Here is a 142548-nt window from a genome sequence, read left to right as displayed (position 1 = left end):
CATATGAACAATGTCCACTGCTTGTGGGAGGTGCTGGACACCAGCTCTGGGACAGGGACTGCCTCTTGCTTTGTCCTACACTGTGCTGGGTGAGTTTTGTACTTCATACATTTTTAACAAGAAAAAATGCACTAGGTGGGCAGGATGTGCTGCTAATGCTGCACTTTGTCTATTTTTAGACAAAAATAAAATTTGCTCATTTGCAGTTGTTGCAATCGGGAACAAATATTCTCAGTCAATGCTGAAATTCAGAGCATGAGAATGGGCTGGTTCTGCTGTCATCCAGGCAGGTGCTGCTCTGAAACAGCTCCACTGAAGTTCGGGAACACATCTGATCAAAGAGGACATCAAAAGCAGCACAATCCATAAAGCAGTAGTGCCTGCATGGAGAGCACACTGGTTTGCAATAGAACAGGAGAGCTTTATTGAATTATATTAAATTGTTGTCGGTGTGTTGCTAGCACGAGCAAACCTCACCTCTGGGTTTTGAAAGTGTTGATGGGAGGGAGTGCAGGGAAGTGGATGAAGTTCTAAAGAAGAGCTGGCTTTGGCGTTTCTGATGGGGGTTTTGCTAGAGCAGGGTCCAAATATACCCTGAGATTCCTGCTTTGCACAGGCTCAGGACTTGGCTGAGGTCGTGGCTGGCAATTGTGCCTGGCTGACTCACTCTGCAGCTGGCACATGAAGGCAAGTTTACATGTTCGGAGTGCAAGGAGATTAAAATACTGATATAAAGGGATAAGAGAGGATTGCTTTGGCACTATCAAAGTGTGCAAAATGATTCTCCCTGAGGTGAGGTGTGATGAGTGTGAGTATGGAACCTTTACTTGGTGGCTTTTCTTGCTCTGTCCCTACACCCACTCTTGTACAATTACCTGCTTAAAATGTTCATCTTTCTCACCTTTTGGCTGTTTGCATGAGAGTTTAGTGAGTCTCTGAGGTGAAGCAGAACTCTAGATCTGGAACAGATGGGATCAAGCCACCAGGATGCTTGGGGCAATGTTTTTAGCTGTAAAAAGCACACAGTTAAAGAAGAGTTTTTCTGTTTCATCTAAAGGATCAATATTCATTTGACAGTGAGCAGAAGGGGGAGCCAGAAAGGCACAGTGCCAGTGCTCACACTGTATTTGCCATGTGGTGGAACTGCTTCTGTGTCACTGTGCCTGGGTCTAAAAGTGTGATCTGACCCCATTTCCATCATTTTGCTTGCTTTTTTTACTTTCTTCATCATCTTCAATTCACTTCAGTTCTAATAAAAACACTTGCAAGATAATGGAGGCATCTTGGCTGAGCATTTGTTGTTTTAATTTCCAGCATATTATATTGATTCTCTGAAGATTGCTGGTCTCTGTGAGATGATATGTGGGTTTGTGAGGTTTTGTTCCTGTGGGGACTGGGAATCAGGAACATGCAGCAATAGCTGCATTAGTATCAGCTGCATTATTAGCTTGGAGTAGGAAAGTTGTAATACTCTGTATTTTGTTCCCTCACAGAAGTAGAAAAACTATTTCCTAGGCTGGAAGATGCATTGGATGAGCAGAGCTGTGTTTGGATGAGAGTTTTAAGTTTTTTTCTTTGAGTTTTGGGGGTTTTGCATTGTTTGGATTTGCTTTTCGTTTTATTTTTTTTTATTTTTTACTATTTCTATTTTTCCTATAGAAAAAACTGCTACGAACAGGAGTTGGATGGATGCTCAGTTGGGACTTATCTGGAAAAGTTTTTCAGTAGCAGTTCTGCATAACATTTCCACTTTTTGAGTTTGAACCTTTGTCTCCCTTGTTCCAGTGGAAGATGTCCTTGGGGATGGGGGTGGGACACAGGGATGTTCTTGGAGAGGGAGGGATTCTGCTGAGAAGCCCTTTGGGTTTTGGAAGTTAGCAAAGTCATGGTGGAGGTGTGCTGGGTGGGTTCTTTCTCACTGGTTTGCCTTAAGTACCCTTCCAGAAGACTATTTCTATTTTAGATCAAAGAAAAATGCAAAAGCACTCCAGAAATCCTTTCTCGGGCCTTTTCTGTGGCTTGATGTGTTTTTTGCTTCCTCCCCTTCTTATTGTGTGGTCAGCCTTGACGGGCTTTTAATGCTCTGCCAAGTTCTCTGGGAGCTGCAGAGACCATCCCTCTAATGGACATATGATATAATTATATTTCAGCATCCTCTAAATGGGTGCTCACATGTCCATGCAGTTGGAAGTTTTGTTTTGTGCATCTGTTTTCAATGAGGATGTGGCCCTAAACTATCACAGAGGGCCAGGAGAGCGAGCTGTCAAGAGCTTCTGGTACCCAGAGACAGCTGTGGTGATTACAAATGTTTTTCATTTGTCTGATTAAATAACTTCTCCAACATAGTAATAATCAAAACTGTTTGTTTTCACTATTCAGCTACTATAATAAGTGACCAAAAATGTGAAGAAAAACAAAAAAAGGGTGGAAAAAACCCCCAACCTTTTAAAAGTTCACCTTTTAACCCAAATTTTCAACACTTGCCTTGAGCAGGGCTTTGGTGCAACAAAGGCTGTGGAGTGATCCCTGTGCTGTTGCACTGTGTGGTGCTGATCCGGCCTTCCCCACAGCAAACTGCTGCTTCCAGAAAATCCAAAATGCCCTGGAGACGTGGCTGCTTTTGGAACTGGGATCACAGTCCTGGGACTCCATTCACAGCGGTGTGTGAGACACTTGACACCACAAATTGCAAGTAGGAACTGGAGGCTGTGTTTCTACTGGAAGCAGGGTTGCATTTTCCTCACCTGACCTCATGGAGGTTTTGAGGCAGAGATTGGCTGGAGAGCCACAGCTGGGGTGTGGGCTCACCTGGCTTTGTGTGCTTTCTAGTAGTGCTTTGTGTTGCTGCATGTGCTTGAGCCCCAGTGTTCGCACTTTCAGAGCTCAGAGAATCTGTGTTTTGGGTCTGCTCACCTGGTTTCCAAGCCAGTTTACAGTTTGGAACTTGCTTGTGTTTGGAAATGGATTTTAGAGCATACACATGGCCTTTGGACCCAGATGCCAAAATACAAATCCCAGAATGGTTTGGGCTGGAAGAGACCTTAAAGCTCATCCCATTCCAACCCCCTGCCAGGGGCAGGGACACCTTCCACTACCCCAGGGTACTCCAAGCCCTGTCCAGCCTGGCCTTGGGCACTTCCAGGGATCCAGGGGCAGCCCCAGCTTGTCCATCCTCACAAGGAACAATTCTTCCCAATATCCCGTCTAACCCTGCCCTCTGACACTGGGAGCCATTGCCTGTGTCCTGTCCCTCCATCCCTTGTCCCCAGTCCCTCTTCAGCTGTCCTGGAGCCCCTTCAGGCCCTGGCAGGGGCTCTGAGCTCTCCCTGGAGCTTCTCCTCTGCAGGTGAGCACCCCCAGCTCTCCCAGCCTGTCCGTGTGTTATTATGAGCAAACAAGAGGTGCACTTTGAGGATGTGTTATCTTCACTCAGGTGTAACATCACTGGAGGAGAGAAAGACCAGCTGGATGCAGGCCTGCTGAGGAGCCCCTCTGGCTGTTGCTGACTGTACGTGCTCACCTGCAGCAGCCTTGGTCCTGTGTGTTACAAAATCCCCTGATCACTCACTGCTGCAGTGCGTGTGCCTAAAGAAATCTCATTAAGGTCACTGGCGAGTTTTCTTGGACAAAGATCACAGAAAACCCACGTTGTAAATGGTAGCTTTGGAAATCATTTAAATGGTAGATAATGATGCTCTTTTTTTAACTCTATGCTTCGTTCTGCAGCAGTGTGCTCAGAATAGCTTGGAGTGGTTTGGGCCAGTTTGGATTTTTACAGTCAATATTTTCAAGAAAGAACTAAAAAGCAAGATAGGTGAGGGATTAAAAAAAAAGAAAGAGAGAGAGAGTTGTTTACATTAAAGGAAAAGCAGATGTCTAACAGCTTTAAAAATAAAAACAATCCATTTCCAGCAGTAGTGATTATGAGATAGACTACTAGAACATGACTCCAGGGAGAGATAGTGGATAAGGGGACCCAGTTTGTCACCTGTCCAGTCCCTGAGCAGGTTATGAGAAGCTTCTGAGAGCACCAAATCAGGTTCAGGGGTGCTGAGGCTTCTTTGTCCCATGGCTTTGAACTAAAAATCAAGTTGCAAACTTGATGTAACTAACTACATGTTAAACTCAGAACACTGTCACCTCCAAAGAACTCAGAACAACATTTTTACCTGAAAAGAACTCAGTTCCTCCTGCTCTGGGCAAACCCCACGGGCAGCTGAGCACCCACAGCCAGTCTGTGCTGTAGGGTTTTGTTTTCTTTTCAAAGCAGTTTCCTGTATTTTGGTCATATAGGATTACAGTTTAAAGCCCTGCTTGAGCTGTTTGGGTATGCATCATTTCAAAGAAATACAGACTTTCAAATGCAAACCAAACATGTATCACTTCTAGATGCTGTTTCCATGTCACTTTTCAAATTTTGTGATAACTTTGTAGAAAAAGACTCTTAATGATGTGAATTTGCAGCGGTTTTAAAAAAAAAAATTCCTGAGAGTTGTCCCTTGTGATTAAAGAGGTTGTAAATCAAGTGTGCAGGTAACTTTCTAAGCCTTGCTTTGCTTGCTAAGCTCTTTGATCTTTAGATGCAGATGTTCAGCCTGGTGCCACAGCAGAGTCAGGCACCCGAGGCCCTGTGTCACCTCCGTGCCATCAGTTCAGTGCCCTCACCTGTGCCCTGGGCACTGGGGCTGCTCCCACCTCCTGTGGTTGCTTCACACAGAATTCTCTTCATGGGGTCAGGCTCTGTGGGACGGCTCTGGCCACCTGCTCTCCTTGAGTTGGATTTGCCTCCCGAGGTGTAACACTCCCTCTGCTCTCAGGAAAGCTCTAAGACCAGCAGTTGTTAAATTTCAGTGGCCTCCATAGCTGGAAAATGTCTGAGGCATTTTAATCAAATAAGTCAAACTGGCCCAAGTGCCTGTTGTGGCTCATTACAAAATCAGAGGAGCAGAGTAGTGCTGAGCACACACATTGTGTTTTGTGCTGCAGCAAAGTGAAACAAATGCCCCGTTCAGTGTCAGCAGGTAATGACATCTCCCACAGAGCAGAGCTCCTGTGTTAATCATATTTGACTTCTCTAACTGCCTTGCTTCCTTCTCCCAACCAACCAAGCAGGTTGCTGAGGTTGTGACAAATGCTCACACACTTTATGGAATAAAAATCATATTCAATCCTTGCCTCCAGTCCACGGTGCCCAGAATGCTTCCAGCAAATTGTATGGCTGTGTTTGCAGGCTTCTTCCATCCAAACTTTTTAATGGAATTCCATCTGAAGCCGTCTCTAATATGTGTCCTGTTCACAGGCTCTCCTTTACACAGTATAATGGATTCTTTAAGCTTTGAAAGTGAATTGTTGTGGCCTAAAGTAACAAATCAGTTTTGGAATGCATGCTGTCTGTTGTAAATGATTTGGGGGTAATAAATTTTCTGGTACAAAGCAATAGGCAGAGTTTTCATAAAGTTGAACAGTTTGGACTTGTCTTGAAGGGAACAATGTCGTGAAAGCAATGTGCTGGTTCCAACTATTTGTTATTATAAAACACTTTTTTTTTTTCCTTAAGGTAGAATCCTCATCAGATTTCATGCTTTGCTGTAACTTGTTTTATTCCTTATGTTAGACAAATAAAAATATTTTAGCATAGCTGTGTATCTGTTACATCTTTTAATGTAAACTTTTTTTTTTGGCTGCTTAGGGAAGCTTTTAAGTGTTACTTTTTCTACAAAAGACCCATTAAAGTGGGTTTGATTGCTCCTAGACCTTTTGATAAGCTACATTTGAACCTGGCTAATTGAAAACTACAGCCACAGTGCAGAAGCTGTATGTGTTACCTTAAATTTATCATGATGGTTTTTCAGCACTCATTGGTTCTCTCCTGGAAATGTCCACAAGTGGCAATTTCTAGAGCTCTCCCACAGACAAATCTGATGAAATAACTGCTCCAGACAGCCCTCAAATCAGAACTGGGTTTTGTTGAGACTGGATGTGCAGGAACTATCAAGAGACAAGACTCTTCCACTTTTCCACAGCATAATCTGTCTTGTTGCTTCTGTGCTGTGCAAACCACAAGAAGCTCAGTCTTTATCCAGCTGCCCAGGTTTAGGGACTGCAGTGCAGGAAAAATGAACCTTCTTAATTTCCAGCAGCCACAAGATTGAGTAACTTCACTTTTCTAACTTTTCTAACACTTCTCTTTCCCCAGAGCCCTGTTCTTGCTGCAGTGCCCAGGGTGCCAGTCTGGAGGGACTGGTATTGCATCTGCCAGTTTGGTTTGGGCTGTGTGTTCCTGGGTTAAATTGGAACAGTGGGAGAAACTTGTGCATTCAAAACACATTAAAATCTGCTTAAATGAGACCTTTGACTATAAACTGGGGACTAATCCTTGTGTGGATGAATTTCCACAGCAATCTGAGCTGTGCTGCTTTGGGGTTTGTCATTAATCTGGCTCCAGTTTGTCATCCAAGGGTTGCATCAGCAGGCTCTTGGCTGAGGAGGGAGCAGAGGATCTGGTTTTGCAGGCATGGGAAATCTCAGGATTCTCTTCATCAAAAGCATTTGACAATCTTCCCCTTTCCTATCCCTGTGTGCACCTGTTCATGTCTGGAATGAGGACAGTGCAGTGCCTGCCCACACAGGGACCTCTCCTCTTCTCGGACCAGTTCTCTTTGCTCCGTGTTATTCCCGGGGGTGAAAATCAGCATCCACCGGGCAGCAGCAGGCAGGGAGCAAGAGGGCTGTGGCTGCTGGCTGGGAAGGGCAGGTTGTGGTGCTCCTGTGCCAAAGGCAGGATGAAGGCAAAGATCTCCCAGACCCTCCCTCCTCACTGATCTCTCCTTCCTTCCCTCCTCTCCCAGAGCCTTCCTCACTCCCTGCCCCTCTCCCTCGCTCCCTCCATCCCTGCCGTGGGTCCGCAGGCATGCTGGCCCAGCAATGAGACACTTTCTCCTTATTTCTGGGAGCTCTGGATGTGTCTGGATGCAAAGGGAGAAGGCAGCAAAGCACAAACATCGCAGGTGTCCAAGCCTGCAGGGAATCAGGATTGCTGCTCTCTCTGGGCCCATATTTCTGTGTCCTTTAGTCCTTTTTCCTCTCTCACAAACCAGGAGCTCTATGGCGACTCAGGAAATTAACTTACTTATTGATCTTCCTGAGGGCCCAGGGATGTAATTCTGTCTTTATTACATCAGATTTTAGAAGATATTTCTGAACAGTGGCAAATGCATAACATTCACAGTGTAAAAAAGCTCACCAAAAAAAAAAAAAAAATAAAAAGCAGCAGCAACCTTACATCTCAGGTTTGTGGGGCTGATGAAATCAGTTTTTGTGCATGAGGAAGAGAGGGAAGATTTTAGCAAGTTGCGCACTTTAGAAAATTTATATGATAAAGCCTAATACTAGATTTATTTATAATCTTCAATTTTTCCTTATTTAGCTCACAGAGAAGTTCAGGGTTTATTGTGCAGCTTTTTATTTCCACCACATATTTTCAGAACTACTTATCTTTATCATTCTCTTTTGCAGCCTAAAACTTGGCTTGGCAGCTCCTGAGGTTTTCCATGGAATTGCTTAAGGTGCTCCTATAACAGCCTGCACTAATTCCCCTACAGTAAATATTCTCCTCTTTCCCAAAGAACACCCTGGAATGTGTGATTTCCACAAGCAGCCTCAGCAAAAATATGCCCTGAATCTACAGCGATCGAATCTAAGAGGTCAGGCAGATCAATTCTGTTCTATCATGAGAACACAAGTAATGCTGATTTCTTCATTCCAATTTATGCTTTGGACTTTCCCCTCAGCTTTCCAGTACCTCCAGTAGTGAGAATGTCTAATAAATAGGACAAATGTTTATCTATACACAGGTATAAGGTTTTTCTGGGACAGCTTTGCTAATATGCTCTTAGAAGAACATTTAAATTTGTCATTTCAACTGATGAGTTAGAAGTCAGAGAAGCAGTTCATACAAAAATAATTTCTTTCTGACTTCCACAAAAACTCAGGTAATTGTTTAATCACGTAAGAAATCAAGACAGTTAGAACTAAATTTTCTTGAGGATTTTGCTTTCAAGACTTATTCCAGGTTTCCTACAGAACATTCTTCTATGTACAAGAACTGAAGTCAGACCTGGCTCAGAAAAAAGGTGACACCAAAAAACATGTCATCCTGCAGCAATTAAAATTCACTTTGACTGGACAGAAAACACTGATGAGGCTCTGAGGAAATGAGTGCTGGTGATGAGTTGAGTTTTTATTTTTTCCTGATTAAAGCACCAGCAAAAACGAGTCATATATTCCCAACAGGTAAAGGATTCCAGCCTTCTTATAATGTGGCTTCAATATGAAGCTGTCAGATCTGCAGAGTGAGAAAAAGCAGAAGAGAGTCTGTCACCCTGGCATTTCTGTTTCCACATTTTCCTTATCACCAAGCAAAGAATGCATTTTTTCATTTACCTGTACTTTTATGAAGCACAACCAGCCTTTCATGCATTTCAGAGGAATGGAGATGTCATGCTAATGATATGTTCCTTTTTCTGCCTTTTGAAGGGCAATTTAAATTGTCTCCCTGACGCTGGGTTTGCATTAGTGATGCTGAAACGGGTGCATGTGAGTACTGTAAATGGATACAGTGGAGGAGTGGAGGTATTTCTTTCCTCAAGACTGAATTTTTTTCCCCCTTATTGAAATACAAATTGCCATGTCTGTTTAAAGCTGAAGTGTGGGGTGTTCTTATTAGCACCTCTAGCCTGAAGCCTTTTCATATTCAAATGAATGTTAAGTGTTACCAGGATTACACATTAGGCACTCTAAAAGAATGGGCTGAGGAGCTCATTTCAGCTGTTTATTGTTCATTCAGGGGTGTATTAACTATGCTTATTTTAAAATCATATTTCTTCATCTTCTGATATTTTGGAAGAGAAATAAGAAAAGGCAGATAAAATTTAGGCCTTGTGTTAGCTTACATTGATTATCCTGCATTTTAATCTTGCCTTTCTCCTAAATTGGCTAAATATTTAAAAAATAAGGGAGCAGTTTAAGGGTTTTAATCTTTTCTTTTTATTGATGCCATCCCCCTGGCTGTAGAAAAGAGACTGTCTGCAAAGAGACATTTGATGTTGACTGGCAGCTTTATAGATCTTTCTAAGCGTAAGTTCAAGTACAAAAAAGGTTTTCTCTTCTCAGAATACACAGAGTGCAGCTTTAGAAGAGAATATTCTGAAAGTGTATTCAGCATTGATTTTAGTGGCCAGCAGCAGCGCCTGCACTGACTATTTGATGAAATGTTTCCAAGAAAGCTTTCAAATGTGCAACAGCTCCATGCATTGTCTGGATGTGCCACCTCCATACATGTCAGAGAATGCTGTGGCTGCAGAAGCCCCTAAAAATGTCAGGTTACTTAAAATTTTTGGATGCAGCATGTCATCATGGCACTATGGTTTAAATGATCTTTTAAAGGCTCCCTCAAGGGTTTCAGGATTCAGGAGCACAGGAAGTGCTGCTGCTGCTGCCCCAGCTGCATGAGGGGCAGTGAGAGGGTGTGACACAGGGCCAGCTTCCACACTCTCTGTCTTCCCAAATCTGGGAAATCATAACTCTGGAAAGGAGCTACAAGGTGTACAGGAATGGCAAACAGAGGGAAAAGGTTCTCTGGGATGCAAGATCATAAAACACCTGATTTCCCCCAGAATGGAGAAGAAGATCTTCTGGACAAGGGGAAGCAAGGAAAAAAGGAAAGGAGGAAAACTGCCTCCCAATACCTGATTTTAAGAGCAAGCCTCGAGTTCAAGCCTTGGGCAGAGGTTCAAGTCAGTTCTTTATCTAGACCAGTTCACCTAATCCTGGTTATCAGCTTTCTCCTCTCCTGTAGTCATGAGCTGCTGAATAGCCAAAGGGAAGAAACTTCCCAGTCAAGAAATACCAAGGAACTTGCCTCAGCTAGCTGCAAGAGTTGAAAGAATTTTCCCTCTATTTCAGATTTCAGACACTTTTCACTGAAGCCTCTTTATTTTTTCTTTGGTTTTTTGATATGCCTCTCTCAGTTTTGATGAGACTCTTTAGTCTTTCAGTTGTAGCCCCTCCAGGCTTTCAGCTTTCCCAGTTCCTTCTCTGCAAACAGGACTGCCCCAGCCTGTGCTCAGCACTCTGTGAATTCTGTGAAAAGACAAGTGCCTTCAAGGTTTTAGTGATCCTGTAATTTATTCCTGGACTGTGGTAAACTCTGGTTTGTATAATTCATGGAAACTATTAAATGAAAAAGGTGCTATATTTTTTCCAGTAAAGCACCCTGCCCTCAATAAAACAATGGAAGTAAAATGAGGCATTTCTAGGAGAACTGGCCATCTGTCCAAACACTGCTCAGCTCCTTGTCCGAAGGCTATTTCATGGAATTTAGTGTTGAAGTGTTTGCCTGTGCACCTGTGGTTGCACACAAGGACACTTTTTCTTCCTTAGATAAATATTTGTACAGGAGATACTTGCACTTAATACTGCTTGTTTTCCTTTTGATCTAGTGAAAATATTGCTATTAAAATAGAGCAGCACAGGAATACTCTGCAGCTCCTCTGCACAGAGCAGCTCCATCTGCTTCTGGAGACTGAACATGTTTCACTGATTATTCACCATGGAGCTCCTGTGACAGCAGCAGTAGAGAGGAGCTTGTGGCTGAAGGCTGCTGGCACAGAGTCATCCTGGGGGCAGCTTTGGGGATCTGGGGAGCACCAGGGTTTTGCCTCTTTCTTTTCTGGGAGCACCAGGATTTTGCCTTCTTCTGGGGAGGTCAAGCACAGCAGCCCTGGGCCCTCATCCAGCACTTAAACCACTCGGTGGATCCGAATGAGCTGGAATTCTTGGATGTCAATCACTATTTTAGTCCCAAAAGTTATGTGATGTCACAGCCCTCTGCTTCCTGGGTGGTCAAAAATGGGAGCTGCAGTGGCAGGGCTGGGATCAGGCTCCCGGATCCTGGGATCCTCTCACTCTAGCTGAGAGCCCATTGTCAGCAGTTTTACAGAGCCCTGACCAGACTCTGATCCTCACAGGTTCTTCCTTCAGTACTACCACAGTGGGGAAAATTAGAAGTGAAAATAAAATGAAAAAATCTTTATTCTCTTTGGCTGAATTACAGAAACCTTATCAGATTGCTTCTAGGGATAATCCTTACAGGAAAAGATGTAGATGGAGTTTGGTCTGCTTTGTTATGAGACATGACAACAACGAAGTGAAATTTGGATAATTCCTTTCCTGTTTTAAAAATAGATTGCTGAACTAAAAGAAAAAGCTGTGCTAGAAGAAACTTAAAATTCTGTGGTCTGGGGTGGTTTTATGCACTTTAGAGAGCTCTGTCTTGTTTTCAGTTTCTCTGTGCAATTCATGAGAACACAAAATTGTTTTGCTTTATGAATTCAGTGATTCTCTGCAAAATTATTGAGTGCAATGAAAATAATTTAAGTCCTTTTTTATTGTAGTGTGGTGTTAATTCTTGGAAATGCAAAATATTACAAAATGCACACCTTACAGTATAATAGATGTCCTGGGAATAAAGCAGCCCCTGTTCCATTACAAGGTACCAATGCTAAGTGATTGTTTCCTTTGTGCTGCATGAATTTCTAACTCTTTGTTGCTGTGTAAGTAAAATCAAAAAATGCAGTTTACTCCAAATATGCAACCTTCTGTTCCCTGGTGTTTGTAAGCCATCCTTAATCTTCCCTTTTCTCTTGCTGTCATCTCCAAGGGCTCTTCCTGCAATGATTAGAACCCTTTTTCACCTTTAGGAATGGCTCAGAATGACAAACAATATATTCAGATGAAAGGGAAATGCTTGACCAGCCTGTCCTGGCATCTCTTTGATCTCCTTGGGGCCGGAGCATCTTCCAGCCATCCCTTTGGGAAGAGGAACAAGTGAAACATTGTCCTGGGGGATAGAGAGGTCTTCAGACCTCACCTAGACAGAAAACACCCATCCCCTCCTGCCTGCTGTGCTGGATGGAAAATTGGGAATTTTTAGGAAGAAAAAAATAGCAGCCACATGCTGTTAATGAACTGGCAGTCAGTCCTAGAGCACGGTGTGCAGGGCAGCCCATAGGTGAGTGTGCAGAAGTTCTAGAGATTTCTTTGGCAAGAAAAACCTTGGTTTTCTTGGATGAGACTATCAGAAAACAGAACATTCAAAGTATAATTGGAGGTGGCAACAAACAGCAAAATGATGGGAAGGCTTGAGCTTAAGGTGATGTTTGTCTTTAGTTTAGGAACATGCTGCGTGTGCGAGTTTAGATTTAGGCAAAGAACTGAGAATTGTCATTTGAAGGCACAGCAGAAGCTCCTGCTGGTCAGCCTGCCCGAAAGAAAAAGCTCTGATGGTTCAGATGATCCTGAATTCCTGCTGTGAGACCCTCTGTGTTAAATGATTCTGAAGTATTCTCTGAAGAATTTTATGGTGGTTTCTACCTTTAAGGTGTGTGATATGCAAGAAGGACATGATTTCACTTGGCAGTTGGGTACCAGCACTAAGATCTGGGGTTTTGTTTTATCTTCCCAAATCTGAAAACCTTCAAAGTATTGCATATTAAATTTAAGGCTGAGTGATATAGCCAAGTTCACAGAGAAAGCTCAGGGTCAGTGGGCAGTAGAACATGAATTCTGTCTCCAGGATCCACATCTAAAATACCAGTTTATGTTGCTTTGAGACTTGCAATTATGACAATTTAAAACTACAACTGGCTGAATGCACGAACCAAATAGACCTGTCAAAGGCATCAGAGGCAATTTGTCATCTTCCCTTTCTGTTGTCTCTTACGGCATGACAAAAAGATGGTTGTGTTCCCTGTACTGACTCTGCTCTGCAGCTTCTCACTCTTACCTTGGTTCAAGGGAGGCAGAATTCTTGTTTTCCCCTAAACCTACTGTGCTTTTTGACAGAGGCCCTCTGATTTCTATACATTGTGAAGTGCTGGTTAAGCTGATAGTGAGCAAATAATAATTTAAGTGTAATGAATACATGCTGATAGACAGATAATTTTTTTAAAAAAATTCTTGCATACTTGAGGATCTGGCCCCGCTCCCATTCCATTGAGGGCAGATGAGATGCCTGTGAGATTAGTCCTATATTAGTGACTACAGAACATAATATCATAGAGGAATAAAACAAAAGATTGTGTCATATAGGTTCTGAAAAAACCCAGCTACTTTCCTAAGGCAGTGCTTCAAAACCTGTTGCTTCAGCAGATCTTAAACTCGCATCAACAACTTTTTGTGCTTTTTAAAACATTTGCATCATTGCTGATTGACTTCTGCTATGCTATTGTCCAATGTACAACCTATTGAAAATATCCTGTGGAATTGTTTTCCCCCTGCTTCTTTTGAAGCAGTTACAAAATGTAGAGATGAAATAAGATACTGTAAAATGCATTTGTGATGGATTCTGCCTGATCCACGGGTAATGAAAGGGACGCTGTTTGTGGGCTCAGGGGAGATGGAAACTTTTGGGCACTGTGTCTGGCACAGTTTGTGAGCAGTACCCAAAACATCAAATACCCAAAGCCAGCCAGGAATGACACAGGGTGTTCTTCCAGCTCAACATGCAGTAGATGTCCCAAAGCAAAGTGGTTTTCTCTGAATGTATGTGTTAGCTTCTTATGTGCACTTAGGCACACAAAGGAGGAGATTGATTTCTAGAAAGGCTTCAATGTACAGTTATATCTGAGATTAGAGTTCATGATGGATGTCTTCAGAATATTGATATCATGTTACTCCCTCCATCAATCACAGCGTGTTTGCAACTACTTTGAAAATGAAGGTCGACCAATTAAAATGACAAATAGGGAGTAAACAAGTCTTAGAGATACAGCTGCCTTAGAGCTGCCCAGGTGAGAGCCAGCAGCTCATCCAACTGGGCTGGGGTGCTTTGTGCTGCTCCAGAACAAGGCTCTGCTGTGCCAGCCCCATCCTGCCCACAAACACCCAGCAGGGAGCTGCAGCCAGGGTGTGACCTGGAGCCTGAGGACTCTTCTGCTGAGCTTCAGACCCACAAACTAAGCATCAGACAGGAGAACCAAGAAGCTCTAATGGTTGAAAACCTTTAGACCGCTATTTGAAGCACTCCAGAATGTGTTTTGAAATACTTAGACAGTTAATTTTTGCCCTAAATTCTCAAATCCTGTTTACCTCCTTTATTGTGGAAATAATCAGAAACTGCCTGATTGGGATCATCCAAACAGCTGCTGGCAACTGCCATCATCTCCTGCAAAGTTGATATTAGCAAGAAATAATTGAATTCCTTATCTTTTACTACATAATTGCAACAAAAAAACCCCCAACACCCTACCTTAAAGGGAGGGGGAGGGCAAGGAAAGGTGCATAATTGAAGAGACAATCCCTGTCTCACACATGTAGTGACAAGCTTTATGTGATTTTTATTGCAATAATTACTGTATCCTGCTGATCAGGAATAATTATCATCACCATAGCAACTTCATATGGAAAGAGTGATTGGGGGTGGGACAGAGTGGAATGGTTCCTTGAGAGCAGTCGACTTGCTTGTTTGGGATATTTCTGTGCTTCTCTTTGGGTCTTGAAATATTAATGCTCATCTTCCACATTTGTTTTGGCTTCCGTATCCAGTGAGGAAATGGGGGATGTTGCATCAGCATGAAAGCCCCAGAGTTGTGGCTGCATTTGAACTCAGGTCCTGCTTTGGCTGAGAGCTGGGAAGCAGAGCCTGGAGCCCCTGAGCTCAGAGAGCATGATTTCTGTTCTGAAACCTTCTCTCATGATGTCTGGCAAAATTCACTGCATGTTGATTTTTTTAATTTCTTCTTTCAATAGCATTTCACCTGTGCAGAGATGATGCTGTTTCAAAGGCACCTTTCAGATTATTTTAAAATTAAAAATAACATTTTGAAGAATACCAGGTGGTCTAGACATTTGAGAGCACACAGAGCAGCCATTTTAATAGTTTGAGTAGATGATGAAAACAACTCATAAAGTCAAGATTATGCTATATGAGTTCATAAAAAGAACTTACAATATTCCAAAACATAAATATATCTTTACTGAAGTTTCCAAATTCCTCACACCAAGAGTTAAGGTAGCACAGACCCAAAGCTTTAGAGGAACCAGAAAGGTCTATGGCACGTTTGCACCATGGTGCTAAAACTTTCCAGTCCTGAGGGTAAAGTTGTTCCATCTGGCATTGCCAAAATAACTGCTGTGAGGCAGGGCTGAGCTGAGGATACTTTGTCCACAAATTCCAGGTTTCTGGCACTTCCTTGGTGATACCACACTGGATGGTGAGCGATTTAGTGGTGGTGGTGGTGGTGGTGGTAAAGGACTTTTCTCCCTCTTTCCCTGAAAAGGGCATTTCCTTCTTCATGGCGATTTCCCCTCCCAGTGCCAGATTAACTTGGGGTGGTTATGATGCCATGGATGGGAAATCTTATGGGTGGGTGAGGAATGGTTTCATCTTGCCCGTCTGGTGATGTGGAGCATCTCTAAATATCTTGGTGAGTAGGTTTGTCACTGGAGGAGTGACTTCCCAGTCCTTCAGGGCTGCTGGTGCTGCTCCAAGGCGCCTGTTTACAGAGGTGGGGGATAAAAAGTGTACCTGCTGTGTTGAATTGTACTCATGTCCTTGTTTCTTCACTTTCTCACTCTTCAGAAATATGTGGTTTGAGGTTAATTTCTACTTTTAAGCTTCTTGAGAGATCAAGTGTATTTTGGTTCAGGATTGGCAAAACAGAGTCTGTAACTTGCAGCCCAAGAGTTGACAAGAGAAGGGAATGTTGTAGAGGGATTTTTGGAAGCAGCAAAGAGCAGTAAGTCTGCAGTAAGAACAGGACATGGTCCTTCTTGGCTGCCATGAACCTGACTCCAAGCTCCCAAATCTTGGAAGACAAGGTATTTTTAGTTGGCTCATTGGAACATTGCATAGGTATTGACTTTTTGCCTTGATTTAAAGCCTCTCTGCACACACAGCCCAGGATTCTCCTCCTGGCTCCTCTGGCTCTGTGGCAGTGCCTGTGCATGTCACAGCAGAGCCCCAGCACTCAGGCTCTGTCCCAGCTCACATCCCTGCTGTCCCCAGCTCCTCTGCTCCTTTCAGGGAATGTCCCCTTTTCCCACTGACAGAAAGGGAGGGATTGGTGAGGGCTCCCACAGCCTGAGAGCTGGACAGAGGTCCTGAATGTCCCCAGCCATGTGAACATGGTGAAACTCAGATAAAAGGGGCAGACCTTCTGTATCCACCATCTCTCAGCTTATTTTTTTCTCTCCATACATTTTCCCCTTATTCTTCCCTGAGTTTTGGAGAGGCACCAGTCCAGTGAGTGATGGCAAAAAGAAGGCAGCACTCAAATCCAGGAACCTTTTAGCACCTCATGTCCACCTGCACTTTGACCACTGCTGTCACAGCCTAACTGTCCGTGCTGTGCTCCCAGAGATTCGTTTGCAAGTGCTGAGGCTGTGGCAAACGTTCACAATTCAGGCTCATGGTTCTTTTTCTGGCACTCAGTCCTGTGGCCGAGAAATGACTGCTGTGACTAATTCAAAATTATCCTGCTCTCAATGCTTATTAAAATCTTTCATCTCCCACTCATTTCATTTGCATTGTACTGCTTCCAAGCTGCTGTGTGGCCTTCAGGGCACTCAAAAATTAGTATTCTAAATCTACAAGTTGTTTCCTCTAAGAGCTGTTTTCCTCTCAAAATAGAAGCACGTATCTACTGGGGAAGGCAAGATGAGCCTGGGATGATGTTTTTCCTGTTGAGGTCTTACTTGTGTGTAAAACATTATCCCATGGAAGTTCAGATGCTCTGAAAGTTCTCTAAAACCAAACAAGTGCTCCCTTCAGTGTGAAAAATATCCTTAGGCACAGGGTGGGATTGTCAGGGGGTCCTGTGCAGGGCCAGGGGTTGGACTTGATGGAATCACAGGAAGCAGATTCTAGTTTTAGCTACTGTGTCTGACAAATCACTAAAGACTTTGCTTGTGGTTTTTATAAGCAATGTAGTTACGATCTTATACAGTTTTGAATCAAAATAATTCCTGTTTCTGCACCTTGACTGGGTTTTCTACCTGTTTCTCTAACTACTGGACACTAAAATGACAGCAAGAAACATTTGCAGAGTGTGACCAAATATCACATAATTAAGCAATCTGACACTGGAATGCAGAAAACAAAATGTAACAGTAAAAGACTGGTCTAGATTTCATCTGCTCAAAGTAATAATAAAGACATCAGCAGGGAAATCAGTCATGCACATATATTATTTGTGTGCACTTAAGTTGGACAGATAGGATAATGGATGTGGTATACACCAGATGTTACATTTCCTGGAAATAGATATGTTAAAGGAGCTCACGAGTGGTTGTCAATGCCCCTTTCATTACCCCATCAGTCTAAATTTATCCAGTTGAAATAAACATCTTAGTTTGTCTGAACTTGGGATTCACCTTTGAATTCTCTCTGATACTTTCATGTGCACAAAATAATAGGTAAAAACTCTGCCATTGTATGCTATGGTATTTCTTAAATCTTTTAACAAATTTAGAAGGTAGGAACTTTTTCATGGGCTCAGTTTAGGACAGGAGCAGCAGCCAGGTGGCCACAGGGATATTAGACACAGCCAAGGCCCACACTTTGGTAATAGTTTTGTCTTGTCCATCACAACATGCAGAAATAATCTCAGCTGCAATGCAGCCAGCCCCCGTGCCCCTGCACAGCAGTGGCTTATCCAGTTCAGTAACTTGTAGAAATTCCTACTGCATGTGCACAAAACATTTGTAATTGTTTTTAAAGATATTTTCCTCAAAAGAAGCCAATAATTAGGCTATCTTAAGGGTTAAAATTACTCTGTAATACATGTGATAGTTTATCAAGGTAGTAGTTGGTCATGTTTTTGCAGACAATTAAAGAATTGATGTAGCTGAAGAAGAAATACTATCAAGGTGCTCATACCCTCAGCATTCCCTGGGAATGGCTGCTCAGGAACCCAGGGAGCAGAGAGATGGAAGCACACACTGTGTTTGCACAGGGAGCTATAGAGAAAGGTGTGTCTTCAGCTATGGAGCTGCTGCTTTATGTAATTTGTTCTGTGCAGGTTTCAAGCATTCACAACTGCAGATGTTTATCCCCTCTGGTGACTATTGCCCCCCTGGGCACATCACTATTAAATAAAAGTCACTCTTATTCCTATGGACACGGGGTCCAATGTGTCATTTGAGACCTTTCCAGTCTCCTCTGGGGAAGGAAGGAAGGAATTTGTGTCCCCATTGAGCTTTGTTTTCAACACCAGGAATCCTTTGTTAGAAATGCCAGCCGGGAGGGGCAGCACACCTGGGTTATGTGACTATGAGCAATGCTCTCCTCAGTTTATCACTCAGTCTGATGAGGAATAGGATAAGGAATAGGATGAGGAATAGGATGAGGACATCACCCTGCTGGACAATGCAGGAAATGGGACACTGCTCCATGTGTTTGATGTCTGCACAGCTTTCAGCCCCAGGCCAAGGAAAAGATGCCTTCAGCAGCTCTGACTATTGATGGTGGTGCACTCGTGGGATTTGGGATGCTGAGGAACACTTCACTGAAATAAGGAATAGGATCTGAATAAAGGAGGAGCCTGAAAAAGGAAGTACATTTGAGCTGGACAGAGCCTTTGGAGTGTGTGGAATGCACTTGTCAGCAGTTATTTTTGTGCCAATAAGTTAGATAACTGTTACTGTTTACATACCAATTTGCTCTGTTGTTGAATCATTTCTGTAGTAACCAGGGCAACAGTTCAATCACATGATAAATTAATTACTCCAAAGATACACATCTTCATGAAGGAGCTTCATATCACCAAGTTATGCAGATGCTTAGGAAATTTAGTACATTTCTTAGTTGGGAGATAGGTCCAGTAAATAAACAACATCATCCCAGAGTTCAGGCTCAGCCACAATCCATGTGTGGTATAAGTCTTCCTTCTGATTGGACTGGGGTTTGGACCTCATTTTAAGATCTGATTAATAAAACCAGGCTAGTGAATTTCTTTTCTGGCTGTTCCATTCACATAGATCTGAGCAGAAGCCCCCAGGCAAGAGCAGACTTAGCATGGGATGGGGAGAACAAGGTGAGGATTTGTCTTGTGATCCATTGTAAAGCCCATGGTACAGGGTTAGAGGAAAGGCAGGGATACTGCTGAGCTTTGCCTTCTCATGGTGATTTTTCATGGAATAAGTGCACTCCCGTGTCAGGAAAACTGATATTGAGTTACTCAACCTTGAAGCATCTCATTGTATAGAGGAATGAGGCTTCCAGAGATCTGTTGTCAGGAGATGACAACCTCCTGAAAGTGCTGGAGGTTTTAACTCTGATTTATTCCTACAGCAAAACCCAAAAGTGGCATAAGTATTTTCCTCCTGTTTTGATAGTTTTAGAAGGTAAAGCAAAGCAAAAAACATGGCAGGAGAGAAGAAGGCTTAGGCCTAAATTTAACTGAGGATATTAATAAATATCAGTATTTGCAGCTGGACTATCAGGGCCCAGGTCGGGGTGAGAAGTCCTGCAGCTGGAGGTGTTTGTAGGTCAAGAGATTGAATTTATCTCCAAGGTAGCAATAAAGGGTGGATGTAGGACTCTCAGGTTAGGTGGGAAAAACCTGTCAAAAGAGACTGTGAGTCTTCATCACTGCTGGATCTCTCAGTCATGGTGCAGTGTCCTCCTCTGAGCTCTGCTGGAAATTCAGATTGTAGAGCTGAGTGGAAGAATTGGTAACAATCTATGAGTTCTGCCTATTGAAGGGCCTTGCTCTGTTCCTGTGCTCTCCTCTGCAGACTCTGTGCTGCAGAATGTCCTGTCACCTGTCAGAGTGGGTGCTGTGGCAGCTCTGGCTGGGTTTGCAGCATCCTGATAAAGAACTTGCTGACACACCAGAGATAGGCATCTCCCAGACTGTTAGAACTTGACTTCGGTGTACCAAAGCCAATTAGCTATCTACTTATATTAGAGATAAGCTATGTAATAGATCTAAACTTTTTTTTTCCCTTGTTGCTACTTTGGATAATTTTGGAAGCCAAAAGGTTTTCTAAAATTAGTGTAAGAACTTCATAATGATTGAAAGCAAGAAATTTTTGTAGCATGTACAATGCATAGTGTGGTGGGATGCTGAAGCTGTTGCATTAGGTTTCTTCACACACAGTAAAATTGGCAATATTCTGTCCAAGGGAAGAAAAGGTAGGAAAAAGGAACAAAAAAAGCCAAAATTAAGAGGTTCAAGGTGTTTAATTTTATGGAATCTATGAAGAAATATGTCTTCAAAATCTTCAGAGCTAAAGAGAATGGGGAAACAGCTCTATAATTACTCCAATCAGAAAGTATGCCAACACAAAAGGAACAATTAGTGATGTTTCTCAGGCAGTAGATATTTCTCCTTACCTGAGTGATCTATTGCAGAGATATGTAATTAGGACCATGTAATAATAGGTTGGGTAACTCTATCCCTGTCAAAAAGGGAAGAAAATCCATCCTATTGATAATTGCAGGTTTCTCTGTGTCTCACTTCTTTCCATCCTCCTTTTCTCCTCATCAGATTCCTTACACATGCCTGGCTTCTGGCTCACCATACTTTACTTTGAGCCAGTGGACATGTTTGCATGTTCCACTCCAGCCCAGGACCTGGAGGTGTCCCCAGGTGTGGATTTGCTGCCCTGGGGGTGTCCATGGGGAGAGGGGGCTGCTGGCCGAGCACTGTCCACTGATCACTGCTGGAACAACCTCTGTGTGCTGCCGGCTCTCAAGAGGAGTCAGAGGCAGCCCCTGATGGAGCACAGGCTGGAGCAGTGCCCCAGGGCACCTGGGTTGTGCTGCCCATCCTTGTGCACCGTCTGCTGGTGCTGTCCTGAGGATGGATGGGCACTTGTGAGGGTGGCTGGGGCTTGTCTGCATCTCAGCCCTCAGCCACAAGGCAGCTGCAGCTCTCCTCTGTCAAGCCAGGTTTGAATTGAATTTCAAGAAGTTAAAACTGCAATCTGCAGCTGTTTGCATTGTAGACTGAAAATCTGACTGGTGCTTGAGAGGAACAAAGACCCTCCCTTTGCACTGTTCATAACAGTGAATTCCTTCCCAAGAAATAATATTTCACTTTTGTTTTATGAGGATGAAATGAAGCTGTCTTCAATTAAACAAACAAACAAATAATTAAATAAATAAATCATCCACACAGTGTCAAATTTAGAGCAGAAGTCAATTTTCACCCTTGCAGATCCCCAGACAAGCAGTGAAGCAAAACTCCTCAGGAGGCTGAGAGCTCCAGCCTCTCCTTGCAGAGCAGGACTGAGTTTCATTTGCAGCCTGCCAGCACGGAAGGCACAGACCAAGCCCCAGGTTCCAGCAGGACCTGCTGAGCTGGAGCCAGGGGAGCTGTCCCAGCGCCCCTGGGCTCTGCCAGGCTGGCAGCTGGAGAGGTTCCTGCTGGAGCTGTGCCCACATCCCAGGTCCCTGCTGCTCCCAGAGCAGCCCTCCTGCAGCCTGGGACCCTGCACTCCCCTCTGTGCCTCTGCACAGCTGCTCTGGTTTGCTTCTGCTCAGCAGTTTGGACTGAAGGGTGCCCACTGACAGTGCATTTCTGCACACAGAGTACAGCTATGAGAGACACAGGCTTATCTAGAGGATGTTATTGGCCAGTTTTCACTTACTTCCCTTTTCAAAGGGTAACAACAATACGTAATGAAAGTGATCAAGTATTCTTGATCTGTGCCATTGATTTGGGTTTGTCCCAGTATTTTTATCTGGAAGTGTCATCTGTGAACATGGGAAGTATTTTTCACTTTCCAGAACAAGCAAATGAGAAAGTCTAGCGATTATTTAGCATATTAGCATTTCCAGAACAAGCAAGTTTTCTAATGCTTTTATAAAAGTTCTTGTAAAAAAAGATGCAGAGTTGTAGTACCACCAAACCAAAAGCCAGCTTTCCAAAAATGTAAAGAATAAGAGAGGCTTCCAAATCCATACTTGTTCCATACCTGTTTCTTGAGAAGATCTATCATCCATTTAAGATTGTTACAGTGGCTTCTGAAATAAATTACACAAACAACAAAAATTGTATTTGTTATACAAGGTGCCAGATAAAAATAGAGACGGGAGTTTTATTCACAAGTTCCTTGCTGTTTGATTCTCTCTGCTCACCTTTACATTAACAGACTGTTAGGATTCCAAGGCCAGGAGTTGTCAGCTGATTCCAGGAGGGTGTTTAGACCTCTTATTACACAAACCAGTAGCAGGGATTTTCCTCTGAGCGGGGCTCCATTCCCAGGGAAGTACATCCTTATTTTGGGCACCTTAATAAACGTGATTTCAGATAAGCACAGCAGCACAGGCTCAGCTGTATCCTAATGTCCAATAACACAGTGATCTTCGCTGCCTGAAAGCAGTTTAGAGCTCCCTAAATTTGTTCAAATAAGTAAGCATCATCTTTCAGAAAATTACCTACAGAATTCAATATAGATTATTAGAAGACAGATCATATAAACAATATAATAGTGTACCTTTCATCCCCATAATCTCTGTCCCTCCGGTGTTTTTAGATAACTGACTCAAAACCTGACTCGAATCATTTTGGAGAGAACCAGGATCTTTGTTCCTGGAGCTATTTCTGCTATTTCTGCCACTTTTCCTTTTGTCACTAACAAAAAAGTAAGCCAAGAATCCTATTCTGAATTCCCAAACTTCTCGCTCTGAATACAGTTCTTTCCATTACTACCAAGATACCAATCTGCAGTTGCTCTGCTACTGTCAGCAGTGGCTCCCACCCCTGCAGCCTGCAGAGAGAAGAGTTTGCCATCTCACTTCACAATTCAGACTTTGTTTCTCAAAGAAAGGAAATAGCTCATTCCAAGATGCTGCTCTTTAAGCTGGGCTCGCTTTCCTATAGAATTTTTGCCTCTTGACAAAACCCCTCAGATGGTGATTCTGCTGGAAAGCTCAGTTCCCACCTCGTGACCTTCTGATTGTTACTCTTCTGGGTACATCCACATGTTTAACTCACATAAAAATGAGCCCATTTTGCTCTCTAACCTTGGGATTACAGTTAGAAGGTTAATTCCAGTGGTTCTTCTTGACTTGGAAGGTCTCACACTGACTGTCTCCTTAGAACTTGACAGTGAAATTCTGGGAGTAGCATTTTGCAATGCAGACAGCATAAATGGGGGCTGAAAGATCCAGCTGAGCATGAAGAATAAATTGATTACAGCTCACTCAAGTGCAGATTGAACTGTCTGTCAGCTTCTGGTTACTGTTTGCTCTGTACTGCCTTTTGATTTTTCCCCCTGTTTTGATATAAAAGCCACATTACATGCAGGAAATAATGCCGAGGTATTTATAAGGAAGATGTTTTGATAAGAATCCAATCAAGAGATTCTGTCATCATTTACTTCAGCTTTTAAGGCCTGCGAGTACAGTGCTCCAAATAAAACATGCTGTGGTGAAGTTGTCTTACAACAAATCATCCTAAGGTTTGGTTGATTGTAATACAATTACAAAATCTTTAAAAACTCATAGGACTAGCTATAATTTTGGAGTGCTGGGGAAATACTTTTTAATGCCCCACTGGAAGAAGGTGTTTTAAATCTGTTTTTACGTTTGATGGACAAACAGAAACTGAGCTGGTATCAATGTTTCCCAGAGAAGCTGTGCTTTCCCCATCCCTGGAAGTGTCCAAGGCCAGGCTGGACAGGGCTTGGAGCAGCCTGAGACTGTGGGAGGTGTTCCTGCCCATGGCAGGGGTGGCACTGGATAGGCTTTAAAGTTCCTTCCAACCCAACCCAACCCACTCCAGGATTCTGTGACTCCCTGTATAATGGAGCTCATGCATCAAACCTCATACGGCAGGAGGACAAGCAAATTCCAGCTGCATCAGGCACTTCATGCCCAGCTGACTTATTTGTCCTGTAAAGTGTTCACATTCAGGGAAAATTTCTAGGGAGAAAAGAGGAGAAAAATGCCAGACTTACAGATAGAGAACTAATGCAGTGGGCGTTAAGTCTTTGTGAGCCAGAACTGGGTCACAAAGTAAAATGCATTTGGTAGGAACCGGCTGTCCCATGGAATCAGAAGATGTCCTTGGGGCTCCAGTAACAGAAGAGAAGTGAAGCTGGTGAAGGGTTTGGAGAGCCAGTCCTGTGAGGAGCAGCTGAGGGAGCTGGGATTGTTTCATTCAGAGAAAAGGAGGCTTAGGAGGGATCTTCTCACTCCCTGGCAGGAGGGTGCAGGCTAAGGGGGTCGGGCTCTGCTTCAGTGATAGGATGAGAGGAAATGGCCTCGAACTGCACAAGGGGAAGTTTAGGTTGGACATCAGGACCAATTTCTTTGTGAAAAGCATTGTCAGGCATTGGACAGGGCTGTCCAGGGCAGTGGTGGGATCCCCATCCCTGGAGGTGTCCAAGGACACCCTGGACGTGGCATTCAATGCTCTGGGCCAGGCAACCAGGTGGGGTCAGGCACAAGGATGGACCTGGTGGCCTTAGAGTTCTTTTCCAACATTAATGATCTTGGGATCCTGTGGAATCTTCAGCCCTCCCACAGAGAGGAAAGATGAGGAGCCTCCTACTGCCCTTGCTGCCCCCAAGATTTCTTAGAGGTTGCATTTCCTACTAAATGAACATATCCTAGGTCCTCTGCCACCACCCGAATCCAGTCCTAAACAGGGTAACTACACACGAAACATTCATTGCTGGGTTGCTGCAGGTGCTCAGGAGCCATCTAGGAAGTTTTGTCAATGCCAAAGTCTTTGTTTACACAGAAAAAGAAAATAAATAAAGAAATATTTGTTTGAATTTTAAACTGAACCTCTGAAACAATTAAGTGGAGCTGAACAAATTCATAAAACAAAGACTAATGTAATGACACATCCCCCACACTGCTTGGCTGTGTGCCCCCATTGATTGACTGGTAGAAAGTTACAGGCGTTAAGTTGGTATTTTTCATTACTTGCAATGAAATATGAGGATTTCTTGCCATTCCTTCTGCCTTATTCTTGTAACTAAAGCCACCCATTCATTACAAGAAATCATTATTTGTGTGCAGGAAAGAATCAAGGCTACTTCACAGATTCTAGTGTTCCCTCAGTAGCCTGATTGCTCTGACCATTCACCTTTTCTGCGTGTTTCCCTGAAGATTGTCTGAACCCAGCAGGAAAGGCCAATCCTGCAACAATGCACTGGTAGGCAAGAGGAAAATCCCAGCTTTGTTTGCAACAAGTGTTTCATGATTGTTTCTCAGTGTTTTTCTACCCTGTGTGAACCAAATGGGGGTTGTGTTCATGCACCAGTTAGGTTTTAGCAAAGTCTGTTCTAGTGTCCACCTTAAATTTTATTCAGAATAACATGAAAAATGAAGTTGTGGATATAACCCCGAAGGCAACTACATTTGAAGTCATTTATCACCAAAAAAAATGTGAGGAATGTTGAAAATAAAGTTAATGTTCATAGTCATATTTTCATTTTTTTAACCTATAGTGCTAAAGGCATTCCTCTTTGTTCTCTAAGCATTTTCCTTTCTTTTTATTCTTTATTTGTTTGATGCAAGACATAATAATGTATCAAAAAGCAACTTGAAACTATTCCTCTAAATGTGAGAAAAGTGTAAACTGAAGAATAGAAAGGACCATCCATCTTCCTGTTTTCCTCTCACCTTTCCCCAGCTAGAGGTTTAGTTGCTGCCTTGTGATACATCAAAAATAAGCTCTGGTGCCAAGGTATGAATTGCCAGAGCCACTATGGTTACTTGTTATGGCACAAATGCACTTGAAATAGTCAAAATCAGGGCCATGATGGGACAGAGGTGCAACTTCTGTCAGATACAGGGCCAGCAACGTGGCACCTGCAGCTGGCAGCCAGCTCAGCAGGCTGGAGGGTTCTTGTAGTTGTGTTATTGTTATTGTTATTGTTATTGTTATTGTTATTGTTATTGTTATTGTTATTGTTATTTTCACAAGTATTGGTAGAATCCCTGCAGGGCAAGGAGGGGTCTGGGGTGGTTTTTACTTGTGGTCCTGCTTACAAGAATTGCTGCAGTAAGAGGCTGATTTTCAGTGTGAGCTGTGCTCTCCGAGTGTGTGCGTGTCTGGGTGTGCCCCCTCAACTCCCGGTGCAGCAATTTCCCTCCTTCAGCCTCCCAAATCCTCCGAGCTGACCGGCAGGAGCCACGTTTGAGTGTTCTGTCAGAGCTGCCAGGTGTGCTCTTAGCTGTGTGTAGAGGTGGCAGGGATGCAGTAAGATCCACGCTGGGAGGTGGTGGTGAGCTCCAGCTAAGTGCAGCCTGGAAGAGAAGGAGGGGGGAAAAGCTGTGAAGCTGCAGTGCTTTGGGGTGAATGAGTGTGAAGAAGGCACGGAGCTGTTCTCCAGAAGCTGTGGCTCTTCCAGCCAGGCATATGGTTTTAAAGCAGAGCTGCTGTCATGTGCACCCTGGTGTGGAAAGATCCCATAGCCTGGGGCTGTATCTGAAGAACAGAAAATTGGTTGTGCAGCCGTGAAGTTGGAATTACAAATCAGAAAGCCTCGGGATTAAGATTCCAAAGGAGTAGAGTTTAATTACAACAAGCTCTCTCAAGCATTACTACACCACTTGCAGCAGTGTACACAAAGCTAATCTGTGCTAACAGCCTGCCCTACAAGTTGTTCTGCCATTTGGCAACTCAGGGTTGGAAATGTGCTCTGCTGCCTAAGCTGGGTCTTGGGGAGCCTGCAGAGACCCAGCTCTGGAGGGCTCAGGGCACCCAGCCTGAGCTGGGGGCTCGGCTTTTAATCACTGTGGTGATGGAGCTCAGGAGCAGGAGGTGCTGGAAAAGCATGGAATTGTTTCTGCCCAGGATGGTTCAGCATGTCTGAAGCGTGCAAAAGCAGTAGCTGGAGAGCTGGTGGCTCAGAGAAAACTCCAGCTGACTGTGCTCCAAGTCAAACACAATAAGCTGTAAAGCCAATGGAATGTGAAAGAAATTCATACCTTAGTGAACCGTAAACAGAATCACTGATGATAAAATTTAATCAAAATGTAACATTGCCTTCGGGATTCAGATCCAGTGTCTTTTGATGATTAGCAGGATTATCAAATGTAGATGCTCTTTTGAATACCATAATGTTGTAACATTGCACTCCATGGAACATCAATGCCAGAAATAATTTAACACCTGCACATAAATCATTTTGCAATTATCTTTTGGGAATTATTTTATCTTAATCTTTTTATTTTGTTCCAAATAAAATTAGAGAGGAACACTGAAAGATGACACTAGGTGAAGCGGAGGAAGGATAGGAGCACTGTCAGGTTATATAAACTAAGCTAAATGTCTGTTTTCTATTATTTAATTTTTAGATTGACATGCAGCTTTGGCTAAGGACTGTAAAACAGAATTGGTCTGTGTGTATGTACATATAGTTAATTAAATGAAGCTTTAACTCAGCAAGATTGAAAATATATGTACTGTACTCTTTAGCATTAACAACAGGGATATTAAGGCTGGAAAACCTTGAGCCTGTTGATCCTCCTTTCCCTAAAGCAAAACAGCCACCTAAGTTTGGGACTTAGAAGATTATCAGTCAGAAGATACAAAAACTATTCTCTGATCAGGGAACAGAAGAGACACAAAGTTAATTCTTCCTCACCTTGAGGGGAGCTGGGGGTAAAACCCCTGTGTAGCCAGAGAAGAAAACTGCCCCAGGTAACTCCCAAAGTGGTGCTGGGTGGGTCACTGGTGTTAATGGAAACTGGGGCTAAATCCCAGCAGTCCTTTGAAAGCTGAGCCCCCCATGCTGGAAGGGTGTAATGATGGGCTGTGTCTGCAGAACAAAATAAGACAGAAGTAAATTATTACATTTGGGAGCACATGAGTTGTGTTCCAGTGGCTGACCAGCTTTGTCTCAGCAGTGTTTTGAAAGGGAATTCTTGAAACCTATTGCCAACAACTTTGCTTTCTGCTCTGAATCATCACTGGGGAGTAAAATCTCCAGTGTGTAATAGTGACAGTAAGAATAAGCAAGCAAACTGTGACAGCAACAATGTAGATGTCACTTTATATTAGGCCAAAAGAATGACAAAATGCCTCACTCAGGGTGTCAGTAACTAGTGGGCCAAGCTCTGCCCCAACAGATTTTCATGTGAGCTCCTGAAAACACAAAATACCAGCAACTGGCTTTTATTTTTGTAAAAATCCTTGTAGTTTTCTGTAGTGGTTTGTCATAGGAAAGTTTTCCCCTGTGTGAGGGAAAAGTGAGCAGGCTGTGCAAGGGGAAGGGGTCCAGCTCACCTTCCTGTTTACCATCAGGAGATAAAAAAACTGAGCCTTGAGGATTCTTTTAAAAAAGAAAAAGAAAAAAGTTCATTGGCCTATTTATAAATTTTCCAACAGTGGAAGGGTGAAGTTAAACATATAACTCAGGAAATGCTGTGAGTACTTTGAATGAGAGCTCTTTGTGGAGGTGACAAGGAATAGCCCTTAGTGAATAGCATAGCCTTCATCCTAGGACTGTGCTCCTCATCAAAATCTGATCAAAGAAGTTCTCAAAGGTGAAAATAACTGTGCCATTTTAGAGTGATTCAAGGATTTATTATATTATTTTTTCTTATTATTGTATTTCCATACCTGTGTGCTCCTTCCAGCTCAGGTTCTATGCTATGCTATGGTTCTGTGCTTCGTGCAAATGTCTTGCTTGGGGAGAATTTAATATTTCTGCCCATGAAAATACCTTAAATTGAGACATTTCTGTAGGTCTGAATTTGGAGGAAGATGTTTTGGAAGTGAAAGGAAGAAAAGTTTTGGTGTAAATATTTTCCAGGCTGGACAATGTTGTGTTTAGAAAACACACACTTTACTTTCTCTGATGGGTTCTAGCAAAGCTACACACTAAGCAAAAAAAAATTTTCAAAAATGCAGAAGACTTTGTTAAATAAAGATATGCAATGTGATGGAATAAACAAAAAATTATTTTGGTGTTTTGATTTGGCTTGTTGGGCTTGATTGTTTGGGCTTTTATGTATATTTCTTTATTATGTTGTAATAATACATGTGCACTGGAGTGCTGTTAAAAATTTTTACATTTACATCTTTTATCTTAATTTCTGGTTGATTTTCTAATCAATTGAGCTTAAATTATATTCCCTTTATTTAATTATTATGCAATTATTAATAATTATTATGGCATTTGCTCACCAGTACTGAGGTGGTTTCAGCTGCTTGGCTTTGCAGTAATCACTTTCAAATCTATTTAGATACAAACATTGACGCTCCTACATCTTCAAACCTGGAGAAAGGTTAAAAATAATAATGAAAAGTGATCTCCTTATATAGAAAATCAAATGTACCCCTGTTTCCTTTGAAGTTCTTTGCCTTCACTGTATAACACAATGTAAAATTCAATGTGAAGAGGGGGAGAATGATTTAATAAGGCTCATAATAGTGATTCTCTCTGATCAGTTCTGGATTTTAAGATGAAGAATGTAACATGAACCCAACTACTATTAACATAAGTTATGCAAATCTCTGATCAGGGATGGAATCATTATGCCACATTCACTATAAAGTAAGAGCACAGAAAAGCCTTTGTAATTTGAAATGGAAATTAAACCAAGAGAAAGATGCTCCATACCCGTGGGATTTCTTCACGACATCAGTGCATGTATTAAGAGGTTGCTCCAATTTTTTATGTATCCTGCTAGGACTCTGACAATGTCTTGGTTCACTACCACAGTGTCTGCACTGAAATTCCAGAATGGGCTTCACTCTCCAGATTTGGCTTCTCTGCCATCGTCTACATTCCCACTAAATCTGACAGGCACTGCAGGATGGCAAAATGGTGGTGGATGTTTGAAGGACCTGACTGGCCTCTGAAACATCTCTGAACAGTCCTTGAGGAAGGCAGCAAAGGAACTTGAGAATAGAACTCTGTCACCAGCTTGAGGGTCTGGGTCAGAGTCATGGGTCAGCTGTGGTCACTTCTGAAAGTGTTCTGGGAAGTTCAGGGTGCTTTGTGTTTTGTTGGAAGTGATAAGAAGTCACTCTAAAGATTTCCATGGAGATGATGTTCCTGTAGCTGTGATCTCTCATTAAAATCAGCAGGTAGGGAGGCTGTGGGGCAGCTGTTTGTGAGGCTGTTACTCCAGGATGGATATCTCAGTGTGTTTATACTTGTTTATACCTGTGTTTACACACAAATCAAGGTTCAGAGCTGGGGGAAGTTTCTCAGCAGTTGCTTAGATTTCATTGACTTTAACATGCAAATTATTCTTATTTAATAGATGGAAATGGAGGCCTGGGAATATCACTGAGCATCATTCTTGCAGTGCTGAAAAAGAAGGATGCTAAGAGAGGCAGAGCAGAGCTCCCTGTGGCTTAGTGAGGCCCCTGGGTGCAGCAGCTGGTTGTGCTCCCAGCCCTGGCTCTGAGGAACACCAGAGTTTGTTCTCCCTGTGCACCCTGCAGTGTGCCAGAGCCAGCAGGGCTGCTCTCCACATACCAGTCCTCCCAGAGATGTGCCTGGGCAGCACTGGAGTGTGTTTGCTCTGATTTAGCAACTATGTGAGGCAGCAGCAGAGCCCTGGAGAGCTCTACAGGGCTGGAGTGTTGGACAGAGAGGAGATGGGTGACCTGAACTCCATAGGTCCCTGGGCACCATCCTGGACAGGGAGCTGTTTTTGCAGACTCCCTAGAAAACCCACTGGGGCCCCCCAGAGAGGCAGGACATGTTCTGGGGCTGGTACTCTGCCCCTCTGGACAGCTGCCCAAATTCTTCCCTACTTTATTAACAGTGTCATTTGTCAATTCATCCCACAGCCTCCAGCCCAGGAATTTTATTGGGGATACAGGAGGGAGAAGGGAAAAGATCATGTAAAAAAAAATCACTGCATGAATTGAAAGCTTTAAAACTAATAATGACTCTGTCCCTGTGATATCTGGTACCTAAACAAAGTTCTGTCAGTGTGCACACAGGCCAGGAAGGGGAGCTACAAAATCTCTCTCTGGGCTTTGGGTTTCCACATGTATTTGGTTTGAGGCAAGCAGGTACATGAAAAGAACCACAGAAAGTTGTATTTAGTAGTCAGGATACATTAGGTTCTTGAATCATTAACACATTTTTAAGTGTTAGCTTCCAACTTAAGGAAAGGTTTAAGTAAATTGCATGTAAAATATTCCTATGTCTATTCCACAGTGAAGTGTTGCCTCACTTGACTGTAAAAATGCACTTCTTGAAACAGAAAGCCAAACTAACTGGTCTCATTTATCACCTTTCTGAAAGTGTCTGGCATTTCTTTCTCTCTCTTTTCCTGGGAGAAAGCAGAAGGAAAAGCCCTGATTGCAGGTTAAACAGTGTGTATCCTCTAACTGCTGCACCAAATTGTTTCTCATGTGCTTAATGCATTTACTTTGAATCCAAAGCCTGGAGGTTTGACTCTGTGTGACTTGAAATGAAAGTACACTCTGGTGATGAAGAAGGCATTTGCCTTCAGGTTGGGAAAAATTGAAGCTCACGTCATCTTGGCATGATTAGAGCTGGAGTGTACTGCTGACCTGGGGGCATGCAGCAACAGGCAGGAGGCACAGGCACAATCAGTTCATTCTCTGGCTCTGGAGAACGTGGCTGTAGCAAGGTGAAAATCCCTCCAACAAGTATAATAAAGATCATGATTATTAAGAAACCGAAGGATAAAAATATTTGGGATTGTCATTACAGTGCTTACAGTGCACGGAGTATGGGGTGTGTGCAGTGGTGTAGAAATAAATAATTTTTATAAATATAAAATTAAAGGTCACTCCTAGGAGGGAAGCTCAGTTCCAGGGTATTATACCACACTTACAGTCTTGCAGAGTTTGCACTTCAATTAACCAATGTAAGTGTGAAGAATCAGGTTATAAACTGCAGAAACTCTAGCTTAATACCAGTTATTAAAGTCAGTCAGTAGCGTTAACACCTTGGCCCTCTACCTGGCCAGGCTAATTAGCAAAGTAATAACACTGTGATATTTCCACAGTAAAAACTGAATCCTAGTAATAATTTCTAGACCTGATCCCACAGTGATATACTATTCCTTCATTTTCTGTTCCCTCCCCTTGCTTTCCTTTGCAGTACTTTCTAGAAGGACTCCCCATCCCTGGAAGTGCCCAAGGCCAGGTCGGACAGAGTTTGCAGCACCTTAGGACAGTGGAAGGTGCCCCTGGCCATGGCAGGGTGGCATTGGATGGGCTTTAAGGTCCCTCCAACCCAACCCATTCTCAAATATATAATAAATATTTGCACTTGTGGATGGCCTAGTTAGTGTTTGCAAAGGCACAAGTGGGCTGAGGTTAATTAATAGTAATTTAGCATGACATCAAACTCAAGTCTTCAATACATTTGAAGAGATGAAAAGGGAGTAATGAACTTCTGTGTGGAATAATATTACAAAAATGGAGGATCCTGAAGCTTGAGGATCAATTCCCTGTAAAGGGAATCTTTGAATTGTAGCAAACAAGGCTTTATTTAAAGAAAAATGCAAGATTAGCTGTGTAGTGCCCCAGTAGTAACTGGGGGAAAAAAATACCTAACTGGAAGTTCTGGGGTTAATTTCCATTTATATATCACACTGTGAACGATGTTGCCATTAAAATCTGTCTCACCTGTCTTTCCTTGTTTCCCAGCTGGTCTTGCAGCATGGTGTGTGGAGCTCCAGAAGGAGGTGTTGGGATTACACCCTTGGATCAGTGCTGGATGCAGCAAGCTCTGAGAGAGCATCTGCCAAGCTCCAGAGCTCTTCAAATGTCAGCTGGCTCCTTATCTGGCTGGGCTTCAGGCACTAGTGCTTCCAGGGTATATTAATTTCCAAAGTCAGGTTTTCGCCCTGTTTTGAGGTTCTATCCTTTAGAATTCCTGAACTCTTTCCAAAAATGTCAGCCCCGCCCCAGACAGACCTATCTTTTAGGTAGGTTTGCCCATTCTCCAGAAAGGCTTGTGCAGCCCTGTCGTAACCCAGAAGTGGATTTTGTTTGCTCTGCCCTGCACTGTAGGGCTCACTGTTGATCTCCAGCTATGCCAGACAGGGCTTTCCTGGGCTTTCTCAGTGTTGTTGTCACTGCAGGGGCCTCGTTCTGCACAGACAGAGGACTCTCATTGTTTAGCAGGTGCAGTACATTGTCTATGTTTATATTAAATACTGTCTTTGAAAGTTGCCTGACCTCTCCACCTCCAATCAACCACTGTATCTCCCCAAATCCTGATCCTTCCTGACCCTCAGCTCCCTGGTGCTGGCAGTGCTGCTGTGTCTGGTTTTGAGTTTGGTTCAGTAGGATATGCTCAGTTCCAGTTCTTACCAGCTGGAGGAAACCTTTGAGGAGAGCTATGTACAGCTAACTTTGGTTTGACATGCAAAAATGTGCTTGGCCTTCACTGGGACTGTACAATGAGTGATGTACAGCAAAGGAGCAGACCAATACCTTTAATAAGCTCCTATAAAGAAATAAAATTAATATTTTCTTCTCTAATAAGAAATACCCGATGCAGAGATTTCTCTTTCAGACATTTCTTACTTTTATAACTTATCCAAAATTCTCTAAAGTGCTCCCTATTATTTTTTCTTCAGTTCAGCCTCACAGAGCCCCTTCACCCAGTGATTGTTGCTGGTCCCACGGGATGTAGCAGCATCCTGTGGCACAGACCCCCCTTTGCTGAAGGGCCACATTTCCTGCTGCACTTTTCTACCAGCACAAGGCATGGAAATGATGACAGCTATCTGTAAAATTTGGGTTGCAAAGAAGTCCCATAAATGTGGAAGCTTTCTATTACCTTTGACCAGTAAGAGTACACCATAGAGAACCTAGGGTATAAACCCTGTTTCTATAAAATAATCTCGTGCATTTCTGCAGAGTTTTTGTGCACTGCAAAAGTTAATGGCAGATCTCTGTTTTCTGGGTTAGAAACGATAAATGAGATGAAGAACTAAGTAGCAGTGTGAGGGGGAGAAGTGGGTTTTGGTGGCCTCACCCTGGTTGCACACAGATAACCCAAAGTGCTCAGGTGGGACCTGCAGTGATTATTCTGCCAGCCTTTGACATAAGTGGTTCTTGTCCTGGAGAAAATGATGCTATGCCCCCATTTTAGACAAATACAAAAAATTGCCAGCAGGTGGCATGCAAAGGGTACGATTTCCCAGGGCTTTTTGCCTCGGTGGGGTTTTCCCGTAACAGTAAAATGAGATGGAAAGAGGAGTTTAAGAGAAGGTGCAGTGGGAGCGCCCTATTGGCGGCAGGACCGGCGGCTGCTCTGCGCTGCGAACAGCAGCCCTGCCTTCCTCCTCCCTCAGAAGGGTTTTTGGGAGTGCTGTCCTTCGGGGTGTGATGGCTCTGGAGCTCTGGTGTCCGCGGGAGGATCCGCAGCAGCTCCAGCACCAGGGAGCTCCGAGCCCCGGTCCCAGCGGCTGGGAATGAGGGGCAGGGGCAGAGCCTCCCCTCAGAGGGGCCCGAATCCTCCCGTGACAGCAGGGCCGCAGCACGGCCTGCTGCCATTGGGAACCTACCATGGTGGGGATGAAAGAAATACTATTTTTTGTTTGTGGCCTTATTACAAATGTCTGGGTTTAAGAAGCTCCTGCTTCTCCCACATTAGCACTCTAGACAAATCTTGAACCACCTTTGTGGCAAGGCCTAACAAACGCTGTCACTTTGACCTAATCCACTTTTCTGCACAGCTGTGCTAAAGTCACCTTTAGTTTTATCACATTTTAATGCAAACAAGGCCGGAAGGGTGCTTGTTTGGATTGAAGAAGCTGTGACAATTCGTCTGAATGGGAACTTCAGTAACTGGGAAGAAAAATGTGACAGGGAGCTTTATCACTGCATTGTACACAACAATCTGAAAATTATTGCTTCTTTAGGGGCCTATTCTCTTCTTGAGGCCTAGCACAGTCTATGCTAAGCAGCCAGACAGCTCTGAATGGTTTGCCAGTCCTAAAGACAGATTTTAATTCTATTGTTTGTGGGTATCCCTGACTTTCCTAAGAGGATTCAAAGACAGGCTGGAGAACAAGGCAGCTGACATAAGACTTTGGCCAATCTTTAAAATTCAAATAGCAAAGGAGGTTTTCCCTGGTCCTCTTAAATTTGCCAACTTCAAGTGATGTTTGCTTTCAAAATTTGTCAAGTTCATTCAAAACTAAATGAACTTGCAAAACGTGCTTCGTTAAGCCTTTTTAAAAAAGTTTGCTTAACCACTAATTTCCTGTAACAGTGTGAATAAAGCAGGAGGAAAGATCCTTTTTTGCTTTTTAAAACCTGGAAATTGCCATAGTAAGAGGTGCTTTTCAGAAATTACATATTTAAACGTTTACCAAATATGGGCAAATATTTATATAGGCACAGGTCATGTTTGTACTAATTTATTTTTAATACTTCAAGTAAATTCCAAGTGAAACTGAACAAGTACTGAAATGCTGAAAAGCTTTATCTTAGCCTTTGATAAATCTACTGCAAGCTGAATATTCAAAGTATTTGCAGGACAGTGTTGAACGAATCCTTCTTGAGGCTGCAGAGTGAGGTACATGGAAAATAAGGGATTTGATCTCCTAGGAGACAACAAACTGGGGTCGGTGGGACCAGGGAGGCTGGAGCTGCTTAGCTGGCTCTGCTGTCCTATAGAACTGGCAACATATCTCACAGTGTCAAGATCCTACTGCAGCAGCAGAAAGGCTCTCCCAGAACTCCCAAACTATCTATCCTGCTGGAAAATATTGCATTTAATCTGTCCAGGACCGCAAAACTTCAGCTCATTGTGTGAAATGTTTTATACAGAAATTGAAATACCATTCTGGTACCAACAGCAGCCAGGTAATTGTACGTATCTAGTGTTGAGTTCTCACAGACAGAAATACATTTTGGGGGATGCTTGTAACAGAGAGTGGAGCTGTTCCTCCCTCACCATGCCAGCACAGGCAAGGAGACAGGAGGGCAAGGACCAAAAAGTGCAATCTCCCTTTGACAGCTCCGCACTTGGTGTGGAAAAATGACCAAGTTATCTAATTTTTCAGTCTTTTCTCTCCTTCCTCTCATCCCCAACTGCTGAGACTGTGAATCTTGGTGAACAGTGGTGCTACCAAAACCCAAAATTAAATTCAAGAATTCTGCTGTTGAACTGAAACGGTGGCAGTTGTCCAAGCTGCCTTTGGTGGCCACATCTGCTTGAAAATAAATACCCATGATATTCTGCCCTTTTTCTCTAAAGAGAACCTTCAGATTGTGTAGTGGCTGGCAAATATTTCACCATGAAAAGGTGGGCTTTCTTTCATTTATTTTAAAGGAATATGTATTTTGAACCTCTATAGTCTTTAGTAACAGAACAGTTGACAGCAGTGTGATTATCCTGGTTGTTTCAAGAGCCACTCTGGGGTGCACAGGAGGCAGACCTTGGAGGGCAGCTCCTGTTCTCATGGGAACTGTGGAATGAAACCCAGCAGCTAACTCCTTTTTAACACAACCTGTGGGGTCTATCCTGAGGCTGGGGGAGCAGAGGGTGCTGCAGGAGCTGAGCCCACAGCGGCTGCTCTGGACAGCTCTTCCCCAGGCTCCCAGCACGTCTGACCTCCCCAAAGTCTCCGAGCAGAAAGGCAGAGCCTCTCCTGCAGTGAGTGCCGCCTGTGCAGGGCCAGGAGCCCTGAAGTGCCACCCCTGATGTCACTGTCACCCTGCTGGAGTGTGGCAGGTCAGAAGCAGCAGCACTGCTCTGTGTTGGGGCTGTGCCCTCTGTGCCTCACTCTGCTGAGGTTTGCCCAGGTGAGCTGTGCTCAGGTGTTTGCCAAAGGGCCCTGCCACCCTGCAGAGGCTGGCTCCTCTCTGCAGGGAATTGCACTTCAGCCCCACTTCCTATGTATGTGAAACTGCAAGGCTGTGTTCAAAATATTTGAAATGCAATTAGGATTCTCTCTAATTAGTTATGAGTTCTGTGCCAAGACTTGCCTGCTGTGTTGCAATTGCTTCTTCCAAAATACCTTTCAGCTCTTTCTAGTGTATTCTTTGCATCTTCTGACCACTTTCCCTATGATTTGCTCATTGCCTTTCTGACACAACCCATCCTTAACTTTCCACCGCTTCCAAAAGCAATCCCTGATTAAACTAATTACTTGCAGGTTTGCTCAGGTATTTATTAAGTTACAAACATGAAGGAGAAATTGAAGGCTGGGTACCTACAGAACTATGTTTCCTTATACAGGAATTTCAGGTTGTCCTCACCTTAGCACTGCCATCCATTTATAACCAGGTACTTTGCAGGGAAGGAAAAAAATCCTTTTTCTTCCTCCTTCCATACCTGCCTGTCTCAGGGTGGCAGTAATTATGTGGAGTGAATTGGTAAATTCTTCAGCTTGGGTCTGCTGGTGTCCTCAGTGAGGCTCTAATGGATCTGGCTGTGCCCACAAGAGCTCTACACTCCAACCACTGCCATGGACCCTGTGCAGGATAATTAACCACAAAGTGAGTTATCTGTCCCAGGCTGAAAACCTAATGAAAATCAAGGTCAGATACCCTGGTGTAGGAGACTAGGAGGAGTCTTCTATGTGACTATGTGGGAGCCCATGTTACGCTTCCCACACCCTTTAAGACTGCAGTTTTTAATGTTTACTAGGATAATACCTTGAGAAGGAATGTTTAAAATCTGTTGTCATGAAGTAATGAGAGGGCTTCATGCTAATTTTTAATCCACTACTTTTTAAAATATTACTTAGAGCCCACGGAAGCTAGATTGCAGCAAATGAAAGAAGAAAAACCTTCTAATTCCTATTTAAGAGTTTTCCAGCAACTGGGACTTATTCACAGAATTCTAGGGATATAGAGGTAATTTCTGACAAATCTCAGCATTTATGGCAATCAGCCTTGAGGGACTAAATCTTTGGGCAGTGACAGAGCTGCTGTTCTAGAAGGTCTTTATTTGATTCCTTGTAGATAAGGCTGTGGGTTTGGGCCAAAAGCAGGATAAAAAAAAAATTCATGTCCAATGAAACTTGATATTTGAGGCAGATCAGATAAGAGAAGTATCTGTATGTATTGTATCAACAAAAAAAAATCCATTTAATTAGAGGTCATAATATCTTTCCCCCCCCCCCTAGGGATTCTATTTTAGACTTCCTTGATCTAATATTATCAAAGGGGAAAAAGTAGCCACTGTCTATAGAGTTACAATCTAATATAGATAGACACATAATTTTTAAAATTGCTAGTCCTATCTACAGGTTATATATTATATTCATTATATTCATAAGGACAAGTGATGGGATCTTAAACTCCCACTTGAATACCAGGAGCGATTATCTTGGCAAAATCTGAGCAAAATTAATTTTTGGTTAGAGGCTGAAATACTCTCTTAGTGGCATCCCTTGTGTAATTACAAATCCATGTCAGAATAAACCTTCTGAGGGTGGAAGAAGGCTGTCATTAGATTCTGTTAGAAAAGACTGTGTCATTCACTTCAGTTTTAACAAAACATCTGAAAGTGGAAAATGGGCGGGTTGGAGATTGCTGAATGTGGCATCTTGAAGCACCTCTGCAGTGCTGCCAACAAAGAAATGAACTCTCAGGACTGAGGTGTATTTTAGCTCTTCCCACCCACTGCCCCTGTGTGAATGGAGGCAAAGCCTGGCTCTTCTGCCCAAGCCTGCATGGTAATTTGGTTGCTAAATACAAGCTAGGAAATAAAATCCCACTAGCTCTCTTCATGTTATGAGCTGCCTGCAGGGAAGTGCAGGGTTTTCAGTAAACTGAGATGTGAGGTTCCTGTGCACTGGAATGTGTTGCTTTTCAATGTAAACCTCAGAATGTGGTATCATTCTCTTTGCTTACCTGGAGGTCCTGGAAGCTTTTGAAGAGTGGAGATGGAGTACTATTCTCTGTCAGGAATCTAACTTTGGCTTCCTCTTGATGATAAATGCTCCCACAGCTTCCTCCAGTGCTTCAGTTTCAAGCCAGTCATGAAAGAACTGAAGGTCACCGAAACTCCTTCTCCTGGCCCAGCATCACTGCTGATTTCCAGCCACAGCCTGCTTGTTTCCTCAGTAATCCCATGTGCACCTGCCAGCCCCTGATTTGGGAACATGTTCCATGAACAAGCAGCACACCTGGTCTTCTTCTGTGACCTCTTTGAGGTCTGAAATAAAATGCCAGTTGGAACACTCTTTGCAGGCAGCTGACTAAGGACACTGACACTATTAATCATAAATGTGGCACAAACAAGTCTCCAGCTATTCAATTCACTCCTTCTGGGCACTAACACCCGACTGTGAGGTTTTAAACTGTCCTGAGAGAAAACTGTGACCATGTGTGATTAGAGAAATGGGGCTGATTCTAATATGTGAGAGACTGTTGGTTTATTCTGTGGAGTTTATGGTGTGAAATATTTCACAGAATAAAAGCTCATGGGAATAGGTGCTTTGGTGCATTTTATCTCACTTTGGGGCCACTGTGCAAGTTGCCAGCTGTAGGGTCTCTTACTAAATGAAACCTTCTCTCCACATGCAATAATTGTTCCCCAGGGAGTAATGAGCTAAAACCAGTAGCTGTTGGACTGTAACATTCTTTGTTCATCTCTCACCTAACTGCAAAGTTCAGGGAAACGAGGGAATGAAACTGTGACTGCACAGTGCCTGGCCTGGGGCAAAGCAGGGCCCAGGGATGGATGGCTCTGTCCCAGGGCAGAGCAGGGCCCGGGGATGGATGGCTCTGTCCCAGGGCAGAGCAGGGCCCGGGGATGGATGGCTCTGTCCCAGGGCAGAGCAGGGCCCGGGGATGGATGGCTCTGTCCCAGGGCAGAGCAGGGCCCGGGGATGGATGGCTCTGTCCCAGGGCAGAGCAGGGCCCGGGGATGGATGGCTCTGTCCCAGGGCAGAGCAGGGCCCGGGGCTGCAGGAGGGTGGCTCCCGGTCCCCGCTGTCCCCGCTGCCGCGGCGCTGTCCCGGTAACCGGAGCTCCGCGCCGGGCCGGCCGCGCTCGCACAGGTATCGGCTGACGCTGCCGTGGCACGCTTTATTTCAAAGAAGTAGCGGTAACAATGGCTCACAGTAATAACAGCGCTGCCTCTTCCCCCCGGGGGAAGGCACAGAATGCTATCTCGCCACATGATCTCATTTCTTTTAAGCTCTGCACTAACCGCTGACATATCGCATAAATGCCTCCTTTATTACCTGCCAGTGATTGTCTTCTGTGCTGGGAATGGCCCCCGGAACCCAGGTCCTGATGCCAGCCAAGCGCTGCTGCGCTGCCTGCTGTGGGTTTGTCTGTGTCTGGCGCTCCGGGAGGCCCCGCATCCACCTGAGCATCCTCGGTTACGGCTCTGAGCCGCCTTTGTTCAGGTGCCCCGCCGGGCTGGGCCGGCAGCTGGCACCGGCCGGGGCTCTCTTGCTCTATTTGCCAAGTCGGTAATTTGCCATTTTAGTCAGGGGTGGGTTTTTAAAGTGGTGTCCAGTAGGTAATGTAGCCTGGCCACACATCCCTGCAAGGATTCTGGTTCTTATCTCTGCTGGGGCTTTCAGACAAAAGCGACATTCAGTCACATAGCTTCCCTTATCAGCTTGCTAGAAGATAAAATAGTTATTTTTCAAATTGCCTCTCTCTTTCCAGTTTTAAGTAGACCTATATAGATACTTTTCAGTCATTTTAGTCTGCAGATACTCATTTCACATAAACAAGAATACACGTTCTGTTTTGTACAACTGTTCATTCAAACCCCACTTCCATTTGGACAAAGCACATTCTCTGTGTTTCATTATACTATGCTTTAATCTGTTCTGTCCAGCCCTGTTTAAATTAAATAAAGGGCAGAAAGTAGCACACAAGGCAGAGTGACCATTTTTCCTCAGCAGTGAATTACAGTCTGCTACACACACATCTGCTCAGGCTGGTGTTGAATTGGTAGAAGGTATCTTCTACCTTCAGCTTTTTCATTTATTTTTCTGCAATGTGCTGTTTTGAAAAGGCTACTAATTATTCGGTACTCTGAGTACAGCAAAGGACTGAGCTCTTCAATAAATCTGTGCTTTGCAGATAAATATTTTGATCGATGGTAATAAATGAAGCAACAGCAATAGCAAACTGCTGTCTGTGAGCAGTTTCTGGGTGCTGAACAGCTCCCTCCCTAAGCCCACTCTTATGGGTCTTTAAAGATCATTGAATCACAGAATCACAGAATTGTTTGGGTTGAAGGGAACTTAAAGCCCACCCTTGCCATGGCAGAGACACCTTCCACTGTCCCAGGCTGCTCCAAGCCCTGTCCAGCCTGGCCTTGGGCACTGCCAGGGATCCAGGGACAGCCACAGCTGCTCTGGGCACCCTGTGCCAGGGCCTGCCCACCCTCACAGGGAAGAATTTCTTCCTAATATCCAATCCAACCCTACCTTCTGGCAGTTTAAAACCTTCCCCCCTTGTCCTGGAAATATCTGCAATATAAAAGTCCCTTCTTCCTCATTTTCATAAGTTCTCCCTGGAATGCTGCAAAGAAATCTCCCCTAAACCTTCTCCCCTCCACACTGAACAGCCCCAGCTCTACAGGTTCTTCTCCCTGGTCCTGCTCTTCCAGCCAAGCCTGGCCCCAGGTTTGCCAGAGCCCCAAGCTCAGCTTTCCAGGCACCTGTGACATAAATTGATCATTCACCACAGGGTCTTAATTTTGAATTCCTTGGGGCTCCTTCCAGCTTTGCCTCTGTGTTCCACCCGAGAGGGAGTGCACTGGTCCCTGCTGGTGGCTGGGCCCCAAGTTCCAGGGCTGTCCTTCAGGTGTGTGAATCAGTCACAGACTCAGGGCCTTGCCAAGAGCCCACACATTGCCAAATGTGCCTGATTTGTTCTTGCCACACACACACGCACACACACTTCAAATACACACTTTGTCATTAACAAATTGGCCCTTGGCAAGCTGATTGCAAAATGTTCCGTCAGCAGGGCTGGAGCTTCTCCCTCTGTTCTCCAGGCTGCAGTTTTGTGGGAGCTGTTTGGGCTCCAGAGAGCAAACCCTGTGACTCAACAGCGAGGTACCACCAAGGGAATGCTGCGTTCAAATGCTACTTTTTAACATTATGGGACAAAGCTTTCAAGGACTTATTTTTCCTTGGACTTGATATCCGTTTTAACTCTCTCCCCCCATTTAATCTCTTCCTGCTGAAATGAGGACCAAAGATGCACTTGTATGCTACAGTTTCGATTGCATCAATACCTACTGCACTTCTGCAGCCACTGCTCAAGCTGTCTAAACAACGGCTGTGAAGGAGGGTAACAACTAACATGGAATAGCCCTGGGAAAGTAGAATAATGCAAACTTGGAATGGGGGTGAGGGAAATTGTCTTATTTTCTTTTCTTCAGAAACATGAACTTACTTCCCACTTTTGTTTGCTTTAGGTTGCTGATCTGCCAGGTGCACGGATCCAGTAGGCCAGGACGCACCCAAGACATTTGCTGGGATGGTTTTCTTTCCTTTTGCATTGCTCTTCAGATCCTGTTGCATAAATTAACGTCCTGTTCCCACATTTGGTGGTGGAGGGTTTGTGGTTCAACAGGGATTTGTTCTCTCTTGCCCTTGTACTGAATCAGCAGCGGGTCTCAAGTAGGATGAGCTTCGCCAGAGAGTTGTTGTGCCTTCATGTGTGAAACCATCTCTGTTTCTCACTCTTTACTTACAAGTCGGATGGTAGCGAGTTCTAAAATCTGCAGTTTATCCTCTTGTTGAGTCATTTCATAAACTTTTGAATAAACTGCTTGTATGCTCGTAGCAAATCTCAGGTTTGCACTGAGAAACTAGAAGTTTTTCATTTGGTCTAAGTTTTATGAAGAGTAAATACCACAAATTATCCCTATATTACAGAAATTGTTCTGTCCTTCAATCTGTGCAGAAATAGAGATGAGCATGAGCCATTAAGACAGGCACCCCCAAAATGAGCATTAGCAGGGTCAGTGTTAGCACAGAAATTTTGCTTCAGTGGTTAAAGAGGGGAGTGAAAAGTCAGGGCTCCTGACTGGTGTACTAAAGCACAGCTGTATTTTTAGAAAAGAGACTGCAGCTCACCTTGGTTCATCTAAAATTCTGTTGATTTGTCCTCTGAAATTCATATCCATAAGGGATAGCAGATTTTTATACAGCTGGCTTTTGTTGTTTCAGTGCTTATTGGTACATTCACTTGTAAATACTGTTAACTGATACAAGTACTGTCAGCAGAACCATTTGAAAGAGGGCAAAGCACCCCTCCCTCAGCTGAGGAACTCATTCCTTCCCTGAGCACTGCAAGTGCCTTTGGCTGGCTGGCAGTGCAAGATGAAGAGCTGGGAGATTAGGAGTGTCTGTCCCTTTTGCTTTCAAAACCAATTTTCATTCAGTGGTGGCTAAAGCTGGTGGACAGATGGCTTAAAAAAGCCCTTTAACTAATAGGTTTTGCCAGCCCTACATCCTCTCTTCTGTTAAACATTTCATTCATTATGCAGCTTCAAGGAACGGTGAGAGCCAGCTCTTTCTGCCAGAGTCACCCCTGCACGTAACTCCCCCTGCTTTCCAAAGAGCTGTCAAGAAGCGTTTTTCTTCGAAAGGAGTAGAATCTAAGTCTTGCTACAATCAGCTTCTGGAGAGGAAGGGCCTTGCATTCAGCCTGGTGATTGCTGAGATGGAATTAAAAAGGAGAAGAAATAAGAGGAGGGAAAAACTCAGAGTGTCAAGGGGCTCTTTGCCTCAAACAGCCTCGTGGGATGGAGTGTGGAGTACAGACTTTGTTTTACAGCCAGTTCAGTGTGCACAAAGACAGTGCCTTGCATATTGCATGGGTTACCAACAAGAGAAAAATGAAGATAATTCTGTAGCTTTTCAATTCTACAGGAGCTGCTAAATGACTTGAGTAATAGAGACTGCAGAGCAAAAGTGGCTGTTTTTCATTACAAGTCCCATTTTAATTCAGCTCAAAGTCACCTGTGGAGAGGAGAGGAGAGGAGAGGAGAGGAGAGGAGAGGAGAGGAGAGGAGAGGAGAGGAGAGGAGAGGAGAGGAGAGGAGAGGAGAGGAGAGGAGAGGAGAGGAGAGGAGAGGAGAGGAGAGGAGAGGAGAGGAGAGGAGAGGAGAGGAGAGGAGAGGAGAGGAGAGGAGAGGAGAGGAGAGGAGAGGAGAGGAGAGGAGAGGAGAGGAGAGGAGAGGAGAGGAGAGGAGAGGAGAGGAGAGGAGAGGAGAGGAGAGGAGAGGAGAGGAGAGGAGAGGAGAGGAGAGGAGAGGAGAGGAGAGGAGAGGAGAGGAGAGGAGAGACAACTGAGTGTTGGTTCTGCTTCTGTGAAGTGCTGGAATTGCTTCCCTTGGACATGGCAAGGAGCTCCCAGCGGGAACATGGGCATGGCCATGCCTGGGCTGGGAGGCCTTCTGGATGCTGGAAAAACTCAGATGTACCTAGATGTACCTGTGCTCTGTGTCACTGGAGTGTAGAGCATTCAGGAAACTGACTGGAAGTGAAGTCCCAGAATTTTCTGGTGTATTTGTGAATGACCATGTGGTCCAGGAAAGAGAGAAGCAGCTGGAGGACCAGGCTCATGGGAGACCCCGAGTGCAGCAAGGCTGGGTGCTGCCACACTTAGGAAAGGGAAAAATCCTCCTAGAAGGAACAAGAACAGTGTTTCCTTCTCCTTTCCCATGCACACACCTATGAGCTTAGTGGGGTTTGGACTTAATTCATAACATGGTGGCCCTATTCCTGTCTGATAACCAACACAGAAACAGCTGGGGAGGGAAGAAATAAAAACACTCTGAGTTCTGAAATGTCTGTATTTGTTCTATTTGCTATGCATTTTTCTGCTAAATATAGAATAGTTTTAGAGTAACTTCAGCCATTGACAGTAAATGGAAATTGGGGCAGGAAGAGGTAGTATTTTTGTCATTTCAAAGAACATCTCAAGCTCCTTTAAACTGAAGGAATTTAAAACATCTTTGTTTTCTGACTGCCTAGCATGTGGAGAAAGGATAGGAATTTTTCCCAATCATAATAAGATTTCCTTAAGTTGCAAGAATTTTTTCAAGTGTTTACAAGTCCAAGTCAGTTAACAACTGCTTGCATGAAGAGCTCTGAACAGTTTGATATCACTGGTGCACAGATTGGGAATACATGTGAAAGGCAGCTCAGCAGATTAATTTTGACTCCAGCCACGACTTGCAATAAACACCAACAGAATTTTGGCATGTGGGACTCTGCAGACAGCATGAATGTATTTTCTGTAGGACTTTTGCCTGGTGTGAGCTCTTCCCTTTTCCTAGTAATTGGCATTTTGTCCTCAAGTGTTAAATTGATATTTCTGTAGGTTTCAGGAAAAGTAGAACTTACAGCTGGGGCTTCATACATCACATAGTTTAGGGGAGACACTCTGAGGGGACCCCAACATCTCACCCTGTGGTTTGGGGTGATCTTTCCAGCACCAGGAGAACAAGGAGAACTTGAGGTCATCCACAACCTTGCACCAGGGATGCTTTTTCCACTTACTGACCTGCAAGTCCCTTTCCTTAACCCCATTTCCTCTCCCATGGGAAAGAGAAGTAGTACAATTCATAAAATTGTATCTATCTGTGATTAGAGACTTTTGGTACCCAAACCCATTTAGAGCTGAATAGTGACAAGGTGACAAGACAACAGAGTAGTTCTGTGGAGAGTGTAAGGAGCACCTAAGACATTTCTCAGCTTCTGTTTTGATTCCTGGTTAAAGATTTCAGCAAAACCAGTATGGACGTGTGGGGGGAAATTCAGGAGTTTGGAAAAAGACGGAACAACACATACAACCCCTGAAATTTAGGAACTGTTCTGTTTTGTCACAAACCCTAATGTTTTCTTCTGTCTGCTGGAACTCAAAATTATCAGTGGGATCTGTGAAGCTGGAATTTGTCCATTCCCCTTGAATGTCCTCAACAATTCTATAAACTGGAAACCAGCTTAAATCCGGGTGTGGGATGGAATATGGCGAACAAGGAGAGGGAGGTCCCTGTTACTGACATGCCTGAGGCCACTGACATCAAAAGCCGTTTTTAATGGATCCACAAGTGACAGAGTGAATGGGACTGGTGTGGCAAAGAAGCCATCGCAAGGGGCAGCTCCAAAGGACCTGGCCTTTCCCTGCTCCTGGGTTAAATCACAGCAAAGGAAAGACAATGAAATCCAAGAAAAGACTGAAATGTTGAAGTGTTGGAAGATAATCTGTTCTGAGCCAAATCCTGCATTTCAAAACACCCTGACAGAACCTGAATTTACTTTAGTTCACAACGGCATTAGTCAAGGACTTTATCTGTTTTTCAAAGCATAGCCTCAGAACTGGTGCTGAAATGGCTCAGAAAGTTCAGTTTCAGGAAAAATTATGGCTGTGACATGATCTGCAAAAATCAGAATATTCAAAGAGCTTGTTAGTTTTGAATATTTTGGCTCCTATACCCAAACTCACAAGCACAGAAGGGGGAGTTAAGGCAATTTTTTAGGTTTCAGTGTGGGGCAATCTCTAACAGAAGAGTGTGCATCATCCTAGAGCACAGCTCGGCTCATTGGGCATGGGAGATGGGACTGTGGCAGATCTGTGTGACAGGGCACACCAGTCAGGGGGTTTGGTACAAGTTTCTCACCAGAAATGACTGAGCCCTGCTTAGGTGAATGCAAGGCTCTTTTAGAGTCAAAGTACTGCATGTGGTCCTGCTGCAGCCAAGGTTCTCCTGCGTTCTTCAGGCATCACCTCAGCTTGGGTAGAGAATATCAATCTCTTCCCCTTGCAGTCTTACATCAGAGCTCCATTTCACTGAGGAGGGGATTTTTTGTATGTTTTCAGGGACTTACTCTCTACTAAAGAGTTCTGTAACCTGAAGAAAAAATATGGTAGGAGTCAGCTGGTCATGGTTACACTGTTCTTGCTGCCCCTCTTTCCCCACAGACATACAGTTCTTCATTTTACTTGTCTTAAAGTTTTCATTTGAAAACTCAAACTCCCACCCTGCAAATCTTATTTGTAATGCTTCATAACTTAGAGAAGGAGACAATGTGTTCTAAATCACAAAACCATAGGCCCCCCACAAAATGGAAATCTAAGTAATAATATAATTATCATGAAATGATATTTGGCTGTGTTAATTCAGCTGTCCTGAATAATACATGCCTTGAAATCTCATACTGTAATGTAATTTTTCACACCATGTGTTTTGTATGGATTTGGAGTCTGAGGATTTATTTTATTTATTTATTTCTTTGTTTGTTCTCCCTTTGTCGCATCATTAAACGTAGCAGAGCATCACTTGACCAAAGTTGTTCGAACTTGTGTGATTTCAATCCACTCAGATGGGTGGAGCTACCAACTGCTTTAGTAGCCAGTTGCAAGCATGGACTACAGAGTTATCCCAAATAACCCACAGAAGAAAGGAATAAATGTTTTTCTCTCCTCTGCTGACATAAATTCTACACTTGAAGGAAGAAAATTATCTCATTAGATTAGAATCTAATAGGAGGAAGTGCTCGATGTAATAGATTAATGTACATTATAATACTTTCTCTTGAAAGCTGGGGAATAATTTAAAGTACAATATATTTGTAAATATTCAGTCATTCAGAAATCTACCAATCTTTGACTTTGTTAGTTAATGCTTTTTAATTGCCAAAGCAATAACTGAGGAAGGAGAGCGCCAATTTAATATAATTACCTTAGAATACTGTGCTACAAATATCAATCCCAATGGGTCCCACTCCTGTTGAGACTGTGGAGAGGAGATGGAGTTAGTCAGGAAGAGTTCCAGGTGCTCTGGTGGAGCAGCTGGAGAAGGGAAGTGATGTGTGCACAGCGAAGGAGCTGTTGGGCTGTGCCAGGAACTCTGAATGCCGGGCAAGGGGCTCAAGGACAGCTCCAGAGCAGCAGCAGCAGCTGGAGCACTGCTTGGGGAGGTGACACCAGTGCCCCACTCAGCTGAGCAGGGCCTTGAGTGGCTCTGGCACTGTGTGTGACTCCTGGGAGCCAGCAGAGATCCCTACGGGCTTCAGGCTGGAAATGGAGTGCTTGGGACTCAGCTTTTGAGAAGAGCCTCTGATTCTCTATGAATTGTCAGGGTTTTTACCTGTTTGTCTCACTGGTATCCTACTCATCACCTTCAGCAGCTGGAAGAAAAGGGAAAGGGACGGGGAGAACTCATTCCCAGTGCATGGTCCCTCACACATGCACACCCTCAATCTGCACCTGCCCTGTCCTGTGGCAGAGGAACAGGGACAGACTGCACCTCTTCAGGGTCTCACTGGCCCCAAGCACCCCCCTTCACTGGCAGCATAATCTAACCCAGCAGGTTTAAAGGCTCTCCTTAGCAATACTGAGGTGATGATAAATATTTCTAGGAACTACAAAAAGGAGAAAAATAGTTTCTGGAAGGATCACTTGTGTAAGAGTGCAAGTGCACGTGCTGCAGTGTAGGTGCATTGCTGGGTGGGTTTAAGTGTTGCTCTAGATGCATCTCCATCATATGCTAGAACCTCATTTTAGTAATAAGGAGATGATCATAAATCTTACTGAATGTTTTAAAAGATATTTGGATGCTCAGACTCAGTATTGACAGAGTGAAGCTGTAGTATTTCCTTACCTGAGATGAATAGGAATAATTACACATGTAGAACTTAACAAATTGTCTCATTTCAGACAGTATGAAATGCTAATACATGAAATTACTCAGTCCTCATTCATCATTTCCTACCATATAAATCCAGTTCATAATGTTCAACGAGATGCAAGTCAGACAACAGAGCAGAACTCCAGCACTCTTGTCCCTGGCAAACCAAAGGCAAATCCTGGTAAATAAAGCCAGCTTGTTAATGATAAACTACTATTAATTAGCATTTTTGAATCAGCTCTTGAGGAGTTAGATGAATGAGCAGATCTGGAGCCAAGGCAATAATGACTTTCTGTTTGTGTAACTACATCAGCTTTTGGAAGGTCTAAGACAGTTCTGGCACAGAATTGGCCCAGCAGTGATAGATGGGCAGAAAGAAGCAGATTTTCCTCACTGGATTGAATCACCTGGTTCTGTACAACTGACCATTGGACCATTCTGGGTGTCTTCAAACAAGGTGAAGGATCTAGAACTCTCCAGATTTTCCAGTTCTGGACTCCTGTCTCCACCACTTCGTGCTCCCACAGGCTGGTGGTACCCTGAGGCACGGATGGAGCCCGGCAGCTGTGCATGCTTTGATGGAAACTTGGTCACTACACACTATAGATCCTGCTGGGCACAGAAAGACTTAGATCCCAAGATCTAGAGCCCTGGATTCACCTCAGATGTGGAATAAGGTTTCTGTGATGAAGATGATGCCATTCTTAATGCCCAAGATAAAGGGTGTACAACAGACAAGGCTAAATTTACCATGGCTGCACATCACCTCTTGTAATAAGACAAAAATTGCACTGTCCTCTGAAATCCTGTGTAGATTTTTAGGTAATTACAGGTAAAAGTAGCTATAAATATGATACAACCATATGAAGTACAATATAGGAGCTAATGAGTATTTTGTTCAGGTATTGAATGTTTTTTTGAGAAGCAGAAAAAACTGTATAACTCTATTTTTACTTTTTTTGGTTGAAACCAGCCCTCCTCCAGAGATGACTGAAAGCCCAGGTGAGATTTCACATGGCAAATCTGTCCACAAATCCTTTAGGAGGATTTGGAAATCACAGCAGCAATAACAGTTACTACAGAGCACACCTCATTTAGAAAGTGTTCTGCCACAACACCTGTCTGGAAGCAGTGCCTTCATTGCTGCTGGAGTTTCAGAGCATTTGTAATGCACAGCCCAAAGCAGGAGCTCAGTGCAGAAAACTGCTCACAAGAAAGGGCTTGTTGGCCACATTTCCCTGTGAGAAACTCCAAGGTGCCTTTGTAATGTAACCCTTTATTAATGATAGAAATGGAGTCAAAGGAGCGCCTTGCGAGCCACTGAGGTTAACCAATCTGCCACTTAAATATAACTGGAGTTTGTGTTATCTGTAACTGAAGAAGGTCATGGGATCTATCGTTTGCACTGGGAGTTTGCAGTGCCAACAAATTAGCATCCAGAGCCCTGGGCAAGCATACAGAGCAGCCTCTGAAAGCTGCCCAGGAGCCAGAGGAACAGGCTCCCTCCAGCTCCTGAGCCCACTGGCATTTATTAAAACAGCCCTGCTCTTGTTGCCAGCCTCAATGTGCTTGAGAAAGTGTCAGTGGAGCCTTGGGCAGGGACAGGAGCGGTGGCAGTGCCAAGGGGCAGCCGAGCCCAGGGAAGGGCTGGAGGTGCCACTCCAGGGTGGACAGGGCTTGGGGACTGAGCAGGATCTCACCTGTTCTTGCTTACAGAAGGCAGCAACTGGGTAAGCCTGGGAGGAAACACATTTCTGAGAGAGTAGAAAAGAAAACCAATTTACTTTGAGAGCAATGAATTTAAGTGCTTTTGCCCTTTCTTAACAAGACCGGCTAAGAAGGAGAAAAAAGGGAGAAACCAAAGTCTTCTTCTTTCCTCCTCCCCCCTGCAAAATCCTACATGCCCTTTTGGCAGAGATCCATCATTCACTTAATGTGTCCTGCTGAAATCAATTCATGTGTCAGGATTTGGAGAGCTAGAACAAAATTTGTTTGCTGATCCCATCCACAGATCACTCAAGAGGATTCATAAAGGTTGGCAAAAATACCCACAAACCCACATTCAATTTGCTGTGTAAAGTAATGCATTAGGGAATGACAGATTCCAGCAGGGAGGGGGAAAGTCTGATTGTACAAACCAGTTGGTCAAAGTCCTCAAACACCTTGAAGCACATGTAATTACATGAAAGGGGATTTGCCTCCTTTGGTGATGGAAGAAAATGGACTTTATAGTGAAAATGGGCCCTGCTGAGTGAGGAAGTGAGGGCTTGAGGAGGTGCTCGGGGCTCTGGGCTGTGTGACATCAGAGCGTGAGGTGGTCACACAGCTCATGAGAGGAGCAGGTCCCTTGGCCATTGTACTCTGAGCAAAAGCCAGCTCCGTATCCCTGCTGTCCACAGGGTTTGGTGGCACTCCTACTTCCACATTTAATCATGAGGAGAGAAATAACCACTCCAGAACCCCTCCAGGGCAGCTGAAGGATTTTCTCCTCCAGCTCCTACTCTTCACACACCTATGAATCCTGGTTTGGGATTCCCTGGTCTGTGTCTGGGCAGACATGGAATCACAGAATCAGGGTTATCCTGATTTGGAAGGGACCTCCAAGGATCACTGAGCCAAACTTCTTAATTCACATCTTCAAAGCTCCTGTTCAACTCACCCAGCACAGAACGAAGCAAGGAAGAGTCCAAGTGCCTGTAAGTGCTGAGGAGGAGTTCTCAGGGCACAGGCCTGGCCACAGCCTGCTCTTCTGTCTGATGGTGTGCTGGGACCATCATGATCTTGCAACAGGTGCAAGTAGGACCTTGCTTTCTGAGGTCATTCTTAATTAAAATGCAATTAGCTGCATGAAGTAGAAAGTGCCTTTCTGCAATCTCCCATTTGAATAAAAAGGAATGCTATGGATGTCAGTCAGCAGTGCTCAGGTGCTCACCTAACAACAGCCCCTTGCCTTCCTGGGCTCACAGGGTGCAGCTTTGTGCAGAACACGAGGCTGGGAGGGCAGAATTCTCCTGATTGTAGCTGAGCCCACACCAAGTGCATTAACCCACCCACAGGCTGATGTGCTGTTCTGCAGCCTCACTGTGGGTAGTTCCTCTGGTAAATAGTGTGGGCCATGATGTCACTCTTGCTTAAAGCAATTTGTTGAGTTGTAAATACCACTAATCAATTCCTGTGACTGAATCCTGTGACCTTGGGTGTAATCCATGACAATGCTGACTTTAATGTATTTTCTAGCCTTAGCAAAACTACTTTTAGCTGCCCTTTCCCATTAACTTCCCATCTCACTAATAAAATACTGAGAGAATTATATTCACCACTTCTGCCAATTTTAACCGGAAACTATTCTGACTAAGGAATATTAAATGTTGCACATTGACAAATCTGATCTCTGCTCATCATTGCTGGGGCCAGTAGCCTCCTCCTTGGCCTTTTCTCAAAGCCAGACATACTTTGCAGCCCAGGGTTACTTGACTGGTTTCAAACTCAAATTTAAAGGGCTTTTTATTTATGCCCAAAGCAGGAGAGGGATCCCTGTCTGTGTGAGACTTCTCCAACTTGAAAACTTCCTTCTTTGAGCCCACTGTTTCCTTCCTGCCTCCCCTGCCCTCCACCAAACTTCAATGCACACACTTCTGAAAATGATTGGTATTTGTTTCCACTTGGTTGTCTCCTAAAGCAGGTTTGGGGAGGATGATTGAGGACAGGACACACAAACTGCCTGACAGGAAGGATATTTGCACTGAGAGGATTTTTCCCTGACATTTGAGATGATTCCAGTGATGCAGGCCCACGCCCTGTGAGCCGAGCTGCTGTCACACAGACCCTGGGTAAGAGCTCTGCGTGCAGCAGCTGACCTGGGCAGGTTTCTGGGGCTCAGGGCTCTGAGCTCTGACTCCACTGCAGTGCCACAGGCCAGCACCCTGTGTTTGAGTGAGGGACAGAGCTCAGAGGCAGAATGTGATCGGCCAAAATCTCTCATCTTTCTTTGATGACATGAGGAATCTCTGCATATTTGGCTTTTCTTCCAGAGCTGTGACAGGAGCACAGGCACAGCCAGCAGCAGATGCAGCCTTCTGGGGCTCTAAATCCCTGTAGTCCCCATGGAGATTTTACACTTGCAATTCTCACTTCTGGCTTTAACAGCTTTGCTGGCAACAGCAGAGATCCTCATTGTTCCACCACTTCAGGGTGAGAACTTAGTGTTGCAAAGTTGTCTTTCATCTTTCGCTGTGCTGCTGCACTGCTTCAGCATCTCTAGCCCTTGCAGCCCTTTCCTCTGGGGTGCCTTGGCTCTGCAGGGCTCAGCAGAGGCACCAGGCTGCCTCCTGCACAGGGAACGTGGTGGGCACAGCTGTGGCTGGGTGACGTGGCTGGCAAGGGCCTGCAGCGCAGACAATGCTGCTGGAAAGTTTGTTCCCTAGAATCTGAACTTCAGATAAATAGTACACACTGGCTGTAATTTAAATTCAATCAATATTCAGTTAAAAAAAAATAGAAAGCTTTTTAGATCGGTGATGTAAGGGAATGTTGGTTCAAGGAAGTAATTACATATTATGTAGAAAAAGTCAATTTAAGTCCTCAATAATTTACTTAAGTGATTTACTTGACTGATGTGTTGTCTTGACCCAGTAGGGCAGAGTGACAGACACTCCGTTGTGGCAGAGTTCCAGCAAAACCAGCCGTTGTTACCGTCCAACATAAATCATTAGCTACTGTCTTGTTCCAGGTGTACACAGGTGCTATTTAAAACAAAAAAAGGTGATAAATTTTATGTTTGTAAACATACCTCTGTCAAAACCAATCCTGTTTCTGGCAGATGAAGATGTTATCCATACCTCTTGCTAAGGCAATATCCATTTTCAGGAAATAAAGTTCCTAGTGTATAATTAGCTGAAATTGGCTGACATTAGGGCAGTGGTACGTGGTGAGTTTAACTGGATAGCTGGGAAAGGAGCTGCCCTCTGCCAGTGCTGCACAGATCCATGGTGACAGTGACAGGATGGCTGCTGGTGGCCCAGGGCTCCAGGACCTGCTGCCATCACATGTCACTGGCTTTTTAAGGATGCTCTTTGGACTCTTCCCAGATTACATTCCATACATGTGGAAGATAGAGATTGCAATTTGTAGCCATGACAACAATGCTGGCAAGTGCTGCTGTTCTCTGCTTGCTGTACCTGAGATACAAGAGTCCTTTTAAAAATTACCTCTTGTGCCATGCTTGTCCTTTAAAGTTGAGAGTGAGCTTTGGCCCCTGAAAAGGTGAATCCGGGGTGCACTGGGTGGGTGTGCTGAGCTCTGAGCTTGGTCTTGAACTGAAGCCTCAAAGAACAGCACCCAGTCCCTTGTGCTCGCTCCAGACAGACCTGAGGGCAACAGAAATCCAAGTTTAGGATGATACAGAAATGTCTGCTGGTGTTCCTGGGTAAAGTTCTATGGTCCAACATATTCAAAAGCTTCAAGCAACCCACTGGTCCCCTGTTACACCCCGGTTTGCCTGTTCCTCGCTGCCTTGAGTGCTTGTAGTAGTAGCAGCTACAACAAAGCAAAAAAACCCCACTAAAAATGCCAAAAGACCCCTAAACCACTCCTCACCCGCATTTCCTTGAAAATTATTGGAATATGATTCAACTAGTGATACTCTGTAATTGACACTAAGTATGTGTGATGTCCTTTAATTCCCACGGACTGAAGACCACCAGCTCTAGGAAGGATCTCTGGGAGAAGCAAGCTCAGGACCAAGGAGGAAAACCAGAGTGATGGCTGTTGGATAGGATAGTGGTGAGCAGCAAAATGTAGCTGAATTCTTCATTAAACCACGTGGCTTTGCAATTATAACATGAAACTGGGGCAGATAGAACCCAGGAAACCACTGTGGGGAGGGGACTCCAACATGTATTAAGAACGTAGCAAAAAATGGCTCCTGGCAACTTTTCACATATATTCTTCCAGTAATAAGTAGCTTAACAAATCTTGATCTTGGTTATGTAATGAGATCATTAGATCAGCATTTGGGACCTATTTACTGTGACAGGAAAACAATACACCTATGATCTATTGTGGGCTGGGCTGAGATTGCCAACTTCAACATTAAATATAGTTGATAAATTAAATTAACATGATAGCCCTGACATAATACTAGTAGTTTGTGTATTACAGTTCCAACCAGGTGTTGAATTTCATTCTCCAAGAATTAATCTGAACTTCAGCCCTCTCAGGTCTTCAGTCTCTTCATAAAGCCTATAAGTACCACAGACAAGGCTTATGTCATTAGTCTCTTAATGTTATAAACATTTAATGAAGTTAAATTTGAAGTACAACACATTGTAAAATCGATCTGATCTTGTTGGGGAGACAAAGGGAAGAAAATTGTTGGAGTCATTTGGAAAACAAATTAAGAATTACATTCACTTAACTTTGAAGTGGATGAAAAATTATGGCCAAGATGGATAGAGCCATTGTGTTCCAAAGGCAAAGAGGGCTGGGAGCAGGGATCCTGTCTCAGAGGAGGATGCTGCCTGACACAGATTACCAGCATCCTCAGTGGCAAGCAGCTCCCATCAATCACCTGGGACATGGCAGGCAGCACTTTCCTAGTAATTGGAGGAATTTCACTCCAAATATTGCAGCTCAGATGCCTCTTCCTCAGAGCAGCTCCTTCAGCAGCTGGGGATTTCTGTGCTTTTGAGCACAGGTCTGCACCATTCCCCTCCAGGGGTGCTCACCTGCTCCCAGCATGGGTTCTGCCCCCAGCACAGCCCTCAACACGGGGCTGCCTCGTCTGGCTGCCTGACAAAGCCATTCAACCTGCAAACGCTTCCCTGGAATTGCCTTTCAAAGGAATAGGTTGGTGCTGAGGTTCTCTCAGCCTGTGCTGCAGTGGGGGCGAGGGGCTTTGCTGCAGCCAGCTCAGTGTCCTGGCATGGTTCACCCTGTCTCCTCCAAGTGCTAAGCGGGCAGGAAAGAAATAAATAAAAGTAAATAAACCCCTATTAGTGAAAGTTTTACTGTGTAAAACCCCAAGACAATGAACAGGAAAAAGTGAAGGGCAGTGGATGTGTTGAAATGCTGCAGACTACAACCTGCTTGGAGGAAAGTGTATTTGTTCTTTCTTTTTAAAACTCATCATTTATTTTCTCTATTCTTCTGACCTAATGTCTCATAAATGAATACCAGGGGGATTTTTGAATCATGGTGATATCATGGGCTAAAGCCCTTCTCTACTTTTTGAATGTAAATTCTTTTTGACATTCTTAGTTATTGCAGAGCATTGACTTCTTTCCTACAACAAAACGAAATGCTCTTTGGTTTTGCATAGTTAACATTTTGCTAATGGGTAGCCAAGATTCTCTCAGCAGCTCAACAACATTTTCTAAAGCACACTGGCGTTGTTGTAGCAACTGGTGGCTGATCTGTGAATAAAGCAGATGTCATTGTGGCAGGATAAAGGGAGAATAATCTATCACCCGGCCACTGCCACTCCTGCCCAAACAAGTCATCAAAATGACAACTTTGGTGTGCAGCCATTAATTCAGGTCTGTGTATCCCCTCATCTCATCTCGTTATTATATCAACCAAGGGTATGTTACAAACACCAAGAGGTTCCCAGCCCCTCTCCCTTGTCCTTCTGAGGAAGTGCAGCCTGGATGTGCCCAGGCACTGACAGTTTGCCAGCTTCCTTTTAGGCTCTGATTGATTTTACACTGTCGTCCAAGCTGCTCTGGCCTAAATAAACACAATATATATTCTGGAATGCTTTTTCTTCTTAACTGTTTAATCTAAATTCAGCTCATGTGGCTCACAACTAAAGATGGGCGTCAAAATATTCTGATAGGTGCCCAAGCTGAGCACAAAAGGAGAGACAGAAGCAGATAAATTGTCTTTCTTAGTTTTCAGAAAGCTTTAATCCATTTATTTTTTTTGTTTTAGCTTCTGTTCTAATTCTCATAATTTGTACTTAGTTGGTACAACTCATTGACTACAGTGAGTCACCTCACATCCCCCTCTTTTGGTGGCAGCAAACACCATGTGCTTTAACACTGCCCTACTAAATGCTTTCCGTTGGAATATTCCCTTTACTTTTTCTATGCTTCCAGTGCTGAAGCTGAGGCATAAGAGCAATGTGCCTCTGCTTTGTGGAGACTTTGAGCTGAGTTTCCGCTTGCCAGAGGCTGTTTGTTCCCTCTGTGGAGCTGCTGTCCACATCCCCTCCCTCAAAAAGCTGCTCTGCTGTCTCCTTTGCCTTCCAGCTTTGCTGATCACTTGACTCAAGGAAACAAAACATGAGACCAGGTTCCTTCCATTTCCCTGGTGCATGACTCATACTTAATGTGGAGGTTATATTAATTACTGTGTGCTCAGCATTTAATGAGCCTGGGAAGGAGTCTCCTCTCTTCAGCTATCCAGAACATGCAGGGAAATCACTGCATGCAGTGAATAAATTTTCCAAACCCCCAAATCTGGATACGTATTTAATACAAGGAGGAAAATCAGTTATTGCTCAAGTTCCTTAAAAAGAAAAGCATGGCAGAAGTTGAGAAATCTGGGCCATAGTCCTGATTCTCTCACAGGCTGCCTTTGTGCCCACTGGCCAACCCTCTTGGGCTCTGTCTCCCGATTTCCTGTCTGTTTGTAGGGCTGGAACCAGCCTCAGCTCAGAACATTTGTGCAAGTTAACATCACAGCACTAAAGAAAGCCAAGAGGAATTATTCTGAGGTGTTTTTAATATGTGGAAAATACTTTTTTTTTTTTTTTTTTTTAATAAATGACCTATCTTCCAGTCCTGTGTGATGGCATTATGATCTAACACAACTACCTGTAGTGGACCTTCTGTGTCTTTCATCATTGACTTCTTTCTCAAGGTGATGGGTATTTAACATCCTCTGTAGGATTTTATGCAAATAAATACACTGCATGTGATGTTCATAGTGTGTATTTCCAGGGGCCCATGTGCAAAAGAAAAGTTGCTAGGTAAAAAAATGTTGTGTGAGAAGCTACTCACAAAACAGATTTATTGCTGATTCAAGGGAATAGATACTTGATTTGGCTTGATCCAAATGAAATTGCACTATGGGCTGTTGTAGCAACCGGGCAGGCTCAGCTCTGGCTGCAATCTATCCATTTTGCCAAGCCCTTTCAGTTCCCTGCTGGACTCAGTGATGTGCTTTCCATGCATTGATTTCTTCAGGGATTTTCCTTCTTAGGCTTTTTCCTCTGTATCCTGTCTGTTACAGGCCTTTAGTTTCTTTATCTTTCAAATGTCTTTCTCTGTGTCCTAGTTAGAGCCATGGACCATCCTAAATTGGAAGGGACCCACGAGTATCACCAAGTCCAGCTCCTGGCCCTGCACGGACACCCCAGCAATCCCACCCTGTGCATCCCTGAGAGCATTGTCCAAATGCTTCTGGAGCTCTGGCAGCCTTGGGGACGTGCCCAAACCCTGAGGAGTCTGTTCAGTGCCCAGCAGCCTCTGGGGAAAGAATCTTTCCCTGATACCCACCCTAGCCCTCCCCTGGCCAGCTCCAGCTGTTCCCTGGGTGCCATCCCTGTGTCAGGGACCAGAGATCAGAGCTGCCCCTCGGGAGGAGCTGCAGCCCCCAGGGAGCTCTGACCTTAGTCTTCTCCAGCTGAGCAAACCAAGTGCCCTCAGCCCCTCTCTGTAGGGCCCCTCCAGACGTTGGACCATCTTCACTGCCCTCCTTTGAGCACTCTTTCTTATACTGCAGTGACCAAAATTTCAGACAATATTTGAGGTGAGGCTGTCCCAGTGCAGGGTGGAGTGGGACAATCCTCTCCCTGTCCCAGCTGGTCATGCAGGAATGTCCTCCCTGGCTGCCAGGGCAGTGCTGACTCATACCAAATTTTCCATCCACCCTGCAGTTCAGACTTGGAGACCTTCTTGCTCCATCAGCTTCTTTGGCTACAGGTTGGGGGCAAGAAACTGTATTGGTTAATATGCACATTTGGGACATTCACAGTGCATATTTCCTCATGTCTATTATAATGACAAATGTGAAAATATTGTCAGAAATACCTATACAGTATCCTAATTTGAATTTGTGCATCCTGACTGCAGTCTGTGATGTTTCTGTTTAACAAATGGATTTTAAAGTGTGGCTGAGTAAAGAGTTTTGTAATCCACAGAAGAGCTCACTGAGAGCCTTGTGCGATATGGTATGTAGCCATTATTGACCTTCTCTAAGTTACTGTGTCCCCTTACAATCACTTTACCAAATGAGCCACTTAGGAGTATATTTTAAGGATGTTTTCAGTTTAATTATCACTGTTGAAAGACGTATCTCTGTTAGCTTTGTGCATACATGGCAAAGAAAACTTAATCATGGGCTGATTCATGTTTTATGTAAGTACTTCTAGTATCAAGCTGAAAATTCAGATTAGCTGTCCTTTTAGAAAGGCTGAGAGGTAAAATCCTTAAAACTTATTTAGGAATCCTGAGGCAGAACATCTTCATTTCCACAAACTGGCGTTTCACTATGGGATGTGGAAGGGAGATTCCACGATTAACAGCTTCTCAACTTGCAGCAAGGCTTTTTCCCTTCTGCTTCCCCCTGCTCTCCCTGCCCCTGCTCCTGCTCTGTGTTTCCTTTGCAGCCCCATCCAGGTTGTGCCTGTGCCCAGTGCTCCCCTGGCAGCACACATGAGAAGATGGATTTTCCTTCGAGGGCTGCATTGTCCTGCAGTTGTGTGCATTTCAGTGCCATTGTGAGCTCCTTCCCCACGTAAAAACAGAGCTCTTTCTATCCTCGAGCACAAAGACCAAGCTGTTGTGGGGGGAGGAATATCGGTAAATCTTCCCCCTTCTCCTGTTTATTCTTCGTGCCATTCAAGCCCACTTAGCGAATGACCAATTAACTTCACATTCAGGGCACATTCTGATGGACCAGATTTCTCCTACCTAAGATGACACAGCCAAATTTCCAAATAGTTTCTAGCTGAATGCAGAATTTGGTTTTCCTTGCTCTTTAATTCATGGTTCCCAAAGTGTTATTCTAGTTATTACACAAATCAACGTTTTTTTTCCTTTTTATTCTCTCCATTTTCTCACCAGAAATATTGAAAAATACAGGGAAAATGTGTACCAAAAGGAATTCCTTGTGCATCCAGGTTTTTATTACTGTGAATAAAAATGTTTAAAGATATTTGTCCTTCAGTAATTATTCTGCTAGCTGTACATGGCACATCACTGCATACGGAAATTTACAGGAAGCAGGAGTTTTACACATTACTTTTCTATGGTAAAAACATGCTGCAAAAGTAATAATTTGTAAAGTAACTCGAATTAGTGAGGAAAAAGCAGTTTTAACTATGATATAGTATTCATTAAATCAAAGCCCAATATAAAATTGGGGGGGGAAGATTCCAATATTAAATGTAGATCTGAATTATTTAACCATAATACAGAGTTGTAATTAACATCCCTACTGTATGTGGTTGCATTTTAAATCTTGTTGTGTGGAATTTAGGAGGACTAAGAGCAGTGACTCAGTGAAAATTGGCAAGTCACAAGTTTGAAAGTAAATTACATTAATAACTTTATTTTGATACCCCATTCTGGTGCCTGAATTGAATAAAAATTCTATTTTGTGTTAAGTGGCAGGTCTGCAAAGAAACTGTGCATTAACCCCTGATATACATTGCTAGGATTAGGTACTGCATGGGCTTGTGTTCTTAAATAATATATATACAAGGAGTGAGTTAAAACCTGAGTCCTAACAGGTAGCTTGTCATCCTTGCAGCATCTTTCATGATGCTTCTGTTTCCCTTCTCAGAAATTCTCTGTTTTCACAGTGCTGGGAGGGAGTTTTGCCTGAGAAGGATCAGTGCACACAGGACAGACCTGTCCCACCTGCCCCCGGTGGCACTTGCTGCTGTGCAGGGAGTCAGTGACAGTCCAATCACTGCTGCCTCATTAACTGGGGAGATCCTGCAGTCTGGAAGGAGGAAAGAACCTGATCTGTCCCAGACAATGTGTAATATCATCTGCAACTCTGGGCCACCTTTCTTTACTCAGTGAAAAACAACGTTAGAATTAGACATGGTTTTTATCAGTAACAAATGAGTTAAGCAGGAGGAACAGAACAATTCTCAATACAGAGAAATATTTACCACTCGAATGTCTGAAGAAATCAGCAGTGGTAAAAAGGAGATATCACAAAGGGAATGCAAAACAGCTTAGTTGGGCTCTGAAAAACAAGTCTTTAAATTTGCCTCTTTAAACTTGTCCAAATGTTTTTCTGGATTTTTGGGCTCTGGCCTTTTCCAGGGGAAAAGAATAACGTAAATGCCAAAAGGAGCTGGACAAAAAGTAAGCTTTGTATCCTATCTATGAGAATCAGACGATATGTGTCATGCAAGTTATTACAGTCACAGTCTACAGTCTTGCCCTGATGGGAATCAGATTTGACAGCAGCACAAAGCAGAGGTTTAACTGACAGCACACACAGCACATTTGCGAGTCATAACGCCACAGTTTAATGACTGACGCATGTGGGAAGCTAATTCTGATTTTTTTTTTTCTTGAATGGGATAAATGAGCATCCAGTTAATACCAATCATGTATTCAAGCCATGTGACAAAATTGATGCCCTGTTCTTATTTTGCATATTCTGCAAACTGAGCTGCAGGAAAAGAGCCAGTTTGTACACACATCCGGAGAGAAAGTTCATCCTGCTTTCTGACACATCCACCAATTGCAGCTGAATGCATCCAGCTTGCTGCTGTTGTGTTCACAAACTAATTACCCTTTCTCTGTTAAATAGCCTAAGAATTACAAATTGTATGCCTGTTTTGAGAAAAAGTACAGGTTGAACAAGCAGACATAGCATAAATAAAATATTTATATAAAAATAGTCTCTTACAAAATATACTCTCTTATCCTATGATTGATTTTTCCAAAAGATGGAATTTTGTCTGGATTTTCTTATTTTTAGACATATTCCAAACAGGATTTTATTAATGCTTCTTTCTTTAATCGAAGAAAAAAAAAAAACAACACAAAAACTGGTAAAGATTTGTAACCCCTACGACTCCACTTTTGTTCCAGACAACTAGCAGCAAACAGGAGGAAATAAACAAACAAAAACCCCAAAATACAGTGTGTTTGTGTATGTACATATATATAAAGGCGCCAGCTTTTGTCCTTAAACATCCAGTACTGTAGAACATATCCTGCAAGTCCAACTAATAGAAATATCCTAGTCAAGAATAATATATACAGCTCCAGTGTTTCCTCGCTGATCCCACAAAATTATTCCACAAAGAAAGCCAGCTATCTACTTTAATTGCAGAATAGTTCCAGAGGTTGGTAAAGTTCTTTTAATTAAATAAATTAATATTAGTTTTATCTGAATAAATTGTTAAATATTGTTATTATTATGCCCAAGTGTCCCAAATCCCTGTGCTAAAATCTGCAGCTCACACACACAAGAAAGGCAGATAAAGCAGTGTCTACAGAACCCTTCCACAGTTCTTCTTGCTGCAGCAAGTGCTGTGAAGTGGAAAGATGGGCAAGACCAGTAGAAGCTTTTCACGAGTGTAGAAGCCTAAATCTGTGTTATCCACGCACTCCCACGGGCAATTCAGGGGAAGGCTCTGTCCTTCCCATCCTGTGCAAAGCCCTTTTGTAGAGGTGTCTCCCCTACCCCTCCCAGCTTCTCATACACAGAAGTGTTTGACCATCCCTTTCCCAAACCGAGAGTTCGGTGCCACATCCAGATTTCTCCCTGGCTGCTGTTTCTCCGCAGGGCAGTCCACGCTCCTTCCTTTCGAGTTGCAGGCTCACCAAGATGATCCTTTGCTCTCTCTTTTGTGTGTCTGGTGGCCCAGGGTGGGGTAGGTTTGTTTTTGTTTCTCGGCTGACTTTATGAGAGTCTGAAATATGTATCCACATGAGCAACAAAACGTGAGGAGAGAAGAGAGGGCTCCACTCATCAGCATCTCCTCGGGGAGAGCAGCTCTTCCCTGCAGTTCTGCTCAGGTACACTGAGTGCATGTGCAAATGTATCCGGGCCGGAGAGCAGCCCTAGGCAGGCGCTCACTTACAGGTGTACACCTCTGTCCTCTCGCTGCATGTGTTGCATTTCACGTAGCAGCACCAGTGGAACTTGCAATTGCACTGCCACACCCTGGAGTACTGGTGGGTGTTGTAGCCGCGGCCGCAGCACATCAGGTCGCAGCCGTTGGACTGCTGCGCCGTCTTGTTGCACATCCTGCCCTGCGTCCCCACGCTGCCCGTCACCGGGTCCTCCTCACAGTAGTTGGGGGATTTCTCTATGTACACCAAGTCTGTATCCATGGGTTTGCGGTAGGAAAGGGGTTTCTTGATCTTGAGGAAGGTGGGGCGCTTGTTGCGGCTGGCCCTGACGGGCTCCACCTGCACGGCCTCATTGTACTTGTCCTTGAGGATGTAGCCCAGCTCCCGGAACTTGGGCAGCGTTGTCCAGCAGGTTTTAGTGGTGCAGGACCCTGACACCCCGTGGCACTTGCACTCTAACTTCATGTTTTCCTCCAGGATCTGTGGTTAGAAGAACAAAGAAGGATGCATTAATAGCAGGGCTGTCGGATGGACACTGGCTGACACTCAGGGATGGGTTTGTTCTGCAGTGGGAGCTGTCACCACACACAGGTCACCCTGCTGTCCCAGGCAGCAAATGCTCATCAGTATGACCCAGCTCTGCCTGCAGAGCCAATTTCCCTCCTGCACTGCAAGGAGGGAGCTCTGCCTAACTTCACAGCTGAGGGACCGAAGAACAAATGGGACTCTCCTCAGGCACAGCTTTTCTTCAACATGATTGCCCAGTGCCCAATACTTTCACATCCCCTGAAACTCTGTCCCTTTATCTTCTCCTGCTTTGCCAAATAAAACTGGAGTCCAGCTTAGTCCCTGATCTGTGTCCTGGGCCCCAAGCAGCAGTGACACTGGGACAACACAAGCAAACACACCTAATTCCCACTGTCTTTTTCTTGAAAGAGGCCACAATAATTTTGATGATGAAATTCTGCCTAACCTGGCAGAGCGGAGCACCGGAAAGCCCAGCCAGAGGGATTATCAGGGCTAAGGGAGTGGCCACATCATTTTTCCCCTGAGAAAACCCAGCTGATCCATGCAGCTCCAAACCTGGGCAGCCAGGAAGGCTGGAGGGAGGTCAGTGATATGGAAATTGGAATTAACCCTTTTGTTACAGCCTCTCCCTTCAGTTTGAGGTGTTTGAAAAGAGCAGACACTGTCACTGGCCATTTTCAGCAGAAAACAGCAGCTTGCCCTGAAGGAGCCAAGTCCAGCTCTTGGCTGGACATGCATGGGGACCTCGAGCCGAAAACCTCAATGTGAGCAGGGGTGGCTAGGACAGAGCACTGACCCACAACAGTGTCCCTGCCCATGGAATGAGAATTAGATGAACTCTAACATCTCTTCCTATGCAAATTATTCTGTGGTTCTGTGATTTTTTGATTCTATGAAATATTTTAGTCTATGAGCAGATTGCCAGCACGTGTGGTCTGAAGACAGGATCATGACCCCAGAAAGCGCAGGTCCAAACCTTTGGCACAAATGAACTCAGCACATGCTAGGTCACATTTTGTGCTACTGATTTTAAATCAGCTTCTCAAGCAAACTATCTAATGACTGCCCTAAAACTCAGATGTGAGAAAATTCCATATTCTGATCTACATCTTAACTTCTGCTCAAGCTTTGGCTTTATCTTGTTATCTTGAGTTTCTTTCTCAGCCACTGCATTCTTCTTTTATTGCTCACTCATTCATAAGGCAGGACACTTGGAAGATAGATGAGGAGATGGAAAAGGAGTTATAGCATAGAAACCAGAAAAATAACATAAATTCCTTTAGCCTCATTTGTACCATTTTAAAAGCTCTCTTTTTTGAAATTGAAACTAGCCAGGGATACACTTCTCAGCCCTAATTCAATCACTGCTCTTGTAGAAAGGGCTGGCCTTACATCCTGGTAAGATGTTCAAACTTGCAACAAAATATTTCCAACCTGCCTGCCATGGGGAACCGCCAAATTGGCTCGGAACATTAACACAAAACACATCATGTGCCATCTATCCAGGTAGGGTTTTTTTCCTGAAGTGTGGTTAATTAGCCTGAATTGCCTTTTGGTTTTATTTCATCACCATCCCATTTACAGCCAGCACTCTCTGAGGGATGGGGGCTCCTCGGGAAGGGGCTGAGCCAGGAGCAGGCGGCCTCATATACTGGGCTGGGCTCCTGTCCCACTCACACCACCCCAAACACAGCCATGCCCTGCTCTGCAGCTCCCAGCCACGGGCACTCAGGATTAAAGGGTCTGGTTTGTCCTGAACAGAAGTTTGAGCCTCAGATCCAGGGGTCCTTCCTAGAGGTCCAAAAACACTTGGAAGGGGATGAGAAGGAGCAGAGGGATGAGAAAGTGCTGCTTTATTGTTCTCTTTCCCTTTTCTCTGCACTGTCCAGAGGTGCCAGAGGTTCCAAACTCTGTGCTGGACTCTCTCTGGCACATCTGCCTCATTTCTGTCCCCTGCACCCTGCAGCTGAGCTGGCCCCTCTGGACCTGCCTCTCTAACCCAGCCTCTCCACCTGTGGCTCACAACCCCTTTTGTTGCTCTTGTTCTTGCACACAAATCCATCCTCCTCTCCGGGCTTTCAGGGCCGTGTCCTGCAAGCTCAGCAAGCAACAAATTGGCTTCACAGCCTTTAGAAACTGGGCTACGTGGAACTTGAACCATCTGGCCTCAGCAAAAGCAAACCCTGCAGTGGTGATTTGGTGGTTTTATTGTACTCTGAAAGCAGGTGCTTGGACTATTTCTATTTTGGACTATAAATATGTGGATGCTGGTATTTTAATACTGTAATATTGTTTCAGTACCCTCTGATGAATCAGTGCCTGTAATATGGGATTCTTGGGCAGGGACAGCAGGCCACAGTCTTTTCCTTGGTTTCTGTGAGCCAAAAGCAGCACCCTTCCCTTAAAAACTTCATCCGTGTTAAGACCAGAAAGAACTCTTCACCTTTTATTTCAGGATTTGTTTCTTTGAAGGAATCATCCAGCAGCTCATGCTTTTTACGTAAGATTAAAAATTCAGGTACATTTAGCTGACTTTTCCTAAAATATAAGAGCCTGGAGGGCACAAAAATTCAATCCTAGATCTCCTGTTTCTTACCAAATGACCATATCCAGCTCTGTCAGCCATGGGAAGTAAATCTGTATGCACCAGTGGGTGCTCTGAACTGGATTAAATGCAGACAAAGAGCTGGAGTTCTTTTAGCTTTGTCCACTTTTTCTTTGAGCTCCTACAGCAAACTGTCAGTACTTGTTTCTCCCTCTATCTCCCTTTGCCATTTGCCTCTGGGAAATAGTTTGTGTGGGGAGAGCTGGGCTGGCTCTCCCTGCTGATGTTATCTCCAGATGCAGCACCTTTGGGCTCTGCTATTGGGAGCACAACGTGTTTGCTCTCCCCACTTAGCTTTGCAAGGAATGTGTGGGGTTGGCCATGGGAGGGTGGCAGCAGCAGCCCAGGAACTGCAGGGGCTGCTCCAGCTCCTGCTGTGGTCCTGGAGCCTGGCTGGGGCTGCTCCAGCTCCTGCTGTGGTCCTGGAGCCTGCCTGGCTGGGGCAGGCACAGCTAGGGGTCCTGGGTGTCCCACCCTGCTGGGGGGGCACATGGAGCTTTGGTTCTGTGTCTGGTGTGCTCAGACACACCACTCACACCCACACAGGGCTCTTCTCAGCCCCAAGTCTGTCCTGAGTTACTCAGTGGGGTGTCCTGGGCTCCCAGCACCAAAGCAGATGAGTTCCCCAATGACCCCACGCTCCACATTGTGGGGTCAGGGGCTGCCCAGCTCTGGCTCAGCCACCAGAACTCTGCAGCCCTCGATGCCAAAGCTGTGCTGAAGAACCTACATCTCAAACCTGGAGATCATCCCACCTCCAGATCATCCTCCCTCCAGCAGGATTCCCATGGGAACGGGATCAATACACGGCCAGGCACCCTCCAGTGCTGCAGTCTGAATAACCCCGGCCCCAGGCTGCATGTTCAGCCCAGGTAATTACTGAGACGCTGACTCCTGTCCACCAAGGCCATGATCTTGCCTAATTTTGTCTGACATCAGATCACCTGAGTCAGGAAATCCCTGTCTTCTGCAAATGTCCGCACACACACCTTCACTGAAGGTTAAGGAAAGTACAAGTATTGGCAAAATTAGTGACATTTTCACTCCAGAGAAGAACATGGCAGGGCTTGGAAAGAGGCCACAGCATTTCTGTGGGCTGGGGAGGGCTGTGAGGAGATGCCCCTTTCAGCTGGTGGAAGGTGAGGATTGGTAATTTGTATTATTACAAAGGCAATTGTAACTCCTTAAATAAGACAAAGATCCTCAAATTTTGGGAATAATGTTGAGGTACGTTTGTTTTTCTATTGGAAAGGATTCATTGAATAAAAATAATGTTTTAAGCTAATATAATAAAGCCATGTATTATTTAATCTTTCAGCAAAATAACTTGAGAACCAAATCATGTGTAGAGTGAGACCAGGAATTGGAAAAGGCACTGGGTGGATGGGTAGCACTGACTGGACAGACAACAAAAGGACTTTACCTCCTGAAGTTATTAGGACATGTCTCTATCACTTCTTTTATCCAAGTGTGATCTTAATCTCAAAAGGGTGCTACTGTTTAAGTAACTTGCAGGACTGTTCTAGTCCCAAAGCTCTGAAATCTATGGGCAGTACAATACTTGGTGCTTTTTCATTGGAAAAAAAAGAAATCCTGCTGTCAGAGACAAATCCTATAGATTATTTAAGAAATGTGAGAAACTGCATAAAAAACACTCAAATACAAGTTTAAAATTAGCAAAGGTGTACTTAACCAGAAAAGATGGAAAATATTCCCATCAGTGGATGGCCACTAATTATATACACAGAGCTGCTGTCAAATGTCTTCTGTAGGAGCACATTTTGCACTGATCTCCTCTGGCAAACTGACTGGGATGAGCTTGGAAACGACTGTGTCCCACACTGACTCATTCCAGACAGGCTTTGATACCTTACCTGAACATCTTACAAATATTCTATTAAGTGCAGCCAAAATATTTTTTTCTCATGTTTTTGATAAGTGAATCTGTGCAATAGAATATCTGAAGTCAGTATCAAACAACTTTGCTCCTGAACACCATGAGCTTTAACTACCCCAGAAATCCTGCTACCACAGGCAGGCTGAACCCTTCTTCTCATGGCAAGAATTTTTGTATTTTAAATAAAAAATGAGTGGGGAATCACCACTACATCAATCAAACCAACTCTGCACTTTCCTTGGAATAGGTGTATCAGGAAAATCAGGCAACCTGCTGGTCTGAAGGCTGGTTATGAAGAGAGCCAAGAGCATTCTGAAAAAATACACCCTGCTGCCAACACCACAGCTGGGTGGGGTTTCCTAACACCACCATCTACCTTCACTAAGGGATTGACTGTTTTAAAGAGCAGAAAAACTTGTTCCAGACTTGAAGTCATGACAACCTCAAAAATGAAGACTTCAGAAATTTTATACTCTCTTAAGTTCAATCTTTTGTGTCCTATCTCTGTCTGACCTTTCCCTATGCTACCCAAAGCAGGAGGTTAGTTTCATTTCCTGTATGCCCTTCATAGTTTCATATTTATTTTTGTACTTTCTGCCTAAAATATTAGTTGCCCTTTACTTAATCTTTATGAAAAATTGATCATATGCAGAAATTATTTTTGAAATGCAGTTTCCTCAGTATGTCAAACAAGTCAAGAAAAAGTATTAATTAGACTTTCCACATGGTCATATTGCTCACACAATGCTGTCAGCATGTGCAAACTGTGCTGACAAAAAAAAGAATTAGATGTGTTCCTCTCTCCCTGAGCAAGTTGTGTAGTTTAAATCACAGAGCTAGTGCCCTTCAGTCACTGCCTAACACTGTGCAGAATAGCAAATGAATGAGAGCAGGGCCAGTAAAAGCTGAGAGGAATGCAGCAAAAAATATTCTCTCCTGCATATTTTTCTTATACTTCTGATAACCTCCATGACTTGCTGTAGACTAAATCAATTTATCACCACTTCTGGGTCCAGAAAGTAAATTTCACAGAATGCTTTTATAGTTGTTATTTTTGAAGAAAGCTGACCTTGGGACAAAAAGGACATAATTGGTTTCAAAAGGTGGGATGTAATGAGATGGATTCTCACATGACTTAATTAATGCTCTTCTCAAACCATAAGGCCTTTTTTCAAACCCTTGTCTTTTTTCAAACTGTAGGAGCTGCTCTGTGAAGTGTCACAATACCTCAGAACCACAGAAACATTTAGGGAGGGAAAGCCCTCCCAGACCATCCAGTCCAAGCCTGATTCCCACCTTGACACCAGCCCAGAGCGGTGAGTGCCACATCCAGGATGTCCTTGGACACCTCCAGAGATGGAGGACTCCAAACCGCCCTGGGCAGCCCCTGCCAATGTTTAACAACCCCTTCCATGAAGAAATTCTTCCTCAAAATTTGAGTTCTTCCTCAGGAATCTTTCCTCAGGTGCCTGGTCCTTCTAGGAGAATACCTTATCTGCTCCTGGGATAAACTTCTGCCCAAGCCCTTCTGGTTTCACACAAGTACCTGTGCCAGCGGATCCTGTGCATGTGGCTCGGGCTCTGAGCTTGCCCAGCCCTCAGGATTTCTCTCTGACTGCTCTGCAAACCTAATCACACTTTATGAAAGGCAAATGAGGCTCTGAAGTTTGTGTTTACCTCCATCAGGATCCTGCCTGCAGAGACAGTGGGCATGATGTGGCAGTCCTTGATACTGACAGCTCAGCATCTGTAGGGGTTTGAGAGGAGTGACACCCCAAAATCCCCTGTGGAGTCAGGCCCTCTCCAGGTGTTCTCTCCTCCCTCACCCTGTCCCTTCCCCACTGATCTGATAACAGCTGCAGGACCCTGGGACCCCCTCTCCTTCTCACCTCTCTCCTGAACACAACCCAGCTCTTCCAAGACAGAAAGGATCTGCACTTTCATCTCTCTTTGGTCATCAAAATGCAAATCAAAACCATTAATTCCCAAGTTGGAGCCGCAGTCTCAGGTTGGGTTTCCAGTGCTTTAAAGGGATGTGGCTGGGATAAAGTTCCTGTTTTCTGTATCACATTCAGTGCAAAACCTCCTCACCCACCCCTTCACAGGAAATGCTGTTGTAAAACTACAAATTCCAATGACAAATTTCTAACTTAATGCTTAGGTAAATGTTACATCAGAAAAGAGACTGAGAGCAGCATTTTCCCAGTATCTGTTGGAAGTAGCTGGGAAATGGGGGGTCCTGGTGTGGCACATTGTGCTTTCTCAGCTGCTGATGAAAAAGGGTCACTATTTGAAAGGTGGCCTGGCAGTTTATTGCAGGGTCACTGCTGTTCCGGCTCCTGGGTACAGAAGCCTGCAGCACCACTTTCCTTTTGGTTCTGAGGGGTTTTCTATTTAAAAGCAAGCAAATATTTTAACAGAAAAAATGGAAATAATTTGAAAACATAATGTCAATGTATTTGATAAACTACTTGTTTTTGAAAAGTAACTCTTGTGAGACACATTATCACCTAGATTAGACTGGATCAATGCAGTGCCAAGTAAGTGTCATCATGTAGGAAGTTTATATATCTGTCATAAAAAGGAACTTGGAAAAAATAGTTCTGAAAAAAATCTGGTTTCTTTTAATGTGCTTTCACTTGTTATCATTTGAATATAGCTGAATTGCCTTAAAGACATTCAACATGTGATTTTATATTCTATAATTAAATGAAAATGTGATTTCCTAGATCCTTACTGAAATGGGATAGTGAGATTAAGGGAAAATTTATCTAGGATTGTTACTTGCTGCTGTCCAAGCAAAACTGACACTGTGTACATGATGGATTTTAGCTTGTGAAATACTGAACGGTCTTGTTGTCTGGCCTACCTGGGCACTTTGTAGAATGAAGTTGAAATAGGCTGGGAATGGGGGTGGTGGCACAGAATTGCAGATAAGAGTTGTTGGTTATGTTATCTAGCTTTCCTTCCTATCACTAAACAAGTTTTCCACGGTACATATCTTCCTTTCCAAAAAGATATGGGATGGAAGGTTCATGCCAGAAGTGAATAAAAGATGATGATGAGAAGTTTTGGAAATGAACAAACAGCATGGTGCTCACTGACAGTAAGACACTAAGTTTAGAAAGAAAATGAGGCAGCAATTTTTCTGCCTTTTGACATGCTACCCAGATGTTTCTCCTTAGATCGTATCTACCTCCTTTACGTTCTGGTCACCAATTAAAAATCCCTCTAAAATACTGATACTTCCAGTCAGGACTCTCTAAAATAGTGATCTGTGTGGTATTTTGCTACATATTAAAAATGTCATGGATGTCCACTGTTAAAAACATCATTTTCCTTAATCCCTGCTTCACCCTACAAGCTCATCTCTGCAGTCAATGCATGGATCGGAATAATGAAGTCAATGAAATCTGAACTGAGCAATGTCTGCTGACCTTGACCCCTTCAAATCAATACAATCCTTCCAGCATACAATGTCCGGAGCGTCTGGTTTAAGTTTTGATCTTGGGATTGTGATCTTCACCCATTCTCTGGGCGTCTGAACAAAGATGGCATTAAGAAGGTCATTGTGCTTGTAGTTTATGCTTTAGTGTGATAGTTCTGAAGAAACAGGAAACACTCACAGGTTGGAGGAACTGAATTTAATTATGCTCCTCAGTTTGGGAACACAATGAGTTAAACTCTCACAGTTATTCAGACAAGGATGACACTGCTGCCCCTTGCTTTGGGCTTTGTCATGGAGCCTAAGCTATTCTGCACATAAAAAAGATGCAGGGAAAACAAGAAATGACACAACTGGAATTTGTCTTCATCACACATGGAGACAGGTGTGACTCATTCCCACTGAAATTCGCCTTCCCCAGTGGAGGGGAGGCTCTCCAGTGAAGTGGTGCTGGCAGCAAAGGATTGTGTACAAAGAATTGGGAGCCACCAGGTAGAGCATTTTGATAAATGTTTAAGCTGTTGAGAAAAAAGTTTCCAAAGAGTGATGGAAACCAAGAGAGCAGCCTTGCTGGTTCCAGACAAGTAATCAGGAAACACCTCTTGTGCTAAACTAACAAAGCCAGGTACTGGCAGGAGCAGGAGCTGCAAAATATTATCACTTCATATTGCTTCCAAAGATCTCCAACCAATAGCCACACACAGTTAGTTATAGGTTCATTGGCTTGCATACCAAACTGTGAGAGTTAACCCTTAGCTACCCAGCAGATGATACTACAGGACATTATTCATCATGCTGAAAAATGTCATATAAATGTTAACTTCTCCAAGACAGTAGTTTTAGTTATAAGGGATGGTTTTCCTTTTTATCAGCCTTTTCAGGTGATGTCAAAGTAATTCTCCATCGATTTTGCAGTACTGCCTCTATAAAAACACAGAGTTTCTCAGCTCAACTTCTTCATTAACTACTTTGGTCTAGAATGAAGCATGAGCTATGCTTGTATTTGGTACAGAGAGACATATTTAAACTTCAGCCCTAGCACTGTTCACAGCTCAGTAAATGTCACTGGAGAGGCACCCATGGCCTGCTTTGCCTACCTGGCATTATTGAGCTGGGAAAAGCCCTTGAGCTACCTCACACCCACTCCCATTCCCTTCCTACTCCCCACTACTCTCCAGGGATAGCACGACCTGGGCTGTGGCAGAAGCTCCAAGCCCACTGCCACGGCTGGCTGTAGCCTGGGTGGGATCTCACCAGGCTGACACACCAAGCAACAGCTGATCAGAGAAGTGAGAGCCATTCTTGTCAGTTGAAGAGAAATTTCTCATTATTGCTCCAGATAATCTCCATGCAATTATGTTAGCTCTTGTAAAGCAGAAGCTGGATCACAATGACAGAGTGTGTATTGTGAAGAGACTTACACATATTTTGTGTTTACAATTCAAAATACTCGTGATATCATGAAGTAGTATGATTTTGGTGCCAATTTTAATATTACAAAGATGACTTTCCAAGTAAGTTTAATCCAAAAGTGCTTTCCCCCTCTTGCTGCAGTTGGGACAATAGGTCCACACTTCCACGTTTTCAAATAGCTCCCACTTATCAGAGATAAGATCCTACCAGCACAGCCTCTCTCTGCAGCCCCACAGCTGCCAAGAGCAGCACACCCGGACCCAGGCCAAGAATTTTAACAGACATCTTCTGGCCTGTTCTCCATGAAAATTTGTTCCTCTGCAGAAGAAAGTGGAATTTCCTAAATGTATGTGTAATGTTGAGTGCAGCCTAAGCACAGGGTACCCAGGGAAGCTGTGGCTGCCCCTGGATCCCTGGAAGTACCCAAGGCCAGGCTGGGACTGGATGGGTTTAAGGTCCTTTCCAACCCAAACCATCCTGTGATTCTGAAATTCTATCATTCTAAGCAAGAGCTGAAGCTTTTGTCTTACAAAGCAATCACATGCTAACAGAATTCACGCTTGAGGTTTGCTGTATGGATGGAGGGGGTTCCCCTGGGCCAGCTCACCCTCACACCACCCAGTGCTGCTGCTTTTTCTGAACAGATCTACCTGCTCATCACTTATGCATGAGTTCAGCAGCAGCCAACAATGCCATTGATGGTTCCTCTTTATAAGCCATGCACAAGTGAGTCTTCACTTTGAGAAGGAAGTTTTTAGCTATGAGTTAACCAGTTGCTCCAGGTCTGCAGTTCAGAAGGCCACAGGATGCCTGTAACAGAGCTAAACACCAGTTCCACCAGTACATGAACCGTCAGCTAAAGAAACCATGCATATCCATAGTGCAACTTTAGTGTTTTAGTCTGATCTCAGTGTTATAAATCTCTCATTAAGGGCTACCTTAATATAAAGCAGAAGTCTGTTGGATCAAATTAAACAAATATCTTAATGCTAAGGTATTCTTTAGCATGGTTATTTAAATCTACAGTTTTCTAGAAAATATTTTAGGACTTTGATTACACCTTTCAGTCTAAATTTGCTCTAAGTGTAGCAAGGCAGACTTCTCAGGCTGATTCCCTGGGAAAACAAAGCCTAAGTACTCACTTGGTGTCTGGCTCCCTCCTGCCTTCCCATTTCCCACTGGAAATTTCAAAGTAATTTCAACTAAATATGACAGAGTGTAGACATTTTGAAGAAACTTCTGTGAAGCCTTAATCCAAGTTTTCCAAATATTTTGGACACATTCTCTTGACTCCTTGTTGCACTTCATTTATAGGCTATTGTGCCCTCTCAATAGTTAATTGCTCTACGCCTGCAGGATTTATCCACCCAAAGATAAGTGTGCTGTGACTCAGTGAACATCTCCTGGGGAAGCAGCTCTGTCAGAGGGTGCGTGGCTGTCCCTGAACTGTGTGTGGCCTCATTTTTGGTACAGGATCTGGAATGCTGTAGGCAAGGCTGGTTCCCTCAGCCTGCTCCCACAGGAGCCTAGCTGGAGCACCAGGATGGAGCTGGCTCGGATCTGGGTTGCAATCCACACTGTGACATCCCTGCTGCTCGGCCCAGGGACACCCTTTAGGTGCAGCTCACTTTCAAGTACTAGAAGGCTCGGGCTGGCTTCAATAACCAGCACAAATTCAAATTAATCCCAGTGCCTTCTGGCACTAACTGGGCACGAGAGCCAAGCATCCTTGCAGCTCCCTGAAAACTTTCTGTCCTTCCATAGCTCAGTTTTGCATCCTTCCAGTACCAACAGGCCTTGTCTGTGTCCTTGGACTAAAAGATTGTTCTTCATTCATTGATTTTTAAATTGTTTACTTCAAAATACCTGGAAACTCTTTCCATTAAAGCAGTAGTCTGTTCCATTTGTACAGCACATGCCAGCAATTATTTCTCTTGGTGAGCATTCAGGGCTTTATGGGTTCAGAGTTTTCTGCCACCACATGTTAATGACAAGGTTTGACCCAAACCCTGGTTTAACTTTCAGTTTCACCAAAACCTCTGTTAGGTTACAGGCTTAGCTCAGGTAACTGAGTTCATGTTCCTGACTCACCACTGAGGCTCTTGGAAACTTTCCTGGAGATACTTCCAGCTCAGGCTCAGGAGGTCTGGGCTGTAACTGCAGAGGATTTGTTTCCACCCCTGTTGACACAGCATGGAGAAGAAATCCAGGCCCACGTCCAAGGCTAAGGTTTAATTTGTCAGAGATACAATGAATGAGGCTGAACAGTGGGAGATATTCACCAGAATTTGGTGTGCCCTTCATGCATAAACACAGCCTGTTTCTGCATTAAAAGTGCTCTCAGTGAACTGGCCTAACCATTGGTTTCCTGCTGACTTGGCCAATCTTCTTTGTGTTTTGCTAAAGTGTGGATATGGAAGATCCCAATAATAGGCAAGGAAATCAGTCTTAGGTTTGGAAACCTAAATTTGCAAGTATGACAAATGTCAGCTGGAAGAAACAGAACAATTCTCAATGGCTATTTCTGAAAATTTTTCAGTAACTTAGGCTGAAATTTAGGTATGAAGCTCTAAAATCTTGGATTCTGATTAAATTTCTCAAAACATCAAAGAGCACAGTACAATTTTATTATTGTTTAATAAAAACAATATAAGGCATGACAGCCAAGCTCATAGGTCACAGTGAAGGATAACAGGTGCTGGTTTCTTTCTTGCAACTTTTCATAGAGTTGCAGAATGGCTAGAAGAGACCCTGAAGCTCATCCTCTCCCAACCCTTCAGTTTTTTTGTTCTATGACCAGAGTAAGTTTTACAACCCTCAAACACAGCAGGAATTTGCTGTGGGATTATTGTGCTCTGTGAAAGCTACACTGGCTTCAAATCAGTAACATTTCTTTTGTTCTGCAACAGGAGATACACTAAAGACTCTATCAAGGCTCTAAAGGTGCTGAAAACCCTGGGAACAGTGAATAATCTACACAGCACCTATTTCTGTCTAGCTGATATTCCCCTCTGAGCACTGAATGACAAGTGTGGTCCTATGGGAAGTATTGCTAGCTGTCTGAAGAGGAAGGCCAGATTAATTCAGAAATTGTCCAGAAACCTGTGACCCAGCCAGTGGCTTTGCTGAGCAAATTAATTATCAAGGCAGGCATCTGATCATTGCCATTATAAAAGGTGCACAATATTAAATTTGGAATTGAGATCTTTGTTATTTATGAAGAGAGCCTGGCCCTCAGTCCCAACTCTCTGTCAGCAGCATGACAGACTGTCAGCTCCAGTAATCACACACATGAAATGCATGTTTTTCTCATAATGCCAGAATCTTCTAAAACTGTGACTGCAGGCAAGTGATAGCATTTATCATTCCCTAATCTCCAGCATAAATCAGGAATTCAGTTTTCAACCACATGAGATATAGGAGGGAGCTGAAAGCCAAAATACAAGTAGGACTATGTATCACCATTTCTGATTAGCTGAAAGTGGAGGACAAGTGGAATGAAAATTCATTCTTGTGGATTACAGTTCTTGTGCAGTCCAATTCCCTCTCATAATTTAGACCAACATTAATGCTTCCTTTATCTTTACTCTGGGCTGTTGAGAAGATGCAGAGATTGTCTGTCAAGCTTGGACTGGCTTTAAGGCTATTATCTAAAAAGTAGGAAAGCCACAAATAGTGCCTTGATGCTTTCAAACAAACAAAATGCTGTAAGGGTTCAAGGGATGTGTATTTCTTTTCACACCTAGGAAACTGCCCAGCAGAGCCTTGGGACAGAGTTGGATGGGATTTTGGAAACACTCAGCTGTGTCCTGTGGTCCCACCAGCCTCAATGGGAGCTTTGCCATTCAGTGAACTGGATTTACTCCAAACTCAGGGCTTGGCCTTTCTGGGAATCCTGCTGCCCCCAGCCAGGGCAGGGTGACGAAGCTGCCAGGACAGACTTGGTGGCATTTAAGGCTCCTTTTCTAATTGCACTGAAGTACAGCTGGCGTGCCAGGCCTTGGGGCTGGAGTGCTTGGTGGGAAGGCAGGGACTCAGGACTGGGTGTACCTTGGATAAATGGAACTGGGTCCAGGTCTTTGGCTGGACACTCCTCTTTGCCTCTACACTCACAGCAAAGATTCTACAGATTCTGTCTGGCCACAGTGAGGCACAAGCCCTGTGTGTAAATCTTCTCCTAAACATTCTCTGCCTGCCTGGTTTTTTTTAATCTAGGCAAAATACTATACCAGGAGAGCTCCCAGAGTTCCTATACATAGGCATATCTTCTGCACCTAGCACCAGACTTCCCGTGTTTTTGTGACGTTTTAGCAGTAGAGCCATTTCTTTAACTATTAATACTACTGCTCTGCTAGTGGAAGTGCTGTGTGCTGTCCTGGCCAAGGATGGTTTGCAAGATGTTTTGGGCAAGGTTGTCTCCAGCACAGTGGTGTCACTGCCAGGCTGCAGGTGAAGATCTGCCAACCTCCCCTGTCACAGCTCTGAAAGTGACAGTGGGTCTGGCAGAACTGTCACTGCCACTGTCAACAAGGGGCACCATTCAGCTGAGTGTTTGAGGAGCATCCCTAACATTAAGAATAGGAGTTTCTGAACAGGAAAATGATGAACATTTCCATGCCAGAAAAACCAAACCAAACCAAGAAAAAAAAACCAACAAAAAAACCACCACCACACTGGAAAATGTGAAGTGCAATTGCAAAGGCACTGCTAAATCCTGAACTCCAGGAAACGTGGCTATGCTGCTGGTACTCCAGTATCCCTTGACTGTTGCTGCCAGGAGTGTCAGGGCAGCCTCTCCTCATCCAGCTTGGCTCAAAGCCACTCTCTGAGACTCTCTGGAGTCTTCAGCAATTGTGAGCAGCTCCAGACACTGGAGCTTTATTCTGGTGTGTGCCATTAGAGCCATTCCTGCTGATGGACAGGGAACAGCAGGAGGCAGTGTGGCTTTCTCAGCCAGCTGGGTTGTGTGGAGGCATTGGGTCACAGCAGCCACATCCCTGGGAAGGAATCTCCTGGTTCCTCTGTGCCTCTGTGTCCCCCTGGCACCCAGCTGTGCCCAGCTAGCGCTGTGCCTGCCAAGCAGACCAGCGTCCCTGGTCATCTTTTGAGGGCAGAGCTCCTACCTACCAGAGCTGCTGGAATGATGTGGTCCCTCTTGCAAGACTGGTCTTCCCCAGGCACAGCCACTCCACTGGGGCTGCAAGCCCAAAAGCTGCACTCCCCTTCCACTGCATATTTTCACGTGCTTTAAGATTTAGCTCGGGCAGAAGTATTAAATCTCCAGAATTTCAGGCCTATATTCAGAAAAATAGAAATGTTATGTTGTTTGGCAGCCTCTTTTATCAGCCGTGTCTCTTTTCCAACATGATGCTCACAGCTTTTTAAGTGGTTCATCTCTAGGAGGTTGTGTTCTGGGCTGCTGCTGGTAGGAGAAAGGGTAGTTAAAGGAAAAAGTATTCTGAGAGAGGTAGAAATAGCTGTCCCCTCCAGAGAGAGTTAATTGCAGTGGTGACTGCACATCACGCAAGAGGGAAGATGCCCAGGAAGTCTCATGGTGGCAACGTCCTCCTGAGGTCAGAGAAGCAGCAAGTACAGAGTCCCACAAGTGTGTCTTTCCAGGACAGCCTGGGAGAAGCCCTGAGCTCTGTGCTTTCCAAATGCCACTGTATCACTTGAGCACTGCTGCAGTTTTTTACAGGATAAAACACTAAACACGTCAGTCTTTTGTGATCTTTGCACGATTCATTTTAGGAACACCACCTCCTGGGTGCTCACAGCTTTGCTTGCTGTTTGCAGCAGCTCTGTCAGGCACATCCTGCACATCCCCTGGGAGCCTCAGAGCTGAAGGGGAAACCTGAAATGCTCCTGATTCAGAGGATGGAAAGACATTGCAAAGTTCCTGTACCTACACATGCCTCCAAAGAAAAATGCTGAATAAAAATCCACCTTGATGTGCTCTTGAAGGCAAAAGCCCTCTAATGCAGCCTGTGCCCATGATTTATAACAATGACTCATAATATTACATTATACTTAATATGATGTAACGCTGATGCAAGATGCCATTCATGAAATTTCAATGTCACAGGCAAAAAAAGAGGAGAGAGCAGTCTGGTCATGTACCTTGCCATGCTGTCAGAATGAAATGTTTAGAGCCAGAATGTGTAGTGCCCTTCAGTATCTACCTTGCTATTTTTTAGCAGCATAACCTGGAAAATAACATTTTTATTTCCTGGAGCATAAATATCTCTCAGACATACATTATTGTGTTACTTACAGTAATTTAATCAACTTCATATTTGAGAAGACAAAATTTGCTAACAGACAATTCAGTCTTGCAATTATTCCTCCTCACATGGACGTTTGCAGGGCAAATAAGGATTATGCCTTTAAATTAATTGAAGCTTTATCTCCCTTTTCTGACCCAGCTGTTTTGAATTCTTCTCCTGTTCCCACTGTACTGCTTGCTCCTTCCTGCAGTGAATCAGCACTTCAGGAAACACTAATTCAAAGAGGAAAGACACCCTAAACTCTGCTTCTGAAGGTCAGAAATCGCTGCTCTCCACCAGGTTTGACAAATGAGGTGAAGCTCTGGGGCTGCTCAGGATCAGTTTGGTGGGGTGTTTGTGACCCCTGCTCAGAACTCTGCCCTTCCAGCAGTCCGAGGAACTTGTGCTACAAGTGAGTCCTGCTGGACTGTCACCCAGATAGAGAAAGAGCCAGAGCCCTGTCCTCCAGTGTGAGGAAAGCTGCCCCTGGCTGCAGGACCCACAGGCACCCCGGCTGTGTTTGTGGGGGGAGCAGGTGGGAATGGGTCATGTCCCCCACACTGCTCCCAGGGGCTGCTCCTCGCTGCATCCTGGGCGTGCACCAGGGATTTCCAAGCACTGCACGACCCAAACTGTTCAGCAACGGAACAGGGATGTTCTCCAGCTGTGATCTTTGAAATCCTCCACATTTGACACCCTCAGCTGCCTCATTTCCAGCAAGAGCTGACAGACTGCAGAATCCCAGAATATCCTGAGCTAGAAGGGACCCTCAAGGATCACCCCATCCAAACCCTGGCTCTGCACAGACATTCCAACAATCCCTTCCTGTGCATCCCTGAGAATATTGTCCCGAAGCTCCTGGAGCTCTGGTAGCCCTGGGGCTGGGCCCATTCCCTGGATAACTGTATCCCTGCTCTGACAGCTGTGTGTTCAGGATGTTCAGAGACTGCTGCTGGCATCCCAGGCAGCACAGAGACACTGCCTGGGTAAAACAGGACACAGAGTTCCTAGGGCTCCTATGAGAGGCTGGAGAGCCTTGAACTGAGGTCTCCAGAAATCCTGGGTCAAGTTTTTCCTGGTGGTTCTCTGTCAGCTCATACCCTACAGTCCCTTCTATGTCCAGTGTTTCCAGTAATCCCAGCAGACCATTCTCACCCGCCAAGATGGAATGGATGATTTTAATCGTGGTTCTCAAGAAGACAACTCGGTATTGATAGATCTGTGCCTTCCTACAGTGCCTCCTGAATGACCTGCAACAGGTGTCACCTTGAAGAAGGACTTTGTCACAGGTGAGCACCAGGTAAGTGGGCACAGCACAGCTCCACAATGCAAGACCAAAGAAGTAGAGAGGACTGACTTTTGAACTGCACAGCAGTGCCTACAAGTGGTAGTAAGAAATCAATAAGAATTGATTTATTTTTGGAAGCCTGGTAGGTGCCAGTCTGTCTCCTAAGTGCATAAATATCATCAAAACCTAGCTATGGGCGAGTGAAACAAGACAAGAATTTGTAGCCCAGAGGAAAGCCACCATGAATAGATTGTGTGGAGGCTGATAAGATCCATACTGCTCCAAAACAGAGTTCCACCTCACAACAAGGCTGTCTTTGTTGTGGAAGAGTCAGGTTGTGAGAATCCTGGCATGCCAAATACCTGTAATGGCCTCCCCTGCCAATTGTTTTTAAATACTGTGATCTTTCACAGGAGCAAAGCCTGAAAGAAATCTCTCTAGCAAAACCATGATTTATTCATTCTCTACATGGCAGTGGAGCAACAAGCATCTCCTCAGTCCTGTTACTCTTTCTCTCCCCTAAAGATTTCAAGCAGAGATTTGTTCAAACAAAGATGGGTAGTTTTGCTCTGTGAGGGATGCAGGAAGAAGCGCAGATCTATCTCTAGATCAGAGAAGTTCCTGAGCCTGCTGGAGAAATGGCAGATGGCCAGAGATAGCACAAACCGCTGCTCTCCCACATAACAATGTGGAGAGCTGAACCTTCCAGGCATGAGCTTTCAGGACAGCAAATTGTGCCCAGAAAGGTGTGAAACAGGCAGCTTCATGGGAAGGCTGGGGAGGCTCCTGGAGCCAGCCTTCCCATAGCCACCACCAGGACCAATGGCCTTCCTCTGCCCAAGGTCTGTACCTGGGGAATAGCCGAGGCAAAAAACACAACTTTTCTATTTGTCTGTATTTTTGAGCTTTGCTTTGGGGGAATTTTTATGGCCAGTAGGCAGTTCCAGCCATGTTTGCAGTCTGGCGTAGGCTGGTGTGTCATTTCCTGGGAATCTTTTACTGCCAGCACCCATCAAATACAAGCAGACATTTGAAGGAAGTAGCTTTGCCACAAAGGTGAAATTCCTCTGCTATTTTTTGTTTCACCGGGTCTGTGCTTGTACAGCAGAGCAGGCTGTGAGTGTTGGTGTTTCATTAAGCATTTCAGGATGTACCTGCATGCTACCAGAACCTAAGTAACAAAGATCTCAGATCATTAGTTTAGCCAATATTAATGCTCAATTAAAGTTATTCCTGGAATTCAGGGTTCATTTTGCCAGTGTTGGAATACAAGTTTTCACACCACAGAGCCAGACACGAGCATTGGGGATACTACACAGTATAAAACCCAGAATCTCACCTATAAAACTCCTACAGTAGCATTAAATTAAGGAAGGGTTCGGCTTTTGTTTGGGGCGGAAATGGCTTTTTTTCAATACCATCTGCCTGGCTCCAGGATAACTGTCTCAGAGCATACAGGTAATTACCACAACAAAAATAGCATCCACAAATTAACTGACGCTCCCAACTTCCTTCTCCCATTTGCCTCTAAGTCACACTCACATGATGCTGGAATCAGGACTATTGCACATGAGCTGAGGAAGCAGGGATTGACATCCCTGGGAGATGGGATCAGCAGAACTCCTGCAGGGAGGGCCCTGCTGGCCTGTGCCCAGGGTGTGGGGAGCACATAGACACATCCCTGGCTATTCCAGCCGCAGGAATTGCAGCCACAGCCCCACTGGGACTGCCTGGGAATGCCTGACCCGCAGGGACCTGGGGAGCACAGCTCAGACCAGGCTGGGTCCTGTGCCTGCCCCAGCTGCCACTGGAGATCAAGCACATGCCCAAGGCAGCAAACCCGGGGTGTTCAGTGCCCGGGGTCCCCAGGAAACCCGTGTGTGGGAGCTGCTGGAGTCCTGCCTTCCCCAGGGCTGCTTCTGCAGCAGCTGATCTCCGTCCCAAAGGATGGGATGGGGTGGGAACGCTGCTGTGCTGGACCCAAATCCGTGTCACGGTGTGACCGCGGAGTGACAGGGACTCAGCTGGGGCCTTGCTGCTGAAGCCTTTCCCTCCTCGCAGGGGTGGCTCTCACACAAACAGCGGCGTTTGGACAGTGGGGTTGAAAATGATCCCTTTTCAACTGAGACGTTCATGTCTGAACCTGACAAGACTCCCGCTCACCCACACAGTAGGAGGCAGCTTTTTACCAGAAGTACCATTCGACTTCTCAGATAAAACGTTTGATTTTTTTTTTTTTTTTTTTTTTCCTTTTTCACAGCTCCAAAGAGTAACATTTCAACAACTGATGAGCAGATGGTCCAACAACCTGCAGAGGATTCTCTGCTGTGAATGTCAGCCCTGTGGCTCTCCTGCTCTGCAGGGCACCAAAGCCCATGCCAGCCCCGGGATGGACACGAGGACAGCGGCGCCACTCACCTTGCGCCCGGCCTCGTTGTTGTGCAGGTTCATGAGCGTTCTGGCGTTCTGCTTGATCTCCCGGGCGTCCACGAAGACCTTGGCGAAGCCGATGCCGTAGCGGATGTCAGCGGAGCAGCCGCCCCATTTCCAGCCCTCCTCCTTGTGGTACTGACCCTGCTTCTCCTTGTCGCAGCCGCAGTCGCTGAGGTTGCCCTGCGTGCAGGCCGCCGTGATGGCGTGGGCCACGCCGGCCGCGATGATGGCGTAGGTGAAGGCGGCCTCCCTGCTCCCTGCAAGGCAGAGCGGGCCGTGAGCACCGGGCGGGACACAGAGGGCACAGGAGAGGGGGACAGCGGGCAATTCCTGCGGGAGAACAGCCCTGGCTGCTCTTGGGAACGCTGTGAATCTGCTGCCACGAGCAGTGGCTCTGCTCCTTCTGAGTATTGATCTGGTGAATGCTCGTCTCTAAAGCAATCCCCACTCCATGAGGCAGGGGGAGATCAAGTGTTTTCAGGCTGATGCCTTAGAATTTTAGCTTTTATATGTTTCAAATCATGTAGTGATTTAGTGTATAACTCTGAACTCCATATAGAGTGTTAGTTAACTGTCTTCACAATTTGGTCAGACAAAACAATTCCCCTCGGCCTGGAACTCAAGGACACCCTACAGCCTCAGGCCCCAAAATAATAAAAGTGAATTGGAGGGAGCAAACTGGGGGTAAATTACTTCATTACCTGAAGCTGTAATTGGAGAATTAATCCCTGATTTGTAAAGGGACCAAGCTTATAACTGTCTGAAAAACTCAAGACCATTGTCCATCTTGGGTGTAGCCCCTGGGAGGCTTTTGGATGCCCAGGGTGTATCTGTTGAAGGCCTTTAATAAATACCCATTTTAGTCTCTTAATCTTGTCTAGCCTCTGTTCTAGGTAGACGCTCCAAGGCATCGAGGCATCTTTATGTCTATTATTTCCAGATACTATAAGAAGTAGGCAAACTTAAATTATAGCAAAAGACTAGGGGAAACAAAAGAGGTGGGCTTGGGGGTTAATTTGTTAAAATACCCATATGCTCAACTTTTTAAAAATTCAGCTCAGAAATAGGTTTTTTATTTAAAAATTCAATTCTACACTAAAAGCTATTTTTTACAGGACGACCACTTCTGTTAGACTCTTGTTCTGAAAACATTTTAACTCCACTGGGACATTTTTTTTCACATTGTAGGTGTCAAAATGTTTTCAACACTGACATTTGTGCTGACTTAATGAAATAAATAATTTCAAAATTCCTCATAAAATGAAGAAAAAATCCTGACCTGCTCTAGGGCACCATGACCAGAGCAAGGTGAAATAACATGCTCACCAGAGGGCTGTGAGACAGAAGTTGGGCCAATATTACTTTGTGCAATAAGGCCATAATGATAGGTTTCTGTTTCTTGAGGAGGGGGGTTCTCACTTTAAATCTAAGTTTTAAGTTCTCTTTTACAAGTTTTGTTACATTCTGGTGTGTGGATTTCCCACATTCCTACAGGATCTGTGAGACTTCTGGAAACAGTTCAGCTGAGAGAGGACCTTTCACAGCCTGAGGAGGTTTGCAGAGATTGCCCATGTGTATCAAAGAGCCCTTAAAAATGTTTGGATCTCCCAAACCAACTTGCCCTACTCTTACTTCTCCAATGACAAAATGCACCATTGCATCAATAGGATCAGAATTAGGCTGTTAATTAGGGGAGTGCAGATGGGATGATCCACTTCCCTTCTCCAAGCGCCCATCAGTTGAGTCCTGGCAGACCTCAGCTGCTGGCAAGAGTTTGTTATCCATGAAACAAGCCCATTTCTGCTGTTCATTGCATTTCACAAAAAAATCATCACTTGGAAAAGAAACCTTCCAACTCTTCAGCCTTGGCTGCATCCCTTTCGTATAATATGATCTGGATTTCTCTACTTGTCGCTTTTAATGATAAATGTTCACTTCCTTATGCCGAGGAAGTGAATGGAAAACAAGATGACATTATGACAATCTGTTAATAGTCAACTTTGTGCCCTCTATTAGCAAAGGCAGTATTCCCTAATGCTGCTACATGCTGAATTTATTAAGGAACTTACAGTCAATTATCAGACATCCTCAAAGAATTCCTTGTTTCTCCTTACTTTAAAAAAAAAAAAAAAAATTATAAAATTATTCATTTTGACTGTGGAAGTTGCAGATGAAATTTTCTAGAATACTTTGCTTTTAGTAAAAATCTGAATGTGGAAGAGAAATTCCAGGCTTCAGGTATATTTGGAGTTCAGCTCCTCCAGTTTACGCTCATCAACACCCTCACTATTTTAAGCACAACACTGTGAAAAAGGCACTGATAAACAATGTACAGTAAGAAATCTCCCCTCTATCTCTGAGAGGGCAGCAATGTGCCACACCAGGTTTCTACTCCACGAAGCAGCAAATGGGACATTGTCAAAGAAATATTTTAGAGTTGAATTTACATGTGGTTCTTTTTTCCCTTCCATTTTGATTACTTTTATTCAACTTTTTTCTGAAAAAGTTATTTTCAAGATCTAGAACAAAAACCACTGTGAGATCACTTTAATTTGACATACTCAGCATTGTAGAGGCTGAACAGTTCATTTGCTTTTTAGAGGGGAGAAAAATGCAATGTAGAAAATATAAAATAAGTTAATACAAGCAGAGTCAGAAGCCAGTGTCTAGTTTGATCATAAATTACATAAATTATTTTATAAGTTTGACTTATTTGGGAGAAAATCTTAGCAGCTTTTAAAAACACAAATCTTGGAGATTACAAGAAAAACAAAGCAAGTGCTTAGAAGAGTTGACCCAGGTAGGAAGTGCCTTGGCACTTGTGCAGTGGTGATAAAGAGATGTGGGTTTGTCATGTCTGCATCCAACTGTTCCTGTTTTTCATAAATAAAATAAAGACTTTTGAAAGCCTGGCTCACACAAATGTGAGCATGGGAGGAAAGCTCTGAGCCTGAGTCCCTTCTGTGACAGTGCTTGAGGTCCCAGGGGTTTGTGCCCAAACAGGGTAACCTGAGCACAGGGGCGTTCCTGCCCCTTTTAAGTAGAAATTTTACTCCCCTACTTTGGATTTCAGCAGAGAGTAAAAATTGCTGGAGGATCTCAGGGGGGAAACATGGTTTTACCAAGGTATGGCCAGGCAGCTACTCCTACAGAAGTTAGACAAAGGTGGAGAGTCACCTGTCACAGAATCATGGAATCCCAAATGGTTTGGGTTGGAATAGACCATAAAGCTCCTCTCATTCCACCCCTGCCATGGGCAGTGACATTTCTACCACTGCAGGGTACCATCCAACCTGCCCTGGACATGTACAAGAATTACAAGCCATCCCTTCAGCTCAAAAATCACACATTCTTCTCCTTATCTCAGACAAACCATAGTAAACACTCCAGAGCTCAACTCCAAGCACTGGAACCTCCAGAGAAGGATCCAGAGCAGTCAGAGGTTGCTCTGGCCATTCTGGCCAATGAACTGATGGGCTCCAGCCATGGCTCTGCTCCCTCACCCTCACCTGGGGCTCTCCCCAGCCCCAGACAGCGCTGTGTGACCACAGGGCTCTCTCTCCAAATATTGGACAGAAACATCCTCCTGCTTTTCCTGTGTTTTTCTGGACTTCACTGAGGTGTGCAGCACATTGCAGCTCCATTTGCTCTGATGGCAGAGAGCTTGGCATTGATGGCTTGCCAAATTTCTGCAGCTCCATCTGCTGATGCAGATCCTCCTCCAAAGCACTGTGTCCTGTCTGAAAACCCTGCACTGGGCAGGGCACCTTCCCAGGCTGTTAGTACCTTTGCCTTTGGGCTCTGCACAGTCACCACCATGGGGTGCCAGGTGTCACAAGGGGAGGAAGCACTGAGAGTGTCACAGGTGAATATAGACAGATGTTACCAGGACACCTGCTCTCCTAACACTGAGCACAATTATGCACAACCTATGCACACCTTGGAGCCTTAATTCTGCAAATACTCACTGTATGCCTCTGATTTTGGATAAGAATTTTTTCTAGACTGGGTTTTGGCTGATCAGCCTGTCTATCAGCTGTACAGAATGGTCTGCATTCTGGTTTTCATTTAGCTAACTTCATTTGGGTTTAAGTTTAATCTTTAAATTTGAAAACTCTGCAAAAAAATTATTCACACAGATTAGAAATGGAAACTTTTTTTAAAAAAAGAAGTGCAGTACCTTGATGTTGCTTGGGAAACAAAGGCTAAGCCTACAAAATGCAGAGTGGATTTACTTGCAGGAAGTCAGTAGGTGCTCAGCAGTTTGGGATCTAAGGGTGTTTCTAAACAGCCTGCCCCACCCTATCAGTCCCCCTCAAATTGACTAAGCTGTGAAATAAAAGAGAGACAAATTTCTGTTTATCTCACTGGAAAACATGGGTTGTATTTTTCTGCTATTTAAAGCCAAAGGGTCAGAGAGGGAGTTATCTGAACTGACATGAGCTGAAATATGATTGGGAAAATATAAAGATGGAAAACACAGCGTACCTTGCCAATTATGTGCCACAGCAAACATTACTCCTCATCTCTCTATAGAGGCCATAACTCACAGCCTGGAAAAATGCAGAGCAGAAACCATCCCCTGCCTGCTTTGTGCTTTGCCTCCTCCTCCTTCTTTGGTAGGCTACGTATGGTCCAGGAGGTTATTTTATTTTCATCTTTCTTTAACCTAGCATCAGTGATTAATAAGAATTGTAGCTTAAAAAGAAATCATTGAAGTATCCTTTTGAAGTTTGGGGGGTTGTTGCCTTAAAATATTGTATTAAGTTGAAATTAAAAGGATGGTTCTCTATAAAACAGTGCTGTGGCTTTACAAATATTAGTACAAATAAATAAAATACAAAGTGGTTTTAAGAGGCATTCAATTCTCTGGGGTTTTAGTCCCTGCCCATTTCCACGAGCTACGGTTCCTTTCATCGGCACATGAAACTCTTGCAGAAGAAACACTCCAGCTAAAGCGATTATTTCTGAAAATACCCTCTTCAAATTTCTAAAGTTACTACTGAAGACCCATGCACTGCAAAAATCAGAGGCATTATTTGGAGTTTAAATAAGTCTCCCCTTTCCAGAGGGCTCTGGGCCGCCATGCCCCAGCCCTGCTGGGGAACCCTGCGCTGCCCTTGCCACAGGAGATCTCCCACCTTCCCAATCAGATGCAATCTTTCTGTTTTTCTGGAACAAGTACTTACAAGACATCTCTGAAGGCAAGTATGAAAACCTTGTGATGGGAATTCCAACTACAGTGACCCTGGGGCGATGTTTTATCTTGTAGTGACAGTCCCTGCTGAGAAAGATTGACTTTTTGGCATAAAGCAGCTTTGGATGATCAGGCCATATTTCAGCCTGGCCTCTGTTCTGCCTGCAAATAGCTGTTCTCCTGCAAGACACTGACAGCAAAAACTGGTGGTAAGAGCTGGAAACCTAGCACAGAAATTCAGACTTACTTGACTAGATAACAAGGCTCCTGTTAATGACATTTCTTTTCTGTGCATCTTGGCAGGTTCATAACAACCATGGTTCAGAAAACAGAGTATTTATCAAACTTTCCTCTGAATACAAACCAAACAAAATAGTGCAGCAGCACTCAGAACCTAGCTTCCCACAGACCTGTGCAGGTAATCTTCTATGCAATATAAAATCAACAAGGACTTTCCTGCCAGAGCTCCAGGAGCATGTGGATACTGCTCCCATGGATGCACAGGGTGGGACTGCTGGGGTGTCTGTGCAGGGACAGGGTTGGACTCAGTGATCCCTGAGGGTCCCTTCCAGCTCAGGAGATTCTGGGATTCCACCAGTGGCTGTTCACTTGGTCTGTTATTCTGGATTTCAAACAATCAGACTTTAAAACCTGACACAAGAGACCCAGCAGCAATTAAAATCAAAATGTTCCTTGAAATTATTGAAGATTAAATCTGTTCTTCAGCACCCCGGTACTGGGATGTTCTCAAAAGCATTTGTCTATAACACATATATGTTACATAACACATAACACAATATGGAGATTTACTCCTAACTTTCTTGTTAATTTTTCTGGTAAATCTACCCAGAGAGAGAGGAAAATGTCCTAGATCTTCTCTTTTCCATAGCAGCAGGAGAGCTATTCCTGACAGCTCCTGAACACGTTAGTGAAGGGTTTGCCTTGTAGGACAGTTGCCATTTGTTTCAATAGGCAGGAGTGGGAACATCCCCTTTTCCCTTCTGTGGTTTGAAATCATAGAGGAAAACTTGATTTTAATATCTGGGAAACAAATCACTGTTAAATTCAATCCAGTGCAGAGCCAACAGCACAGTGGATAAAGGAAAGCCAACAGATTCTCCTGGTTCAATGTGTGCAGAGGTGCTGGGCTGCCCTGCTCCGCTCATCAGCTTTGGGACCAGCCTGTCCATGGGGATTCTTCTTTTGATTTCAGCTTCCCTTACTCCCAAAGGTAATGTCAGGTGGGTGAAGCGTTATTATGCTGATTATTCTACCCTATAATTCCAGGGTAGAAGAGAGCAAAGAACTGCTGCATTTTTGTAAGGCCAGGATGAAGACCTGGCTGAAATGTTTTGCTGTAATGTTCCTTGCAGACCACCACTCACACCTTAATTCCCTCCATCCTTTCCCCTGCCACAGGGTCCTTGCAGCTTCTGCAGGGCTCTTGTGCCTCTCTTCTCTCAGATCTGTCCTGAGGAGCCTCCACTTTGCCGTGTCCCTCTGTGGAAGTGCAAACAGTCTGTATAACTCCACTTTCTTGTTTAACAGTGCGAGTGCTGCTAACTTGTGGCAAAAGGAGATCATAACCCACTATGAGGCCAATGTGATACTCTCCTCCAGATCCATGAAATCTAGGCATGTCCCAAGGCAGTTCTTTGAGACAGCAGCACAGTTACTGCTGGCCACCTGCTCACGAGGTTGCACCCTGAAAAACAGGCCCCTGAGGCAGCTGATGGAAAGCCTTTGCCACAGCTCTTGCTCTTCCTGAGATCCAGCAGAGCCCAAACCTGATTTTCAGAGTCTATCAAAGGCATCTCTGGCTGTTCAAATCCTTAAGCTTGAACCACATTTCACCTGAAGACAGACGGGCAGGAGAGTTTTGGCCTATCCTGCTTTAAAAACCTTGGTTTTGATTGTGGCTGTCCTCAGAAACAGAACTGCTGACCACCATGGCAAATATATTTGGTTTTAAGTACGTCCATAATTGCAGCGTTGCATCATCTCCACAGTTATTTTAAAAATTCTCTCTGTGACTCTACATTATTAATAAGGTGTCTGTGGAACAGCCTAGAAAAAACGTCCCTGTGTCTATCTGGACCGCACCTCCGTTGTTCCCTCCGTGACTGGAGCAGAGCAAACTGATGGCACTTTGCGACTTCTGGTGCTCTTGGCACTGCTGTCACCAGCTGGCACGGTGAGACATCCACATGGTGTCAGGAGAGGAGAATCTCTCTTTGGAAGGGCAAACCAGATAAAATGACCCAGGAAATGGAGAGAGTGCTGGGCAGTATTTGGAAGCCCACTGTGATGAGCGGGAATCTCAAGCCTGTGAGCATTAATATGCTCTAGGATGAATTCAAATGGTTGCTTGCTGTAACTCTACAAATCAACTCTACAATAAACTCTACAAATAAACTATTACTTCACTGGGAGATGGATTATATGTGAATTTTAAAAGGTACTCACATGCTACTGGTTAGAATAGGGAAATATTGTTTGATGCTTTCCTTCTAGAGAATTCCAAGTGTTTCAGTAAGGTTAGTATTGCCATTTTAAAGGTAAGAAAAGAGAAACACGTAAGAGAGTGCCGTGATCCTTCAGCTACACAACAGCAGGGCCAGGAGAAGAGCCACCCTGAATGGCAAAAAGAGAATTTAAATAATTGCAGTACATTTGCATAACATTCATAAAATAGATTACCCAGCAAAGGTAAAAGGAAAGAAACCTGGATTTGAAGATGTGGCTTAGTGTGCCATTCAAGCTGTGGGTTTGGATCACAAGACTCTCTGGTACCTAAGGGAACTTATTTCTGTGGACTGACCCACATAAACCCTATTTTCACATGAGTTCCTCAGGCACATCCTCCCAGACTGCTGCCAGCCTCTGCTGGCTGCACACATGGGGGCTTGTGGCACACTCACATCTCCTCATCACAGAGCAGCCCAGCAGTGCCACTCCAGAGGCAGAGGAAGCCTCACAGAGACAGAGGGATAAGATCAGGTGTGTTTCACTGAATTTATTGCAAGTGGCAAGACAAAGGTGGCCTGCACTTCCCAGGCAGTAGCCTCAGGATGCAATTGCCTGAAAGGTACAGTAAGCTGTTAAATGCCAGGGGAGGGACTGCTGTGTTCAGGGCTGTTGGGATAGTATTTTGGAACACACCATGTCAAAGGCTAATTAAAAAAAGCAATGAGGGTATATTATCCTCACCTAATGGCAGCAGCCTGTGTTGTTCTGGTGCTCTGTCACCTTGAAATGCTTCCTGGAGGGGTTTATGGTCCTTCATGTCACACATCTTTCTTTCCTATTCAGGGCAAGGCCCTCAGGCCTGATCTCCTGTTTGTGGGCACCAAATTTTACTTATGGCTTTATGGCACATAGGTTGTACCTTTTTCAACCAAAGCAAAACATTATTTTTCTGGATGGTAACCTGGAGCACACCCTGACAGTGATCTTTGAGTAAAAGATTCCTTTTCCTCATAGCCATAGAAAGATGAGCTGTGTCAGATATTCAGAGTTTCTGTACCCACTGATAGGGAAGAAGCAGAAGAACAAGAAGACCACCTGAGCAGGAACAGTTACATTAAAATACTTCATGGTGCTTGAGAGCCTGAGTATCCTTGAGTCCACAAAAATGTCTGTGCAAAAGAAAAATTTGCCATTGGTTTTCAACCATCTGTGATTTTTACCAAAGTTTACTTTAAAATTAACATATATAACCTGTCTAAATTTGAGGGTATTGTTACTCTTTAAAATAATTTTATGGAGTTTTGTAATTTGGATGCCATTCAACTCTTGACTCTGTTCTGAAACCAAGGAAGAATTTGCCCTATCCACCTTAGCCTCATAATGGATAGATAGAACATATTAAGAGTTATCACCTCAAAGGCAAATCAAAGTCTACTTCCTTTGATATTGACTTTCTTTAAAAGGACCTAAATATAACCCACTAGCTAAATAATTCAATTTTCGGAGGGAGGAAAGGAACTGAGAGCATGTTTACATGACAGACCACAACAACTCCGCAATTTTCTAATTTCTGGGAGAAGAAAAATCCCTTCTCACATTTTTTGTTTAAGGAAATGTTGCTCTTAGACTAAATGGCCCCAAACCTGTCAGCCGTCCAAATGGACTCTTCACTGACAGAAGTGGCAAACAGTTGCCTGCATTGCTGACAGGAAGAGCTCAGCTCAAGGAACAGAAACAATGAGCTGATCTGAATAAATGCTCCATTTTCAGATGTTCCCCAGTGTTGTGCAGAGGGATTTTTACCTTCTCTACTTGAGCCAGTCTGATTATCAAAGGTGTTGAAAGGCAGGGCTTTCAAACAGAGTCGTGCTGCTCTCTTCCTGTTCTTTCCTTAAATATCTAAGTTTTGGAGTGTGCACTGATGTGATAAACACACGCTCAGTGCTCTCAGGGCTTCCAGAGCAGAGTGGCAAGGCTGCACCTCTGTGTTTCATGGGAACACCAGGAATGAGGGACTGGGACAGATCCTGCCATGGGACTGAGCAGTTCCTGGGGCCAGCCCATCCACAAGGTTCCCCCACAGCTGCTCAGAGCTCTCCTGGCCCCTGTTCTCTGCGCTGCCTGCTGTCCTCATGAAATATCCATGTTTTCTACCATGCTAAGCATTGCTTGATGGGTTTTTGGGCTTTTGCAACTTCATTTTAACATGGGAAACCATTTTAACTGGAAACCACAGATCCTTTTGGATATGGAATGTGGTGCTGTGAGAGAGTAGCTTTCAGTGGTGGCTCTAAAAAAGACTAGCTTGTATTTGTAAAACACATTCCTTGGTCTTTGCATTTTAAGTGCTGTGGAATAAAAAAAAAACTCTGAGAAAATTTCGCTACTATGTTTTTCAGAATGAGGGCATGAAAGCTTTAACCTCAGCCCCATTTCTTCAGGTATTTACTTTTGTTATTATTAATGCTGCTTTAGTTCAGAATTTGGATATATTTTGTACTGCTGCAATAACTGAAAACATGGAGAATGGAAGTGGGATTGTCTGTCAGTCAATTGGAAGAGCGTTTATGAATGCCCTGACATCTCGAAGCAGAACACACCCCTTCTTCCTCGTGGCACAGAAGTACAGCTGCTGTAGGAGAAGGATTTTGTGTGGTGGGAATCTCTCACAGCGAGACCGATCGCTGTGCCTGGGTCCCACCAGGCACAGACATCAGGCCAGTATCCCCGTGGGGATGCCTGCACCCCAGAAGTGGAATTCCACCTCTGCTCAGCATTCTGGCTCTCACCGCTGCCTTCAACAAGAGCCAGTCCCCTTTTGTTCCATCCCTAAGGACATTAATGAGGCTGCTGTCCTGCGCCCACGAACGGGAAGCGTTCTGGGGAGGATTTCTGCGAGCAGGGCAGTGAAATCCTGCGGTGGGGGCTGGCGCACATGGAAGCAAAGCCCAGGCAGGTGCCGTGCGGGCGGGAGCAGCAGCGCCCAGGTGCACACAGTCCCAGCGCCCGTCCTGCCCCGGCCCGCAGCCGTGCCCGTGCCACCCCCGGTACCCCGCAGGGCCGGCAGCAGGGCCGGGAGCACGTACCCACTTTGAGCTCCTTGCCGAAGACCGTCCGCTCGCCCAGGGCCGAGCAGTTCCAGCGCCCGTTGCGGAACTGGAACTGGCACTCGTTGATGCCCATCTGGGACCCTTCCCCGATGACAATGATCGCGTCGGGCCTGCTCTGGCAGATCGCCCGCTGCCGGGGGGCGAGCCCCGGGATCTTGTTACAGATGATGCTGGCTCCCAGGGCCACCACAGAGGAGAAACCCCTGCAACGAGAAGACACCGGCGGTGGCTGAGGGGAGGCAGGTCCCGGAGGCAGAGCAGCACTCGCTGCCTTCCCGTGCGGCGGCTCCGGCGCTGGCAGGTGCCCCGGATAGCGCCCGCCTTTCCCCTGTCGCTTCCCTCTCCCTGTCCCTCTCTCCAAGCCGAGCTTGAGTTAAGCAGCGCGTGGGCTCCTGCCAAAACAGGACCGAACTTCCTCCTTGGAGAAGTAAAACGCATGCAGCGGCACTGCCTGCCCAGGCCAAGCACAGGCAGCGGGCTGGGAGGGTTTTCCCAAACCTGCCCAACAGTTAGAGGAGAGAGGGAGGCAGGGAGGGAGGGATGGATGGGGACAACCCACGCTCCCTGCCCAGGGGCCGCGCCGCCTCCTCCCGCACGCAGCGCACCTGGCCGGAGATGCTGCGAGTCCGGAGCGCCGCCGCCCTCCCTGCGCCCTCCCGGGACGGGCGGCGTTGTCTCCGCTGCTGTCTCCCCGGGCGGCAGCGGCCGAGGGATGTCCCTGCGGGAGGCGCGGGCAGACACGGGGCAGGGAGCGGCCGGGACATCCCGCACCGGGCCCGCCGGCCGGGCTGGCGAAGGGCTGGCTGCGCGGGGATCGCCTGGGTGTCCCTTCCCGACAGGGACTGCATCCCAGCCGCCGCCTTTACCGGCGGGCACTTTACCTGTCTTTTGAGACATAATCTTGATCTCCACCATCATCACTTTTAGTTTCTTTTTTTTTTTTTTTCTTTTTTTTTTCTTTTTTTTTCTTTTTTTTTTTTTTTTTTTTGAGCCTTCCCGAGTTAAATAATAACAGGTCTGGGCAGGTTGTGCTGAGCGCAAGAGAGAGCGCGATTGTTATAGAAGAAAGAAAAAAAGTTACTTACCCGATCTTGATATACACAATCCCCAGGCTCAGGAAGATGTGGAAGATCCAGCGCCTTGTTTTCCTGTTCATATTCCTAGCTTGCCGTGCCTCAGACCAACACGCGAAACGATGCCCGGCGCGCTCGGGGCCGGGGCCGCTCCGTCCCTGGCGGTCACGGCCGCCCGGCCGAGCGGGGCAGCCCCCGCCGCGCCCCGCGGCTCCGCGCCGAGCCCCCGCCGCCTCTCAGCATGGCCCCGCCGGGGCTCCGCTCCGCCCGCGCTGCCGGCCCCGCTCCGCCCGCGGCCGCTGTCCGGGGAGTGCGGGGCTGGACGGGCTGGACGGGCTGCGGGGTCCTGCGAGCGTCAGCCGCGTCCCCACCTTCAGTGTCAATTGGCTCTCTCTCTTCTTCACACCCCCCCCCCCCCTTTTCTTTTTTTCTCTCTCTTTCTCTCTTTTTCAGATACTTGGGCGTGTTCTCCAAAGGAGGGAGTTGTCCAGCCGGGTGGGGTAAAGCGAGGCGGGGAGGTGGGCAGGAGGGGAACCACGAAGGGCAGACGGATCACCTGCCTGCAGGCAGGCTCAGTGCGATCCTCCTCCTGCGGGCACGGCCCGGGGGAACGCGGCGGGGGCTCCGGGGGGTGTCGCCGGGGGACGCCCCCGGGGCTGGCCCCGGCCCGCCGGGCGGCATTGGGGGCCTGCACCCCGCGCAGCTCCGCGCCGGCAGCGGGGCCACAGCTTTGAGTCCGCGCTCGCCGCCCGCTCGCCGGGGCCGCTCAGCACCTGGGGCCGGTTTTATGCGTTTGTCCCGACGCTCCTCCCCCCGGTCTGCCTCCCGCGTGTCGCGGGCTGTCCCGCAGCCTCCCGGTCCCCGCGCCGAGATGAGCCCCGGGCGGCTGCGGCACCCCCGGAGCGCCGCCCGGCCCGCATCGGGGGGAGAGGCGGCACCGGCAGGTGCGGACGGGGCCAGGAGGGAGCCCCGTGTGTCCGCAGCGAGCTCCCCGCCGGTTTTGTGGCCGGTCCTTCCAGTGACAGGGCAGGGCTCGGTGCCGTGGCAGTGGGCTCACGTCGATGTCCGCGCTCCAAGCCCACTCCGGGGCCGGCCTGGGGGCTGCGGCCGCCCGGGAGCTCCGCGGAGCCGCCTGCCTGCGGCGGGGGGGCCGGGCCGGCCGGGAGGAGGATCCCGGCTCCTCGTTGCGGGAATTTACACGGATATGGTGACTTATTTTATTATCCACTTAAAATATTTCAAACAGGGAGGTTACCTAAATGATAACAGGGGTGTGGTGAGGGAATTGTTCTGCTGATAATGTTTTTCTGAAAACAAAAGCATTGATGACAGGATCCCTCAGGGTCCCTCGGAGGAGCCGGGTCAGATCCCCCCGAGGAGCCGGCCTGGAGCCCCTCTCGCGGGGCAGCGGCCGCGTCTTCCCCGCTCTCCCGAACCACCCCAGGGAGGTCCAAGCGAGGCGCAGCCGGTCCGGGGGATGGGCCAGGTCCGTTCCTGCCGAGTTCCCGGGACAGGGAAGGGGTGTCCCAACCCAGCTCTCCATCGCTCTGCGTTCCCAGGTGCGGCGGACGATTCCCATCACCTTGGTGCACCGCAGCCCCTCCGTGCGGCCGGGCCGTGCTCCCCACGGAGGCCCAGAGCCAGCGGGCGGCCCGAACCCGGCCCGGAGCGAAATGAGGGGGGTTCGGAGAGTGCGAGGTTCGGAGAGTGCGGGGTGTAGGGCGCAGCATTTTGGGGGGCTCAGGTGAGGGGTGAGGGGTTCGGGCTCGGTTCGGGTGCGGGGGAGCCCCGAGGCACACGGGCAGCGCCCGCCGCAACCTCTTTGTCAGAGCGGCACCTGGCGGCAACGGGCGGAACTGCAGGGTGGGCAGGGGGGAGAGGAAACGGGAGAGGGAGAGAGGGAAAGGGGGAAAGGGAGAGCAGGAGAGAGGGAAAGGGGGAAAGGGAGAACAGGAGAGAGGGAAAGGGGGAAAGGGAGAGCAGGAGAGAGGGAAAGGGGGAAAGGGAGAGCAGGAGAGAGGGAAAGGGGGAAAGGGAGAGCAGGAGAGAGGGAAAGGGGGAAAGGGAGAGCAGGAGAGAGGGAAAGGGGGAAAGGGAGAGCAGGAGAGAGGGAAAGGGGGAAAGGGAGAGCAGGAGAGAGGGAAAGGGGGAAAGGGAGAGCAGGAGAGAGGGAAAGGGGGAAAGGGAGAGCAGGAGAGAGGGAAAGGGGGAAAGGGAGAGCAGGAGAGAGGGAAAGGGGGAAAGGGAGAGCAGGAGAGAGGGAAAGGGGGAAAGGGAGAGCAGGAGAGAGGGAAAGGGGGAAAGGGAGAGCAGGAGAGAGGGAAGGGGAAAGGGAGAGCAGGAGAGAGGGAAAGGGGGAAAGGGAGAGCAGGAGAGAGGGAAAGGGGAAAAGGGAGAGCAGGAGAGAGGGAAAGGGGAAACGGGAGAGGGAGAGAGAGAGAGGGAAAGGGGGAAAGGGAGAGCAGGAGAGAGGGAAAGGGGAAAAGGGGAAAAGGGAGAGCAGGAGAGAGGGAAAGGGGGAAAGGGAGAACAGGAGAGAGGGAAAGGGGAAAAGGGAGAGCAGGAGAGAGGGAAAGGGGAAAAGGGAGAGCAGGAGAGAGGGAAAGGGGGAAAGGGGGAAAGGGAGAGCAGGAGAGAGGGAAAGGGGGAGAGAAGAGATGGAGGTGGAAGGGTGCGGGGAGAGGAGAGAAATGAAAAGAGAGAGGGGAGAAAGGAAGAGGGAAGATATGAAAAGGGATAGAAGGGGAGAGGATGGAGAGGGCAGGGTGGGCAGAGAGGGGGAGACCAGGCAGCAGCGGGAAGCTCTCGGCACCTCCATGGCATTTGGGGCGGTGGGAGCAGCTGGCCCGAGGCTTTTGCAGCCTCCAGTGCAATAAAGGCTCCAAGTCCTGGAGCACAGCCAGCACCAGGGATAAAGGGATGGGCCAGAGCTCATCGGTGCGAGTAGAGGCCAGCAGGTATGGATGAGAACAAATTCAAGGTTGAAGCAGGTCCTCTTTGGGTGGCGAGATCCCCCAGCAGGGTGAAGTGCCATTAGGAGGCAGCAGAAGGGCAGCAGGGAACACCCTGTGGTGCTGACAGAGCTGTGCTACAGTCCCATGCCACGAGCAGGGCAGCAGGGATGGCTGGGCCACAGCCAGAGCTTCAGGAATTTGGGAGAGCTGCCCTGCCCACACACCACAAGCTCCTCCAGCAAACATATCCACAGCTTTCTATGCTTCATTTTTCGTTTTTTTTTTTTATTTTTTTATTTTTATTTCTGATTCTGAAGCTAGTGATGATCGGTATAATTCAGCCTCAGCACAGCACATGGCTATGGGACAGATCAAAGGTGAGCAAACTGTTGTCCTGGGGTTCAGAAAGAGTGGAAAATGGCAAACCTTCCTGAGAAAATAACTTACTGGATAATCAATGACTTTCTCTTACGCTGTTCATTCCTAAAAATGTTGTGACCTAGATGCATTTGAAGCATACATAAAATAACATTCCTGTGCAGATTACAGGAGGTAGTTTGGCTTGTTTGGCAAAGTTTCTTGGGCTTTTTAGTCACTTTCAAAATGCTGTAGACCTTAAATCATTCTTTCAACCATGATGTCTTTTAAGTGGTCTGTAGTAACTAATCATTACCTACCATTACAGGGTCTGCATATCCAGCTTCCTTTTTTACACTGTCTTCATATTTATTACTTATAATAGAGTTTAATATCTGCATAATATTCATATATCAAATATCACAATACGAGGCATTGTGATAAAAGATTCTACTTCTCTTTAGAGAAGAGTAATAAGTTACAGGCAAGTTTGTAAATTAACACAAAACTTAGAACAACAATTAGAGATTAATGACAGAACAGTAGTAATCAGGAAATTGCCTGTGGCAAGAGAAATTAACTCAAAACCATGGTCTTAAAAGGATTTAAGAGAAATCCCAGAGCTCGTGGCAGGAGGAGGTTTGGCTTTGCTGCTCCTCCCAGCGCCTAAAGGGGAAGGCTAGAGGGGACTTTCCACAAGGGTCAGGGGTGACAGGACTGGGGAGAAAGGCCTTAAGCTGAAGTAGGACAGGTTCAGATGGGATTTTGGGAGGAAATTCCTTCCTGTAAGAGTGGTGAGGCCCTGGCACAGGTGCTCAGAGTAGCCGTGGCTGCCCCTGGATCCCTGGAAGTGTCCAAGGTCAGGCTGGACAGGGCTTGGAGCAACCTGGGACAGTGGAAGGTGTCCCTGCCATGGCAGGGGTGGCACTGGATGGGCTTTGAGGTTCCCTCCCACCCAAACCATTCCATGACTCCATGATTCCCTGGTGCCTGGCAGTTTCTGATTATGACCAGAGCCATGGGGCTCTCCTGCCTCTCCTGAGATGCTCAGTGCTGTGACAAACACACCCCAAGCAGAGCAAATAGTTTTATTCCAGATACAATCTCTCTGCTCTCACCTTTTACTACCCACATCTTTATTTAGAAGCAGCAACTTTCTTCTGAACAAAGCCTGGGCCCAAGCTGCACCCTAGAGCCATCCATCACTTGTTGCCACAATGGTGTTTCTATTGTTAATTGTTTGTCAGGGCAGCTTTTTGGGGTTAGACAGTGCAGTGATTTAGTGTGGCAGCTAATCAGCTCTCAAAATGTATTCTCAAAATAAATTAGATTATGAAAAAAAAAAAAAAAAAAAAAAAAAAAGCTTGAAAAGTCTCTTGGTGATACAATCCTTTGGGACTGCTGAGCTCCCTCCCATCTGAGTCCAGGAGCTGCAGAGGTTCAGTGCTGCTCTGCTCCCAGCATGGACATGGAACTGGGTGAGGAGGCTTGCACAGCCCATGCTGCTCAGTGTGTGGTTCTGGTCAGAGTTATTAATGGCTCATTTTTCATAAGCATAAAGAAATACAAGAAACATGAAAAAGAAGGGCTGCCTGTCTTTTTTCTTTTTCTTTTTTTCTTTTAAGATGGGCTCTGATAACAGGAATTCACAAGGGAAAATGTGGTTAAAAGCCCAATTTGTAACTAGATCCTAGATGCACATATCATCAATACTCCAACTCTGGCTCCCTTTTATCAGGCTAATCATAGCTGCACTGTTTTGTTGTCAAAACATCTCCTGTAGAAGTCAGACCAGAGAGTCCTTTCAGTAGCAAAAATGTGAGGTTAATATACCAACCCTCCCTGTATTAAGAATCTCCTGCCTCCTAAAAGTGCATGGAAAAAAAGATACAATAAATAAATAAATTACATTTACAAAGCCAGGTAATTTCCTGGGCTCTTCTCAGCTCGCTCCTGATATATCCTACCATCAGCAGCCACAGTGACTCCTCAGTTTCCAGCTGTACCCGTGGAGAAGGAGCAATGAAGAGGCTGCAGAACTGCTCCCTCGGTGAATTCCACGAGGGGCAGAGCCAGGCACGGTGAATTCGCCTGCCCTGCCTGCAGGACTCACTACAGCACCTTCCCTGCTGTGTTTGGGATCCTCATGGCAATACAAAGGTGCCACATGCCCTGTCGTGATTGATCACCTTCCAATCAATTGATTTGGTGACACAAACCCTGGCGAGCTCAGGCCAGCAGTCAGAGAGCCCAGGACAGTGTGACACCCCTGAGAGGGCAGCTCTGACCCCCAGTCCCACCCAGGGGAGCTCCAGGAGGGCCCCCGAGCCAGGCACAGGGACACACCACAGTTAATACAGCCAGGGAGAGGAAGGAGTTTGGGAAAGCACAGGTGCCTGGGACCTAAATACCTGCAGCTTCATCTAATTAGCAACTGATGGGCTCAGACGGTTGTGAGTGTGTGTGATGAGGAGGGGGATGGATGATCAGAAGCCAGTAGAAGATTTGGGATGAGGAAAGAGGTGCTCTGGTTGGAGCATTTAGGGTTTTACTGGCTGTTGAGTGGTGCAAGGCTGTGTCTGTGTGAGCACCAAGCAGGCTCTCCTCTGCCACAGCCTCCAATGCATCTCATGGCTTTTGGAGCTGGGCGTGGCCTCAGAAGCTCCTGAAAACATTGTCTGTGAGTCCAGGGTTTCCCTGGGTTTGAGTTTGCTCAGACTTTTTAATCCAAGTACAGATAAAGGAATACTTTACATCCAAACCAATGTAATGGGTTGTGAAACTGCTCCAAACCTGAGCTTCTGAGCTCCATCCAGCCTGGTTTGTCAGGCAGGATCATATGATTCTGTCTGAGAGCTGAGGATGTCTGTATGAAGACATGACCATCAATTCTAAAAACCAAGGTTAAAAACCACAGGAGAACCTGGAAGTTGTTCCTGTGCTGTTCTGCCAATCCCTCCATCTGTCCCTGTGCTGTCTCTGGGGCAGCTGTGGCTGCACTGAGTGGTTTCCCTGGCTCCTGTGGCACACCCAGGCTCAGCCTGGGCTGGTGCTGGGGCTGGATCCCGAACTGGGATTCGGGTTGGGATCAGCCCTGCTGCCCTGTAGGCTGTGCCCCCCTCCCCTGGTACCCTGGAGTGCCTGGAGTTTGGACCCTGCCTTGCTGCACACACCAGGGAAGGAGCTAATAATTAATACCTGTGAAAAAAATTTTCCCTCCAACAATAATACTCAACATCAGTAGCAGAATTGGAGAGATAAATCTCTTTTTGCCATTCATTTGGTCTGCACTGTCTGTTCTCTCAAGCAATGTGCAAGTGTCACCAGGTGCCCACTGCAAGTTGCTCAGTGACTTCCCTATCTACAGGGGCTCAATTATTTCTTTTTGTTTACCCTTTATTCCCTGACAGGCATAAACACAGCTATTTGTTCACAGGGATGCTGTTCATCCAGACTTTTTTTAATAATTCATTTCCTGCACAGCTGCTCTGGGAGACTTTCCCGATTCCACCCCATAATGTGCTACTTGTTGCAAACACACAGGGGAATATGTGGTATTTGCAAAAAAAAATTATATTCCTTCATTATCACAGCATGCACTTAGACAAATGCTATTTTTGCTTTTTTTTTTTAAATTTTTTTAAAAAAAGACATGACATTTCCTTTACATATTTATTAATGGACATAAGAGGTGAAAAGATGAACTGTCAAAGCAGATTATTCATTGCCAAAGAAAGGTCTTAAACACTGTGGATCTGGTCCAGAAAACAAGATATGGTCTTCCAGGCAGTGTAAGAACCAGAGAGTTGTGGATGCTGTTAAAAGAAGGTTCTAAAGCCATCAGGATCTCCCCAAGGCTACAGGGAGGTGGAGCAGCAAGAGCATGTGTGGAGGGAAGGGAGCTGGGCTGCCAAACTGGATGTGGATGGGCATACTTGCTGCCTGTGGCCAGCTGGGCTTGGCACTGAAGTCCTGCCAGGAGCCTTTAGGTGATGAAACCTGCTGGGAACCAGGCACTGGCCATGGGAAAAGCTGAGCTATGGCAGCTGCTCCAGCATGGGGGCAGTGGGTGAGGAGGAGGAGGCAGAACTGTGCTGGACACTGGGCACTACAGAGCTGGACCCTGGGCACTGCAGCACCCTGAGCTGCTCCTGGCTGGACCCTGAGCTGCTCCTTGCTGACCAGACTGGCTGGGTGATGTGCCCAGCATGTGTGGCTGGGTGGGGACCAGCCTGGACAACAAGGGTGGTGTCCATTCCCTGGCCATGGCAGGGAGGAGTCACGCAGCCCTGTGTGGAAGGGGTAACAAATAGCATGAGGAAATCATGTGGAGAGGAGGGGAAGCAAACTCATGTTCATGGCAGGAAGGAGAGAAAGGGTGGAGAAAGTGGAATGATGGGGAGGAGGGCACAGAAAGACACAGGTCCACTTTGTGTGGTGATGAAGCCTGACCTTACAAATCTGACAATCAGCAGAAGACATTTTGAGACTGTGACTAGATTAATATCTCTATATAACTATAATTAAAATGACAGAACTCAAACCCCATCTTTTTCCAAAACAAAACTTCCCTTTTGCATCTGTTCAAAGATTTGAAATGCACTTTTACAAGGCTGATGTCAAATGTCAATAGAAATGCACGAGGCCATGGTGATATCATGGTGCGAGAGAGTCACGAGCAAGGCACGTAAACTTTATGAAATACTGTCTTTTTTTTCCCTTCCGTTTTGGCCATTGCCTAAACTGGAACCATAAAGCTCATCTTAAAATAGCACTGCAGGTTAAAAACAAAAAGGGAAAAGTACTGAACTGAATTTTGTCTTCCAGCCAAGTTTGTTCAAACAGACTTTGCTAATAGGAGAGCTTTGGGGCAATTCTGTGAACCCTGTGAAAGTGACTTGTGTTGCAGATATCAGGGCTCCTATCAAAAATTTCCCATCTCCTTGCAAAGCTGGGAACATTTCCCTATCTACCTGTTCAGAGATAAATTTTATGTCCAGATAAAGGGTAAAATAGTCTTGCATTCCACATTCAGTCTTAAATGATGTAAAAAGCATTAACTGATCTGTCAAAAATGCCTTTGTGGAAAACACGTGACTGAGCTGATTCCTGGTTTTGGAGAGGCTGCCTTTACAGACACTTCCAGCACTTCAGGTACCATGGGCCTGGTCTCTTCAGCCATGCAGACACATGTTTCCAAACTCTGGAGTGAATTCTTCAGGGATTTGTAACAGCAGTGAGCTATGGGATGGAGCAGGGTGTGGAAGGACAAGAGGGAAATCAAGGGCCTTTTAATACATTTGATACATCTTAAAGAAAGGAGATGCTAAAGTATGTTAATGAAGGGGAAACTGCAGAATTCAAGGTTAAATAGGAAGAGCTAAGCATAATTAGAATTAAAAGGGATGAAGGAAGGATGAAAGACAGTGAGATGTCAGGGAGATGCTGTTGGAAGGGAGAACAGAACAGCATCCTACTGGAGACATGAGGAAAACCAGTCAGCTCGTATTTCCTGGGAGAGCCAGGGAGCCAGGACAGAGCCATGAGTGAGAAATTGCATCAGACAGAGTTGAAGATACATTTCTTCAGATTCAGCTGTATCTTGCAGCTGCACAGTTGGAAAGGGAACGGTACAGAGGCAGAAAGAATGAATTTTCTGCTGTGTTAAAAACTCCAGGGAGATAAAAAGCAGTGAAATTCAGTCAGTAGGCCAGGCTCTGGAAGAACAGGATAGACTGGACTGAAATGAAGCTTGAAAGCAAATGAGCAATTTTCAAATTGTGAAAAGGACAGGGAGGAGAGGTCTGCAAACAGAGGAGGATAGGAAAACTAATTGAATTATCTGAATGAGCAGTGAGCAGAACACACGGCACATCACAATTTGCACAGCAGAGAGGTGAGGAAGAGCAGTGCTAAGAGCAGAACATTGCAGATTAACCATTTCAGAGCGCCTGAGAGAGCCAAACAGGAGCTGAGCTCAGCTGAAGGAGTGAGGAGATGCCAATGGGAGGAACTGGTTGGGTTCTCACACCTGAGAGCATCAAGACTGTGTGTGGGAATCTGGGAGGAGAAGGAAGAGCCTTGGATCAAGCGCAGAGGAGGATGGGGAGAGGCTGGGCAGGAGCAGGGGCTTGGAATCAGCAGGAACAGTGGGGATCCCCAACCATCTGCACCATGTCTGCTCCTGATCCAGACAACTCAGAGAAAGGAAGGTGCTGGGAAGAGGAGGAGAGCACAGGTGAGGTCCTGAGAGCTGCAGGAGCTGTGGGTGCCTGGGCGAGTACGCAGAGTCCGTGAGCAGCCGGGAGGGGAGAGAGGAGGAGGAGTGGTGGCACTGGAGGGCTGGAGGAGGAGAGGGGCAGAGGAGTGGGACCCCGGCAGGACAGAGACACAACCCAGAGCCAGCAGAGGAAGGGATGAGGAGCATGGTGGGGGAAGGATAGGCTTGACACAGAAAATGGAAGGGCCCAAGGAAGATAAGAGTGCCAGTGCTGGATGGACAGAGGGTGAGGTCAGAGCCACGGCAGACGGGTACAAAATCACAAAACAAGAGGCAACTCCTGCCTGTGGCTTCCAGGTACAGCTCTTGGCTGCCTGCAAGCAGCAGTGATTGATTACAGAATTAGGCTACTGCTATTTTGGCCCTGTGACTTCAGATGCTGTAATCTGAGGCTGCTGTGAGCTTATCCTTGCAGCAAGGATAACTCTTGAGGCATAGGGATGCGTTTAGGGGAGACACATCAGAAAGCTTTTCCCCAAACTGCGTTTGTAATCCTGCCACTCCTCTCATCAATCACCAGGCGAGCACAAAACTGGTGTTGTGCTTCCTGCTGGAGTGTTGTGAATTTTCAAAGGCAAAGTGCACTATTGTTTGATAGCCAATTATTCACTGGCATTGATAAACAGGCTCTGCCCGCGATTACTGCAGCAATTACTCACTCTCCTAATTTAGACATGAGGAAAAATTAATTCAAGCTTCCAGTTGATCATTTATATCTTTAGCTTTTGTAATACACATCACAGCACACTGAAAACGACTCCACCATAAAGGAAACTGATCTGTCCAAACTGATAAGGTGTTTTACTCTCATTCTGTCACTGAGGGAGGCATGACTGAATCCAAGCTGAAGGGCTGTGGCTGAAGGTGGGGTTTTTTGATGTTTTGGGCACATAAAAGTATGAAAATAATTTTGTTAAATCTTAAATTGAATACAGAAGGGAAGGATGTTCCTGCAGTCAGAAGGGAGCTCTGTGTACAGCTAAGCAAGCAAATAAAGCAGTAGGATGTTTAAGTGGTTTGACCTCATCCTGCCCCCAGGCCACCCTTCAAGGTCTGACAGACCAGGCTCCAGCCAGCAGACATCCCAGACGTTCAGGGGAGGCTGCTGGGGAGAAACCAGAGTGCTGGCAGACCAGCTTGGGATGAAGTGGAACTGGCAGAGGCACATAAAGCTGTTAACAGGCTCAGCAATGGTGAATTGCAACCATCTACTTATTCCTTCTAATAATTCAGGAGCTGCGAAATAGAAAGGTATCTACATCCTGCTAGAGCAGGGAAATGATTTTACTCATTTTCTTGTTATTATTAAAGTTCCTGAGCAGCTCACAAGAGGCACAAGAACGCTGTGGTAGCTGTGAGCCTGAGGGAAGGAGCAGACCTGGGAAGTGCCTTCTCCAGCTCCTCTGTGGCCATGCTGTGATTTCACTTTCCTGGCTGCTGGCAGGGGTTTGATATCAGGGAGAGGAGCAGGAGGAGCCTTTCCTTGGGACACGGCTGGCAGCACATCCCTGCCCAGCTGTGTGCCAGCTGGAGCCTCTGCCCTGAGAGTGTGCAGGGGCAGGTGATGCCTGGTGCTCCGAGGGCAGCAGCCTTTGTCTCTGCAGCGAGCACGCCTTGCTGCAGTTTCGTTCCCCAGCCCCAGGTGCTGTCACTGAAGAGGACTTCCCTGTTTGGGTGCAGGGCACAGCCTGAGTGACCCCAGGTGTGTTTTTTCAGCTCTCCCCCTGGGAAGTGCCTGTGCCAGGCAGCATTCCCAGAGGAATGCCAGCACTTTCTCCAGCCTTGGGGGCAGATGGGGTGAAGCACAGACAAGGCTGTGGCACCTCTGCTGCTCAAAACACACTGAGTGTAAAACTGAAAGGCCACAAAATATCGTCACTTCCCAATATCTGTCCCGACTGCCAGAGTGGTAGCTTGGAGCATTCAGCATAGGCAAGCCAGTCTGAGCACAAGATTGGCTCAATCATGACCATGAGAAGATTGTTTCCCTTGGGAACCAGAGCTGGGCCTTCCCTCACTGCTGCTCCAGCACAGAGATGTTTGGTGGGCAGCAGCTCGCTGTGGGCAGCCTGGCAGGTGCTGCAGGGGCTGGAAGTGCTGCTGCCCCTGCCCAGCTCTGTGGGGGCCCAGGTCCCGTCCCCCTCGCTGCCACCGTGACTCTGCCCATCCTTGGGACACCTGAAGCTCCTGGGAGTGGTTTGAGAGCCAGGCAAGCAGAGCTCTCCTGCCTCCTCAGGACGCACTCCTGCTCCTGTGCCCCAGCCACGCAGGGTGGGCTGGGGAGGAGAGGACACTGCTTTGGGAATGTGCCCTGGCCAAATCCTTCCACGGGCTGGGGGTGAGCACAGCACTGCCCACAGGAGCTGCTGGCTGTGAGCCCTGTGCCTGCACATGGCACAGCCATGGGAAATACACGCCAGAGGTGCAGGCAGACTGCAGCACCCCGAGATTCCCGGCCCTGGTGCTGGCTCCAGGTGTGCCCAGACACAAAGCACTGGTCCTGATGTTATAACTGGGCTGATCAGAGAGAAAAGAGAAAACTATCAGAGCTCATCTTATCTCAGACAATCATGCACGCTCAGGAACTGTGTAATTCAGTTGCCTTGCTTAGCCAAAAGTTAAAGAGTTTCTAAAGTTTATTTCCTGTCTTTATAGCAACTGTCTGGCCCTTTATTTATTTTCACTGAAAGCTACTGGTGTGCTAAAAATAATTTTTGGAGCAATTCTTGCAGCAGATTGTATAACAATCACAGGCTGAAGTCAGAGCAGTTGGGAAGTGAGGGATGCCTCCCTGAGCAATCTCTTCTCATGAACTCCCATCATTTTTATTTTTAAGCTTTGTGCTATAGCATTTTGTGTCCCTCACCACCGAGAAGAGCTGACGGCTCACATTGTTGTTACCTTGAAAGGGCAGTTATCATGGCTAATCCACCCTCCAAGGTTTTTCCTCAGGATAATTATTGTTTTGGTGATTCATCTTGCAGACCCTGCCCTTCCTTATTCGCACAAAATATCCTACTCCCTGCAATATTTCTGGGTCAGGCTCGTGCCACACATGTGATTTCCTCTTGGGCATGCAAACAAGACAAGATGGATTTAAAGGTCAGCCAGCACCGGGCTGGCCACCCTCGGCTCTGCCCCACGTGTCACCTGTGGGGACATTGTCACATGGGAAAGGTTTGGGGCTGGATGGGCACAGGGTGGTCAGTAAAGATCACTCGTGTGGGGTGGGGGGACAGTGCCTCTGTTGTGCTAGAAAATTTCACCACTCCTGCCTTTAGTGGAAAACATTATCACCAGCACATCCTGGCATGTAATTTGGCCTCATTTATTATCGTCGAGTGTTGGCTTAATGCTTATGGTGCATTTCTAAAGCACTTAGAGAGGGTTGTGGTTTTTCAAGGAAGCATAACTCATGGAGGACAGTGGAGCGAGAATCCTGAAAGTTTTTGGCAGTCAAATTTTACTGAACATGAAAAACGTAACCTGGGCAGGCTTTAGCATGATCTCTCCATGGCCCAGAGGCCACGGGGAAGGGAGTATGCCCAGCAGGCAGGATTACCTCCTGGGAGAGCTGGGCTCTGCTTTTCCTGCCAGCGTGCTTGTCCGGGGCTGTCTGTGCATCCTGTGCTCCCCACCAGGCACATGGTTTGGCTTCCAACTCAGCATGCAGAAACAGGATGAAACCCAGAGATGGCACCAAAAGGTGGATCAGCTTAGATTTGGGTTTCTTTGGGAGCTTTTCCCCCCACTTTCACTTTGGTGTTTGTGCTAGAGGGGTGGGCTCAGCTCACAGCTTCTCTGGCTCTCCCTGATGGCGTGACACAGGAGGAAAGGAGGAGCATCGTCACAGGGAGCAAGTTTTCCCCAGACTGGACTGGACTGGACTGGACTGGACTGGATTGGATTGGATTGGATTGGATTGACCACCTGCACCTGGTGAACTGGCAGTGTTTTAAGGTTCCCAGGGCAGTACAGGCACAGCTCCTGCTGTGACCCTGTCACACACAGGTGGAGCACAACGCCCATCTCCAAACACAGGAGGATCACTTTTGGTGAAGGCACAGCAGCCAGCACAGCCAGAGCTGACACACACTGAAGAAACCTGCCCAGGTACCAGCCAGAAGAGGCTGGGAGCACAGTCTGAGCAACTGTCCTGCAGCCACTGCCTGCCAGCAAACAAGGGCAGGGACAGCCCCAGTCTGCCCTGTTGACCAGAGGCAGCTCACAGGCTCCTCACGGGCCAGGAGCAGCACCTGCTGATGTTCCTGACTGATGGAACAGTTCTTAAGACCAAACTGATTTTATACATGATGGTAGTCTCACAACGCCCCCCTGCATGGTACATAGCTGTGACCTGTTTCCTGAGAAAAAACACAAAATGGAATATTCTAGTGGCTTTTACTTTGAAGAAGTTAACATAAACCATGACCACACTGATTTGTTTTGAAAACTCTCCCAGCAGCCAACACTTACATTTACAGTTTCTTTACATGTGTAATACCAACAGCTCAGAGAACTGGGGCTGTAGTGGCAGAACAGATTCAATCTGCTGCTGCTCTTTTGAGTCTTAAATGCTTTGAATTGGCTTCACCATGTCTAAAATCATATTTTTTAAAATTTTCTTTTCCTGGAACAAGAGTTCTGAAGCAACACTTCTGAGAGCAGCTACCTGGGCAGGGAAAGCTAGTTACAATGCCTAAAGTATCAAAATCACTTTTATTTGGGTAAACAGTGCTGAAACACCATTGTACAGGTACACCTTAAAAAGATTTGCTTGGGATTTTATTGTTGTACAAGGAAAATACCCACTCAAACTACTCAAGAAGTAACAGAGCCACTAAATGTGGCCAGTAGAGGATCTAAAAATATGAGGGAGGGTTATATTCACCATGGCTTAGGCAGTAGAGAATATAGAGTTTTGTTCGGTTACTTGCCTCATTTGTAGGTAACAGTTTTCAAAATGCTTGGTTGGAATTGATTGAATTTTGATGAAGCTCCCAAAGATGCATGTTAGAAGCAGCTACCTGAGCATTTCCTGTTAGGTATCAAACCAACATTTCCAAAGCTTTGAATGGAACTGTCACATGAATTTAAAGTGAAAATCTGTGTTAAAAGCTTCACTGGCCATAAGCAGACATGTGGAAAGTCAACGAATCACCTCTGGAAAAAATGGCATTTGTGAGCTATATTCTCAGAAGACTAAAAATAGAACTCCATCTGTTTGTTTTCCTTTATGAAGTGGCCAACTGTAACACTCCCTTACCAGCCCTAAAAAAGAATTTACATAAAAGATGATGACGCAAACTCTTATCTCATGACTGTGTCTCATTAGGTCATCAATAGTGGGCAAGAAATTACTTCACTTTTAAAGTGTCTTTGCCATCTTCCCCGATCGTGAACCAACTCAAGAAAATATTTTGGGGAATTATCTGCACAGCAACCTGTTACCTTATTAGTGCAAATGTGTCAGTGGAAGCTGCAGTAAAATCTGAATTGTTTATCACCTGTAAGGCAGCACTGACATGGAAACCCTCCCATGGGCAGTCATTAACAGAGCTCAGAGCTGCTCTGGCCAAAGGGCAGCCAGGGCGTTCTCCCAGCTTCAAACACTGCTGAACGGAGCTCGTGGACACACAGACCTTTCAGCTCTATTTCATGATGTGTTGTTTTATTTTATTGTAGGAAAAACACTTGTCATGGCTTATCTGTCTGACAATGATCATGTTTGGTGCTGGAAAATGAGCATCCAAACCTGTGCCAGGGCCTCAGCACCCTCACAGGGAGGAATTCCTTCCCAATATCCCATCCAACTCTGCCCTCTGGCAGTGGAAGCCATTCCCTGTGTCCTGTCCCTAGAGCCCTTGTCCCCAGTCCCTCTCCAGCTCTTCTGGAGCCCCTTCAGGCCCTGGGAGGGGTTGTGAACCCCTCTTTCTCCTCTCCAGGTGAGTTCCCCCATCTCTCCCAGGAGCGGCTCCAGGGCAGAGGTGCACAGGAGATGTTTTGTTGTTATCCAGTCACAGAATTTTTTCTAAATCTCAAAGCAGCATTGGACTGTCTTCTGTTGCCAGTTTCGATGGAGAGAGCTGTGTTTGGGTTGGAGAGGGATGACACAGTGATCAGCTCTGTGCTGTTCACCCTGTTCAGTATTGAATTCACCAATCACCACTTTTGATTTGGATTTCTGGTGATTAGTTCTTGAGCACTTGCACTCCCCACCAGTCACCCTAAAAGCAATAAACACAGTTCCAGAGCAGCTTAGATTTGGCTGCTGTCAGAGCTGTACCTCAGTGGAGTCTGAAAATCCCTGGGATATCCCTCTGTGAGCCAACAGTGACATGAATGGGCAGAGAAAGTAGAAAGCTTTGTGTACAGCTGTGCTGCATCTGGATCCAGACATGGGATCTGAGCTTCACAGAAGCACCATGCTGCTCCTAAAACCAAAGGAAAGGGGATAGAAGGGAGTGTAGGATTGTGAGGTGTCCTGTGCAGGGCCAGAATCCTTGTGGATCCCTTCCAGCTCAGGATATTCGGTGATTTTCAGTTCCTACATTTTAAGAGCAGCTGAAAGGAAAACTCTTATGTTGGCCCTGCTTGAAATACAACACTGTGGTCACTGAATGGGATTTGAAGGACTAGCAGTGCAGTGGGTATTTTTTCTTTAAGAAGGTAATCTTGGAATTTCTTGGCCCCATTTCAGAATTTCTGCAACCCAACGGAGTTCACTGAGTCACAGCAATCCAGGGGGAACACAGGTTTTGCCAGGGTTGAAATGTGAAATAGAAAACAGGTATTTTATTAAGAGTAAAAACTTTATAACACACCTCAGAAATATACTTTAAACGCATTGGAGATTTTCATATGGTCTAATTCACTTCACAGTGAATAAACCAACAGCCTGGTCTATGGCAGGTGTCCCTGCCCATGGCAGGGGTGGAACAAGATGACATTTAAAGTCCCTTCCAATGCAAACATTTCTAGGATTCTGTGATATAATTTTTTTTGGTGGTTTTTTTGGTTTTTTTTTCTAAATATAATACATAAAATATTTATATATTTTATGTAATATTTATATATTATATATGTATTTATTTATATTATTGATATTAACTCTTGTATCCCTCAGAGTACTAATACCATCTTTCTCTTCATGGCTAGGGTAAGCAGACATGGCCAAGCTCCTCAAAGCAAACACTTCTGAAAGCCACCAGTCCCCCAGCAAAGCCAGCAGTCTCTGCCCTGAGAGGTCCAGGCTGGTACAGGGCCCCTGAAAAGTGCTCGGGGCATTTCCCAGATCCTCACCTTCCTGCTGCTCACTCAGTCAACAATAAGCCTTTCCTAGCTCTGAGTAGATTAATATTCTAATAATTTTATTTTAAAATATTTTAATTTATAGTATGTCAATATAACTAATAAAGAATACTTAATAATTAGTATCTTAGCTAAGTCTTCTCTTAATTAATGTAATGAGTTAATTGTGTGCTTTATTTCAATCAAGTGTTTGGACAACACCCTTAGGCACAGGGTGGGATTCTGGGGGTCTCCTGTGCAGGTCCAGGAGTAGGACTCAATAATCCACAGGAGTCCTTTCCAGCTTGGGATATTCAAGATTCTGTGAATCATTCTAAGTTCAAAATGAAATCTGGTTCTGAGGTTAAGGGAAGGATTTCTCTGGACTCAGCTGAAGCCAGGTTTAAACACGTCTGTTCCTGTCAAAGGATGGCTCAGTAGAGCTGCTCATTGGCACTGCACCCATTTCAGCTCCCTGCACAAGTTTCACACCCTTCATTGCACATTTGTGTGACAGTAAGCTGAAACTTTTTACCAGCCTCCAACAAGAATCCTATTTCCTGCCTTTGCATCCTTCAGATACTCATGTACTCTGCTCATTTCACACTTCTTAGTTACTCAGGCCTAATGTTCCACCTATTTCACTTATCTGTAGGTTTTTCCACTGGTTGGATGAGGTTTGCTCTAAACTGAGGAAGATCTCCAGTGCTGTCTGTACATCCCTTGCATTCTGTGCATCCTTTTCCTTGCAGCACAGAGAACAAGACAATTGCAGCAGTGCTGGGCAGCTGATGAAGAACCAAGCAGGAATTACATCAGATTCTAAAAACAGTCTCAGCCTTGCTCTCTGTAAAATAAACATCAAGGAAAGGCTTTGGCTGCTCTTTTGGTGTAAGACCCTTCGGTATTTTGTACCAGGTCCTGTTTGAGTCAGGGACAAATTTACTCTTGTAGGAGTTGGGAAGTTCAAATTACACCTCTCCTTTTCCTCCTTAACCCTCCTCATTTTAGGGAGCTACTGCAGAAATCACTTCCAGCTAAGAATCAAGGTTCACAGCAGCATTTTGGGACACTGGGATTGACTGACCACTGCTTGCGCCTTTCCCCTCATTTACACAGAGCTGTTGGGAGTGTACTGAAGGGTGTAAAATACATAAAATGAGGTATACAGGGAGTAGCAAACTCCCTCACCGAACTGGGACTTCCATGACTTGATCATTTTCCTTGCTTTTATGCTGTGCTGGGTTTAACTAACCAGCTTGACATCATCTGTACAGAGTTTGCATGTCAAAGGAGTATTTTCTCAGAAACATTCTCCTGTTTCAGAAAGGACCTTTTCAGTCACCAAAAATACAGGCCTTAGTAGCACTATGAGGCTTGTAATAGGTTTATTTTGAAGATTGCTTTAATACAACAGGCTGGAAGAGAACAGTGTCTGATTTTCCAGCGCCTCTTCACTGGAGTGGTTTTAAGTGTCTGAAACAAGCCAGCCTAAAAATCCAATTCCACTACAACCAATAGAATAAATAAGATTTCTCGTGTTGCAACAACCCACACTGACATCTGATGCCTCCAGTAGCTCCTGCCAGGACTCATCTTTACAGAACGATGAGATTAAATACACAGCTTCCGCTTGGGGTGTGAAGGCCACACCATGCTCTGATGGCTCTAGAATTGTGGGATGTCTATTCTTTTGGGAGGCTCAGCTGAAAGCAATAATCTCAGCTGAACTTGTCTCACTGGGCTCTTGACCAGTGTATGTGAGATTTATTCTCCTCTCTTTCAAGGGTCTTTGTTTTCCCCTTGCATATGTATCAGATATTTTATCTTTTGTCTTGTCAAGCAAAAACATGTCTGCACCTATTAAGAGTCCAGCTTGCTGCTTACCCAGGGACAGAACAAGAAGGGCTTTTTGGCATAAAGATGCCACAGAATCTTTCAGGTTGGAAAAGGGCCTTTAGACAGAATCCAACCATTAGCCCAGCACTGCCAGGATCTAATATCCCATCCATCCCTGCCCTCTGGCAGTGGGAAGCCATTCCCTGTGTCCTGTCCCTCCATCCCTTGTCCCCAGTCCCTCTCCAGCTCTCCTGGAGCCCCTTCAGGCCCTGCAAGGGGCTCTGAGCTCTCCCTGGAGCCTTCTCCTCTCCAGGTGAGCACACCCAGCTCTCCCAGCCCGGCTCCAGAGGGGCTCCAGCCCTGGGAGCAGGTCCAGGGACTCCAGCTCTGGACTCTCTCCAGTAGCTCCACATCCCTCCTGTACTGGAGACTCCAGAGCTGGACACAGTAGAGGGAAACTCCTCCTGCCACGCCCAAGTTCGCAACATAAGGGAGAGAATTTTTAATGCATGAAGTTCCTTTACCATGATTATGGCACAAGGTCCCAGAGCCCCCTGCAAGCACAGGGATGTTTATTAGCAGTAGTTTCTCTTCCAGAAAAAGCCCAGCAGGTCTTGGGTTTCACACTACAGGGAGATCTCAGCACACCTTTCTGCATGGAAGGGCACAGCACATAAATCACTCTCCTGGGATGTGCATTTGGGCTGGGGCTACGCATTCTATTTTTGGAGCAACACTGGAATGTTTCCAAGACCACCATGACACAATCACTGCACTATGGGTGGTAAACAAGTCCCTGCTGCTGCAAGCCTTCCTGCACAGCTCGCTGTGCATTCTTTAACCACTGTTTTTATTACAAGCGTTCCTGCCATGCTGTCACCTGATCCTTGCACCCCTCAGAATACACACATGGAAAAGATAAACCAACCCTGAGCCTCACTGAGCAGATGCCATCCACTGAGTGGAATCCACAGACAGATCAAGGTGAGAAATCACCTGGTAAGACAAGAGTGCTGAACCAGCAGCTGCAGTGGATAGCACAGAGTATTTAAGCCTTTTGTAAGCATACCACTTATATTTATAAAATGTTAGGTATATCAAACCTTTTAAGGCATTTGGTACTGTTGAAATCAAACTCACCAGTGTTCCTCTGCCTGAGCCTTACCTCTAACTTACCAGCTGCAATTATGTTAAGCCTAAAGTCTAGATTTTTGTGCAGCAATTTAAACTCATGGTAAGAAACCAGGTCTGGAATAAGCAGAGCTCCTGCACATTCAGCAGTATATAGGTATTCCCCACCCACAGTGAAGTCTTGTACCAAAGATCTTAAACAGAAGTTAATACTAGAATAATTAACACTATAATTAGTGTTGGAATTATAGTGAAGACCAAACATGGCCTTGAGTTTATTTCCATATGGGAACTGTTTTCCTTTAAAACTCACACCTTCATTTAGGAGAAAGTAAAGGCAATTCACCATCAGTTGCACAAAATGCTGTATTTTATTAACTAAATAAAAAAAGTACAGTTAAATTCACAAAATGTTCAATATAAGCAATACTTAATATAAGCTAGGACTGTGTTGCTTTGCCATTTAAATGGCAGCTGGTGTGAGCACAGCAGGTTAATGCTGCAAGGTGCTCAGAACTGAAATCTCCATACCCCACAGAGTAGTGTCCAGACAGAACCCTACCAGAACTATTGCTGTGGTGCACCGCAATTACATCAAAAAACATGGACTCATTTTTAACAATTCCATGAGAAATCGTGCCACTGTTTTTAACTGGAAACTCCCCTCCTGTAGGACTATAAATAATGCACCACTGTGAACTTGGTTCACTCGGAGGGCCTATGCCTGGTGAGAAAGCACCAGCTTTCAGGGCAGCTGGAATCTGATGCTTTTGAGGAAGGAAAACTGGAGTTTTTCCACTTGAAATGCACTAAGCCAAAGGAAAGGTGTATTTCAGCTCCCTGTGTGCACATAGTACCAGAACTTTCATGTTCAGCAGTTCACACCACTTTCACCCTAACCTCAAGAGCCTCCAGCTTACCCCGCAGGAGCTGCCTTCCCCACACAGCCTCTTACTTACCACAGCCCCGTGTCCCCCAGGTGGCACATGCAGCCCCAATGTCACCATGCTGCATTTCAGCCAGCATTCCTACACCTCCATTTGGGACCAAATCTGCCAAGACACAGCTTTCATTAATCCTCAGCACACTTAGAAATACATTGTCCTTTCTCTCCATGTCCCAAAGCTGCAGAGGTTTGCAGGCTGGAGCCCAAATGGTCCTGGTGTTATAATAAAGCCCTAAGAAAGGCAGCAGGTTGTATAGTTACCTCCTTGTGAGCAAAATCCCTGCCCTAAAACTATGCAACCTACTACCTCTTCCTAGGAGCCCCACGCTTCCTCTGTGCAGTTCTTCACTCTCTGCAGGACTTTAGCTGCCCAGCTGCTCTGCTCTTCTGCCCTGGCTGGGCATATATTCCGAGGTGACACTGTCAGCACTGACCAACAGTGGCTCACTGCCTGTAACACCCATAAAAGGCTCCTTTCTCACTCTGCCTAAGCTAAACTTCCCATCCCTAAGAGCATTTATTTCTGTGGGATTTTTTGTTACTACAGCAAACTGCTTGCTGGGCATGATAGCACAGAGCCAGTTACAGACTGGGTACACCAAGCACAGCAGGAGGAAAAAGAATGCAATCAACTTTAGAAGTCTTTTTACAGAAGCAATATCACTTTAGAGGTAAGTTCTGGCTCTTGGATGCTGAAACTCCATAGCTTCACACCTCCCCCAGAAAGGTGAGGTGTGTTTTGGCCAAAATTGGCCAGCCGGTAAATTTTGCATTAGATCTGGAAAAGCTGCAGAAAGATATGCAGACTTATTAATAAAGGATAATTTTAAGTTTTCCCTCCAACTTCTACCAAGCAGTTGGGAGTTTTAAGTTTTAATGCATTATGGAAACTGGGATGTCAGAAGAGTTTAAGCCACAGTGTACAAGCTTGAGCTCCCTGTATTTTACATTCTCCTAACTGACTTGGATTAATATCCCTCTGTGGAGTGTTCCACCTTCTGCCTAAAGCACGGGCATTTTCCATCCCCAGCCAGTGACACTCACCTTGGGAGACAAGCCATGTTAAGTCACAGGTATCCTGTGGGGGTTGCACCATTCACACTGACTGTCAGTCCTGTACATTCTGGCACTGCTGCTTTACAACCCTGAATTCATCTGGTTTCTCTCAATGAGTATTTTTAACCCAGGACTGGCTGCAAGGCAGTGGAGTTTGTTTTACTCCTCAGGGAAGGCAATAGATTGTATAGTTATCTCCTGAACAGGGTAAAATAACTACCCCACAACTATACAATCTACTACCTCACTCTGACAGAGAAGCAGAGACTTCAGCAAGAGCTCAGCAGCCAACCTCAGTTTCATTCTGAAGGATGTTTGATACAACTCCCCAACAACTGGGACACCAGGAATTTGTATTTAATTACCCCACCATACACATGCAGGAATAATCTATTCTTGATTTTTTATTGATTAGAGCAGAAAAATTAATGCAGAATGAAACCTAGCTTTTCCAAGAACTAGAAAAATCTGAACACAATTCTCACAGTTATTACAAGTATTTTGTTCTGTCATAAGCACTACAAGTACAGAAATTCAGCAAAATCTGACACCGATCTTAAAACTGAGAAGCTTCCATTGTTGATTATCTGCTGCTTTAGGAAAGACAGTAGATTGTATAGTTATCTCCCAGTGGTGGGTATGACCCTAAAACTATACAACCTACTACCTCATCCCACAGTGCAGGCATCTTCAGAGCTGGGGCAGGATTGCTGCTTCAGTCAAGACAAGTCAGGCTAGCTGCAGACAGCATTTATAATACTCACCAGAGAAAAAGCCTTCCCCTTTCTCCCCCTAGTCACAGAAGGAAGTTACTTTAAAAATAAGGTTTCTTGATTTCAAAATTTTACCAATTGCTTGGGTCTTAAGTAAGCAAGTTGTAGCAATCATAGCAACTACAGTCATTAAACTTCTGTTGAATTACCAGCCATGTTCCACAGGTGTCACTTCTCACCTGAAATCAGAAGAAAAGGCTATCAGCAACACCATGGGCAGACACACATTTCTTCCTCTTTAGAACTTAAAAATAATGCAATCTAGGACCACAGCTATGTGACTGATTTATACGAATCAGGATGAGGCAATCTAGGACCACAGCTATGTGACTGATTTATACGAATCAGGATGAGGCCCTAATATTTGTAATTCTGATTAAATAAATGTTATTACATAGAGCAACCTTTTCACCTATTGTAACAATAGCTAAAAAAAAATTAAAAAATCATGCACTGTCCAAAGTACTCCCTGGAGCTTTTTCTGCTAGTCTTAAATTACACTAAGCCTTGTGCACAGGAATTCTTTTATTAGAAAAAAACCTCAAGAAGATTATGGCCTCTATCCTGACATTTAGCTTTTAAACTACCTTACCAAAAGGACACTGAAAAGACAAGTCTTCCCATTAGAAAGAAATCTGAGTTTCTCTAAATGTCCTGATGTAACTTTAAAGCCAATTTCCACATTAACATAGCTCAACATCACCTTGGAATACTGAAATGAGAACACTTGCCAAACAGATGCACCACTCAGAATCCCCTCCGTAGCAAGGACAGTTTGAGAACAGGGCTGGTAAGAAAAATGATTGTTTGTCCAGGTTGTTTATCCAATAGCTGAAAATGTTTAGAGAAAAACAGTTTTTAAAAAACAAAATACATTTAACTAGTACTTGATCCCAGTTGCAGCCTGCTGTTTTCAGCCCCCTCTGCAAACAAAGCCAGCACAGAACAAGAGCACCCTCATGCCCGTTGATGTCCTTGCCAAGCACACAGCGCGTGATCCCGTGCACTCACACAAAGGGATGACGTTATTCCTTGGACAGACACAAAATCAAATTACTTTCCAGCCCCCTCAGTGCCTTACTACAGAATCCTTTATACAAACAGTGATGACAAATTTGGGTGACTCAACCTTAAAATCTCACTTGTAACTGGTATAATTACCGCTATTTGCTTTTGCTAATTTACACATCTACCAGAAAATAAACTTCAGCATGGACACAAGTACTTGGTCCTGACGCCCAAAACAGGAATAAATCAGAACAGCAACTCTGGGGCAGAGTCAAACCTTTACAGAGCACCGGCTCCCATCACATCCCTTTAAATCAGCACCGGCAGAGCTGACATTACTTTCAGTTCCCTGTTCCTGCATCCCAGCCTTCAGCAGCTGAGTAGGATCCCTGTGAATTCGAATTCCCATTCCTCAGGGGTAGAGGCAGCCTGGCCAGGGAGCTGAGCTGCACAGCTCCAACTCTGCATCTTCAGCTGGACAGTGATCCCGGGAAGTTAAGGAAGTCCCACATTCAGTGTCTGAAGCTGATTGTTCTGTGATGGACTGGAAATGTTGAAGCACTCTGAAAACCTAGACAGGTGTTATACACCTGTTAAAATTTTGTGTAAAAATGTAAGGCAATGCTTCTGCATTTCTTTTTAAAATTAAACCTGAAAGACACAATGATTACAATAAACCTAGAAATTGATCTGCTTTACTTTTCCACCTTTAGACATAGCTTAGTTCCAAACCTAACCAACCTGGCATGTACGAAACAATTTCTATTTATAGTATTCTGCTTTACATTAATCCTGTATTTTGGGGCATTTTTAATTTGTAGATGCTATTTAACAGTCTTTCCAAGCTGCGTCACCTATGTTACCATGTTATTGGTGAAGATCTGCCAGGTTCCCTTGAGGGCCTGCTGAGTGCTGCTTCTCTCACACCATATATCAGGGGGTTCTGGCACTCGCAGCACTAGGGAAGGCTGACAAATTATCCTGCTGGCATAGTCTCTATTGAAGAGAATAGTGTTCTCTTCCCCAGTGAATCCAGAGATGCTCAAGTCACAGCCAGTGCAGCACAGAAGCTCAGGGTCGTGCACTTGGCGCATTCACTCTTTTAGCACAACACATCGTGAAAGACAAGCTTTAAACAATCCTTGGGTCATCTGCTTTCCCTGTTAAAAAAGTCAGGTTCCCAAGGGCTGCTTTTCCTGTCAGCACATGTGGAAGGGGACAAAGTGATTCCAACTGTGGAGCTGCACAATCTCAGCAGCCCCAGCTCCCAAGCCTGATCCCAAGGCTGCAGCTCTGGCCTGCACAGCTCCCGCCACACGATGGAGCTCCGGGATTTACAGAACAGCTCCAACACCAATTCCTTTTACCCCTGGATTCCAGCAGCACTGCCTGCACTGAAGCCACACTTCCTGAAACCCAGGAGCTTCCGCTGATTGAACATCTGCCGCCTTCTCCAGCCGTGCCGAGCATCCCAAGTGACTGATGCAGGCTCCTGCCTCAAATGTGCTCATTCCGTGGGGTTTTTGTGTGACTGGAGTGCACAACAGGAAGAAAGGGAGCACAATTGATATCAACTTAATTATTCCTGATACTGCTTCCCCTCACTCCACTCACTCAACCCTGCACTGCCTGTCGTCACATGTTGCAGGCACATCTCAGCCTCTCTTCCCAAAACAGGTTCAGGAAAATCAGAGGGTGACTGACACCAGGTTTCAGCATAAACTAAAAGTGTTTCCTTGGACTGTACCATCCTTTGTCTTAATAATGTGCTCATCTGAAGGTAACACCTCCAGCCCAAGCCCAGGCACCTCTTTTTCCCCTGCTTAGACCAAAAATTTAAAGATTTAATACCTCTTTTTGGACCTGCCAGCCCACTGAGCACCAACACACTGGGGCAAAGGTAAATCACACTAGAAACTGCTCTGAACTGGGAAATTCTACCAAGGAGAAAAGGAGAACAAGTAGTTCCAGCAGATACAAATGCACAGATGTCCTCCTGGGCAGCACCACAGTCCACATACCTGGAGAGGGATACAAGTCCACAGTGGTATTTTTGGGGATTTTTTACACAACATTAAGATTAACAGCACTGACTGCTACCAAAAATGCCTTTATCTATTGCCTCAATTGGAAATGCAGGGTTTCTTTCCAAAATCTCTACCCCGCTTGCATTTAATTAACACAGACTATTCTGGCTTCAAGTAATTATCACAACATATTACTGTTGTGCTGCATTTTCAATTAGTGTGTTTGGTTTCAATTTATTTTTCTAACCATGTAGTTATAGATGGAATATGAATATCCAGAAACCATGGCCTGAGAGAAATGGGAAGTCACTGCTGCCCACTCAAGCACAGAGTAAAGCCCATATCCTTTGGAAAAGTAAAGTCTGTGAGCACAAAGAATGATTTTTGCTAAGAACAGAACCAAAGGAACACAAATCCCAGCATTTCTCCCTACACACACTCTATTTTACAGCAATAGTACTAAACTCTGCATCCAAGTGGTGCGTGTGCCACAGCACTGCACAGTGCTGCTGGAAACCTCAGTGAGGCCTGAGAATGACTACACCAAAACAGTCAGATTTTCTACTCCTCTTTGAGTACTCCTCTCTCAGTACACAGAATAAAAGTAGATATTTATAAATAAAAAAGGTACATTTCAGCTTCAAATATTACAAAGGCCTCAGTGCCCTTCTCAAACTGAATCATCATTTGGTTATGTGGTCCTGCCTCAAACATAAATGTTTAAAACTGTGTATTTATTCACTAGATTTATTTATCTTAGGACATGCTAGAAGCAAGCAGGCTTTTTCTGCAAAAAGTTTACACATAATAATTACACAAATTCAGCAAGAAAGTTAGTTTACAAAAATATTTCAAGACTGCTGTACTATGTTATTAATTGTCAATCTAATCAAACACCTATTGTTCTAAGTCCTGTAAACTTTTCACAATTTGCAAATGAATTCATGTTTTCCACTACTAAAAACAGAGGAAAATACAGAAAACATTTATCAAAGGGAAGGTGAAGTAAGGATACAGCTCATTGCAGTAGGAATGCAAGTGAAAGTGAAAGCAAATGAACTCATGTTTTATCTAAACTTCCTTTCAACTAAGGAAGTACTAAATCTCCAGTATTAGTATGCAAAATAATTTCCTAACATGACCTGTGTGAACTGAGGTTGCACATAAGATACACAAAGTACAACCTGGGAAAAATACAGTGAAAAAAAAATCACAGCCAGCAACTTCCTATTAAAAAAACTCACAATACAGCTATTTACTAAGTCCCTCTTCATGAAGCTATCATAGGGGAAAAAACCCCCCCTCAATAGCCCATTATTGCATATTCACTGCAGCAAGGTCTAACCACCGTTGCAAAAAACTTCTGGAATTCACACTATTTAACACCTAAGTTTTGCTGTGAACAGAACTGGTCAAATTTGACAAGAGAAGCCACAGCAGCAAGGAACTGTTTGGTGAGGTCTCTCACTGCTGGGGATGTTTGAAGATGCCCTATTTCTTCATAATCCTAATGTTATTTAAGTTATTGCTTCTGAAGAGAGACTAATTTCCCCAGAAATTCTGTGATGGATTCAATTTGCCCCACTGCTGCTATTCAGCATCATTCCTGTGTACAGATTGAATGGGAACAATTTTTTCCTGCCAGTTAAGCACTTCAGTCACAAAACTGTGCAGAGCAATACAGATAGAGAGGAGTGTCAACAAGGTGGCACAGGCACATCACTAAACAAGGATTATCCCAAACCTTGACCATCAGGTTGAGTTTACCTTCCTGAAATAAATCACAGAATCCTTAAGGTTGTAAAGGAACTCTGGAAAACATCCAGTCCAACCCCCTGCCAAGGCAGGGTCACCCAATGCAGGTGACACAGGAACACATCCAGATGGGTTTGGAATGCCTCCAGAGAGGAGTTTGGAGATGTCACCATGCCCTCCCTGGGCAGTCTCTTTCAGTGTTCTGCCACCCTCACGGAAAGTTGTAACGTAAAATCATAAAAATACAATTTGATGTGGTCACACCTTCATCTAAAACTGATTGAGCCGTGCCAGAATAAAGTCACCACAAGTAGCTGAGCATGCCAGGGCCGGACCCTGCTCTGTTGCCACCACCAGCCCTGCAAGGGAACCCACACGTGCTGAGCCTTGAGCCGGCCCCGGGGCTGAACTTCCCACGCCAAGGACAAGGGCCACTCCTGCAACACCCGGAGGCAAGCCAGAGCTGCGGCCAGAAACTGCAGATCCGTGTTACTCCAGAGCACCTCTGCTCCCGCGGGGTGCCGCTGCTCAGGTGCGCAGCCAGCCCCGAGCACGCCGTGAGCCGCCCCGGCTGCGCTGTGCCCGCGCAGGGCCGCACTGGCACCAGTGCCACCGCTCCCGATCCATTTCCAGGACGAGCCGCCCGTGAGAGCCGGGCAGGAACTGCCGGGGGCGATGGGCCCGGGGAGCCGCAGCCCCCTCGCCAGATAATGGTGCTCGTTATGAACGGCAGCCCCGAGCAGCCCCCGTGCCCCCTGACAGGGGCTGGGCCGCCAAGGCAGCTCCACCTACTTCCTACGGAATTTTCTTCGCCTTGGCCCCTCGGTCCGGGCTCAGCCCCCGCTGCCGCCCTCTCAGTGCCCGGGCACGGCTGAGCGCCCCCCTAGCCCCGGTACCGGGGGGGGGGCTCCCCCGGCCAAGGTCCCCCCAGCCCCGGCAGTGACGTACCTGACGCTGGCGGCTCCCGGGGGCGGCACTTCCGGACCTTCCAGTGAGCCTGGAGGAGAGCGGGGCAGAACGGGGGAAAAAGGCATCGATGAGGGGAATAAGGACAATGAACCGGGCCCGCGACAGAGGCGGCGGAGAGGCCGGGCTGAAGCCCCGCGTCCACCCGTACGGGCCCTTCAGCTCGGGCCCCTCCGCCCCCACCCTCCCCCCAGCGCACCCCGACGCCGCGGCCGCTCCCTCGCTCCCCCCGGCCCCGCAGCCGCCGCCCGGTCCCGCCGTCCCGGTACTTGCGGGACCCGGATGGAGTCGCGGCCGCTGCGGCCGCCGCTCCCGCGGCACCACGGGAAGGGCGCCGCGCCCCGCCTTCCGCAGCCACCGCCCGCACGTCCATCACCTGCCGCCTCCCGCGGCCATTGGCTATCGGGCCGCGAGGTCCCGCCTCCTCGCGCCAGCATAGCTTCTCATTGGTCAGCTATGAACAGGGCTCTGCCCCGTCCGCCATTTATTTCGGGCGCGTTCCACGGTGGTCCCGTAATGGCGCCCCCGGCGGCCGCTGTGCCGCGACTGCTCCGGGCCGCGCCCGCCCTTCCCCGCCTCCAGCTCGGCCCTGCCCTGCCGGGTGTGAATGATCCCTGTGGCCCGGCCCGGTCCTGCCCTGCCGGGCGTGAGTGAGCCTCCCGGCCCGGCCCGGCTTTCCCAGTGTCTGCCCCCGGCCCGGCCCGCGCCGCTCGGCCCTTGTGGGCGGCATTAGCGCCATCACGGAGTTTAGGGAGCAGGGCATCCCTGTGGCCCATCGCAGAGAACTATTACAATCATCATGGGCGAAAAAGCCCTTTAACGTCACCCAGCGCTGACGCTGTGACCCCTAGAGCACCCAGCGCCACCCCAGACACTTCTGCACAGCTCAGGGATGGTGATTCCACCACTGCCCTGGGCAGCCTCTTCCGCTGCCTGACCGCCTGAGCAAGTGAAAACATTTTTCTGCTACCAAATCCGAATCTCCTCTGTCTCAGTTCAAGGACATTTCCTGTGATCCTCTCACTGCAGGCACACCGCCACCTCAACTAGGGTTCAAAAAATCTTTTCTGGTTAAACTCCTGATAGATTTTTGTAACATTTGGGGGATGCACAGGGTTTGTAGGGAGCATTAGAGCCTTTCAGAGGAAGAGATGTGGTCCTTCAGCTCCTTAGTGTCTCTGCAATATCACATCCATCAGGACTAATACAAGCTCATGGGGATAAATGCTGTGTTTAAAATAGAACTTCAAACAGCATTTGTCTTCCATGTCTCTTAATTGTCACAAGATTTTTGGGATCGATTTTGATTCCAAAAAATAAATATAGTTGCTATAATTCTCAATATAATGTTTATAATTATATCTAACTATATATATTTAATATAAAATATTGAAGTAAAGAATTAAAACTGTGAATGCACAATGTATTCTTGTCAGAATTTTTCTTTTGAGAATTTTTTTAAATAGTGAAACTTGTCAGTTCCTAACAATTTTTAAGAAGTTTATGCAGTTGGAATGATGAAGTTTGTGTGTGTCTGGTGTCCTGCCTCACTTCAAAATTAGTAATTTTTATGCCAGATTCAGGAAGGAACATGAGCCTTGGCGGTGGTCATGAGAGCAATGAACAGAATAAACAATGACCCAGCTACTGACTGGATAAGGCAGATGCTTTGCATGTTGAACAAACTAAATCATGATGCCTTAACTGCTAAAATGCAGGTTTTAATCTTGCAGAGGTAAAACTTTTTCAAGTAAATTCACCTGGCTGCTGCAGTGTGTGTTACCTGTGATGCCGAGTGTATTTTGCCTCTTTTTCTGCATGCTGCAGGGAGAGGAGCTAAGAGAAGCTGCGGTGGCTGCTGCACTTCCCCCGGGGCTCACGAGATGGGGTGGGAGCAGCCGAGCGAGCCCGGCCGGGGAGCGCTCGGAGCACTGCGGTACCACCCACGTTCGCTCCCACACCGCTCGGAACCCTCGCTGCCTCACAGGCACAACTGACTAGGAGTAATCATCACGGAGTATTTGCCAGGAGTCCTGCTCGGAACAGGACAGATGAGTCTCCTTTTGGTCATAATTTTGGAATGAACTTCTGTATCTTAATGTTATTTATTTTTTTTATTATAATAATTTTGATATGTAAGGATTTTGTGAGGTATTGATCAACAGCTGGGATTTCCAAAAAATATATATTTTGGAATGGACTTAGTAGGGAGTTAGCACATATAGCATAGAAAGTGTGCAGATTAATAAAATGAAAAGAGATAGAGAAAAATTCATAGCAAGTTTGTTTTCCCTATGGTCTTTATGGATTTGGGATGACTGTCTATTTTCTTGAGTACAGATATTTCAAGCTCAAATTTAAATCTCTCCAGTGTATCTTCAATTAGACTATTCCATAGCAGGCCAACAGGTTCCTCCATCCCTCAAAGAAATTATCTATTACAAAGGAAAAAATAAGTAAAAAAATATTATGGGGGATGCAGGAACACTTAATTTCTCTGCTAATTCAGTGTAATGTAGAAAAACACTTGGCTGTGAGTAAGGCTTGAGTAGTTATCAATACAGTATGATTTGGGTACTGCTACTAGCCAGGGATAGAGAAACCACTTAAGTCATTCCTCATCTGTTTTTAAATACATCAGGTGTTGTACAGCAGCTCAGAAATTACACTGGATGGATTAATTTCTGACTGAAAGAAAGCCAGGTAACTGGACAGGTGTAATTATGAACAGCTGGGTGAGGTTGCCTGTGCCCACACACACTGATTGCTTTTGGGGATAACAAGACCTGCTTGTTGTGTCAGTCATGCCCCAAAACCCAGCTGACAGCACACAGCACACACTCAGTGTCAGTGCAGCAGGGCTGGTGCTGCCCGCAACAGTAGGAATCACTAATGTGAGTTAAATTCTTGACTTGATATTGGTATTCCAGGGAGAACCAAGAAATGTCTCACTTGTCCAATGTCATATAACTCATCTCTTGTGAATAAAATGGATTGGATGCAGCTACCTGGCAGAACATGCTCTCCTCACTGGGAGGGCACCCCTTGACATCCATTCCCACAAAATCCTGCCCCATCCCTGAGGTCACAACAGGCTCTGAGGTTACAGAAGGGCTGAAGTTGCAGCAGGCCATGAGGTCACAGCAGGCTCTGAGGTCACAGAGGTCCCAGAGCCCCATGGATGCACAGCATCACACAGACTGAGCAGTCAGTCCTTGACCACAACTGTTGCGGCAGCTGCAGCGGCGGCAGCAGCAGTGCTGACATTGGGACAGCGGTGTCAGGACAGTGGTGACAGCAAGAGCTGGAGGACTGGCAGAGGGCAAGGCACCATGGCCTTTCCTCTGCGCCTCTTCCTCCTGCTCCTCCTGGCAGTGGCCCTGCCTGACAGGGCTGCCCAGGCTGCTCCATGGCGAGCACAGGGAGCAGGTGAGCAGGCGGCCTGGCTTCCCTTTCCTGGGACAGCACTTCCTTCTCCCTGGGAAGCGTTGGGAATGGTTTTCCCCAGGGCTTTAGGGAGGGTTTCCTCTGTGGAGGGAGAGAGTCCCCAGGGGCCCTGGGCTGGTCCTGCTGCCCCTTCAGGGATGTTGCACAGGGCCTGCAAAGAGGGTGGAGAGTGACCAGGATCCAGCCCAGAGCTCCCCAGGCCCCTCTGCAGCTTTGACCATGTCCATTGACATCTGGTTCCCACAGCCTTACCCAAACCCCTTGCAGTGCCCAGTTCCCTAAAGTACAAGGGGATCACAGCACACCATGGACATGGTTCTGATCTGTGCTTCCTTCTAGATTGGAATGCTAGAAAAGGTTTTCCAGCACCTTGGCTGGAAGAGAGTTTGGATCCAGTGGGACCTCCCTCAGGTAAGATATCTATGTTCTTCCATAGATTAGTGATTGGCAACCTGGCAGGAACCAGGTGACAGAAGCTTCTGTGGCTGTTGAGCTACAGGTGTGTCTGCAGAGAAGACTTCTCTAGCTCTTGGGCTGGATGCTGCAGACAAGCCTGGCTCCCATCACAGGGGTAAGTGGTGTGTCCCTGCTGACCCCACAGCCTGAGCACTGGTTTTGTGGGATCCATTCCTGGGAAATGGAAATATTTTCCATTAAGGTCCTCCAGCAGGAAAGACTCAAGCTAAAGGAGAAGACAAATCTCTGGAGCCCTCTGAACTTCTGGACCAGATGCTGCGTGAACTGGAGAGACAGCGTGGTGGGTGCATTTCCCTCATCCTTCTCTTGAGACTCAGCACCCGGGGGCTTTCTCTGCACATCTGGACACACCGTGCCCAACACAGCAGGAAGGGATCCATGGCAGCCTTGCTGCCCTGCTGCTGCTTTCACAGCCTGCAGGGCTGTCTCCCAGCCTGGCCTGGCTGCAGCTTCTCCGCAGCCTCTGCAGGAAGGCATTTGGCATCAGCAGACAGGGAGCCCAAACTGCACCATGGGCTATGCACACCCTGAGATCCCCTGCAATTTCCCCATCTTGGGATAGATCTAATAGGCTGGTTGTTTGGATGAGAAAGGGCCCTAGGGAGAGACGCCCAAAGCCCATCTAATTTCCTGAAGCCTACCCATGACTTTGACGAATATTGCTCCCTGAAGATGCCCCCTCCCTGATGGGAAACAGCTCCATCTGATCCAGCTGTCCGTTTCCCATTCTCTAGAAATGAAACGAGAGCCTGTGCAGCAGGAAACATTTCCTGAAGGAAGCAGTGATTCTGTGCCAGACTCTGCTGCAGGAAGGGAGGCCATGCCAGGCACAGTCCCAGGAGGTAATTGCTGTGCCTCTGGGCCTGAGCCCTGCTGAGGCTTGAGCTTCCATCTCTGCTGCTTCGCAGTGCAGGCACAGCCTGGACAAAACTGGCATGGCCGCACTGTATTAGGAACGGCGAGAAGTACAACACTGACTCTCTTAGCGACATTGTCCACCAGAGCAAAGTTAATTTTTCATAATCTTTTATACACATATTAGAGAAGGTCCGAGAGGTCAGACTCTCATTGGTCATTAAAGGTACACATCACCATCATTGGTTAAGTGGAACACCACCCCTTGACTAAACAACACCTGCAAATTTTTCTCCTTTACCAAGGACTATATGAGTTCCTTCTTATGCTTTCCCAGGCCAAAGTGAGAAGCCTGTGTGACTTGGTTTCACACAGGCTCTGTTCTCTGCTTGCTTTTTGCATTTAGTATCCACACTGGCACAGCCCAGAGGAATTATTCCCAGCAGGCTCAGGGCACTTGGCTACTGAGCAGTCCTGCTGGGGTCCCTCCATGGGAGACATGTCCCAAAACCTGGCAGTGGCTGCAAAGGGGTGCCCATGGTGGGGAATGGGCAGAGGGGGAGGGCAAGGCTCCACTGCATCCTGAGAGGGCCTGGCTCTGTCCCCTTGAGCTGCAGGAGCTGTCCCAGCAGAGGGAGGGCAGGAGGGAGAAAGGGATATTTGTGACACTGCCTGCTGCCGTTTTCCCCAGGGCTTTAGGGAGGGTTTCCTCTGTGGGAGGGAAAAGAGTCCCCATGAACCCTGGGCTGCCCCAGTTTCCTCTCCAGGGATGTTGCACAGGGCACGGCAAGAGGATGGAGAGTGACCAGGAGCCAGTCCAGAGCTCCCCAGGCCCCTCTGCAGCTTTGGCCTTGTCCATTGACATCTGGCTTCCATGGCCTTACCCAAACCCCTTGCAGTGCCCAGTTCCCTAAAGCAGAATGGAATCCCAGCACACCATGGACATGGTTCTGATCTGTGCTTCCTTCTAGATTGGGATCAGGACATGGATTATCTCGAAGCCCTGGCACTTAACAATTTGAAGCTCTTGGAGGATGCTGAAGGCAAGTTCTAAGTGTGTTGCTGTAGGACACAAAATGATTCACACAGCCACGGTTCACTGTATGATAGGGAAAAAGAAGGCTTTTATTTTTGTGATTCCAGTATTTATAGATTCTTGACAACAACCAGGGATTGGATAGTTAGGTTACCACCTTCCCAATCACACTGGTAGTAAGAAACGTCCATCAAAAGACATTTCTCCGAAAGAATGTAGAAACGTCTATGTTTATAGTTACTTTCCTGGGAAAGTAGCTAGAAACTGTGAAAAGAAGATCAGAAGGTTTAATACTCAGGGTGACATCAATGTGCTTTTCCTGACATAATAATCAGCGTCAAGGTGGCAAGAGCTGTCTCATGTGCCGTTTTAGTTACCGTCATTAGAGGGTTAAATGATTCTGGAAACCTCACCCTGCTCCCTTCTGGAGCCCTGAGAGATCTCACAGGATCGCTGTCAGTGGGAGGAAGGAGCATTTAGCTGTTAACCTTCTTCCCATGTGCAATGCCAGTGTCTCCTTCCATGTGCTCTGTGCAGCCATGGAGAGGAGCAGAGAGGGAAGGGGCTGGGCCCAGGGCTGTGCCTTGCATGTCTCTTTTGCTGGCCCCAGGGAACCTGAACATCTCCTACAGAGCCACAGGAGCTGTTCTGTCCTACCTTTCTTTGCAGCTGTATCTGTTAATGAAAGTGATCTGGCTAACCATCCCATGTCCAGGACTGAGCCTCTGGGATCCAGGAGCTATCCTCTGGGAGATGGTGAGTGTAGGTCACGGCTTTTCCCTCTGGGAGAGCTGCCAGCTCAGAGCCAAAAGGTCAGCCCCAAGAAACAGGACTCATGCACCAACATCCCTCCTACTTCAGCTGCTCCCAGAGCTGGCCCTGAGTGCCCAGAGGCCCAAGGCACAGGAGCAGCTCTGAGTGGGAGTCCTGCTGTGAGCCCAGGGCCACAGCCAGCCCTGGGTCCCAAAGGGGCAGGGCCTGCACTGGCTCCTGACAGGGCCTGGCTCTGTCCCCTTGGGCTGGGGGAGCTGTCACAGAGCAGGGAGGGTCAGGGGTGGCAGTGGCTGCTCAGGGATGGCTTTGGCCTGAGTCCCTGGAAGGAGCCACTGCCCAAGCGGCTGCACTGTCCCTGGGCTCTGCTCCCGGCCTTCTGGGCTCTGATGGGTGGCACAGCCTGTGCCAAGGGGCAGCAAGGTGCCTGCAGGCCCCAGCTCTGGGGCAAACAGAGAATGTCCAGGCCATACCCAGCATGCTGCCAGCTCAGCAGTGGAGCACAGCATGAGCTCTCACTGACCATTGCTGTCACAGATGGAGCCAGCACCACAACACGTGTTCCTGATTCCCAGAAGGACATTGAAACAGGTTTCTGTCAGGGAACACTCTGTTGGCTGGAGATAACGGCCATGGTGGCTGGTGGAGAGCTTATCATCATGTTGTGCTGCTTTGGTATCTGCTATGCCTGCAAGAGAAAACGGTGAGTGTTTTGTTCATCTTTCCCTCAAACAGCTTCTTTTGAAAGTCTATTGCAGACAGGAAACATTCCCAGTGAGGCTGCTGTGGACTTGTGGGTAGTCAGTGGCTGCCCAAATAACTCTAAATCTGCTGAGAGTTCTGCTGCTGCCCAGGCCTTTCTTTGGCCTCTTCACTGCGGAGCCTTGTCCTGGGGAGCCCGCTCGGGCTGCAGCCCGTGCTGGCTGCCACTGAGGCTGCCTGGTCAAGAGCAGCCCCAGGAGCAGCAGGCAGAGGCAAAGCAAGGCAGGGAGGAAGAAAAGAGGGGAAGAGATTGCCCTTGAAAGGCATACACACTCTGGGGCCTGCTCCTGGCCAGGGACCCTGTCCAGAGCCATCCCCTGCTCTCTGGGGCCTTGAGGGGCAGCTCTCCAGCTGGGCCAAGCTGTGCCAGCAGCTGCAGCCGTGCTGGGGAGCCTTGGCCGCTCTGGGCCCTGCTGTGCAGGAGGGTCCCTGTGTGCCAGCAGCAGCTGGGGGCCTCAGTCACCTCTTCCCTCAACAGGCATCTCCTTGAAGAAAAGCTGAAAGCTGGTGGCTGGTCCCAAGACCTCTACAGCCAGAAGAGCTACAGCAGCAGCTCTGACTCTGACGAGTTAATATTTGCACCTTCAAGCCTTGTGATGCTTTGAGAGGACAGGCCCAGCCCTCCATCCAAGCCAAAATTCCCCAGGAAAGGAATTGGAAGCCTTCAACTGAACCATGACTGAGAGCTGCCAAAATCACGTCTTCTGTTCCAATAAAGAGATGGAGCTGTTAGCCCAGTGTCAGGCTGGTAGCACCAGCAAAGCCCACACAGCACCAGCCCCAGCTGAGCTCCATGTCCAGGAGCTGCCGGGGCTGACCACAGTGTGGGCAGGCAGGAGCCAGGCAGGGGCTGCTGTGACCAGCAGTGGGGCCCCGAGGGGCTGGGGGAGCCCATGATGAGCCTCCCTGGGCTGAGGACACATTTCCTTCAGTGGCATCACCTGGGCCTGCACCTCCTCCACTGGAGTGCCCAGGAAAAGAGGGAACCATCAAGACCATCTCCAGGGACACAGCCTGACCAGTAATGTCAGCAGGAAAAACAAAATTCCTCCCCAGTTGACGCTGCCGTTGGCCACACTGGAGCTCCAGGCTAGCTCTACGGTGCCACTCCGGCACAGGCAGTTGCCTGGAGTGGGGAACTGCAGGGGATAGGCGATCCCACTGCAGAACCTTCAGAGCACCGAATCCTGCCGGGCTCTGCCAAATCAGGCATCATGGGTGGTGGCAAGAGGAAGGAGGAGACTCACTCGGCTGAACTTCCCAGGAACAGGTTTATTCAGGAGAGGGGATGAGCACAAGGGTCTGGGCTGGGAGAAATCAGGACAGAAGAGAGCCCAGAGCACCTCTGTGCACGGGGTTTTATCTCAGGGGCGAGCGCAGTCCAGGGTCCAATGGGAGCTCATGGAGGGAGGGGTAAGGGAAGGAGGTTACAATGTCAGGGACCAATGGGGATACAAAGAAGGCGGGAACATAACATAACAACCAATAACATGTTGAGGAAGGGATGATATACATGGAAGGAGCTGGAAGGAGACGTGGGGTTTACGATGATGGATGGGGAGATGGGGCAGGGTAAGGGTGATTAACAGGGAACATTCAGGAAAACTGGGAGGGGTTTACATAACAGGCAAATGGACCAGCCAAAGCAGTAAATGGGGGAGAACCAGGAACATACCAAACAGACAAAACACTAACAATTTTAACAGAACTGAATAAACATACTGCAACACCCAGTTAACACACACTTGATAGGACCTAACTGGTGGGCCATCACCAATCCTGCAGGGTGCTGCACAGGCTCTGCTGCTCTGGGCAAGGGGCAGAAGGGAAGGGAAGGGCCATGTAGCTGTGGGCCCCAATAGGGTGACGAACAGCACTGGAGGCACAAGAACCCAGCTGCAACTACACTTGATTTCCAGGTCAAAACACTCTGTGTAGCTGGGCTGGGCTTCCCTGTAAGGCACGTGGGGGCTTTGGATTCCCCCATAAATTGCACGGGTGGCTGTGGTCGCTTTGGCATAAATACGACCTCCTGCTCCTGTTTCCAAGCCTTTATTAAAGAGGAAAGGGCCTAGAGATGGAGGCTCGGGGTGTGCACCGCCTCCGCTGTTCCAAATGGTCAACATCCTGGAGGAGGATCACACAGACCTGTTGTCAAAATAATATAATTTTAATATATGCACACGTGAGAGTCCTTCTGGGGAATGAGGAAGTTTGTTCTGGGGAGCAGCGGCTAGATTACCCAATGAAATGGAAGGGAACAAGGGGGGGTACAAATGACGAATGAGTAGAAAAAAACTTTTAACAATGAACCTTTGGAGCTGACAACACCAAGCACCTTAACCACGGACATAAACTGGGACTTGGACAGGAACATGGGTAAACAAACATATAATTTGAACATCGGGTTTTTTTGTAACAATCCTCCCTTTTAATTTGACCAGGCATCAGCTTGCATCAATTCGCTGTTTTGGGCTCCTGCTAGTATAATTTCCTTAGTCTCTGATATTGATTGCATACCTTTTTAGCCTCTTTCCGCTCTGAACTCTCTAACACTACGATTTTAGTTTTTCCCTTCTCTTGGGTTATTTCTAGTGTGTTGGGGATCATGCTGCTAGACTGTATCATTGAAGTAACCATTCTGATTGAACACGGGATGACACAGGGAAGAAATAACAATCCTGCTAGTCCTGCTATGCCAATGAATGCCACTTTTTTCCACCAGCCCTTAAAGGACCAAAAACTATCCCACAAATCAGTATTCAGAATAGGTGTCCATTCTTGGTTCCCTACATAAGAAATTTTCCTGATCTCTTTGGAAATGTTCCAGATTACTTCGCTTTTATCATCTAATTCTAAGCAACATTCAGAGGTGTTAAACTTCCCACAGATCCCCCCCTTCATCAGCAAGGAGGTAATCTACTGCCAGTCAGAGTTGGTGTACCACTGTTCAGGTCTGGGAGAGTTGATTGCTTATATGATCAAGGGCCACGGCTTTTTTATTTGTTTTGTTTTGTTTTGTTTGATGTTATTTCCTTTACAGCTTGGAGCCTGATTATTCTGTTTAACATGTATATTGGGGTCCTACACCTCCAGGACCCATCCTGGGCCCAGATCACTGGTACATAAGTTATTATTATTTCACCTGTCATCCAGACCCTTCCCTTCCAATTCTGGGTCCCTCCTGTGTTTATTACGCTCCTTCTCTTCCTTTTTATGGGTCTTCTTAGGTTGTCATATACCGGTACTCCAAGCTCTGAGCCAGCTTATTTAGGGAGAAGAAAGCTGGCTTTATCACCCCAGTCATGCAGGTACCTGACCAATCTCCCTGTAGATGTGTATAAGCTGTGTCCCTGCAAATCCAGAAGAAATTTTCTGGCGCTTCCCAAAAACCTTTCCTGTCCTCTTAGGGGTGCTCCCAATATTTTGATAGGCTTCTGATTCCCCAAAAGGGATTGATCCCTTTGTGCGCAAATTCATAGAGGTTGTACCCTTCAAGATAAATACACCCTTTTTCTCTTCTCCCTAAGGACCAATACTGGTTGGGTTCTTGGGGAACCCACCTAGTTCCTAAATTTTTCATTGTATCTTTTGCACACCATCTGTCCCACTGGGATTCTGTGTCTTTTCCCAGTTCATAGTATGCATTCCTCCCCAATTCCCTTAGCCTTTAATTCCCATTTTTCTCTTCTCCTATACCCTGGTGTTCTTTAACCTTCCCCAATTTGTTTTATGCTCAAAATTTCCCGAGGTTTTAAACTGATTCCCTCCCAGGACCAAGTATCAGACATTTTAGTACTCCCACATACCCAACAGTCAGTTATATTTAATTCTTTGCTGGTCTTCTCAAATCAATGCACAAATTCTTCCCACTTAAATTTTCCCATTCTTCATTTCCCACCCTCATGTCTACTCTTTTTTCCTTTACATCGGGTTTGCCTTTTACTGGTTCACTCATTTCAAAGCAGAGCCAGGTATCCCTCATGGGGCAATCTCCCAGAAGACGTTCTCTAAAAATGGCCGTATTTCTAGTGATCCAATAGGTTTTTCCATTTTCTTGGCATTCTTCCAATTGTGATTTGTTGTAACAAGAAGGACTCAAATTTGTGTGAACCCTTACCAAGGACCCTAGATGCTCCCCATCATATAGGGGATGGTAACATTTTATGCAAGAGTCCATCCCCATGGCATTGGTGAGGTACATTACTATCACTAGACCAGCCATGAGCCTTGTGGTGATCTTTATAGGCTCTCTCTGGTCCGTGACTCCCAAGAGTCCAGTAGGAACCATATTTGGTCTCCCCTAGTCTTGCCTCTTGGGGTTTTCCTTACGCCCTTTTGGGGTCTGGGTCTAAGGTTTTTAACTTTATTTCTGTCCTCCTCTTTATGGTTGTTTTTAGTCTTGGGAAAAGCTTCCTGGTGAGGGATATAGTCTTGGCTATGTGATCTAGGAAACTGAAGCCTTATTCAGGGGTTTCTTTTACTTTTTCAACTGATAATGGTGGTAGTTGCAATTTAACCTTTTTAGGGGTAGGTGCATTTACAAATAACTAGAAAACACTTAACATTAGTTCACAAGAACTGGAGAAACACTTAAATACGTATGTTGCAACCAAGAGAACACCTAATGATATATAGAACTGTTGTAACTCTGGTTTCCCATCAGAGTCTCTAGTCTTTGGGTTTCCTTTTTAAGGTTATCTTCAAGTCCTTGGTGTTGGGGACAACAATCCAGTTAGAGGAATCTTTTTCAGAGTTTATTTCTTCACCTGGTGGTGCCACTGGTCCTTTGACAGCCATCACGTGCATCCACCCCTTCTCCTGGGTTCTCACAGCCGTGTGTGTGGTGAGTTGAAACTGATAGGGCCCTTCAAACTTTGGAGTGAGAGGAGAGTTAGCCCAGGATTTTATCAACACCCAATCCCCAGGGTTAATATGTCTCACTCTGAGAGAGGGGCTTGGGGAAAGTATCCCTTTTTTCTGAAGTTCTCTACAGTTTTAATGACAGTTTCCAAATACCTCCTTGATGTTTCTTCCCCTTCCGTATATTGAGCAGTACTGTAAGGGGTAATTAGGAACAGGAGTCTGAATCGCATTTCGTAGGGGGATACCCCTAGATCTGCTTGAGGTCAAGTTCTTACTTATAGCAGAGCCAAAGAGAGACATTTTAGCCAATCTAGTTTAGTCTCCAGAGTTAGCTTGGTTAAAGTTGTTTTAATGGTTTTATTCATCCATTCTACCAAACCAGAGCTCTGGGGATGCCATGAGGTGTGTAATCTCCACTTTATCCCTAGAGCTTCGGTGGTTTCCTGGAGGATGCGGGCAGTGACGTGGGGGCCTTGGTCCGAGCTGATGTTATTGATTAACCCATACCTGGGGACAATATGTTCCAGAAGTATTTTGACCACTCTTCTTGCTGTTTCATTTCAAGTAGGAAAAACCTCTAGTCAACGAGTTAGGTGATCTACGATCACTAGCGGGTGTTTATATCCCTGTGCTAGAGGCATTTCTGTAAAATCAATTTGCACATTTTGGAAGGGTCTTTCAGCTGGTTCTCTTCCCTCTGGTATGGGTTTCCTCATCACTTGCTGGTTTACCCTTTGACACGTTACACAGCCCTGAGTGATGGCTTTTGCTGTATTATAAACCCCTATGCAGAGGAGTTCCCTTAAGAAGTGATCACATAGACCTTGCATCCCCCATTGTGTTAATTTGTGTATTTCATCCAGTACCCTGTGTGCTAATGCTTTGCTTAGGAATTTTCTCCCGTCTTGGAGTTCACATTTCCCTCGAGGTCCTTGTTTCAGCTTTAGTTCTTTTATAAGCTCCAATTCTTTCTCACTGAATATAGGTGTACTAGCTGGGGTATTCTCTTTTGTTTCATCTGTGGTGCCGGTAAGCTTAAAAAGTTGTGAGGGTTCTTCTGGGCCTTGTACTGCCTCTTTTGCTGCCAAATCAGCAATCCGATTCCCAACCACCTTGATTGCGTTCCCCTTTTGGTGGCCCCTTATATGGACAACTGCAACTTCCCTTGGTGCCATCAGGGCTTCTAGGGTGGACTTCATCAATTCCCAGTGGGCTAGATCTTTCCCCTTTGAGTTCAAGTACCCCCTCTCTTCCCAAATTTTACCAAAGGTGTGGACAATTCCAAAAGCATACCTGCAATCGGTATAGATTGTCCCACATCTTTTTTCAAGTAACTCCAATCCTCTTTTCAGTGCATAGACTTCGCATAATTGGGCTGGCCACTTTATTGGTAGCTTTCCCTTTTCTAGAACTTTTATGTCTACCCCTCCAGATACTGCCACAATTGCGTAACCAGATGTTCATTTTCCGTCTACAATCCATGAGGACCCATGGGTGAAAAAGGTTTCCCCATAACCTAAAGGAACATCCCTAAAGTCTTCTCTAACTTTGGTCTGTAAGCTTATAGCATCTAGGCAATGGTGCTCTAAACCAGGCGCCGTCTCTCCTGACAAGAATTGTGCCGGATTTAACGATTTTGTGGTTACTAACTCGAGGTTATCCAAATTCATCAATACAATTTCATATTTTAGGATCTGGAAGTCTGAAAGCCATTTTGTGTGCACCTTGGCTTAGTAGGCCCTTAACACTGTGCGGGGTATATACCTTGATCTTTCCTTGAAATGTTAGTTTTTGGGCTTCCTCAGTTAGTAGAGTGGTGGCAGTGATTACTTGAAGGCCACCCCCGAGCTACAGGATCTAAAAGTTTTGAGAGGTAGACTATGGGCTTCTTTGAGCCCATCCATTCTTGCGGTAATACTCCGTATGCAATCCCCTTGTCCTTGGGTGACTTTATGATACTGGTATTCCCAATCTCCTGCTTTATATATATATATTGAGTTCTGCACCTTTAAGATTAGCTTTGGGAGCTGGGGGAAGTTGAAGCTGCTGGAGGCTGATGGGAGTTTTTCTCCTGACCAATTACTAGCCTTTTCTGAGAACTGACGGCAGTTTTAACCATTGAAAAGTGAAATCAACCTGTGAACACCTACTTTAAGATATAAGTCCAGGAATTTCAGGCTCTCTTTAGTTTCCAGCTTCTGGAAAGGGAACAGGGCTCCGGCTCAGCCTCCTCCTCCTCGTCCCCCACCAGGTCGGACAAGGCCGCGGAGGGCGAGGGGGAGAAAAGCGGAGCCGGCTGGCCTGGCTTGGTTTGCAGTTTCTGCTGCTGAACTGAAACCTGACACCATGAGGATCTGCAGCTTTCCAAGACTTTAACTCTTTTGATACCTGGATGAGACTTACAGATTAATCTTTTTTTCCCAGAGAGAGGGGAAGAGAGAGAGAGAGATAATTGACATGTAAGAAGACACCATAAAACCATCAAAGACAGTGAAGAAAGGAATTAAGTTTTAGATGGGGAAAGAGAGAATAAGGAGATGCTTTAATAAGCTGGAATAATTTTATGTTAAAGCTATGGAGATAGACAATAGTGTTCTGAAAAAAAACTCCTTTAATTCATGACAGAGCATATTGGAAGGAATGGAGTGTTCAAAGTGTGGATTTTGAGCAAATGGTGAAGTGGTTGTGATCCTGTAAGACGCTGGAACAGAGTGGGAGAAGAAGTAATAGTTGAAGATTTGTAGCCTTTAAGAAACAAAGAGAAAATTTCTGTTTCCAGACAAGCTCACAGATGAAGAGAAGATGAAGAGAACTTTTGCCTTTGAATAACTCATTTTTAAAAATGACATCCCTAGACTCATTGACTCATAACACACCTCAGAGTGAAATGGGAGGAGACAACTGATGGCAGGTTTTTTTCTGGGCATCAGAAAAATAGATGGCATCAGAGAAATAGAAAGCTATAAAAGAAATAGTTTTCTTGTGAGAAACTCCATAGATTAGCAGAAGAAGACTTCTGTTTGTCTACAAATACTGATGAAAGAACTATAGCAAGAATTGAGACTGTTTTAAACACCAAAGTTCCAGAGTTTTTTTGTCTCTACGTTGTCATGTAGACAAGGGAATGGTTGGGTAGAGGGGGAGAAAAGGGTTATTCTGGAGGTTTTATTCTGGTTTCTTATTCTTGTAAGTTTTTTGTTAATAAACTTTCTTTATTCCTTTTTTAAGCCTGTTTCGCTCTTGTTCTAATCCATATCTCACAGCAAGAAATAAGTAAGTTTTCTAGTGATTTTTTTAGTTGCTGCTTTAAAACCACGACATTTATTTGGTGCATTAGCCAGGAAATTGAAATTGGCAAATCTAAACCACTACTCCCCTCTTCACGTTTATAAATAGATAAAACTCCTTGTCTCAATCTGGCAATCCTAGGACTGGCGCTGAAGATAGATGTTTCTTTAAACTCTCTAACTGGATCTCATCCATTTCTGTCCATTCTATTGGGTCTGGGCATACCAGTTTCTCATATATAAATTTGACACTCTGAGTGTAGTTCTCTAACCATAATTTACAGTAGCCAAATAGACCAAATATTTTTCTGATATCTTTGTTTTGGGGGCTGAAATTGACATAATGCCAGAAATCCTCTCTGGACTTAGTTTTTTATAGCCATTTCCAATGATATGCCCCAGGTATGTTACCTGGGGTTCTACAAACTGTAATTTGTTTTTAGGAACTTTTAAGCCAATTGTCGCTAAATAATTTGGTAGGTTAATGCTGGTTTGCCCGGACCGACTCCTGCTCCTCTCCAGATATTAAGACATCATCTACATACTGCAAAATCTGCACACCATCTTCAAGGGTGAATGGTTCCAGTATTTTTTGTAAGGCTTGTCCAAAGAGATTCGGTGATTCACAGAATCCCTGGGGCAGTGTGTCCATCTCAGCTGTAATTTTCTATTCCCCTCTGGGTGTTCCCATTCAAACTCAAACCAATTATGACAATCCTCAGCTAAGAGACAAGCCCAAAACACGTCTTTCAAGTTGATTGTTGTAAACCATGCATGTCTATTTGGGATTTTACTCAGGAGTGTGTATGTGCACTGTTGGATGTCAAGTAACTGTCCTTTTATTTACTTCCCACAGATCTTGTACAAGTCCATACTTATTTTCAGCCTTCTTAACCGCAAGGATCGGAGTATTATGGGGAGACATACAATTTTCTATGATGCCTGCACTCAGTAGGGACTCAATAATAGGCACTAGCCCTTTTCTGCTCTCCGGTGATAGGGGATATTGTTTTACTTGTATAGGAGGTCTGTCCTGGATGTCTACCTGTATGGGGGTAATGTTTATGAATCCACATTTACCTTCTTCTGCTCATACTCCTGGGTTGATATACTCCCAGGTCAACCTCAGTTAACCTAAGCATCTTCACCACCATTCTCCCTTTTTCTGGGATGATGCTGACTCCCAGTTGGATTTGCAAATCATTCCCCAGTAAGTTACTATCCAAGTCTGGTAGGTAGGCTAAGTCCACCAGACAACATCGAGAATTTCCTCGGATCTCCACTCCTTCCAACCCATGGACTGTGAAGGACCTTCCCTATATACCAACAACTTCACAAGTCTTTAACCCCATTGTCACTCCAGGTGGGATTTTATTAATGCTCAATCGACGGGCGCCAGTGTCCACTAGGAACTCAAAATCTTGGTAATGGGGGCCCACTTCAAAATTTACCAGAGGCTCTATAAGGTGATACATTGGGTCCTCCAGAGTATAGAGCCCCTGACACTCCTAATCCTTGCCTCTCAGCAATCTCTCCAGGGCTTCCTGTTCCCTGGCAACTGCATCATCGAAGCTGGCCTTCCCACAATCCTTTCTGAGGTGTCCCACCTCCCCGCAGTAATAGCACCTTCTATCCTCATAGGACCTAGGTTTAGTTCACCATGGTGGTAGGATGGGTTTTTCCTGTGATCTTTTTACTGAAGGTTTTGAGCTATCTTTCCTTTGTATGACCCCTCTGTCTGTTCCTAACCCTTCCCATGCTACAGCAATCATCATTCTAGCCTTATTCTTTGTGTTTTCCTCCTCTCTCTGTAGGTATACCCATAACACCTCTTTTAACAGGTCATTAATCCCTTTTTCCTGCCAGTCTTCAATTTTTTCTAGTTTCCTTCTAATATCTGGCCACGCTTTTGATACAAACTATACTTTCAACAAAACCTGCCCTTCCTGGCTTTCTGGGTCGATGTTAGAATATTGCTGGAAACTTTTCTTTAACCTATTTCATCAAGCAGCAGGACTCTCATCTTTTTCATTGAGTCAAAGGCCAACTTGGTATTACTCCTCTTTGGAAGAGATTCCTTGATCCCCCGGATCATCAGGATCCGATACTCTTCCATGCTCCTTCTGTCCTGGGTCTGATTGGAGTTCCAGCCTGGATCACTGATTGGTAGTTTCCGATCAGCTGGGGACCCTGCTTGGTTTTCCCTGTCCTAAATCTTTATGCCTGCAGTTCTAATTAGCTTAACTTCCTCTGGACTAAATAAAATTTTCAAGATAGAGGTTAACTCTCCCCAAGTATAAATATTGGGCCCCAGGAACTGATCTACCTGTTGGGCCACCCCAACTGGATCTTCGACTAAATTACCCATTTCTTTCTTAAATCCTCTCACTTCTGAGGAGGTTAGAGGGGTGTTCACGTAGCCTACCCCACCAAACACTCCTCCCATTGGTACCTCTATCAAGGGGAATAATCGGTCTGCACGGAGGGTCCTGGACCTAGTATTACAATACAGGCTCACATCCTGAGTCCCACTTTGAAGCTGACTTGAGACCTGGGGTGTCTGCAAGCCACTAGCACAGGAATTACTGTTAATGGAGGTAGTTATCTCTTCCTACTCAAAGGGGGTCTGGGGACACTCTCTGGTGAGGGAGATGTAACTATTGGCTGGGTTGTAGAAAATAAGGGGGTGACAATGTTAGAAAGAGGGTGCGTGGAGGAGACTGAGGGATTTGGGGCTTGGCGAGATCTTTTGTGCAATCCCAGGACTAAAGGGGTGGAAGACAATGAGCTTGGGGGACCTTGAGGTATAGTCAGGATAGGGTGAGAGGTAGGGTTAGAGGTCAGGAGTTGGGATGGAAGCAATGAAGGTGTTTGGGCTTGTTGCAGAGTACGGGGTGGAGAAATAGAAATTTGGGAAGGTGGAGGAAGTGAAGGAGCAGGGTCTTGGGCAAGGGAAGATGGTGGAGGGGTAGGGTTTTGTGAGAGTGGTGGAGGTAGGTGTAATAAAGAATTGGGTAAATAAAAATTCGGAATAAAAGGTTTAAATAAAGTATGTGTAATTATAACTAATGAAAATATGGAATAAGGAATTCTCCTCCAGGTCGAGGCAGAATTCCTTTTCCAAAGTCACAGATTGCAAAAGAACCCCCCCAGATAACAAGCTTCAGCAGGCTCATCAACTCGGAGGAAAGGACAGGACACAGGCCATCATAGAAACAAAAGAACTAGCCTGAAAGTCTACCTCCAGATAAAGGCAACGCCCGGCCGATTTCGGCCGGAGACCATCAAGCAAGACAAAAGGGACGAGCCCCAGGAAAATGGTCGTTGCCAGAATTGAACACCACACCCGCCAAACCCATACTACAGAAACTCAATCAAGAAAGACAAAGAAGAGACTACTCCTCCGAGATATCAATCGACGCTAGCCCGGATCCCTCGATTCTGTTGTGATGAAATATGTTAAAATACATACAGACTCACTTTGCATTTGAGGAGACTCTGCCCGGACACTTACTGACTCAATGTTCTAGGCCAGGAAATCCATTCACCCGACAATCAGGGACACTTGGTGAATGGAAACTGGTTGGAATTCCAGCCTGGGGACATAAAATCCCTATAAAAACCCAGGCCAAAGAACCCTCAGACGTGGATTTGGGAACACCTATACCTTGCGTATAGACCCTGTCCACCCAGCGCTGCGCTGTCCATTTATTGTGGTTTTTCCTCGCTGTTCGTTGCTTTATTAATTTATAATAAATTTATCTTTGTTAATCTTTAATCTGCCGTTGCATTTATAACAGATTGGTGCCGTGACTCGGATCGGAAGAAACTGTGGGAGAATCTCGCTGTCCAGGGGGGTACCCCCGCTGATTTCAGCGGCCTGGGGAGCAGAGACCCTCCGCAGTTCGCTCCAATTGCCGAACCAAATTTAGGCTGAGGAAAAAACCATAATAAAAAGGAAACGGATCCAGAGAGCTCGGGAAGGCGGGAGCCTTCGGGAAAGCCGCGGCTTGGTAGTTCATAAAAAGTCATACGTGCACGAAGACGCCCTCGCAGGAAATTGCTGTAAGTACTGTGAGGTTGAGCGGGTGATCGGGCGAGTTTGTGAGAGACGTGACCTGGTCACGAAGCGAGTGTGGACTTCAAGGCCGCGTTTCCATCCTCCCGCGAGGGAATTGGCCGGCCGCGAAGGAAGCGATTCTGTGTGAAAGGGTCTCTCTTTCCTTACTCGTAAAGCCTGAGGCTAAAGGGAGTCTCAGGGGACCGATCAAAGAGGGGCTGAGAGAGGAAGGAACGTCCAGTCGAGCTCTGGAA

General features: G+C 45.8%; 2 protein-coding genes and 3 long non-coding RNA genes across 8 annotated transcripts; 2 read left to right on the top strand and 3 right to left on the bottom strand.

The window, feature by feature from the left end:
- Positions 1 to 20230: 20230 nt before the first annotated feature.
- Positions 20231 to 34450, bottom strand: LOC111934889 (uncharacterized). 3 transcript variants are annotated; one of them, XR_015274774.1, is made up of 5 exons: positions 32604 to 34450; positions 29163 to 29253; positions 27619 to 27792; positions 22148 to 22299; positions 20231 to 22033 (listed from the first exon to the last, which is right to left on the bottom strand). It is a non-coding gene; the product is annotated as an uncharacterized LOC111934889 (long non-coding RNA). The 3 variants fall into 3 exon arrangements; XR_002867479.2 differs by lacking the exons at positions 20231 to 22033; positions 22148 to 22299 and adding an exon at positions 25512 to 26275; XR_015274775.1 differs by lacking the exons at positions 20231 to 22033; positions 22148 to 22299 and adding an exon at positions 26960 to 27143.
- Positions 34451 to 58823: 24373 nt separating this feature from the next.
- WNT7A (Wnt family member 7A) lies at positions 58824 to 95132 on the bottom strand. Its single transcript, XM_086845195.1, has 4 exons — positions 94364 to 95132; positions 93255 to 93481; positions 82488 to 82759; positions 58824 to 63107 (listed from the first exon to the last, which is right to left on the bottom strand). The coding sequence occupies exons 1-4, from the start codon at positions 94432 to 94434 to the stop codon at positions 62628 to 62630; spliced, it is 1050 nt and encodes a 349-aa protein (XP_086701321.1). The 5' UTR covers positions 94435 to 95132; the 3' UTR covers positions 58824 to 62627.
- On the top strand, positions 78903 to 85443 carry LOC147651133 (uncharacterized). The gene is made up of 2 exons (XR_015274773.1): positions 78903 to 80081; positions 82330 to 85443. It is a non-coding gene; the product is annotated as an uncharacterized LOC147651133 (long non-coding RNA).
- A 19422-nt stretch (positions 95133 to 114554) lies between the features above and the next one.
- Positions 114555 to 122799, bottom strand: LOC111935251 (uncharacterized). The gene is made up of 3 exons (XR_015274912.1): positions 122716 to 122799; positions 117709 to 117808; positions 114555 to 117156 (listed from the first exon to the last, which is right to left on the bottom strand). It is a non-coding gene; the product is annotated as an uncharacterized LOC111935251 (long non-coding RNA).
- A 3123-nt stretch (positions 122800 to 125922) lies between these two features.
- Positions 125923 to 130813, top strand: LOC111935252 (uncharacterized). 2 transcript variants are annotated; one of them, XM_023935631.2, is made up of 9 exons: positions 125923 to 126162; positions 126520 to 126591; positions 126680 to 126751; positions 126839 to 126937; positions 127392 to 127499; positions 128484 to 128555; positions 129218 to 129304; positions 129857 to 130022; positions 130560 to 130813. In XM_023935631.2, the coding sequence occupies exons 1-9, from the start codon at positions 126066 to 126068 to the stop codon at positions 130684 to 130686; spliced, it is 900 nt and encodes a 299-aa protein (XP_023791399.1). In that variant the 5' UTR covers positions 125923 to 126065; the 3' UTR covers positions 130687 to 130813. The 2 variants fall into 2 exon arrangements, with proteins under 2 accessions (XP_023791399.1, XP_023791400.1); XM_023935632.2 differs by lacking the exon at positions 126680 to 126751 and having other exon boundaries at positions 125946 to 126162.
- The last annotated feature ends 11735 nt before the right edge of the window (positions 130814 to 142548 follow it).

The sequence above is a fragment of the Cyanistes caeruleus genome, chromosome 11 (genome assembly GCF_971803275.1).
Source record: "Cyanistes caeruleus chromosome 11, bCyaCae1.hap1.1, whole genome shotgun sequence".
Taxonomy (NCBI): domain Eukaryota; kingdom Metazoa; phylum Chordata; class Aves; order Passeriformes; family Paridae; genus Cyanistes; species Cyanistes caeruleus.
This window is presented reverse-complemented; position numbering and strand designations above follow the sequence as displayed.

Bases quoted from the DNA above. Each gene is read 5' to 3' on its own strand.
- WNT7A (XM_086845195.1), bottom strand. From the start codon at position 94,434: ATGAACAGGAAAACAAGGCGCTGGATCTTCCACATCTTCCTGAGCCTG. The intron at 82,760-93,254 runs GTACGTGCTCCC...TCTGCCTTGCAG, and splicing joins CGGCAAGGAGCTCAAAGTGG to GGAGCAGGGAGGCCGCCTTC. The intron at 63,108-82,487 runs GTGAGTGGCGCC...TTCTAACCACAG, and splicing joins ACAACGAGGCCGGGCGCAAG to ATCCTGGAGGAAAACATGAA.
- LOC111935252 (XM_023935631.2), top strand. From the start codon at position 126,066: ATGGCCTTTCCTCTGCGCCTCTTCCTCCTGCTCCTCCTGGCAGTGGCC. The intron at 126,163-126,519 runs GTGAGCAGGCGG...GCTTCCTTCTAG, and splicing joins ATGGCGAGCACAGGGAGCAG to ATTGGAATGCTAGAAAAGGT. The intron at 130,023-130,559 runs GTGAGTGTTTTG...TTCCCTCAACAG, and splicing joins TATGCCTGCAAGAGAAAACG to GCATCTCCTTGAAGAAAAGC.